A 144179-nucleotide genomic window follows, 5' to 3' on the forward strand; every position below is an offset into this window, starting at 1 on the left:
GGAGATCAGTTGGGCTCAACCTGGTAATTGAGCTGGGGTTTTCCTTACCCCGTAAGGAGAGGATGTACACAGCTTTTGCTCCGCCCATTTAAGCCGGGATAGTGCAATCCTTGGGGGGTATGCCCAAGGCAGAGACATAACCTAGTTTGGTCAAACCTCGATAACAAAGATCATGTGTCACTCACTCTCTCTCTCTCTCTCTCTCTCTCTCTCTCTCTCTCTCTCTCTCTCTCTCTCTCTCTCTCTCTCTCTTTATCTATCTATTTATTTATCTATCTCATTTAATTAATGAACTTTAGTTTCCATGTGACGACCTGCTTTATTTCCACATTTATATATATATATATATATATATATATATATTACAAAATCACAAATCTCAACTCAGCAAATCATAATCCACTTGGACCCGTGGGTACCAGGGATACATCAGAACACATAACGGAAGCTTAAGCAGCAGGAAACATACAATCACAATATTATAAATACGAAAACATCCATCACATTACCATAAATACCAGAGTCACTATATCCACTGTATTTATATATACATCCCAAAAACAAAATCTAGGGACATTTCTCACAAAATCCAACTGTCCCTACTAAAACTTACCCTTCAAAGAGGGCAGACAAACAACACTAGATCAGTCGGGCTTTTCCCACTGTCCTATCTGGGGCTCCTGAAAAGTTTATAAAATTTTGGGATGAGACACCTCTCAATAAGGGAAATAAACTAATACCAGTATGTGGTAACATGAGTATTCCGTGTTATACATATACCATATAGGACATATTCAGTAATTGTCTTGTCAAATCTGGAAAAACATATATATCATCAAAAACATGGCAAAACATACTGCATTTTCATAAACATATTTCATCTCATATAATAATAATAATACAAAAACATTTCTAGTAGGTTAGCTGATTGTTGTCATGTATTACCCCCACATGACTAGGTTGTGTGGCTCGAAAGCGGGACCTAACAATGGTTGGTTGACCACTGCCAAGTCAAAAGTACAGTTTGTAAGTCTGATGGGTCTGCCTGACCTGATATGTACACCAGGGGCGCTCACACACTTCTTAAAACCACATCGACCATCCAATCTCACACCACTCCGTACAGCGACGTTAACACAAATATCATGATCATGAAGACCATGGACACATAGCAACAGTACCGTACAAGTGCTAGCCTAGACCAAGCCAACCAAGTTCTGATATCATATAACATATACTGAAACTGTGATACATGGATATTTCATATCATTAATTATCAAATCAATCATATCATTTTGCATATATACATATATCATGAAAATCATCGCCCCGTACGTCGGTATTACACATTTTACCATAGCTCGACCTGTACGCCGGCAAATCATATCATAGCACAACCCGTACGCTGGCAAATCACATCCATAGCTCGGTCCGTACGCCAACAAATTATATCCATAGCTCAGCCCGTACGCCAGCAAATCATACACATAGCTCGACCCGTACGCCAGCAAATATATCAAAATCTCGATCCATATGCCGGTTTTCCATTATAAAAATCCATATCATTCACACATTCCCAGAAAACAGTATTTCATAACAATTTTTACTCGTGCCACACTAACAAGTTTTTCACATATTCAACATATCATCATTTTCAACAGTATTTTCCCAAATATAAATCATATATAAATATATTTATTTCCTGAAATCAAATGTTATAATAATATACATATTTTCATAAAATACTAATTTAGTTTATCCCCTTACTTGATTCTTGAAAAGCCCCTAAGAAAATTTGTCCTGCACCCATAGGGTTCCCAACTCAACACCCTGGAAACAGCATTCCCCAGAACTAAAGTTCAGTATTTCTACGCATATAACAATTCCTACAACTGTCAATTAACCAAATACTAATAGAAAGTTTTACCCTGGATTTGGGATGGTTCCCACCTCAGTCCCACCGATGATCCGCTCCGATAGACTTGCAGAGAACTTTCCCAAGAGCGTCGTGGTGGCTTCAGATCGTCGAACTGGCGGAAATCCGCTCGAAATCGAAGAGAACGTGAGATTTGGTGTAGGAAAATGACTGAAAAATCACGTTTAACCCTATTTATCCTGCGGGATTCATCGACGAGCCACGTCACCTCGTCGGCGAGTCCTGTAGAAAATTCATCGACGAACTCCAACCCTCGTCAACGAATTTCAAGCTTCCAAAAATCCTCTCTCTATATTTTCTCGTCGACAAATCCTATCCTCGTCAATGAGCTCCTGTTATACCCTCGTCGACAAGTCCCCTATATTCGTCAACGAGGAGTTGAAAAATTCCTCAAGATTATCCTTTCCAAAATGCAACGTCGTCGACTGCTTCCTTTTGTTTCGAGTTTCCATTTCCCTTTCTTTTTATTATTTAAATACCATTATTCTTCGGGTCGTTACATGTATGCTTACTTATTTACTGTTATAATTATTTGCATGCACACATTTATTTTAAATGAGATATGCTACGCAAGTATATGTCTGCACTGATTGCCTAATGGTTTTTCATACATACTTTTAATATTGAATGGGGTATGAACTGTGGTGAATCGGAAAATATTTAAAATTAGCCAAAAAGTTTTAAAACCCAATTCACCCCCCTCTTGGGATCACACTGATTCCAACAAGCCTAATATTGAGGTGTCAAGTCCTTCACCCTAGCATTCTGACCTACTCACCACATCCTACCAAGATCACCCTAGATTGATAATTCATGAACCACACGTAGATCCATTCATATGCATCGAAACACCTAAAGAAACTTGATACTTGCCAGAGTGTTGTGTCTCGAGCTTGGTCATTCTATTTTCATCAACTTTCTATTTTTTTTTTTTTTTTTGGAGCAGACATCTATATTTTTTTTCAGCATTTTCTCTTTTTCTTTCTTTTGTGCTCACTAGTTTTCTTTTCTTTATTTTTTTTTTCATGACCAGCAGGGACAAATAATATACTTCATATTGTCTTTGTGCTATTGATAGAGGAGTAAACTCAAAAATAAAGTTCATGAATTATGTTCATCTATAGGGTTGACTTAATATTCACATCTTGAGTAGGCTACAAGACCTAAGTTTATATCTCCCCACTAGACATCACCTCTAGGCTAGCAAATGCAAATACAGATACTAACATAAAAAGAGTATCCTGAGAAGAATAGTTGAGTTTCGTGAACTCAAAGTTTATGTAAATAACTCTAAAAAAATGAAAAGCTCAACAAAATCCTCACAAAGGTATCATAGTTGTCACAGTTGTTCTCTCAGTGCTCACAAGGAAATCTAAGTGAAACGAATCATGTGTAAGTGTGACTAAGCCTTGTAATATACCATGTAAATACCAAAACTTATATAATGACATTAAAACTAATGAACCCACAATTAACTCTCATCGGGTTGCCAAACAAGAATACTGACTACACGTTATGAAAGTATGCATGAACAACTCACTTCATCGTTAGTGATCATAATAAAGCCATTAAGCAAATACAACATAAATTTGTAACACAAATACTATATAGAATTATGTAAAGGCATAGGTTGTGTTAACATGAGTTACCATATATAGTGTTCATTGAAATTTTCAAAAATATGTCATATATGTGCCCTATATGCAACGTGTAGCGCCTTTCTAAACCGACAAGCCCCAACTTAAGGCTTTAGTATCCCCACTGAAGTAAAGAAAGAAAACACCTGGAAGGAAGAAAAGGGAAGCACTGCATGGTGATGAGAGAAAAATAAGTGTACCTGCACTTGAATACGCCTAGCATAAAACCAAAATACAATAAATAAATATCGGTACACAGGGCACAAAGACAAAAATAAATTCACCATTTATTCGCTTATCCTTTGAGCAGTACATCCTGATAAGAAATACATGGAAAGCAACAGTACAACCCAAATAGTAGTAATGGTGACTCTAAACAAGCAGGAGATACAAAAAACATTAGTATAATACCGCACATCACAAATACAATGAATGACAAAACAAGGGACCGCAACGCAATCACAAGTCATCCTCCGGTGCCCTTTGCTATAGCAAGGCCGACAATGCCACCCGCCCCTTCCATACAGCGCATAGTCGAGTGCATAGGAAGCGACCTGGCGGTAGAGTCGTTTGATGTTCATGTTGATAACAAGTTTGAGAACGACGTGGCCGTTGCTAGCATGCCTTCTAATGCCGATAGAGAGTTTGACAATGATGTGGCCATTGCTAGCATGCATTTTGATGATTCTGGGAATTTGGGAATCAGCGACTCTGACGATGGAGTAACCACGAAAGAGAAACGGGCTTTGTGGGTGGGGCAATAGCAGATGCAGGAGGACTCATGGGTGACTCAGCGGCCATAACTGGGGTTAACAAAGGAGAAACCTGCCCTGTAGGTTGTGCAACATCAGGCACAGGAGGTCTCTTGGATGACTCAGCCCCTCTCGCAGACATCGTAGTGGGTGTGATAGCCTCCTCATGATGAATGGTCATATTGCTCACACTAGACGTGTCGAGATTGACCATAATGATAGAGCTCGTTGAAGGAGTAGGTCGTGGAACTGGAGATGAATAAGCTAGAAATGATGAAGGCCCAGGGGTAATGGTAGTAGCTGGGGCCTTAATTGTCACAGGAGGAGTGGCAGATCCCCAAAACCTGGAAAGGCAAACGTCTCAACACGCACGAGAAGTAGATGCAGAGAAAGTCAAAGAGAACCTGAAATCTCTACCTTATCTCGGCTTGAGACTTTGAAAGCTCACACTAAACCTCCAAATTGAAGCTTTGGAAGTCCTGATGGAGCCGACCCAAGCTATCCCCTACTTGAAGCATAGTAGTGGGGGAAGCCGGATGAGGGGTTGTTGTCTCTGGCGGGGCAGCAATAGATATGAAGGGCACATCAGCGCCATCTTCTTCTTCTTTAGGGATCAGGGTTGTAGGAGAATCAAAGGACGCAATCTCTCCTCGGGCCTTGGGTAAAACTAGGGTGCAAGAAACTCCATCCCCGGGTCGCCCTCAAATGGTGCCTAATTACGCGCTTAAATTGCGTAATTAGTCATTTAAATTAATGCATTAAGAATTATATTTTTAATTAAATGCCAAATTACTCTCAATATTTTAACATTGTGTTCTATTTATAATATTTGGGCTTTATTGAGTAATTTATGAATTTTTGGTATTTTTTATCGCAGGGAAATTATTGGAAGCAAAAATCAACACTACTTTGTATTTTGGGCGTAACTTTCTTGTTTAAGCTTTGATCAAGACAATTCAAAATTTTAGGGAAAGACAACGGAGTGCTCTATGACTTTCATGTTTTGAGATTTGAGAGATACAGGCTCTAGGAGGGTCAAAATCGGTCTTGTTCGCTGGGAAACAAAAAAAGAAAAGAAGAAGAAACAAGAAAAGAAAATTAAAAAAATAAAATTAAGTGAGCTGGGTCTTGATGTGACCCATCCATGCAAGTTGACGCAAGAGGTGCTGGGTATGATGAAGCAAATCCCCGCAATGGTATGGTGATGGGTACACCCGATAAAGAAGGTAAGCGGAATGGTGAACGTTTAATTTTCAAGGAACCAGGTAAAAATCTTAATGTTGATGCTTCAGAAGAACCAAAGGTAACTGCTCTGACAACTTTGCCTCAAAGATTGGTTCTTAAAGACCCAGTGCCTCTTTGTTGCAAAATACGGCCAACCCTCTCTCTCTCTCCCTCTCTCTCTCTCTCTCTCTCTCTCTCTCTCTCTCTCTCTGAATTCAATAGTGTAGAATTAAGTTTTGTTAAGAATTTATATTTCAATTCTAAGTTGGGATTAAATTTTTGTTTAAGATAGTTCTTTAATTTAAGAATATTTTTATTTGATAATTTTTTGCTCCATCTCTCGTCTTTTCTCTCTCTTTCATTCTCTCTTTTCCTTTAAATAATTGTTTAAGTTAATCTTACTTATTTAAGTTGTGTTTTAATTTAAGTTTTGGAATTTTTAATTTCTGTCTAGTCATTATTAAAGTTTAGTTTTTAATTTACGTTTTGTTAAAGTTCTTGATTGTGTTAAAATTTTAATTTTGTTGCATTAGTGGTTAATTGAAGATTTTAAGGTGGAATGCTTAAGTTAATTAATAAAATTTTTATCTTTAGGTTTTTGTCCGAAGTTTCAAACGTGGGATTTATTTCTTGCCTAAATGATTAAACGTAGGATTGTGTTTGGTATTTAGTTTTGTCATCGTCTATTTCATTGTGCTTGTTTCCCATTTCTCGTTGTTAATTTAGTGCATGTTGGGATTCATAGTTTAAATTTCACGTTGCTTTAATTCGTCAAAAGAAACCTCAAACATCCTAGAAACAATCCTATGTGATGAGACTTTTCGGACTTGCTAGGAGAGGTTCAAGGATCTGCTAAGTACTTGTCCATATCACGGGTTTGAATCAAGGAGGTTAGGCAATTATTTTTATACAGCTCTTACTCTTGATTGCAAACAAAATTTCCAAACTATGTGCAATGGAGAACTCTTCAGCAAGGAGTTGGATTAGACACTATCATTCTTTGATTACTTAGTTAAAAGTGTTCGACAATGGAATACACGATACGATCAGGCACCCATGGCAGTACAACCGATCAGCACAATTAGTGGTGGAGGTAAATATAAGCCAACATATTATCCAAACGTTTCTCCACCTCAGTATCAGCCATAGCAAAAATATCAGAGCTACGCACTTCCAAAATTTCAACCTATTGAAGCTCTTGTTCCATCGACGACATCTTTCGAGGATAGCATGGCACAAGTGGCTAATACACTTCAAGAATATATGAAAATTAATACTCAAACCATGAATGAATTGCGAGACACCATTAATGAGTTGAGCACGCAGTTAAATATCTTAGAAAAAGGGGAATTTTTGGTGGAACCTGAGCCTACTCCTCAAGAATACTAGCACCAATAGCAACAAATACATAATGTTTCTCTTGAAACAACGAAGACCGTTATTACTTCGAGAAGTGGAAAAGCAGTTCCCCAACCTAAGATACTCATCAAGAGAAAACTAGTTGTCCCGGCACCTGAAGTTACAACTGAGACAAATGAAGTCAAAGAAAAATCAAAGGAAACGAGCCTAGAAGTGAAGAAGTCAGTTAATGAGGAGACCGAGACTAGTAAGGAGTACCAACCTAGGGTACCTCACCCTTAGAGATCGACAGACATGGAACCATCACTCCCTACTAGAGTAAATGTCATGGAATGCAACGCTAAAGCAAATCCCCGCAGTAGTACGGTGATGGGTACACCTGATAAAGAAGGTGAGCGGAATGGTGAACGTTTAATTTTCAAGGAACCAGGTAAAAATCTTAATGTTGATGCTTCAGAAAAACCAAAGGTCACTGCTCTGACAACTTTGCCTCAAAGATCGGTACTTAAAGAAGTAAATTTCCTAGAAAATAGTCTAAATAAATATCCTTTCTTGTTAAAACAAGGAAGGCAGTTTGCACATGTTTTGTCTGGCACCTTAGAACGTGTTGACTTATTTAAGGCTAACTTTTATGCAGGTAACAAGACAGATTCATTGTGATGACTGAAATTTGGAGGCTCGCCTGTTCAATTTATAGACCAGCACCCACCAGATGAAATTCCTCCAGAGCCTTCGCCAGATAAACTGTGATGTTTTTTTTCCTTTCTTTTCATTTTGTTTTACCTTATTTATTTTTAATTAATTTTCAGGTAAATTTTTCCTTAGTTTTAGTTTTTATTTTCCCTTACTTCTCCACCCAGGTACGCTCTACTTCCCCTATGCTTTCATATTGAGGACAATATTCCACTTTAGTTGGGGGGGATGAGAAATTACATTGAAAAAAGAAATTAAATGTGGATGATTAAGCCATGATTAACACTAACTTATACCCTTTACATACTTGCATATAACCTAGGAGTTACACACTTAAGCTATATAGTGGGTTATTTATGTATAGTTTCTCTTTATATGGTTTATCTAGGAATTGCAACTCCTTAAAGGTTAACTGGTAGTTCATTCATGTTAATCTCACTATATAAACTATTGTATTTACATAGTATTTCATGAGGCTAAATATACACATTCACGCGATTCGTAGCACTCAGGGTTCCTTATGAGTACTGAGAGAACACCCGTAGCGACTATGACAACTTGTAAGGTACTGTTGGGCCATTTATTGTTCTTTTTGAGTTTTGACATCAACTTAGAGTTCATGAAACTCAACTTTCCCCTTCTTCTTTTTTTCAGATATTCTTTGTATACTAGTATTGGCTTTTGACTTGCTAGCCTAGAGGTGACATCTAGTGGAGAGATAGAAACCTAGGTCTTGTAGCCTACTCAAGATGTGAAGGCCGAGCCACCCCTAGAAATAGACTTCATGGACTACTGTTCGAGCTTAATTCACATGGCCGGTATGAAGACAATAAAAGAAGTGTAACGAATGTCCTAATTGACCAAGAAAAGACAAAAACTAAAGAATGAGTAGTAGAAAGAAAAAAAAATAAAAGAAATAGAAATGCACCGGAATAGGGTGAAGAAAAATTAATACCTACTCCACACAAATACCACAAAAAGTCAAGGACACGACACATGTTCTCCACATATGAAGACTCTTTAACCACTTAATGCCTCCGATGTATTCATGCCTAGTTTTTGAATAAGTTGATCTAAGGTGGTTTTGGTTAGATATGGCGAGTAGGTGAGAGGATGCTAGGGTTAAAGACCCGAAACCTCACAAATAGGCTGGATCCTTTTTAGACTAGTCCACTCCATACATTTAGCATTTGTTCCTTACAATATGTGAGATATTTGATCGCGACACTCCTCCTCACATATGACGAGTGAACCCATCCTTTTTGAGTATTTTTTAGGATATACCAGTTAGGTCGAGTCAAAATGACCGTTCTGTAGGTGTCCATGGATATTCTGGGTATAACGAGTCATACACATTACACATACCTCGAGATCTCACCTATTTATACTCGGATTTACATGGCTACATTAACTCTAAATTGTAATTACTAGTTAACTTTATGTGAGTATACTGTTCTTAATGGCTATATAATGATAAAACTTACATGAATGACTTGCTTCGGAATTGCGTGAATTGTGTATGAGCTTGTGTGTAATCTGGTGATATTCATGTATGTGAAATGGTATATTCGTGTTGCATGTACATTCATTTAATATTCATTGGAATTGGTGCTTGTGGGTACCTCCCTGGAAACCCTCACGAGACTACAACTCGTCCACTAGGATCAATCTATGGGTTTAAAGCCTTATTGCATTTGGTAAATGCAATTGTGTTTCCCGCGAAAGAGGAGGTCGATAGGGTTTGGTAGTGGTCTTAGCTTTTGGCTTGCTCGAGTACTAGTAAAACGTTATGGCATGTGGTTTTCACGAGTACTGCAATTTTAGTTGTTACTCCCCTGGTCTGATTGCATTCACGTTATTTGCTAGAGACTAGCAAAACATTAGTTGGGGGGTGTGATTACGTGCCTAAATTACGTAATTAGGTATTTAAATTCGTGCATTAAGAATTATATTTTAAATTAAATGTCTAATTATTCTCAATATTTTAACATTGTGTTCTATTTATAATATTTGGATTTTATTGAGTAATTTATGAATTTTTGGTATTTTTTATTGCTAGGCAATTATTGGAAGCAAAAATCGGCACTACTTCTTATTTATGGCGTAACTTTCTCATTTATGCTCCAAATGAGATGATTCAAAATTCTAGAGAAAACCAAGGGAGTTCTCTACGACTTTTGTTTTTGAGCTTCGAGAGCTACAGCCTCTGGGAGGGTCAAACTTGGGCTTGTTCTTTGGGAAACAAAAAAAGAAAAAAAGAAGAAACAAGAAAAGAAAATTAAAAAATAAAAATAAAGTGGGTCGGGTCTTGATGTGACCGGTCATGCAAGTTGACGCAAAAGGCGCTAGGTCGGTCTTCAAGTGTTTTGGGTCTTCAATTAGCTGGGGGGGATTTATTAGTTTTATTTTGACAAGTCAAAGGGGTAGCTAGAGGTAGGGTTTTATATTATTTTCTTTTAGAGTAGCTTTGGGGGAGGAGGCCAGGAAGTCGTGGGTGCAAACATAGCAGTAGCTTTGCTGCAAAATACTGCTAGCTCTCTCTCTCTCTCTATCTCTCTCTCTCTCTCTTTGAATTCAATAGTGTAGAATTAATTTTTGTTAAGAATTTAGTTTATTTCAATTCTATGTTGGGATTAAATTTTTGTTTAAGTTAGTTCTTTAATTTAAGAATATTTTATTAGATAAATTTTTGCTCCATCTCTCTTCTTTTCTCTCTCTTTCGTTCTCTCTTTTCCTTTAAATAATTGTCTAAGTTAATCTTACATATTTAAGTTGTTTTTTAATTTAAGTTTTGGAATTTTTAATTTCTGTCTGGTCATTATTAAAGTTCAGTTTTTAATTTATGTTTTGTTAACATTCTTGATTGTGTTAAAAAATTTAATTTTTGGTTGCGTTAGTGGTTGATTGAAGATTTTAAGGTGGAATGCTTAAGTTAATTAATAAAGTTTTTATCTTTAGGTTTTTGTCCAAAGTTTCAAACGTGGGATTTATTTCTTGCCTGAATGATTAAACCTAAGATTGTGTTTGGTATTTAATTTTGTCATCATCTTTTTCATTGTGTTTGTTTCCCGTTTCTCGTTGTTAATTTAGTGCATGTTAGGATTCATAGTTTAAATTTCACGTTGCTTTAATTCGTCAAAAGAAATCTCAAACATCCCAGAAAACCCAAATCTGAACTTTGTTTTGTAAAATTTTTTTTTTCTTATTTTCTGATGGAATTACGTAAAATTTTGAATTAAACTACATTCCCTGAGGAAACGATCTGGCCCTTGGGCTAAGTATTATACGACTGAACTCCTATACTTGGGATAGCTTTTAAGCTGCTTATTTTTTAAGTGAGTTAGTGCCCACCTGTTCACCCACAGATGCGCTGTGGTGACCAGATTTAGACTCTAATTCCAAGTCTTCTTATTGGTGACCTCACCAATCGGAATGTGTGCGTTAGGGTCCCCAGATTAATCTTCTTCATTTGCAAGATTGCCATGATGAGTTGTGCATAGGGGATGAGGGGCCTTTTGGGCTCCCTAACTGGCTAGCCTCGGACAGGCTTTGGTGGCGGCTTCTTCAGCCTTGGATGCTTCACATTCTTTTTGTAGAACGTGAGCATATCCTCTAAGATCAATCTAGGGATGTTGATATCCATATCCCAATGCACCATATACAAAGCCTGGAGATAGACGCCTCGTCGCTTTGAATAGTGCCCAAAGCGCAAATGTATCGCTACAAAAGTAGATCAAGCAATAGAAAATAATCGGGCAGTTGGTTCCGGGCCGTGCACGTACCCCTCTAATAATTGACACTGTTTGAATACGAGTCATGAAACATTTGGCCGATGATATGGTGCACATCGATGGAGTCGATAGGTGGTAATGGGATGTCGTTGATTTGGTCATGTGGCCATGTCGTATCAATAATTGCGTTCATCGGCTCAAAACAAATCTCCTGCACCTCAGTGGTCCATGCGCCAGTGAAGGGATTATGCTACATGTTCGTGTATAAATATCAAACCAATTGTGGATGATAGGAATTGGTTGGTGGGGTCATGTAATGATCAAATTTTCGATTCTCATGTACATCGATGCAGCATTTCTTCCTCGGATAGGCCCGGGTCTCATCAAGCTGGTATGTGTACATCGACTTGAAATCGTAATCCTCCTAGGTCATACGCTAAACCCTCTTCCATTTTCCTTTCTTCTCTTGCTCTTTTTGAGCAACCGATCCCCTTTTCTTGGGCTATACAAGTGGATTCTAATTCAAGTTAGAGCCGATCTCATCTACAGGCTAGTCCTCAACCTTTTTTTGCTTGGAAGTAGCATTGGAAGACTAGGGCTGCTTAGAAGCAGCCTGGGCATCGGTGCGGTGTGTCATGATAACAAAGCCCCCCAGAAAAAGAGACAAGGGTGTGACGAGGGAACAATATGAAGAGATGAGGCTTCATTTGAAAGAAGACTCATTGCACAGGCGGGTACTCACGGCCAGGGAGGGAGGAGGACAACAAGAGAGGGTCACTGGAGGTCGGAGAGGTGTGGGCAAGGGTCGCCGAAAATGGTCGAAGTAAAAGGGGTGAGCGATGACTAGGTGGTGCGATTGGGGATTGAAATTAACAATATCTTCCCAATAGGGGGGTGAATTGGTTTTAAAAAATTGTTCTTTAAAATTAGTTCTTTTAAATTGTAAATCTTAGAAACAATCACAATCAATCACAACAAGATCAAACTCTCAATTTATGTAACAACATATGTGAAAATTTTCTGCACTTAATATAAGCCATGTATCACAATTATTCTTCTTCCCAATGTTCAATTTTTAAATAAACTTTCAGATTAATAGGTTAAGGATAATCAACCAATGTAGTCCCTTTCGGTTTCCGCAATCAATGTTGATTTATCCAAAACGAATTACCTTCCAGTTTATTTAACAACCAAACATTCAAAATTGAAATTTAAAGCAACCACACAGTTTATATCCTTGAAAAATAAAGAGTAGAGTAGAGAAAGAAGAACACAAGGATTTTTACGAGGTTCAGCTTCAACACAACCTATGTCCTCGCCCTTGGCCAAACCACCAAAGGATTCACTATTTTCATTCCTTTATCAGCCAGAACAAAAACAATCACAAGCACTCCTTGGGTAAGGCTAAAGCCCTCCTTCTCCAAACAATCTCCCCTTGTTTGGTCCAACAATTTAATACTCAAATCGTCAACAAGCCCTGTTACAAAGATAGAAAAACAATACGTACAAGAACTTGCTCCTCAAAGAGCTGATTAGTACAAATTTAAAACACTAATGCACTTCAGTAAATTCAGAATATGAATTTCAGAATAAAGCTCTTAGAAACTTATCACCGTGGTATCTTTTAATGAAAGAATCAACAACTTAATGATCAAACACAGTGAGATTCAGCAAGAACTTCTCTTAATTTTGAGCAAGGATAAGAGCAATATGAAGCACTTTTAGAAATTCAGAATGAGAAAGAGTATGACAGCTGAATGTGAGTTCTTATTGATCTTGGTATAGAAATCAATGATTCTTAGGGGTATTTATAGATGTATAAAACCTTCTTGCTTGTTCCCCAAAGGATACTTAGACTTGTTTCCATATTTTAAACTTATTTGAGTTTCCAAATATTTGCATTTCAAAAATTATATCCATTGGAAAACAGAAAAATGCTGTGAGGCAGACGATTGTGAAGTCTTGACAGTCGTTTGTCTATTTAATATAACGGTAAAAATCATAGGTAGAAAGGTGACAGTTGTCTGTCCCTTAAGTGGCAGTCGTCTGTCATCAGAATATAAGGTGACAGTCATCTGTCCATATGATGATAGTCGTCTATCCATGTGTAAATTTAAGCTTTTTAGTAACATATAAGGTAGATCGTCGTCTGGCGAAACCTATACAGTCTTCTTACTTTTCACTGACAGTCGTCTGTCATGCTTCTGTGTTTCAATGTTAAGTCTTTAATTTAGCCAGTCGTCTGTCTATTAATAGAAAGTCGTTTGTCAACTGAATGTTTTTCTTTTCTAGTCACTTTTTGATTTCTCTCTCATTGTTACTTGGAATATAAATTTGTTTTATCCTTGAAAACATGTTCCAAGTTATTATCTTAAGGTCTCTAAGTCTTTTTGTCTAATGAGCTTCATAATGAAAACTTCATACATGAATATACTTAAAGTACATATAAAGACTTGTCCTAAGTGCTTAAAAAATTCTTCTTTGCTCTGAACTTTCTTTGTTGCTAGTCCCTAATCTCTCAGAATAATCTGATCTTTCATCTCTTTAAACTCTCTTGATATTTCTTCAATAATTTAGACTTTGAGCTCTCATGTTGATCTTCTTTAATCATCATGCTCTTATGGTCTTTAGACTCTGTTCCATGCTACATGAGTACTTTCAATATGGATTCCTGAGAAAACACAACACTCAACAGAAGCATGTTAAGTCCTACTTGTTTGTTAGCATCAAAATGGAGTATTAAACCTTGTAAGGCCAACAATCTCCCCCTTTTTTATGATGACAAACAAGAAGCAAAAATTTTGAGTGAACCTTAAAAAGACTCCCCCCTTCAATAAGCTTTATCTAAAAAAAATTTCATTAGAATCAATAATAATTTCATCAATATCATTCATGCTTCATCAATATCATTCATGCTCATTTCAAGTTCAAGCAAGCTTAATTTTTGCTAAACACTTCTCCCCCTTTGACATCAATCAAAAAATATAATTTAAGTATATAATGATCAAGGGCAAATATCAAGTTGATTATATGTGATACCAGTGTTAATGTATTAACATCAATTGATTAAGAATTATTCTCAAGTGATAACTCATAATACTCCCCCTGTCAATCAGCATACTCAAAAGTTTTCAGAATTATCATTAACATTAGAACTTATAATACATCAAACTAAGAACAAAACATCGCAAAAGTTCAGAGTTTCAAAGCTAAAAACATATACATATAAAGACTCATAGTCTTTCCTTACACGTACTCCCTCTTTTTACAACAAAAACAAAATACATTCAGAATGTGTAATATAGCAAAAACACCAACAAAAGTCTATATGTCAGAGTTAGTGTCACTGTTTTCTTCTTCCTCAGCTTCTTCCTCATCATAATTTTTACTATCCTCATTATCTAAATCAGAATCATGTTTAGTGACATGATGCTCTATCTTAGCAATATGATTGTCTAATGAGGTATACTTGTCATCAATGGTGGAGAGTTCATCTTGAAGAGAAGAAAAGTTTTCTCGCATTTCAGAACTAAAGCTAGTATAATTATGATAAAATGGAACAAACCAAGATGGCATATTAGCTTCTTCAGGAGCTGGACTCCTTGCTTCAGGTGCAAGTCTTGTTGGTCTATTGCCCCGGAACATCCAACCCTCGGTGTACTTTTTGTAACTCATTCGTTTCAATGTAGTAAATGAAAAAACATGGTAATGGGTTCTTTTTACTATTTTTTGAAGCTGGAGAGAGGACTTGAAAATGGGTAAAGATTAAGGAAAGAATATCACCGTATGGAAACCCAATTCTAGGAGATTCAAGCTTCATCACCATCCACTTCAGTATAATACTGGATAAGTCTAATTTCTTCCCTTTTAGTAAGCACCACATAACAAAACAATCAAAATATGACACATAATCAAAAGACCTAGACCTCGGAATTATATTGTATGCAATGATCTTATGTAAAATTTGTGCCTAAAGATTATATGGTGGAGGATGTCCAAAATACACAGGTGCATCATTCATCACAAGAGGTAGAAATTCTTGTGGTGAAAATCCTTGTTCTATGGTCCAATACTTCTCAACTGGTGTACATTCAAAATTTCCATGCTTGATATGAAGAATTTTCCGTAATGAGTGTGGGGTAAGTGTAATCCTTTGACCATAAATCTTAGAAGAAATGGCATCTTCCTTCTTAACCAAGTTAGAATAAAAAATCTTAATTTGATCAAGGTAATACCCTTTTACTTGATGAAGGATGAACTTGTCCCATCCTATAGCTTTGAACATTTCTAAAATTTTAGGAAAATTTTCTTCAAAGAAAGTAACATCTAAAATCTTACAGAACATTGGTTCAATTGCAGATATGTAATTATGATACAATGATTTCGCGTGTGAAGAGACCAGCCATTTTTCTGTGTCATCGTTGCTTGTAGGCTTTGAAGAAGACAAGGAAGCTTTGTCCTTCTTTCCCATAGTTTTGGTACGAACCATCTTGAAAAGCTGAAACCCTAGATATGTATGGAGTAGGGTATGATGGATAATCGTTGTGTGAAGCTTGGGAGAGAAAGAACTGAGAAGAAAGAGAAAAGAAAATGTTTTAGAGGAAGGAAGACGAATAGACAAACGTCTGTAGGGTTTAAAAATCATGTTTTTAAGTGAAAAGTACATCACCCGCTGCAAGACAGTCGTCTGTCTCTAATTGGATAGTCGTTCGTCCAGAGACAGTAGCCTGCCAATCGTCTGCGAGTTTTCTAACAGTCGTCTGTCCTAACCAAATTGATCTTCTTTCTTTTTAGTTAATTTCTCTTATATGTAACATGCCTAATTCTCGTCGAATAAATATAAATTGATGCTCAGCTAGTGGTTTGGTAAATATATCATCTAATTGAGCATGAGTATTGGCAAATTCAAGAACTATTTCTTTCTTGTCTACATTATCTCTTAAAAAATGATGACGTATATCAATATGTTTAGTTCTTGAATGTGATACCGGATTCTTTGAAATATTTATCGCACTTGTATTATCACATTTTATAGGGATTGTTTGATATTGAATTTTGAAGTCCCTTAATTGTTGTTTCATGTATAAAATTTGAGCACAACAGCTCCCAGCTGTGATGTATTCTGCTTCAGCTGTAGATAATGTTACGGAATTTTATTTCTTTGAAAACCATGAAACTAATGAGTGTCCTAAAAAGTGGCACGTCCCACTAGTACTTTTTCTATCTATTTTGCATCCTGCATAATCTGCATCTGAATAACTCATCATTTCGAAATCAGTTCCTTTTGGATACCATAACCCTAAATCTAGGGTGCCTAGCAAATATCTAAGGATCCGTTTTACAACTATTTGATGTGACTCCTTAGGAGCTGATTTGAACCTAGCACACATACACACACTGAACATTATATCTGGTCTACTTGCTGTTAAGTAAAGTAAACTTCCTATCATACCTCGATAATGTTTGATATCAACTTGTTTCCCTTTTTCATCCTTGTCTAGACTAGCTGAAGTGCTCATGGGAATTCCTATAGGTTTACTTTCTTCCATACCAAACTTCTTTAACATGTCATTAATGTATTTAGTTTGATTTATGAAAGTTTCATTTTTAGCTTATTTGATTTGCAAACCTAGAAAGTAATTTAATTCTCCCATCATGCTCATTTCAAACTCTCTCTGCATAGTTGTAGCAAATTCATTACACAAGTCTTCCTGAGTAGCTCCAAATATAATATCATCAACATAAATTTGAACTATAAGCATATTATTATCTTTGGGTTTTATAAATAAAGTGTTGTCTATTTTTCCTCTTGAAAAATTATTTTGGAGTATAAATTTGCTTTAGCCTATCATACCAAGCTCTTGGAGGTTGTTTCAATCCATATAGGGCCTTAGTTAACTTAAATACATGATTTGGATTTTTAGAGTCTTCAAAACTTGGAGGTTGTTTAACATAGACTTCTTCATTAATAAAGTCATTTAGAAATGCACTTTTTACGTCCATTTGGTATAATTTGAAGTCTATATAGGCTGCATAGGCACGAAGCATCCTTATAGCTTCCATTCTTGCTACAGGGGCAAAGGTTTCTTCATAATCAATGCCTTCTTCTTGATTGTAACCTTGTGTTACAAGCCTAGCTTTATTTCTTACAACTACTCCAATTTCATCCTTTTTATTTCTAAACACTCATTTAGTTCCTATGATTGACTTGTCTTTGGGTTTAGGTATAAGTTTCCATACTTGACTTCTTTCAAATTGATTCAGTTCCTCCTGCATAGCTATGATCCAAGAATCATCATTTAAGGCTTCTTCAATATTTTTGGGTTCATCTTGAGATAAAAATGCATAATGGTTACAAATATTTTTTTAGTGAGGCTCTAGTGGTTATTCCTTTTGATGTTTCACCAAGAATTTGTTCTTTTGGGTGATTTTTATCATATCTCCATTCTTAAGGAAGCTTCAAATTTTCTATAAGGTTTTCATTTGGAACATCATTATTGATTCTTCTTTTATTTCAAGATCTTCTTCTTTTTGTGGAGTATCTTCTTTTTCATCAATCTCATTTTTATTTTCATGGTTGTTTGATTTATCAAATGTTATGTGTATTGATTCCATAATAGTAAAGGTTCTTTTATTATAAACCCTATAAACTTTACTATTTATAGAGTACCCTAGAAAGATACCTTCATCAGATTTTGCATCAAACTTTCCTAAATCATCTTTAGTGTTAAGGATAAAACATTTGCATCTGAATACATGAAAGTAGGAAATATTAGGTTTTCTTCCTTTCCAAAGTTCATATGGTGTTTTGTCTATTTTTGATCTTATTGATACCCTATTTACAATGTAGCATGCTGTATTTATAGCTTCTGCCCAAAAGTATTTAGGTAGATTATTTTCATTCAACATTGTTCTTGCCATTTCTTGTAGAGTTCTATTTTTTCTTTCTACAACTCCATTTTGTTGTGGAGTCGTAGGTGCAAAAAAATTATGGTTAATTCCATATTCATTACAGAATTTTTCAACATTTTTGTTTTTAAATTCCCTACCTTGATCACTCCTAAAGTTTGTTATATTATAGCCCTTTTCATTTTGTAATTTCTTACATAAAGTAATAAGCATGTCATAGGCTTCATCTTTGTTTGCTAGAAATAATACCCAAGTGAATCTTGAATAATCATCCACTATTACAAAAGCATATTGTTTACCTCATAGACTTAAGGTTCTAGTTGGACCAAATAGGTCTAGGAGCAACAATTTTAGGGTCCTTTTGTAGATATGTATTTTTTTTCTTTCTGAAACTTGTTTTAACTTGTTTTCCCTTTTGGCATGCATCACATATCTTGTCTTTTATGAATTTTGTATTAGGTAGTCCTTTGACAAGATTTTTCTTTGATAATTTGGATAATAGGTCCATGCTAGCATGTCCTAGTTTCCTATGCTATAGCCAACTTATTTCATTCATTGCTACCAAACAAGTTACATTCTAATTTACTAAGTTCTCAAGATTTATGCAATAGACATTATTTATTCTATAAGCTATAAACAAAGTTTCTTTGTTCTTAGGTTTTTGGATAACACATTTTTCTTTCATAAAGATTATTTCAAACCCTTTATCACTTAATTGACTAATACTTAAAAGGTTATGTTTTAATCATTCTACTAATAGCACATTATCTATAGTGAGTGAAGGTTCTTTACCAATTTTTCTGATGCCAATAATTTTACCTTTGGCATTGTCGCCAAAGGTGACGTATCCCCCATCTTTTTGTTTTAATGTAGTGAACTTGGTATTGTCACTGGTCATGTGCCTTGAGCACCCACTGTCCAAGTACCATTTATCAGTTGACGTTGTTGTCCTAAGGCAAACCTACAATGAGGGATACTATGTGTTAGTTTTTGGAACCCAAGTTCTTTTGACTTTCTTTGTTTTGTTGTTAGTTCCATTATTTGCTTTCCATTCACCTTGAACTTTAACATACTTTCTTTTTAATGGGCAATTAAACATCACATGACCTTTAGTCTTGCATATATAGCAAGTGGTGTGTTCATGTTTGTTGTTTGATAAAGTGCTAGCATAATACTTAGCTTCCTTAACAAAGTATCCCATGTATAGCTTTTTGTTCCTTTTATTTGCTTTACCATTATAGCCAATACCTTCTTTGTTTCCATGAAGCCTTTGCTGTCCAATCATCTTTTCAAAGTTTTCTTTTCCTTTGGTAAAGTTATAGAAAATTTTTTCTTTATCTTCTACTGTCTTATTTAGTTCATTTACTTCTAGATCCTTTTTATTCAAATTATCTTTATAAGTTTTGCTTAATTCTTGAGTTACTTTATTTACTTCTTCTTCTAACTTCTCAATACAAGTGTCTTTTTCCTTTTCAATGATTTGGAATGATTCAAGTTGCTTTAATAGTTCTTTATTTTGATCTTTCAAAGTTATATTTCTCTTAGAAATTTTTATGAATCTCTTATGCAAAGAAAATAACTCAGCTTGCAATTCCTTATAGGAAGGCATGCTGTCACATGACTCATCACATAACTCATTGTAAGATTCTATAGAGGAATAGTAGAAGTTTACCTCTTCTTCATTTGCCATGAAACATATGTTTGCCATCTCTTGTCTGCTTGATTCATTTTCTGTCTCGCTGGAGCTTGAATCATCCCACGTAGCTTTCATAGCTTCCTTCTTTTTCTTCTTATCTTTCTTGAGCAACGGACAACCTGGTTTGATATGCCCTAGTTTCTTGCAATGATAACATATTGGAGCTTCATTCTTACTCTTATTTTCCTTCCTACTTGTCTCTCCTTTTTCAGATTTCTTTTTATTGAACTTCCTACGAAATCTCTTATTTCTTCTGTAGAACTTACTTAGTCTCTTAATGATGAATGCTAATTCATCTTGATCTAAGTCACTTGTCTCACTTTCCTCTTCACTAGAGCTGTGGCTAGACGCTTTTAGTGTAATAGATCTTTTATGCTTTGATTCAGGATTCCTTTCTTTCAAGGTCATCTCATAGGTAAGAAGTGAACCTATGAGTTCATCTAAAGAGGTAGTCTTAAGGTTTCTACCTTCAGTAATAGTTGTAGCCTTTGGTTCCCATATTGAGGGAAGGCTTCTTAGGATTTTTCTGATCATTTCGTAGGTAGTATAAGTTTTCCCTAAGGCACTTAAGGAATTTATTATGTGGGTAAATCTGGTGTACATACTTGATATATTTTTATCAGAATTCATCTTGAATGCTTCATATTCGCTTGTTAACATGTCCATCCTATTGTCTCTAACATCAATAGTTCCTTCATATGTCACTTCTTATTTGTCCCATATTTCTTTAGCCGTCTTGCATGCCATGACCCTATTAAATTTGTTAGCATCTAAGGCACAGTATAAAGCATTTATAGCGCTTGAATTGATCTGAAGCATTTTATAGTCTAAATCGATCATATCCTTTTTTTTCTTTTGGAATCTGTTTTCCATCAACTATTTTAGTGGGAATAAGGTCTCCATCCATAACTACTTCCCATGCTTTCCAATCCTGTGTTGGAGATAGATTTGCATTCTCTTTTTCCAAAACGTATAATTATGTCCACAAAAAATTGGTGGACGAGTTGAGGATTGGCTTTCACCGAAGGGTGCTATTCCTATATTTGTCATTTGATCTTTTTATAGTTTCTTGTTAGGAATTACTATAACTAGGCTCTGATACCAATTAAAATTAAAAATAGCTTCCCAAGAGGGGAGGTGAATTGGTTTTAAAAAAATTATTCTTTAAAATTAGTTCTTTTAAATTGTAAATCTTAGAAACAATTACAATCAATCACAACAACATCAAACTCTCAATTTATGTAACAATATGTGTGAAAATTTGCTACACTTAATATAAGCCCTGTATCACAATTATTCTTCTTCCCAATGTTCAGTTTTTAAATAAACGTTCAGATTAATAGGTCAAGGATAATCAACCAACATAGTCCCTTTCAGTTTCCGCAATCAATGCTGATTTATCCAAAACGAATTACCTTCCAGTTTATTTAACAACCAAACATTCAAAATTGAAATTTAAAGCAACCACAAAATTTATATCCTTGAAAAAAAAAAGAGTAGAGTAGAGAAGGAAGAACACAAGGATTTTTACGAGATTCGGCTTCAACACAGCCTACGTCCTCGCCCTTAGCCAAACAGCCAAAGGATTCACTATTTCCATTCCTTTATCAGCCAGAACAAAAACAATTACAAGCACTCCTTGGGTAAGGCTAGAGCCCGTCTTCTCCAAACAATCTCCCCTTGTTTGATCCAATGATTCACTACTCAAATCGTCAACAAGCCCTGTTACAAAGATAGAAAAACAATACATACAGGAACTTGCTCCTCAAAGAGCTGATTAGTACAATTTAAAACACTAATGCACTTCAGTAAATTCAGAATATGAATTTCAAAATGAAGCTCTTAGAAACTTATCACCGTGGGTATCTTTCAATGAAAGAATCAGTAACTCAATGATCAAACATAGTGAGATTCAGCAAGAACTTCACTTAATTTCGAGTGAGGAAGAGAGCAATATGAAGCACTTTCAGAAATTTAGAATAAGAAAGAGTATGACAACTGAATGTGAGTTCTTAATGATCTTGGTATAGAAATCAATGAGTCTTAGGGGTATTTATAGATGTATAAAACCTTCTTACTTGTTCCCTAAAGGATACTCAGACTTGTTTCCATATTTTAAATTTATTTGAGTTTCCAAATATTTGAATTTCAAAAATTATATCCGTTGGAAAATAGAAAAATGCCGCGAGGCAGACGACTGTGAAGTCTTGACAGTCGTCTGTCCATTTAATATAACGATAAAAATCATAGGCAGAAAGGTGACAGTTATTTGTCCCTTGAGTGGCAATCGACTGTCATCAGAATATAAGGTGAGAGTCGTCTGTCCAAATGATGACAATCGTCTGTCCATGTGTAAATTTAAGCTTTTCAGTAACATATAAGGTGGATCGTCGTCTGGCGAAACCTACACAGTCTTCTTACTTTTCACTGACAGTCGTTTGTCATGCTTCCGTGTTTCAATTTTAAGTCTTTAATTTAGCCAGTCTTCTATCTATTAACAAACAATCGTCTGTCAACTGAATGTTTTTCTTTTTTAGTCACTTTTTTATTTCTCTCTCATTGTTACTTGGAATATAAATTTGTTTTAACTTTGAAAACATGTTCCAAGTTATTATCTTAATGTCTCTAAGTCTTTTTTTCCTAATAAGCTTCATAATGAAAACTTCATACATGAATATACTTAAAGTACTTACAAAGACTTGTCCTAAGTGCTTAAAAAATTCTTCTTTGCTCTGAACTTTCTTTGTTGCTAGTCTCTAATCTCTCGGAATAATCTGATCTTTCATCTCTTTAAACTCTCTTGATATTTCTTCAATAATTTAGACTTTAAGCTCTCATGTTGATCTTCTTTAATCATCATGCTCTTATGGTCTTTAGACTCTGATCCATGCTACATAAGTACTTTCAATATGGATTCCTGAGAAAACACAACACTCAACAGAAGCATGTTAAGTCCTACTTGTTTATTAGCATCAAAACGGAGTATTAACCTTGTAAGGCCAACAGTGGGTGCGAAGAGGACAAGCAACTGAGGAGTTAGGGCTTTGCAAGTGAAAGGGAATTTAAATCATTTTTATAGTTTCAACTAGGTCGCACCAGAATGGGGCTGATCGACCCCCAACTTAATGCAGAAAATAGTTTGTCGACCAGGTCGTGCCATATTGGAGTTATAGTCGCATGATGGTCAACCTATTCTAGAATTTGATGGTCAATAGGAACACACAGACTCGTCCAGGTCGCACCTAGTAGAAGTGATTGTCGCACAATGGTCGACCTATTTTGTAATGCCACGACCCTCTAAGTGGGCCTAGAGTGCTACTAATCCCTTCATTTACCTGATACCTGACATTCTATTATCATTTATGTAGTGGAAAACGTAAATATAATCATCCAACAATATAATACCAGAGTTTTCTATTTTTATCTACATTTTGTAATAACCCATTCAACCATCTGCATCCATATATATACATATCTCCAAAACACATAACCATCAACTTTCAGTATTCGTAACTGAGAAGACTTAAAACATAAAACATAAATCATAAAATATTTACATCCCAAAAATATCATCAAAATTATACCCTTTCCTTTTTCTATACCCCAAAAATGTTGTAATAACCTTGAGCTCTCTAAGCTCGATCTCGTGGAGGTCTTGAAAAAAATAAATTTGTATTCGGGTGAGACACATCTCAGTAAGGGAAGAAACAATATATTAAATCAGTGTATGACCAACATGAGATTATAATCAACATTTGCAAATCTTTAACATAATTTCTGAAATCATTTTCTGAACCTAATCAATCACATACAAGATATTTTACCCACAAGAATACCCAAGGATTTGGGTGATTACCCACCCATATAAGTAGTACCCCTCTGCTCTGATACTTTAGGAAACCCGAAGGTCACAACTAAAGCATATCAGAGCACTCACCTTACTCAGTAAGTCCTCAGGTGAAGAAGTAATCTCGTACTCACACGATTCATCCAAAGGTTTACTAGCAAAGGCTCCTGAGAATAGGGAAATCTACCCGCTCATACAAGTAGTTTTCCTCTGCCCTAGTATGTTATGCAGCCTACTACTACACCTAATACTAACCAGAGCACTCGCCTTTCTCAGCAAGCCCTCGGGCGAAGAGTCTGCCCCACCTAAGCATAACATGTTCTACAAGCATAAATAATGATACTACCATAATACATTATTTTGTCTATCATTATTCTGTAATTCTCATCTGTTCATGTTCTCAGCTGTGACATTTCATAACATTTCACTTTACGTGGCTCTTCCTCATTTCACATCGCTCACATTTCACATTTCATTTCCATTTCATTCTCATTTTCATTTCATTTCATAATATACCCAGCATCTTTCAGCTATTTTTGTGTTAGTCCACATAGAAATGCGCTAATCTGCTACCCAGCATCTTTCAACTGTTTTTCTCTAGCATCTTTCAATTATTTTTGTGTCCATGGTTGCATTAACACTCACATGCAGCATATTTCATATATCGTTTTCATACTCAGTTCATTTCCTGTATATCCTGCATCTCATACATATAACATAATTTCATATAGAATTCTATTTTACTCATGTCACACTATTTAGCAGTAAAATTCATATATATATTTCCTATAAAATAAGAAAACCTACATTTAACATTTATATACCCAAAATATACCTTTCCTTTTTACATAGTTATCCGGAAAATAACATTCACTTATATCAGTTCATTTTCACATATATGTTAAACAGCCCTAGGCTTAGAAAACGTAATTTAAACAGTTGGCATTTTAAACCCATATAAAAATATATACACATATATTCATAACATATTTCATTTTCTAATTAATTCATAAAAATCTGGTTTAATATATATTCCCTCATACCTAGTTTCTTAAACTACGCCAATAGGGACCCCAAAAAGATGCCTGCGGCGCTCACCCAAACCCTGATTCAATAATCCTAGTTCAATTAAATACACCCTAAATAAAATAACATTTTAACATTTCCTAGGCTTATAAATTCCAGATAAATAATTATACTCTCAAATATAACCAATTTACTTAATTCCCCAAATTCCACTCTCGCTTTGGAGTGGTGCCTAGGAAACCCAAATTGAAAATTTACTCCAGCCAAAATGATGATAATCGAGACTAGGACCCTGTGGTGGTGCCCAATCGTCGATTTGGCTGAAGATCTAAGGAGAAATTGAGTAAAAAGTGAAAGTTTACCTTTTCCCATGAGTGGTTCCTACGCTGCTCCCACGACAAATCCGCTCCGGTAGAAATATTGGTGGCAAAGATAGGAAACCAGTGGTATTTTCGGTTTTACGATCGGCCAAATATTGACTGAGAAAATGAGGAGAGAAAGAAGGAGAGAGAGAGAGAGAGAGAGAGAGAGAGAGAGAGAGAGAATGGCGTGAGATAGAGGGAATGGTTCTGAGAGTGAATCCAATTTTGATTTTGATTCTTACAAAGTAAGTATCCCCACCACTAACGTTATTATTTTATTATTATATATAATATCTACTTTAATTTATATTATATACTAACCTTACACACACACACACACACACACACACACACACACACACACACACACACACACACACACACACACACACATATATATATGTACATATATAGCTTAATATATATATATATATATATATATATCTTTATTTAATTTTTTTGTTTCTTTTCCACACTATTCCATTTATTTGTTTATTTATTATTTTTCCTAATTATTTCAATCATTTTAATTTTTCGGGTCTTTACATATTTTGTAAAAGTTTGGAAATTTGAGGCTTCAGGGGCTAGAATGGTCAACCTAGTTGCACCTGGTAAGCCTAATGGTCGAACCTTTGTTGACCTATTCTATGAAGAAATCCACATTTCCCTAAGTAAAGGCTATGAGAGGTGGACCTGGTTGCACCCAGGGAAGCCCCAATTGCACTTAGGTCGATTGAGACACTAATCTAAAACCTAATCTAAGGACTCTAGACTCTAACACACCCTACAATGTACAACCTAAAAGACACAAAGAACAATAAAAATACTTGGGTTGCCTCCTAGAAATGCTAAGTTTACCGTCTTCAGCTAAATGCAATGAACGCTCATGTTGGACTCACCCGAGTTCAATAATAGGAATCTCCTCCACTAGTCCCTCTCTAACCCCTCCACACATGGCTTTAACTCAATCGATGATGGGGCCTCGATCGAAGGACATGCTGGAACTCTAGAAAGAGTAGGAAGGGTTTCAAACTTAGTTTTCCAAGGCCTTCTCTCTAGGCTAGAAGTCGAGTCACAAACAACAAAAATATGCTCATACGAGTCCTCTAGACCTAATATGGAGGGGTGGTCGAGCTAAAGCATAGCCTCAAGGGGGTCCTTCAAAATAATCGAGGGAGCAACTTCCTCAATACACTTGTCCACATATTGGATGTCATAGGATGGGTCTTGGGATAAGTGGAACACATTCAGCTGGAACTTCATGTTACCGAAGGACACATCCATGACGCCGATCCTATATTGGATACATGCATTAGTCGTGGCTAAGAATGGTCGAATGAGGAAGACAAGAATTGGTTTTTTGGCCGGGTCAGTAGGTTCTATGTCTAAGCTGATGAAGTCGATTAGGAAATAGAACTTATCGACCTTCACTAAGATATCCTCAACAACAGCCCGGGGCCTTCTCACAGATCGATCAACGAAGCTCAGAGCGATTGGGGTAGGCTTAAGCTCTCCTAGACCAAACTATTTGTAGACCGAGTATGGAAGTAGGTTCACGCTCGCTCCCAAATCCAAAAGGGCCCTATTGGTGGTGTAATCGTCGATCACAAATAAGATGGTGGAAGCATTGTGGTCCTTAAGATTTGGGGGAATGTGACATAACATAATGGAGCTCACATTTTCAATCAACCGAACTCTTTTGTTCATGTGCACCAGAGATTTGCACTTTTGGGTGCATAGATCCTTGATGAATTTTGCATTTGCATCTAAGAGAGGAAGATTGACCTTAACTTGCTTAAATATATCCATCATGGACTCTACATTGGCTTCATTCTTAGATTTGGAATTGGACTGAAGAGCTGCAAGAAAGGGTACTGCAGGGATATAGTGGGGTAATGTGTCATCATCAGAGGAGGCGGGCATCACGGGATTACTCATCAGATTGGAGGAAGAACGGTTACATGGTTCAACAATGGGGTATACACTTATATTTTCTTTACCCTTACCTAAGATCGACTTTTCTCTAAACTTATTTTCTACCTCCTTGCCACTTCTAAGGGTGGTCACAACTTGGGCTTGCTCATGGTAAGTCTAATGACTAGAAGCCAAATCACACTCTACCCCATATTGACTTTTTGGGTTAACGAGGGGCTAACTTGGCAACTTACCCTCTTCCCACTTACTCGAGGATGTAGCTAGTTGGCCCAAGGTGGCCTCTAACTTTTCTATGGATTGGGAGTGGAAATGTAGCAATTTTTTATCGACCTGATGATCTACCTCAATACCTTTAAGGGTTTTCAACACTATTTGTAAAGACCCAAAAAATAATAGTAATTAAATAGAAGAGGGAAAGGAAAATTCAGAGGAGGTAAAGCATGGCTCGTCGATGAATGCCCTAGCTTCGTCGACAAACTCCCTTATACTAGTCATCGACGAGTCTCAATATCTCGTCGACAAATAGATACTGAGAGAGTGTATTTTAGACCCATTGATTCGTCGACGAGTTCTTTACTTTCGTCGACGAACTTCCTTTTTCACCTTCGGCCTCATTTCTCCCTAGTTTGACAATCTAAAGCTACCACGATGATTCTGGGAAGATTCTCTACAACCTAGTTAGAGCAGAATTTTGATTTGAGAAGTTTGGGAACCATCCCAAAATCAAGGTAAGTAGATTATTTAAGGGTTATTGGATTTGTAGGATTTTCTGAACCTAGATTTAATAGTAAATGTTGTTATACTGGTATTTGGGATGATTTATATGGGTATTGTGAATTCAGGGTTTTGGGGCTTTTACTGCTGGCAAGTTAGGGGAATCTAGAGGGTGTTCTCAGGAACCCGGGTAAGATGAGGAATAGTTTATAATTCAAGAAATATGAGTATGAAAATTATTCTGAGTGTTCAGTTATTTGACAAGAATATATATATATATATATATAAATATATATTTGTGTGTGTGTGTGTGTGTGTGTGTGTGTAATTTTAGGAATATTGAATTATGAACGCTGTGGGCGTGAGTTAAAACCAGTAGACGAGTTTAGTTAGGTAAAGTAAGGGAAATATGCTATGCTAGTAAATCCAAAAAATTTTATCAGTAAAGTGTAGTATTTGTTTATTAAGATACAGGGTATAAACTATACAGTTTTATAGATTTCAGAATATGAGTTTTATTATTTGTGTCGCATGAGTAGGTATTTGCTCAATACAATGTTTATGTAGTTTTCAAAATATCATGATTTATAGTATTTTTGCACAGAGATATGCTTTATAAGATATTATACAAATAGATATATTTTACGGATAAATACTATTCAAACAGATATATTTTACATACAGATATTATATCGATAGATATTTTACAGTATTTACAGAATTCCATGATTTTCAAAAATCATAACACTCAGATATTACAGATTATTCAATAAGATATTATAGTCAGAAATTACAGTTATTTCAGTTAGATATTATAGTATTTCAGATCAGATTTATAGTGTTATGGTTATTTTGGAATCATGATGAAACAATAAGATAATTATATAAGTTAATATTATACAGTATTAGATCCTTGATGAACTATTTCAGTCAGATTAATTATTTCAGACAGATTCAGTCAGCAGAGCACGGTACCATTGCTATTCCAGATTAGAGTGCAACCACATATCTCAGATAGTGTGTGGATTCCGTCTACTATGCCTATGGAGGGATTGTAATCTCCCCAAATTCCTGGGTTGAGGAGGCTGGTTTGACGAGGTAGATATCAGTACCGTGCCTTTGGAGGGATTGCAGTAAAGGCCGAACTGAGGATTAGTAGAGTATTTAGGTGACTTATCTTGGTAGGCCAACCAAAGTTAAGTCCAGCCTACAGGCCGCACAACCCTGTCATGAGGGGTTAAATCATGACATACAGCTTTTCAGGGATATAACTCAGTTATATATAGATTTACAGAATAACAGCAGATATATTATATTCTTATCAGTATGAATAAATAGAAAACTCAGATAATACAGTTGTATTTTAAGCCATGTAGGTGTGAGTTACATAGTATTTACATAATATCTTTGTTCAGTTATTTATCAATAAATTATTTATATAAACTTAGTTGCCACACACTAGTAATAGCATATTTCTTCTTACTGAGCGTTGTCTCGTCCCAGTAAATTAACATTTTTAAGGTGATCTAGTTAGACGAGCAGATCAGGCTCGCAGGTAGAGAAGTTGTTTACACTACCCTATCTATAGGGTAAGTGTTATCAGGGGATTACATTTTTGAGTAGTATTCGGGAGTGTTTGTGGAGAAGATGCTGGGATGATGTATAATCATGTATGTATGTTTTGGGATAATACTAGATTCTGGTATTATAAATATGGATGTATGACTTTATGTTTTCTGCTGCATAGGTATGCTATTTTGTGAACGGGATTTTCCTCAGTGCCCTCCTAGGGCCTAAGATGTTATAGCAGATAATATAGGGGTATCAGAGTAAAATGATTATTAGTATATTTTATATATTATTAGAAAAAAAATGGTATGAATTTTCAGGTTGTTACATTTGGTATCAGAGCCTAGGTTGTTATGTTAAGTAAACTCTAGAGTGCAACGAAAAACAATAGTAGAATGTAGGAATGAAATTTTTGGAGAAAGAAAGAACAAAATATCAGTGAGTCGAGGTTGGGAAATTAGAGTGAGAATTTAGGGTTCTGTTCTACGATCTGGAAGCAAGAATTTTGAGGTGGTTTTTGTGTTTTTCCTAGGGTGACGATTTCAGGAAAACCATAGTAAACTATCGTTGGTTTCTTTTATATACAGTATAACTAGACCTTAAATAAATGATAAGTGTGTGAGGATATTTTAGTTATAATAGTATTATGAGGTTTGGGTTCTCATAAAAAATTGGTGTTATTGCGGGATAGACCCTGGAGGTGGTAGTGCTCACGCTAGCGGCGATGATGGAGTAGGGCTGTAACACCCTCAAAATTTATACCATTTTTTTTTCATAAATATACAATAAACATTCCTACGCAGCGGAAACATAAATCATAAAACCATTTATACATAAACTGTACAATACCAGAATCTAGAATCTACAAACCATACAAAAACGTCCCTCCAATGTCATCTATCCAAAAACATACACCACTCTGACAAAAACTCACCCTATAACCAGGGTGATCTGAGCTACACTCTATTCATGAGCCTGATCTGCTCGCCTCACTGGCTCACCTGAAAAATGTTAGAGTAATAAAGTGAGTCGACGCTCAGTAAGTGAAAATATGCTATTACTAGTGTGTGGCAACTAAGTTAAGAATACTTAAAAATAGCAATTGAACTGTAATGCAATAAATAATCTGTAAAACATACCTTTCTTGCTCAATTTAAAATGTATTGTATCGTATGTATTTTCTACTTTTCATACTGATAATATCGTATTATAGTCATCATATACTGTAAAACTGTATACATATAGATATAACTGTACTTATTCCCTAGGACTCTGTACGTCATGATTTGACCCCTCATGACAGGGTTGTGCGGCCCGTAGGCGGGACTCTATTTGGTCGGCCCTCCAGATAAGTCAATATACTCTACACTACCTTGGCCCGGCCAAACTGCATCCTCTCCTAGGAGCGGGACTGGCTGCTACCTCGTCTAACCGGCCCCCTCTACCCAGCGTACTGTGGAGCTGCATCCTCTCCGAGCACGGTTAGACGGTACCCACACACTATCTGAGATGTGCGGTTGCACTCTATTTGAATATAGCAACAGTACCATGCTCTGTAATCTATATATATACTGTATCTGTCTGAAATCTTTCCACAAGGATCTAATACTATATACATATATACATATATACTCTTTTACTGTTTCCATCATGTTTCCAAAATTACCGTAACTCTATCTTTCTGTGCTATGTATTCTGTAATTTCTGTGTACTGTATCCGTAGCATCTTGATGCTACTCTACATATAAATATATATATCTGTCTGTATCTCTGTATATTATGGTAATAGGAAACATAACATGCTATAACTCTGGATTACTGTTCTGTGTAAAGCTGTAATATAAATACTGATCTGAGTAACTGTATACATGTGGATATATATATATATGTACATATCTGTTTCATAAAACTATTCATATAAAAACTATATATGCATGTACATTCTGTGTATATTCTCTGTGAATATATATATATATATATATATATATTCTGTATAGTCTCATATACTGGAAAAACTATATAAACTGTATATACTGTCAATAACTGTGTATTCCGTATAGTATGATACATTATAAAAGCTATATAAATTTCTTCATCACATGAAAATCCACTCAGGCCACACAACATTTAAATTCATATTCTGTAAATACTGTATAATATACTGGAGTAAATATGTGTCTTATGAAATCTTTATTAACATTATATAAACTCCTAGCATAGCATATTTCCCTTACCTTAACTCTGAAAAGTCCCTACAAAATTTTGGCTCTATACCCGCAGGGTTCCTAACTCAACATCCTGAAAACACAATCCCCCAAAACAAAACATCAGTATTTCTTAGCCTACATCATTTCCTATAACTACTAAGAAGTCAAAAACTGAATAAAAGACCTTACCCTGAATTTGGGATGAAATTCAACTTTGTTTTCTCGACGATCTGCTCCGACAAACTTGTAGAGAACTCCGCCAGGAGCGTCGTGGTAGCTTCGGATCGTCGATCCAGCGACTGGTGGGGCTGGAATCGAAGAGAGAAAGGAAAGGTTTCGTAGAGAGAGAGAGGAGAGAGAGAGAGAGGCGCTGGTATATGGATAAAAATCCTGATTTTCAAATATTTATACTGCCAAATTTGTCGATGAGACACATCACCTCATCAACGAGCCTTTCATTAAATTCGTTGACGAGTCCCTATATTTGTCGACGAAATTCAGGCTGCTCCATACCCCCTCTCGGTATTTTCTCATCAACGAGGCCCTGTATTCGTCGATGAATTTTCTTATGTGCTGGTCGACGAAGCCCTGTATTCATTGACGAAATTCCTTATGTACTCGTCGACGAAGCCCTGGCAATTCCTTGAAATTTATTATTATTATCCCCAAAATGTGATGTCGTTGATGAACGTGAATGGCTTCTTCTGTTTTTGTTTCCATTTTTCCTCTATCTTTAATATTTGAATATCAATATTTTCTGGGTCGTTACAAGGGCCCTCTAACATAGGCGGTGGAGATTCAGATGCTGTTTTACGCAGCATAGCTCAATAGGTCATGGCTGAAATTGCACGAAGCTCTAGGGAGCAGGGAGGTCCATCTTCAGCGTAGGGGTGTATAATAAAGAAGTTCACAAAGATTAACCCTCCAGCATTTTTAGGAGCAACTGATCTTGCAATTGCTGAGAGTTGGATGCAAGAAATAGAGAAAATACTAGCGGTGCTTCATTGCACCGACGAGCAGAGGGTTCTTTATGCCACATATAAGTTGACAAGGGAGGCCGAGAGATAGTGGATGACCACTATATTACTCGAGGGGCAGAGACCCATACCAGTGCCTATGACCTCGGCTCAATTCAGAGACATATTCTTTGATAGATATTTTCCTGCTACTATCAGAGAGGCTAAAGTGCATGAGTTTCTGGGTTTGACGCAGGGGCCATTGACAGTTCAGTAGTATGTGGGGAAATTTATTGAGCTGTCACGATTTGCTCCATATATAGTGCCAGATGAAGTCAAGAAGGTTAGGATGTTTGAGAGGGGTTTGAGGCGAGATATATATAAGAAGGTGGCAGTACTAAAGATACAGGACTTCTCTAAGTTAGTTGACAAAGCCACAGTAGCAGATGAGAGCAAGCAGATAGATGTAGGAGTACTGAGCCAGAGGAAGAGGGCCACGCCTCCAGATTTTTCAGGTGGGTTCCAGTTAGGGCCCATGGAGAGGAGATCGGTATAGAGGAGGTCAGAGGCAGATGATAGGACATTGAGGGTTTCAGGGTGAGCAGGCTTACCCCATTTGTCCCAAATGTAGCCAGAGGCATCTAGGTGAATGTAGGATGGGTGAGAATGTCTGCTATCATTGTGGGAGACCCGATCATAAGTCTTGGTCATGTTAAGGACCGCCGACCCAGGCACCAGTTCGTAGACCATTTCGGGGTGGTTACTAGGCGCCATGTGGAGGTCAGTAGAGGAACACGGCACCAGCGAGGGTTTATACATTGACGCCGGGAGATGCTAAGGCTTTTGAAGACATCGTGACGAGTATTATTGTTGCTTTACCATATAAATTTGTTGTTTTATTTGACACAGGTGCCACCTATTCTTTCGTATCGTCGGGATATGCTAAGTTATCTGGGGTTGAGGCACAATAGTTAGATGTTGAATTGCTAGTTGCCACACCGACTAGATTAGTAATTAAGTGTAGGAGGATACTCAAAAATTTTCCAATTGACATTCATGAGAATGTACTACTAGCTGATCTTGTGGTACTTGATATACGGGGATTTGATGTAATATTGGGTATGGATTGGCTAGCAGCTAATCACGCCAGCATAGATTGTCATCAAAAGGAAGTGATTTTTAGACCCCTAGGTGAGCAAAAATTCAAATTTATAGGTTCACGTGCGTGTGCCTCGCCACAGTTAGTGTCAGCTATTCAAGCAAGGAAGCTACTTCAGGGTGGTTGCCAAGGTTATATTGCCTATACAAAGGAAATTCCAAAAGAAGAACTGAAACAATCTTATATTCCAGTAACTAGAGAATTTCTAGATGTTTTTCCAAAGGAGTTACCTGGCTTACCACCAGATCGGGAGATAGAATTTGTAATTGATCTGCTTCCAGGGATGGCACCAATATCTAAAGCGCCTTAGAGAATGGCTCCAACTGAATTGAAAGAATTGAAAGACTAGCTACATGAGTTGTTAGATAAAGGTTTTATCAAGCCCAACGTGTTGCCCTGGGGAGCGCCAGTCTTGTTTGTGAAAAAGAAGGATGGGACCATGAGGATGTGTATTGATTACAGAGAGATAAACAAAGTGACAATCAAGAATAAATACCCTCTTCCTAGAATCGACGATCTATTTGATCAACTCCAGGGGACCCAAGTCTATTCTAAGATGGACCTTCGGTCGGGTTACCACCAGGTGAAAGTTAAAGCAGAAGACGTCTCGAAGACAACGTTTCGAACCAGATATGGACACTACAAATTCCTTGTAATGCCGTTTGGATTAACTAATGCACCGGCAGTGCTTAGGGATCTAATGAATCAGGTGTTCCATCAGGATCTATACCAATTTGTTATGGTATTTATAGATGATATGATGGTTTACTCGAAGAGTTTTGGTGAGCACGAGCATCATTTGAGGTTGTGTTGCAGATATTGAAAGAAAGAAAGTTGTACGCAAAATTCAAGAAATGTGAATTCTGGCTGAGGCATGTCACCTTTCTTCAGCATGTGATCTCTGAAGACGACATATCAATTGATCCAGGTAAGATAGAAGCAGTGGTAGATTGGCCGAGGCTAGGAAACGTTCAGGAGGTTAGGAGTTTTCTTAGTTTAGTAGGGTACTACAGGCATTTTATGGATTACTTTTTCAAATTATCAAGTCCCTTGACATGGATCACGAGGAAGAATGCAAGGTTTGAATGGTCCGATGACTGTGAGCAGAGCTTCCAAGAGTTGAAACAACGACTAGTTACTGCTCTGATGTTAGCTATTCTATTAAGAGAGGATGGATTTGTCATATATAGTGATGCGTCCTAGATGGGACTTGGGTGCGTGTTGATGCAGCACAGGAGAGTTATTGCTTATGCATCTAAACAACTTAAAGAATATGAGAAGAACTATCCTATGCATGATTTAGAATTAGCTGCGGTGGTGTATGCTCTCAAGATCTAGAGACATTATCTATATAGAGAGGAAAATGTGAAATCTTCATGGACCACAAAAGTTTAAGTATTTCTTCACTCAGAAGGAATTGAATATGAGGCAAAGAAGATGGCTAGAGCTTATTAAATATTATGATTGTACGATTAGCTACTATCCAAGGAAAGCAAATGTGGTGGCTGATGCACTGAATTGGAAGTCAGTGGGAGTAGCATTGTCTGCAGTGGAGATTTAGCATCTGATTTGGATGGACTTGGAGAGACTTGGTGTAGAGTTAGTAGAGGATCGTCACCAGACATTTGTTTCCAACCTGGTGTTACAGCCTACCTTACAAGAAAGAATTAAAGCTGCTTAGAGAAATGACGCAGAGTTGGTAGAGTTGATAGAAAAGGTGCAAGACGGACAGGGAGAGGAGTTCTGTATATTAGATGACGGAGCCCTATGGTTTCATACCAAATTGTGTGTTCCTACAGATGCTGAGATTAAGAGGGATATCTTAGACTAGGTAGATCCCTGTACACGATTCATCCTGGCAGTACTAAGATGTATCGGGATCTTCGAGAATCCTTTTGGTGCAGCGGCATTAAAAGGGAAATAGCTGAATTCATGGAGCAATGTTTGATGTGCTAGCAGATAAAAGCTGAGCACCAGAGGCTAGCAGGACAGTTGCAACCACTCTACATTCCCGAGTGGAAGTGGGACCATATATCTATGGACTTCATTTCAGGGTTACCGCCAGCGCTACACGGCAGAACGCCGTTTGGGTGATTGTAGACCAGCTGACGAAGACGACCCACTTTCTCCCTATCAAAGTTAGTTACCCCATGAACATACTAGCAGAGATATACATTCAGGAAATAGTTTGACCCCATGGAGTGCTAGTATCCATAGTATCAGACCATGACCCACGTTTCACATCACGATTTTGGAGGAGCTTACAAGAGGCTTTGGGGTCTCAGTTATCATTCAATACAACTTTTCATCCTCAGACTAATGGGCAAACAAAGAGGATGATTAAGATACTTGAGGATATGCTACGAGCATGCGTGTTGGATTTTGGGGGCAGTTGGACCCTGTATATGCCGTTAGTAGAGTTCGCATATAATAACAACTATCAGGCCAGCATCGGCATGGCACCTTACGAGGCGTTGTATGGTAGGATGTGTCGTTCTCTATTATACTAGGATAAACTAGGTGAGAGGCAAGTTTTAGGACTAGAATTAGTGCAACAGGCATACGATAAAGTCCAATTAATTAAAGAAAGGATCAGTGTAGCTTAGAGTCGGCAAAAAATTTACGTAGATATTCGCCGCCAAAAATTGAAATTTAAAGTAGAAGATCAGGTGTTCTTGAAAGTAGCATCGCTGAGAGGAATTATGAGGTTTGAGAGGAAGAGTAAGCTAAGCCCTAGACTTATTGGCTCATTCAAGATACATGAAAGAGTGGGTCCAGTAGCTTATAGGCTAGCTTTACCACCAACTCTATTCAGAATTCACAATGTATTTCATGTTTCCATGTTGAGGAAATATGTCCCAGATCCCTACCATGTGATTAGCTATGAGGAGCTAGAGCTTAGAGAGGGTATATGAGGAGACGCCAGTGCATATCTTAGATAAAAAAGAATAGGAGTTGCGTACTAAAAGAATTCCATTAGTAAAGGTCTTATGGAGAAATCATGCAGTGGAAGAGGTTTCATGGGAGCTAAAGGAGGAGATACGATAGAAATACCCACATTTGTTTAGTGAGAATCAGTACTATTCAGAGAAGATACAATAGTAATTCAGATAGAGTAGGTTTTATTTTGATATTGTATAGGATTGTGGATGTATAAGTTGTATAGTAGAATATAGGATAACTAGTATTTTGGTTTTGGGATAATTTTCCTTTATGTATAAATATTTGTAATCTCCTATAACCTTGAATGTGATCATGGTATTCCTTCGCCATAAGTGAGGGTAAGTAATAAAATAAGTAGCTAATTTTCCTCAAAGGACAATGTATAACATAGATAGAAAATTTCGAGGATGAAATTTTATAAGGGGGGGAGAATGTAAAGACCCAAAAAATAATAGTAATTAAATAGAATAGGGAAAGGAAAATTTAGAGGAGGTAAAGCGGGGCTCGTCGACGAACTCCCTTATACGGGTCGTCGATGAGTCTCAGTATCTCGTCGATGAAGAGATACCGAGAGGGTGTATTTCAAACCCATTGATTCGTTGACGAGTTCTTTACTTTTGTTGACGAACTTCCTTCTTCATCTAGTCAACGAGGCCACGTGCCTAGCCATCTATATAAGCGCAAAAATCATATTTTTGATGAATAAATCAGCCAATTCTCTCTCTCTCTCTCTCTCTCTCTCTCTCTCTCTCTCTCTCTCTCTCTCTCTCTCTCTCACTAGGTTTTGGTTTCTCTCACTTCTCTCTATATTTTCAACCCCATTTCTCCCCGATTCGATGATCAAAAGCTACCATGATGATTCTGGGAAGATTCTTTACAACCTAACCGGAGCAGAATTTCGATTTGAGAAGTTTGGGAACCATCCTAAAATCAGGATAAGTAGATTATTTAAGGGTTATTAAATTTGTAAGATTTTCTAAACCTATATTTAATAGTAAATATTGTTATACTGGTGTTTGAGATGATTTATGTGGGTGATGTGAATTCAGGGTTTTTGGGGCTTTTACTGTAGGCAAGTTATGGGAATCTAGAGGGTGTTCTCAGGAACCCGGGTAAGATGAGGAATAGTTTATAATTCAGGAAATATGAGTATGAAAATTATTCTGGGTATTCATTTATTTGACAGGAATATATATATATATATATATATATATATATATATGTGTGTGTGTGTGTGTGTGTGTGTGTGTGTGTGTGTGTGTGTAATTTCAGGAATATGGAATTATGAATGTTGTGGGCGTGAGTTAGAACCAGTAGACGAGTTCAGTTAGCCAAGGTAAGGGAAATATGATATGCTAGTAAATTCAGAAAATTTTATCAGTAAAGTATAGTATTTGTTTATTAAGATACAAGGTATAAACTATATTATTTGTGTGGCATGAATAGGTATTTGCTCAGTCAGTGTATATGTAGTTTTCGGAATATCATGATTTACAGTATTTTTGCACAGAGATATGCTTTATCAGATATTATACAAACAGATATATTTTACAGATAGATACTATTCAGATAGATATATTTTACAGATAGATATTTTACAGTATTTACAGAATTCCATGATTTTCCAAAACCATAACACTCAGATATTACAGATTATTCAGTCAGATATTATAGTATTTCATATCACATTTATAGTGTTATGGTTATTTTGGAATTATAATGAAACAGTAAGATAATTATATATGTTAGTATTATACAACATCAGATCCATGATGAATTATTTCAGTTAGATTAATTATTTCAGACAAATTCAGTAAGCAGGACACGATATCGTTGCTATTCCAAATCAAAGTGCAACCACATATCTCAAATAGTGTATGAATTCCGTCCACCGTGCCTATGGAAGAATTGCAGTCTCCCTAGATTCCTGGGTTGAGGAGGCCGGTTTGACGAGGTAGATACCAGTACCATGCCTTTGAAGGGATTGCAGTAAAGGTCGGACTGAGGATTGGTAGAGTATTCAAGTGACTTATCCTGGTAGGCCAACCAGAGTTAGGTCCAACCTACGGGCTGCACAACTTTGTCATAAAGGGTTAAATCATGACATATAGATTTCCAGGGATATTACTCAGTTATATATATAGATTTACAGAATAACAACAAATATATTATATTCTTAGCAGTATGAATAAATAGAAAACTCGGATAATACAGTTGTATTTTAAACCATGTAAGTGTGAGTTACACAGTATTTACATGATATCTCAGTTCAGTTATTTATCATAAAATTATTTATGTAAACTCAACTGTCATACACTAGTAATAGCATATTTCTTCTTATTGAGTGTTGTCTCATCCCAGTAAATTAACATTTTTCAGATGATCCAGCTAGACGAGCAGGTCAGGTTCATAGGTAGAGAGGTCGCTTACACTACCATGTATGTAGGGTAAGTGGTATTAGGGGATTGTATTTTTGAGTAGTATTTAGGAGTATTTGGGGAAAAGATGCTGGGATGATGTATAATTATGTATGTATGTTTTGAGATAATATTGGATTCTGGTATTGTAAATATGGATGTATGACTTATGTTTTCCGCTTCATAGGTATTTTATTTTGTGAATGGGATTTTCCTCAATGCCCTCTTGGGGCCTGATATGTTATAGCAGATAATATTGGGGTATTAGAGTAAAATGATTATCAGTATGTTTTATATATTATTAGAAAAAAAATGGTATGAATTTTTAGGTCGTTACACTATCTCCTGAAAATAACGATCATATTGAGGTTTTTGAGGAGGTGGAGGTTGATAAGCTTGGTGATGGGAATAGGCATAAAAGGATTTTTCTGATATTGATTTTGAAAAGATTGAGGAGGTAGAGCATTTTGTGATTGTTGAGGTCTTGGGGCTAGAAATCTCAGAGCTTTTGGCCTCTAGGAGAAGTTAGAATGCCGACCCCACCCAGGATTGTACTTATTGGAATATGGATCATTGGCCAGTGTATCGTACCAATTGTGGGTGGACTTAACTTCCTCCCGCACAAACTCAAGTGTAGGAGGCGTATGGGGGCAAGTGTAACAAGTATAAGATGGATCGGAGCATATGGCGCATAACTCTGCACACATTACTGGCTGAGATGGTTGTCCTAAGGAAAGGACCTGATCAAGCTTCTTAACGATGGTGTGTAAAGTGGGTGAGAGCTCATGGCCAGCTTCTAACTCGTAAAGTCCCTTATAATAGGAAGAAAAAGGTTGGGTAGGTTTATGAGCGGCAATGCTGTGTTGCTGAGAATTCTCGGCAAGGATCTCAAAGAGTGTCCAAGCCTCATTCTCATGCTTTGCGAGGAAAGTACCTTCACAAGATACGTCGACCATGGATCGATCTCGCTCAGCTAATCCCTCATAGAATGTTTGAACTAATTTCCACCTAGGGACTTGATGATGTGGGCATTTATGTAGAAGGTCCCTAAAACGCTCCTAAGTCTCAAAAAATTGCTCACCATTTATCTGTAAAAAACTAGTGATAGCCTTCCTTAGCTAATTAGTCTTCCTGATGTGGAAGTACTTTTTAAGAAATTCATATTGCATGGTGGCCTAGGTGGTCACCAAGTTTAGCTCTAAAGAATTTAGCCAATACTTGGCTTTGTCCTTAAAAGAGAACGAAAATAGCCTAAGGCGAAGGGCATCATCTGTGACGACCCGAAAATTCTACTATATATATATATATATACATTTTTTTTTACATAAAACACTGATACCATATATATACCACCCGACCCCCAAGTGGGTAACCGAATACAACAGTCCATAAGTTATACTACAACATAGTGAAAGCATTATATACATACATCCCATATACAATACCAGAGTACTACCATCTCCGAAATATATACACAAATCCCAAAACATAATACATCCACAATCCATTCCCAAAAACACATAATACATCCTTACACACCCCAGGGTCACACTAGAACTCACCCTAGGCAACACAGTCTATCCCTTCCCTAGAGCGCTCAAGTCTGGTTTCCTGGATTCCCTGAAATGTTGGAATTTATAGGGGTAAGACACCTCTCAGTAAGGGAATAAATTATTATCAGTGTGTGGCAAATGAGTTTTACGGTTCTAGAAACACATTCATTAAATAATTAAATTTAACTGAGAAATCATAATAACTGTGCTCATATCCTTATACATATATATACATTTGCAACCATATATTTTTTCTCAAAAATATGTACTTGCTCAATACATTTTCCTGGGTCTAAAACCTAACATGTCTGTAAATGTAGATTTATCATGTTTGTAATGAGAAACCATCATGAGGACAAACATACATCACCGTCATATAATCACCCCACATGACCGGGTTGTGCGGCCTGAAGGCGGGACTTAAACCATAGTAGGCCTACCAGGTTAAGTCAAAACAATTCTCGTCTGTAGTACAATTGGCCCACCGCAGTCTAGTTCGAACCCAAGGGAGGTCAACATCTCTTCGCAGGCCTAATCGACTGCCAATACCAACACTCTCCCCGAGAAGTGTGGTTGCACTAACTCATATCCTAACAATGGTACCATGCTCTCATATAAATCACTGATCCATTAGGGTTTTCATTTCCACAATTATTCCCTAATAATTTCATTATGACCATTATCATTTCTATCATTTCATTCCTCAGTATCAAAAATCATGTTTGTATAAATATCACATTTCTCAATATCAAATTATCATATTTGTATAAATCACATTTCCAGTATCAAAATATCATATCTGTATTTTCAATATTTCCATAGACCAGTATATATATATCACATTTCATCATAAACTAGCATAAATTACATTTCTCATGCCACACAAATTATAAATGATATTTCATAAAATAATATTTTCCCAGATAAATACATGATAATTCAACTGGTATTTTCAAATGTCTAATATGTGAGAAAACTATATATACATTATTTTTCATATTCTCATACTTTTAATTAATTAAGTTAATTTTCAAAGTACCTGACATAATTTATTCCTCTTACCTGATTCCTGGAGATATGCCTACAGGGATCCTAAACAGTGCCTACAACGTTCACACAAGACCCTATATCCATATACCCTAATTTAATTAACTCAACCCCAGAATAATAATAACCATTAAATATTTCCTATACCCACACACTCTCAACAACTGATTAAACTTTAAAAAATATCACTTACCCTGGTTTTGGAGTGGTGCTTGGGAAGCCTAACTCACAAAATCGCTTCGGTTAAATTGCATAGAAATGTCACTAGGATCTCAATATGACGTTTCTTCTTCGATTCGAACTTAAACCGAGTGAAAAATCAAGGAGAGAGAGAGAGACTACCACAACTAGAGATAGAGGGGAAAAGGAATAAGTTTTAACCTAAAAAAATGAATTGAAACCTATTTATAGGTTTTGGACCCTGGGCAAAACCGTCGATGGTTTGGTTTTTAACCAAACTGATTTTTACCGTTTTACCCTTACTAGGCTGTGGTAACTCAAAACCGTCGACGGTTTTCTAAGCTCACCCAAAACCATAAATGGTTTGTCTTGTGCCAAACCAAATTCTCCTTTTTCTTGCTTATTTTATTATTATTATTTTTTTTATTTTTCGAGTCTCTACGTCATCACCAAAATTGGATATGCAGATGGTTAAGCAAATTTCGAAGAATTCATCAAGATTCTTATAAGGATTTTCAAAGGAATTCCCATAGAAGTTAGGAAGCATCGAGATGATTGAGGTCTTGATTTCAAATTATGCCACCTCAACATCCGAGAACCGAATGCAAGACGGCAATGTGTATGCATTGGGAGTGAAATAGTCCCTTAGAGGCTGAAGAGGTTGCTCCTCCACCGTAGGTCGACGGGGAGTAAAACAATCCGAGTTTTGATTCTGATTATGGAAAGCCAGAACCGATTGGCATTCGGATATGACTTTAGATTCAGAGGACTCAGCTAACTCTGGACTAAAACTGGATTTCCTGACCGACCTACAAGATCTTTTAATCTTAGTGTCAATAGGCACTAGTTTGGGTTCCAGAGATCTCAAACTCTGCATATAACACTTTAGCATAGAATATCAAGACTTCAAATAATAGAAAAAAATAAAAGAACAAAGAAAATAAAAATCACATAGTAAACTACACTAATTTTGGCTCACTACCGTAAGTGAGTCCCCAGCAATGACACCAAAATTTGATAGCTTCGCCAAGGTTTGGGTCCTTAACTACCAAAGATAAAATTTATAAACCTAACTACTTCCAAGTTTCATAAAACAATGAGTAAGTTGGGTGTCGATCCTCAGGTCTAATTTATACTACGCTGAAACAATAAGAAAAGATTGGATTTGGGGTTTTCCATTTAAAATACAAAATAAAATTAATTAAATTGAATTCCTTATGGAAAAGTAATTCCCTGATCGCGAATCCACCCTAAGTCGTTATTCACAATAACTAGGTTTGGTTAATTATCCGTAATGGGGTTTCAACGGTTCATCCTAATACAAACGCATCATATGAACCCTAAACAGAGACAAGTAATCCTCTAGAGTAGTATAGCATAGTCGGGTTCGCACCAATAGTCCGAAGCACGATCGGGAGAACTGGTATACCTTATCTAGCGAACATGAATTCCTTTCTAGCAACCAAACCCTATTATGCACAGTTGACTGAATCCTAGCTATGGGAATCTAGCTTAGGGTTTCATCACAACAAGAGAACAGATAAATTAGCTATTCATCATGCAAGCAATAAATCATAAAGACAAGATAATGAATGAACAAAACTTTAAACACAACTTTTATTGAAATTCATAATAAAAAACAAAACATAAACAAAAATGCAACTAAACTACTGCAATCCGAAATTAAATGAAAACAATACAACTTGACGGCTAAAAACTATCTAAAAGGAACCCATAGGAACAAAAAGGAACCAAAAGGAACCCCTAATTATCTCTTCAAAGTTTAATTTTATACCCTTTAGGGTTTACACGCGCTGAAATTCAAATCAGGAAACAATCGTCAAAATCTCTTCAAAGTTTAATTTTATACCCTTTAGGGTTTACACACGCTGAAATTCAAATCAGGAAACAATCGTCAAAAATCTCGCAAAGCAGATTACTGAAGTCGATCCAAGTCGACTTGGTCGCACTGCCAAGGTCTCCTCGTCACACCTTAGTTGACACATTCTGAAAAACTTCAATTAGTTCCATGTTTAGTCGATGGCATTCGTTGACTAGGCCACACGTCCAAGGTCTACTGGTTGCGCCCTAATCCAGGGTCTCTATGATCTTGATGTTAATTAGCACTTTGAAGTCTTCTAGCTCAACCTGGTCGCCCCTTATGACTCCTTAGTCGCACCACATGGTCGATCAGGGACATTTTGCTTTAGTTGACTCCAAGCCTTAGAGACCTAGTCGAGCACTTGGTCGAGCCTTGTGCTTCCAAGTTGTTGCATTGACTATTTGCACTGCTTAACTCCTTGATTTAAGCTCCGATTTCCTGAAACATCAAACATACCACATGTAACTCCAAACAATGACAAGAAGTGATAATTACGAAGAAAATAAGAACATCGCATAGGTAAATGGGGGACTAAATAAGCATATTTCGGAACACATCAAAATCCCTAAAGGATTTAAATTGCCTGAAACAAAACCTAGAAATTTATATTCAATTAAACTCCAACGTTCTTTATATGGATTAAAGCAATTTGAACGCATGTAGTATAATTGATTAAGTGAGTACCTTGTGAAAGAAGGATTCATAAATGATCCAATTTGTCCATGCATTTTTATTAAAAGATCAGAATTCAGATTTGCTATAATTTCTTTTTGTGTTGATGATTTGAATTTAGTTGGGACTCTTGAAGAACTCACTAAAGCTGCTAATTATTTAATAACAGAATTTGAGATGAAAGATTTAGGAAAGACAAAATATTGTCTTGACCTACAAATTGAACATGTAAATGGCGAAATTGTTGTTCATCAATCTAAATATACCGAAAAGATATTAAGGCTATTCTATATGGACAAAGTTCATCCTTTGGGATCTCTAATGATGGTTTGATCACTTTATGTTAAGAAGGATCCATTTCAATCTCATGATGAGGGGGAGGAATTACTTGGTCCTGAAGTATAATATTTAAGTGCTATCAACTCTCCAATGTATCTGGCCAATTGTACAAGACCCGACATTACAATTTTTGTAAATCTACTAACAAGATATAGTTCTGCTCCTACTCGGCGACACTGGAATGGAATTAAGCACGTTCTATGCTATTTGAGAGGACCATCTGATTTGAGTCTATTCTACTCATTTGATTCCAAATCTCAACTAGTAGGATATGCATACGTTTGATATCTATCTGATTCTCACAATGCTAAATCTCAAACTGGATATATATTTCTTTACGAAAAAACTGCTATATCTTGGACATCAATAAAGCAGATGATTACATCAACATCCTCCAATAATTCAGAAATACTAGTTATCCATGAAGCTAGTAGAGAATGCGTGTGGCTTTGATAAATGATTTCTCATATCCAAGAAAATTGTGATCTTCAATCAATCAAGGATATTCCAATAGTTTTATATGAAGACAAAGTTGCACGCATAGCTTAACTGTTGACCCTATTGGTCATATCCCATTTTGATAATGACAAATACCTTTGTATCTAACCTATGCCCTGAGTTTGTGTGCAGGATTACTATGCACAAAATTGAGAAGAATCATATCTCTTGGTGGCGTATGGTGACTCCAAGGAAAATGAAGAAAAAGTGTTTACATTTGTATTTAATATTTATTTTCAGTTGGTTTTGTAATAATAATCAAAAGGTCTATAATAATTAATGCATGACATGCATGGTAGGATCCATAAGCTCAAAATGACCTTAGATAGATCCTAAGTCCCTGCACATAACAATACTCAAAATTAGGACCAAAATCTTAAGTGTAAACGAGTTTCAGTCGACCGAATTCAGTGCATTATAAATGCCTCAGTCGACCAAATTGACCAATAGTCAACTTGTTTATTTCATTCGGTCAACTATATCTTTTTGAAGGTGTCTTCCTTAGTCGACCGAACTCGCACATGTCTGACACCCAACAATTTAGCCGACCGAACTTCTAGTTCATTTATGATTGAGTCAACTGAACTAGATGAACAGAAGACCAAACTCAAATATAGCTGACCAAACCTCGAAGGGTTTGTAAACGCCCTGATTTAGCCGACTATATTCTGTAGTTCAAAAGTGGCTAGGTCGACCAAACTTGTAAATATAGTCAACCGAACTTAAAATGTAGTCGATCGAAACTCTCAGGTTGCTAAATTTTTAACTGCAGTAACACAGGGTTATTAAGGTTAAATTGGTTTTAAACAAATTTAATAATCCCCTCTATATCCGAACGGTTATTTTTTTGGGTGAAGCTATATACATGTGTTCATTTGCAAAGATTAATAACCAAATTAGTAAATTGATTAAGAAAAATATCCTCTGAAATTTTGAGAGCACTTTCTTCACATATAAGCCATATATTCTTCCCTTGCTCTATCTATTGTAAAATATTTTTAAGTGAGAGTATTTTAAGTGATCCTACACGTCCTACTAATGCTCAAACTCCTATACTTGCAAATTGTTTGTTGATTTTTTATTGAGAGTTGAGCCCAAAAGTTTCCCCCTTGAGTTAATCAATATTCATTTGGTGGGAAAACTTTTTATTAGCTTGTGATTCTTTACATTTTTTATTGCAAGACTCTTAGGTTTGTCTTGTGTTTTGTAGAAATTTTTTTGACAAACTTGCTTTGAAAATATCTCTTGTGCTTAAACTTGTGAAAATCATTTTGAGATATTTTGATTATATCCTTGGAAATCTTTGAAACCCTATTTGTGGTTGATATATATTTATATATTGTTTCAAAGATAGATTGATAATACACTCTCACACTTGATTGATTATTGACATTACCTTGAGTGTTATTTCACATATTTGCACCGAGCTTATTGTTTTTATTTGTTTGTTGTGCATTGATTATACTAGTACAAATTTGCTTGTTGAAGAAGCACATATTTTGTACACGAAATTTATATTGTGAATCTGTTGTATTTTAAACGTGACCTGAAGGGGTGATAATCTAACCCGGAAGGATTGTATGTAAAGGTTGAGGTCAGTCCCGATAATTTGACCTGGTTATAACTGGTGCCGCTCCACCCGTTAAGTGAGTCGTAGTGGAATCATTGGGCTTGTGAGCTGGCGCGGGGACGTAGGCACATTTGCCGAACCTCGAAAACATATCTAGTGTTATCTCTACTTTACTTGCTTTTCTATTCTGCGCATGCTTGGTTAATTTATTTGTACAAATTTCATTTAGTTGTATTTATCAATTTATTTTATATACGTTCTAGATTGACCATAGGCTTGTGAAATACTGTTGCTGACTATTTGACCTAGGAGAGAAAAAACTTTAAAAAATCCAATTCACCCCCCTCTTGGGATTACAGTAAACTTTACATCAACTAAGAGGAGGATACATAAAAAGTGACAAAACAAAATATATCTCTCTAAAATTCTTTTATACACATGAACTCCAAAAGAATAGTGATATAAATGTTCATCAGATCCGATCAAGTGATAATCCAGTAGATTTGTTCACCAAAACTTTGTCTACTACAACATTCAAGTAAATTGGTTCATCTTATCGGAATGAGACATCTTAAAGATCTTAGCAGAAAGACTTAATATATAGGTGACATTTAAGGGGGAGTGCTGTGAAAAATATGTATCACCCCTTATCTTCTACTCTTTCATTTTCCACCACTTCAGTTTTTTCCATCCCAATAAATTCTTTGTTATCCATATTACCTTATAAAAGGACACCCTACCCCTCACATTTGTATACACACATTGCATGCTTGAAGTAAGTATGGTATATAGAAAAAAAAATGAGAGATAAAGAAAAAAGAAATATCTTATATAATGTCGGACATATTTTGTACAAGACTGGTTCTAAGTCATCTTGTAATTTTCTACGAGATAGTGAAGTTTTTTATCTCATTCGTTAGTAAAGTAGGTATAATCGAATCATGTAATATTCTGTCTCATCTTTATTTATTTTCTTATATCTTTTATAACAAAAATTATTTTATAAGTATTAATGTGATGGCCAGACAAATTAAAGTTTGGCTGGGTAAGGGGGAACATGGTTTTAGAGTCCAACTTACCCTACCAAAAAGCAAAAAATGAATTCCATTTGCTTCACCCAAACACAACCATAAAAAATGTTCACCCTCGCCAAAAAGGTCGGCGCCCAAATCGCGGCCAACCCCTATGGAACGCAATAAAGGGTGAATGGATGCTGGCTAAGGGTTTTGCGCGAGACAAGGAGAGAGCGAGGGACAAGGGTTCTTCTTCAGTTCTCCATCTCTCCATAACCAAATCTCTAGGGTTTGTTTGGGGTTTTAGGGTTTTGCATCCTCGGCACTCTCTGCATCTCCGCGTCTGCGACTCAATGAGCAACAACAAGGACGATGCTGTTAACATGGCTGATGTCGGCGCCGCTCTCCCCGGTAACCATTAAACCCAAAACCCTAGCTCATTCTCTCTCTCTGATTTTTAAGATTTGAAGTGGTTATTTTTTGATTTTACATTTGGCAGCTGTTAACGCTGAGGAGCTTCTTAAGGTCAGTTATTTCTGTTCCCTTTTTCTCTCTGGGTTATGGGTTTAGTGTATTAGCTGATGCAACAGAGGTTTTTGCAGAATAAGCTTCAGAATCTGTCGCCAAAAGTCAGGAAGAGAGTCGAGGCTCTCAGAGAGATCCAGGCATGTTATTTCTTATATATTGCTCTTCTTTTTTTTTCTTAAATACTTGTGTTATGGCAATCTGAAGCATAGTAATATTTTCTTCTTTATTATGTATATTTGATGTGTATTTATGGTGGGCAGTATATGATAAGATGAATGTTCTATTCTTAATCGTGTTCTTATTATTCTAATAAAATATACACGAACTTTCCTTCATGAAATAAATACTTGTTACTGAACCTGGGTATTTGCAGTCTGTCTTGTTAACCTGAGCCTGTTGACAAACAGATCATTCTAAATAGTAGGAAATCATATGATCTGCATTTTGCTGGCCACAAGCACGCACCCTATCTATGCCCAAAAAGGAGTGTAGGGGAGGCACTCAAGGTTCTTATGTGAACAATTTTTTCTATCTTTTCCCTTTATATTGTCTTTAAACAAACTCTTTTACATTTTAATGTTGCCTTGTGTTGCTCTTTTGCCTGGCTTAATTTTCACTTACAATTCAGATTGTCTGAATTATCATTATTAGGGAGGTGAACAGAAATGGATATTGGATTTTTGTTTGTAGATCATTCTAAACTATTTTTATTTACAGATTCAACATGACGACTTGGAAGAAAAATTTTTTGAGGAAAGAGCAGCTCTCGAAGCTAAATACCAAAAGATGTATCAACCACTTTACAGCAAGGTATCTTATGAGTTCAATGTGCATGAATGATAAGAGTGGTGATTTGATTTATTCCCATGATCCTTTGCGTGTGCATGTGCTGCTCATGCTTGTGCATTCATATGTTTCTTGAGAATTGAAGTTGAAACATGCACTAAAGGTGCAAGGACTTCCTTTTAACTCAGTTATGGAACATGTTCAGTATGCCTTTATCACAAGATTGAATTAAAAGGTGCCCATTTTTATGTTGAACCAATTAAAATTTCGAGTCATCATTATAGTAGCTCAGCTACATTTTGCTCTGCTATACCCTTGCAAAGCATTGCAGGTGCATTTTGTCTTGGCGAGAGTATATTAGTTGTCTTTCACCTCGCTCAAGTATCTATTTGTTTATCCTTCACTTTTCATTTTTCACTTATATAATCTTCTAAACCCGTGCAGCGATATGAGATTGTGAATGGTTTGGTTGAAGTTGATGGTGTTACAGATGAAGCTGCAGTGAACAAAGCAGAAAATAAATCTGCTGAAGGTAGCCTTTGAATGCAGTACTGAACTTTTTATTTAATTGTAGTATCTGTAGCATGATATTTTGGTATTTCCAACCAGGGAAAGGAGTTCCTGATTTTTGGCTCACTGCAATGAAGACTAATGAAGTGCTAGCCGAAGAGGTTTGTTGATTCAGTATGTTGTTATCTTGTACTCGGTGCCTCTCCCAATTTTTTTTTTTTTTTTTTCCTTTTGCCTCTTCTAATTTTTTGTTTGCTGGATTTCAGATTTCTGAGCGTGATGAAGGAGCTCTTAAATATCTCAAAGATATCAAGTGGTTTCGTATAGATGATCCCAAGGGTTTTAAGCTTGAGTTCTGTTTTGAAACCAATCCATACTTCAAGAACTCCATTTTGACAAAAACATATCACATGATTGATGAAGATGAGCCTATTCTGGAGAAGGCAATAGGGTAAATTCTTTTCAATGTCACTGGAATTCTAAAAAAAATTCATATTTTAGTTTCATACTGTTTAATTCATTTAGTCTAAGGACAGTGTTTTGCAAATTCCCTTCATAACTAAATTTTAACTGGTTCTTTCCAGGACTGAGATTGAATGGTATCCTGGAAAATGCTTAACACAGAAGCTTCTTAAAAAGAAACCTAAGAAGGGATCAAAGAATACCAAGCCAATAACTAAAACTGAAGATTGTGAAAGTTTTTTTAACTTCTTCAATCCCCCTCAAGTCCCCGAAGATGATGATGATATTGATGAAGATACTGTGAGTCCAGCATTGATGTTTTAGCAAGAGCTCCATGATAATATTTTTTTTTTTTTTTGGCCATTTTGTATTTCATGTTGCTTTTTGTTCTTGAACAGGCTGAAGAGCTTCAAAATCTAATGGAGCAAGATTATGACATTGGGTGAGTTAATTTATATTTCATAGGGTGGTATCTTCATTGTTAGGCTATTGATTTTTTACTGATGCTAAATTGCACAGCACAAGACTTCCATGCAGTTTGGCGTTCTTTTGAATTTATTGTTGAATGTTTCCCATCCCATTGCTTCTAGTTTTTGTATTTTCATGATTTTCATAACTGGGGAGCTTGTACTGCTATGTGTAGGTCAACTATCCGAGACAAAATTATCCCACATGCTGTGTCGTGGTTCACTGGGGAGGCTGTTGAGGATGACTTAGAAATAGAAGATGCTGGTGAAGATGAAGACACCGAAGTAGATGAAGATGAAGAGGATGACGATGAAGAGGCTGAAGATGATGATGATGATGAAGATGAAGATGAGGAAAGCAATACAAGAAAGAAGGTATATGAGTCCAAACTTGAGCTATTCTGCTTCTCTTCCTCATCCCCCACTTGAAAGCTGGAATTTGCTATTATGCTGATGTTTCCTTTTTTCATCGTGTGGTGGTCTGGTATGGTACTTCAGCCGACAGCAGGGCACAAGGTTAGACAGCACTATTAAATCTGCTACTACCCTGATATTTCTCTCTTTCTCATCACCATTCTTTTCTGCTCAAATTAAAATGCTGTCTTGGGTATCTTGTCCTGAACACTTTTTCTTTTTGTGTGCTGTAGAAGAGTGGAAAACCACCACCTGGTGATGCTCAGCAGGGTGAGAGGCCTCCAGAATGTAAGCAGCAGTAGAACTTGATCGCTGCCTTAGGAATTTTTTGCTGGGTTGAGAGTTTTGTCCGCGGGTCTATTGTGAGGGTTGTGTTTGAGAGTAGTGGGCAGGGAGGTTAAGAGGTGCAGTTTTATATGATTTTTGTTCTTTTATTTCAATTATGCTATATTTAATTGATTTAGTGTTTTTTTGCTCCCTTGGAAGAGTTGAAGGAACAAAAAGGAGGGGAAGGGGGTCGGTTGGTTCTGTGTTTGGAGATTGTGGTGAAATGATTTCAAGTTAGGTTTGCCATGTGATTAGTCAATGTTTGGTATTTTTATTGAAGCTTATGTGTAAACTATCGCTTAAAAAGTGTTGGCTTAAGTTGTATGTTTGGATCTTTTCATGCTTCTTCCGACATTTTCTCGCGGAGGAAGCTTGTGACTCGGAATATAAAACACCGTACCTAATTATATTGAATTTTATTTAAATCTACACATTCAAATTCAAGGCTTGAATACCCTTTGCCATTAGAAATTTATCACATCTTTAGGTTCATGTTGTGTTGGGTGTGATCATACAGTACTAGCGCATCGGATCTCATCAGAACTTCGCAATTAAGCTTGCTTGGGCAAGAGTGATATTAGGATGGGTAATTTCTTGGAAAGTCTGTGTTGTGCCCATCACTTTTAAAAATAATTTTTTAAAAAATAAAGGTTCCTGTTGTGTCACCAATATTTTTGAGAAAGGAAAATATAAGGTAATAAATTTTTCATTATGTTTCTTTTTATTAAACATTTTTAAAAGAACTTGGTAATATGTAATTAACATTATGAGAAATTAAATGTTAATTTACATAAAATACAATTTTGCTTCAAAAAATAATTTTAAAATTTTATATTGGACAGAATAAAATAATTTTTCATGTTATTTTAATGGTAAAATTAACACACTTCCATACAATTTTTACATTGAAAGATGAAATTTAATAAGCTTGAGCTCTTGAAATTTTAATATGCTAGAGCCACGGTAAATAGGCTAGCCGTGGTGAACCCCATTTTCCCTTTTGTTTTGTTTCTTAATTTTGGTTTTATGTTTTAAATTTGTACATCTAATAAATCCTAATCATGCTGGGAATTAAGGACAAATTCTCGAACTTGTGAGAAACAAAATAGAGAAAGTATACACATCAAAGAAAAATCAATCACACGCATAAGACAGTATATATGTGGTTCGATAATTTTGCCTACGCCCATGGAGTTACAGGAATTTCACTATTATCAGGAAGAAAATACAGAAAGTACGGTGGTATAATGCTCTCCCTCTCACTCTCTCGCGAAGTGTGACCGCATACCCTAATCACTCCAAAAAAAAATCATTTTATATGCTGCGCACAGAATTCCGAATTGGCTACAAAACGGACCCAAAAAATTTGCCTAAGGCCGTTGCCCCCAGACCCCCACGAGTACAGCTTGGGCTGCTTAGTCCATGAGCGCTACGCCTTGGGCCCTCTCATTAAAGAAAGATCGGGTCATCATCCAAATTTAACGCAATTAGGCTCCACAAAAGCCCAACAAATCTCCCACTTGAAGATTAGTTCAATCACCAATATTGACTACAATCCTCCAAATGAACAATTCTTCATCCCTACAACTCATCCTCCTGTCCTCAAGTTAGAAAACCAACTGAAGCTGCACACAATTTCAGCTTCTCAATAGTAACACCCTTAGTCAACATGTCTGCTAGGTTCTTAGATCCATAGATCTTCTCAAGTATTACCAACTTATCTTCAACAAGGTAACGGATAAAGTGGTATTTTGTCTGTATATGTTTCGACTTTAAATGATAAGCCGAATTTTTGTAAGAAAAATTGCACTCTGACTATCACTGTATAGAATGCTCATCTTCTGCTTCTTACCCAATTCGTCTAAGAAACCATGTAACCAAATCATCTCATTTCCAGCTTCAGTTGCTGCAACATACTTAACTTCTGTAGTAAATAAAGTAATAATCTTTTGCAAATTTGAAGCCCAACATATAACTGTACCACCCAGAGTAAATACAAACCTAGTAGTACTCTTTCTACTATCATTATCACCAGCAAAATCAGCATCTACATAACCCTGTAGTTTCAAACTTGCACCCATGAAGCAAAGACATGTATCTGATGAACCCCTTAGATATCTCAGAATCCACTTGATTGCCTCCCAATATTGCTTTCCTGGCCTACTCATGAATCTGCTCACAACTCCCACTGCATGTGCAATGTCTGGCCTTGTACACGATATAGCATACATCAAGTTGCCAATAGTTGAGGTGCAGGGCACCTTACTCATATGGTCCCTTTCTACTTCTGTTTTCGGTGACTGTTCTTTGCTTAGTTTGAAATGATTACCCAAGGGTGTGCTCATTAGTTTAACTTCATTCATGTTGAACCTGCTGAGAATTTTCTTCACATACTCTGACTGTGAAAGTTTCAATGTACCATTAGCCTTATCTCTAATGATTCTCATTCCAAGGATTTGCTTTGCAACTCCCAAATCCTTCATTGCAAACTGTTTTGACAATTGCTTCTTCAGATTATTAATCTCCTAAATGCTAGACCCTATAATGAGCATATCAACTACATATAACAGTAAAATAATGTAAGAATTGTCAAAGAAATTAACATAACAACAGTGATCAACTTCATATCTTTTGAACCCAATTTTATGCAAAAAACTATCAAATTTCTTATACCACTATCTTGGGGCTTGTTTTAGACCATACAAGCTCTTTCTCAGTTTGCAGACTAAATTCTCTAGTCCCTGGACAATGAACCCTTCTGACTGAATCATGCAGATGTCTTCCTCCAAGTCACCATGAAAGAATGTCGTTTTCACATCTAACTGCTCAAGATGTAGATTTTCTACAGCCACCATTTCCAATTACAGTCTAATTGTCAACATCTTCACAACTGGAGAAAATATTTATATGAAGTCAATGCCCTCCTTTTGTTGGAACCCTTTGACAACTAATCTGGTTTTGTAGCGCTTGCTACAATCATGTTCGTTCTTTATTCTGTATACCCACTTGTTATGCAAGGCCTTCTTCCCTATTGGCAATTCAGTTAGTTCGCATGTCTGATTCCCCAACAAGGAATCCATCTCATCCTTCATAGCTAACTCCCACTTGCTTGAACTTTCATCCTGCAAGGCTTCATTATAACACTCTGGCTCACCACCATCGGTTAGTAGGAGATAATTTAGAGCAGGTGAATAACGCTGTGGAGGTGTAATGGTCTTGGAAGATCTATGGACCGCAGTTATAGGTGTATTCTGATTTGCCTGTGATTCTACATTCTCCTTATCATCTTTACCCCTTTCCTAGACAATACTTTCAGTCAACTCATCTAAGTTAACAAATTCAGATTTCTTCAGATCTATCGCTGTGACATCTGACACTACACTTGACCTGTCCTTGTACATAATCTGTTCATTAAATATCACATTTCTACTTTTGATGATTTTCCTGTTTTGTTCATCTCAAAACCGATAGCCAAATTTCTCATCACCATAGCTAATGAAATAGCATATTTTGAACTTTATATCAAGTTTACTATGAGCATCATAATCAATATGAACATAAGAAACACAACCAAAAACTTTTAAGTGAGAAAACTTTTCCTCTTTATCGCTCCAAACCTCTTCAAGAAGTTTGAACTCCATGGGAATTAAATGTCCTCAGTTTATCAGATAAGCTGCAGTACTAATAGCATCAGCCCAAAAAGTTTTTGGTAGTCCAGCATGCAACATCATACTCCTAGCACGCTCATTGAGAGTTCTGTTCATGCGCTCAGCCACACCATTTTGTTGTGGTGTCCCAGGAATGATATTTTCCATTCTGATTCCATGTGCAGCGCAATACTCTCTAAACCCTCCATATATGTACTCTCCTCCATTGTCCGACCTCAAACACTTTACTTTCAAACCTGTCTCCGTCTTAACCATAGCCTTCCACTTCTTAAAAGTTTCAAATACATCATATTTATTTTTTAGAAAATAAACTCATACCTTTCTGGTTGAGTCATCAATGAAAGTAACGTAGTACCTTGAACCTCCAAAGGATGCAACGGGAGAAGACCCCCACAAATCTGTGTGCACTAACTCCAATTTTTCAGCCTTCGGTGTTTTGCCATTTTTCAAGAAACTCACCATTTTCTGCTTTCCTAAGATGGAGCTTTCACACAAGTCAAAATCAATGGACTTCAATTCCGGTAGTTTCCCTTTTGACAGCATCATCTTCATCCCTTTCTCATTTATGTGACCAAGTTTGCGGTGCCATAAGCTTGTATCAGTACTTACTTTAGCAACTGCAATTGTGTCTCTTGGACTTGAGGTCATGTATAGAGTACTAGATTTCTTTCCACAAGCCAATACTCTGGCTCCCTTTGTAACCTTCCAAGTGCCACCAGCAAACAACATTGCATTCCCTTCATCATTAAGCTGTCTGACAGAAATCAAATTCCTTCTTAGGTCAGGAATATATCGTACCTTCTCCAATAACCAAACAAACCCATTGGGCAACGACATCCAAACGTTTCCCATACCCACAACATCCAAGGCTGTACCATAAGCCAAATACACCTTACCAAAATCTCTTGCTACATAGTTATGTATGATTTCATGGTGTGAAGTAGTATGAAATGAAGCTCTCAAGTCCAAAACCCAATCATCAAGTGAACTGTCTACTGCAAGAAGTAGTGCATCCTGTACCTATCCTATTACAACATTAGCAGACCATCCTCATTCTTCTTCTTAAGGCTTTTGCATTGTCTCCTAAAGTGACCCGTTTTCCCGCAGTTCCAGCATTGTCCCTTTTGGCCAAATCTAGATTTACTTCTATTTCGATTATAGTTTCTGGATTTTGATTTACCCCAATCTGAATTTCGGTCATTACCTCTGCCTTTTGTCTCAAGGTTTAGGGCAGAACCTGATCCTAAGGTTTCACTTGCATCTCTTCTGCGAATCTCCTCAGGCAGAATTAAATCTCGTATATCATTATACTTCAAATTTTCTTTTCCAGTAGAGTTGCTTACAGTCATCCTCATTGCCTCCCAACTGTTTGGCAACGAAGCCAAAACGATCAATGCACGAATCTCATCATCAAAATCAATTTCTACATATGATAATTGATTTGTGATAGTATTAAACTCATTCAGATGTTGTGCTACTGATGCATTCTCAGTCATTTTCAAATTAAACAATTTCTTCATCACATGTACCTTGTTATTTGCTGACGATTTTTCATACATACCGAACAAAGCCTTCATCAGATCTGCTGTGGTCTTCTCCTTCACAACGTTGTGTGCAACAGACCTAGACAGAATTAATCTTATAACTCCTTGTACTTGTCTGTCAAGGAGAGTCCATTCTTTGTCCTTCATAGTAGCAGGGTTTTCTCCTAGAAGCGGCAGATGTAACTTCTTCCCATAGAGATAATCCTCAATCTGCATCCTCCAGAATCCAAAGTTTGTGACATCAAACTTTTTTATTCCAGACATCTTTCCTGCTTCCTCTGACATTGCTCCCACTCGAACCTAACCCTAGGCTATGATACTAGTTGTTGGAAATTAAAAACAAATTCCCAAAACCTGTGAGAAACAAAATAGAGAAAGTATACACCCCAAAGAAAAATCAATCACACGCACAAGACAGTGTTTATGTGGTTCGGCAATTTTGCCTACACCCACGGAGTTGCAGGGATTTCACTATTATCAGGAAGAAAACACAGAGAGTTCGGTACAATACTCTCCTTCATACTCTCTCGCGAAGTGTGACTGCATACCCTAATCACCCCAAAAAACAATCATTTTATATGCTGCACACAAGGTTCCGAATGGGCTACAAAATGGGCCTAAAAAATTTTCCCAGGGCTATTGCCCCTGGACCCCCACGAGTACAGCTTGGGCCACTTAGTCCATGAGTGCTACGCCTTGGGCCCTCTCATTAAAGAAAGGTCAAGTCATCATCCAAATTTAATGCAACTAATCAATCTGAAATCAAACTGAATGCATGAAATCAAATGTCCTGCAAAAAACTGAGTGAGATTTAAATGTGAAAAATTTACATCCCATGAAGTTGTAACTTTTAATAATCTTTTATTTGGATTAATTAAATTAAATTTTATTCAAATTTAAACGAATTTAAATTTCAATTTTGAAATAAAAAGGTTGAAAAATAATACTTAGAATATTTATTTATTAAAATATTTTTATCTTGCGTTTGGGAATAAGATTTTGAATAGTGTTTAAGGAAAATTATTAACAATATTTCTTTGTCGCTGATGAATTAAACATTACCATAATGCCATGACTATTTAGGTAATGTTTGGTTTGTGAATTTATTTCTATAATTGAGTTGTAATGCAATGAAAGATCTTGAAATGAAGATAATAATTATCCTTAACTATTCCTTATTATTCCATTTAAAATGGAATAAAAAAAAGAGTAGACATTTCCTATTGTGAAATTAAAAATAGTCGTTTCTTACCTCTTCATTCTTATGAGTTCATAAAAGGTTTACATTATTCATTATTTTATGTAATAGTATATTTTTTGATACAAATTTTTGAATTCTTCTATTCTATTAACAATTTCATTAACATTCATTCGAATAGCAGCGGAAACAGTAATCAATTCATGAAAGCTGACAAGTAAGCAGTAAATATTAAATCTACACAATTCATTAACAACACCTCCGTTGACATTGTGTGTTTAGCAAGGAAGACAAGTAGGCTAAATACGTTGACAAAAGCTAGTGAGTTTTACAATGACTAATGAACACTCACCCTCCCCTTATGCGGTCAATGTCCTTGTAGACTTTGGCGGTAGGTACACTTCAAGTTTGTCCATGAACGGTTGAATATCTTTCGTAGAAATCCATCTAATTTCTTTGTCATTAAGACATTTCCATTTCACTGGGAACTTCTGCCGCTTCTTCCTTGAGGATATGAACTTTCTGTCTGCAAATATCTCTTCAACTTCACGATTGTCAAGTTGCACTTTCTTCAACTAGACATTCCGCAAATCAAATATAAGTTTAGACTAGGATCACAAGATTAAATAAATCTTTTCATTTAAAAAAGTACAATATGAAGGCTAAAACAAAGCTCTTAACGTCGATCTGGTTTAGGTAATCAACCAATAATTTTCTAAAATTCTAATTAATTTTCAAGTATTCTCATATTTGGCTCATATTTTTTAATTTCTCATTCTCAGGAATGGTTCATATTTTCACAAGATTCTTCATGCATTAGCATTTCCATTTCTCATTTAACTAGGCAGGCTTTCGGACTTCTAATCTAAAAAAAAAAAGAAAGAAGCATAAACTAGAATAATGAGCTAATTATATTTTAAAAATTAAAAAATGCCTTCATATTTTGATAACTACTAGTGTGAGCACATGCGTTGCACATGATGCTACTTTTATTTGCAACAAGGGAAGTTTTCAAAATCACGAGCCTTATGTATGTATGTATATATATATTGTATTAGCCATTGAAATATGGTTGAAATAATTTTTTTTTATTTGATAAGACTTCTTCCTATATGAATTTCATTGACCCAAGGAAAAAAAAAAAGTGATGCATCAAAAATAAGAAAACAAAGGCAGCCATATACCAAGAATAACTTAATGAACCTAAGCATTTAAAAGAAAATGTTCCGATTAGTTTTTGAGAAAAAATAAAAACAAAAAGAATAGAGGAGGAAATTATGAGTGACTTCAACAGTTGTGTCGATACATTTAAATAGAAAGTATGTTGTATTCTTCTAAAAGTTTAGAAAGGAGCTATGATTATCATTGTAGGATCTACAGAATCAAAATTATAGAACAACAAAAACAAAAATAAGTAATATCTGCTCTTTAAAATTGGTATTGAAAAGAAGAACCTCACAACTCTTAGTACCTCAATCAGGAAGAAGAACGAGGAGAAGAACATCCCCATCAAGCTAACTACAATGCAACATAGGAAGCAGTACTTGTAACAAAAGCATGAGAAACTAAAATAAAATAGTTGGTCAAATATAATGGCATGTGTTGAATTCAGATATAGATATTTGACATTTGCCATGCTATTCATAGCTTTGCCATGCTATTCATAGCTGAACTCAAAAACCGAAACTTATATTAGAAAGAACAAAACATAATATTTTTTTATAGAATCCTTCGTTGAAATTAGAGGTGTGGAGTCACCGAAAACCACACTAGCCTAGCCGTTTGCCTTGACATTGGAGACCGGCGGCTACCAAACTCTATAGACAATGCTGAAATCTGTAGCCACCTCCTTTGAATTTTACTCCCTCTTCTGTATATATATGCGTGTGGAGTTGTGCGGATGTGTTGAGTAGTGTAAGCTGTGTGAGGTGTTGTGTTGTGCACAGAGAGAGTGTGTGCAGAGCAAAGAGTTGTGGTGACAAAGAGAGTTGAGCAGTGAGGCTCCTTGTATTTTTTCTCCCAGTATAGTGAAGTAGTGTGTGCTCCGTGGACGTAGGTCGATTCGACCAAACCACATAATTTTTGGTGTTCCATTATGGATGTTTGTTTTCTTCGTGTGTGATTGTTGCTCCAGGATCTAACCTCAACAATTGGTATCAGAGAGTGGTTGGAGTAAAATTGCCAAATTGAAGAAAAATTTTCGGATTTGAGCCTCTGTCCAGTAGCTCAAAATTCAATTTTGAGGCGACCACCGCATTCCTCTCGTCGAGATGAAGCTAATGGTGGCAACTAGAGCTCCAAACGACCTCAAACGACACCGCACACGCCACCAACGTCCAAGGACGTTTCCATGCTCCTTCACGCAGCCGAGTCAACCGCCACATCAGCCTAGACCCACGCGACGTCAGCATTTGGGCCCCACATTTATTTGCTAATAGGTGGGCCCAACAGTGCCACATCAGTAGTGGGCCCCATGTTGCCACGTCATCTAACGGCGTCACTAATGCCATTAGGAATATTCCGTCAAAGTTGACCAGGTTTGACCGAGAGTTTGATTGGGCTTTTCGAAGCCATTTTGGGTCTTTTTTTCAAACGATTTAAGCCATTTTTAAGGTTTTCAGTCGTTTTGGATCCAACCGTACTATCTATTTGAGTTATTTCTGTCTCTAGATTAGCAAATCGAGATGTCAAATGAAAAGAGCTCTCAGATCGAGATGTTTGAAGGCACGAACTTTGGTTTCTGGAAAATGCAGATCGAGGACTATTTGTTTGGTAAGGAGTTGCACTTACCATTAAAGGAGAAGCCATAATCCATAAAGGAGAGCGAGTGGGAGTTTCTTGACCGAAAGTGTAGTGACCCGAAGAATGATATTATTTAAATAATAAGAGGGAGGAAAATGGATCAGTAACAAAATGAGGCAGTAGACTTCGTCGACGAAATTGCATTTTGGAGAATATAATAATTTTAAGGAATTGTCAGGAAATTCGTCGATGAATACAGGGTTTCGTCGATGAGTGCATAAAGAAATTCATCAACGAATACAGGGTTTCATCAACGAGAAACTATTGAGCGAAGAATGGGCTGCTCTGAATTTCGTCGACGAATACAGGGTTTCGTCGACGAATTTAATGAAAGACTCGTCGACGAGATGATGTGTCTCGTCGACGAATCTGGCTCTATAAATAACTAAAAATCGGATTTTTATCCATTTTCAACACCGCTCTCTCTCTCTACGTCCCTCTCTCACTTCTCTCTTCATTTCCGGGCCTATTCCTCGCCGGATTGAAGATCTGAAGCTACCACGACGTTCCTGGTGGAGTTCTCTTCAAGTTTTCTAGGACGGATCGTCGGTGGGATCGAGTTGGAATTCATCCCAAATTCAGCGGTGTTATGTTGGAGGCCCTACGGGTGTTAGGCCAGTAGACCATAGGGGTTTCCAATAGTCAGGTAAGGGAAATATGCTATGTTAGGTATTTTTAAAATATTATACAGCTTATTAAATTATGAAAATTATGTATTAAAGTATGGTGTGACTTGAGAATACGAATATAGTACGGGGATATGATTTTATTTTACGAATATTAGTATCATGATTTTACGAATTTTAGTACCATGATTATATGAATTTCAGTATTATGATTATGCAGTTTTAGTGTTATGATTGTATAGTTCTCAATATTATGACGTATGAATTACAGTTACAGTTTATGCAGCATTATGGTTATTACGGTTATTTCAGAATCATGGTAAATCAGATAGTTGTATATAAAGATATATTATATAGTATCAGACCCCATTGGACTATGTAGTCACAGAGCACAGTATTGTTGCTACAAATATTACATTATGTCACGAGTGCAACCGCCTATTTAGATAATACATGGTAGTAGGTTGATTACCTAGGCCCTTGACGTGGATAGGCTCCCCATCAGATATGGGTTGAGGTGGGCAGATCAGACCGATGGAGTATAGTGATTTATTCCTAGTTGGTCAGTTAGGGTAGATCTTGCCTACGAGCAGCACAACCCTGTCATGAGGGGTTAAATCATGACACACAGTTATCCACAGGGAAAGTTTTTAGCTACTATTACGTATGTACAGATTTACAGAAATAAGAAACTTACTTATGTATACTAGAAGTATTTTGAATAGTAATCTTCAATACTGTTATGTTAAGCAACATGGAAAGGGGTGGTGGATTTTATCACTAGTACTATATTTACATATCCAGTTATACATGTTTATAAGAAAACAATTTTTTTATAATGTTATAGCTCATTTGCCACACACTAGTAATGACATATTTCGTCTTACTGAGCGTTGACTCATCCCAGTGTTGAATCATTTTTCAGGTGATCCAAGTAGGTGAACAGACCAGACTCGCAGATAGAGGGGCTTCAGTAGTGCCCTGTCAGTGAAGTGAGTATTGTGGAGGATTTTTGTATATCCCAGTATAGTTGAGGGTATTTTGGGAAACAGATGTATGTGTATATTTTGGGAAACATGTAGTACTCTGGTATTGTAAATATATATTTACATATGGTTATGTTTAACTGAATCCTGCTTCTCGCTGCTTAGGTTAATGTTTGGGTTTACCCCCAGTATAGTATCAGAGCATGTTAAATATTTGTATATAAAAAAAACCAGTTTATTTAGCAGGTCGTTACAGAAAGGCTCTCGGAGCTATCAAAATTATGTTGGCAAAATCTGTTGCCTTCAACATCAAGCACTTGACAACCACCAAGTCCCTTATGGATGAGCTATCTAATATATACGAGCAGCCATCAGCCGCGAATAAGGTACATTTAATGAAAAGATTGTTTATCATGAGCATGTCTGCAGGTGAAAGTTTCAGCAGATACCTGAATAATTTCAATGAGCTATCAGATTAACTTGCCTTGGTTGGAATTACATTTGACAGTGAGATCCGTGCCCTACTGATTCCCAGTCAGCTAATTGAGAGTTGGAAAGGTATTGTTACTGCGATCAGTAGCTCTGTCAGAAAATCGAAACTGAAGTACGACGAGGTTATCAGCATGATTTTGACGGAAGAGATCAGAATGCAGTTGAACAATGCCTCCACTTCAAGTTCAGTTTTGAACGTGGAAAGATGAGGAAAAGGAAGTGGGTATGGACGATCAAAAAATCGCGGTAAATCTAGGACCAGGCGGTCTAAATCCAAAAATCCCAGAGGTTCCCAAGGCACAAAGAACGTTGAGTGCTGGAATTGTGGAAAGGTCGGGCAATTTAAAAACCAGTGCAAAGGTCCGAGAAAGGAATCTGAGGTGAAGACAGAAGCAAATCTTGCCTCATCTGTTAGCTTTGGTGTATTCCCAAGAGGGGGGGTGAATTGGGTATTAAAAATTTATTGCCTAAGTTAACTGGTTTTATCAACAGTACATTCACAACCTAGGTTTATCTACCTAAATGCGCATATAAGTATAATATACAGAATTTAAATCATGCGCCTCATTCACACAATTACATACACGTGCAGTAAATATAAAGTGCGAAAATATAAATAGACACACGATATGTTATCAGGGTTTGGCCAACCGTGCCTACGTCCCTGCCTCTAACTCGCAAGCCTGAGGGTGGAGCGGCACCTAATACAACCAGGTCAATTAGCACAGGGCTGACCTCAACCTTTACAAACTCTCCTCGCAGGGCGGAAAAGGCCCTATGTCAAATTTACAGGACTGACCACAACCTGATCCTTCTAGGTTAGATCAAACACCCTCAGGCCATGCCTAGAGATACGACAGTATTTTTCACAAAGTAATCGATAAAGTGATTATGCTTTCATGTAAAGCAAATATGTACCCAAATACGCGCAGTATACTTAATCAATCACATACACATCAATAATGTAGGAAATATAAGCTCAGTCATGTGTATCTTTGTGCAAGCAACACTCAACAAGATGTAATAACAAGTATGCTCAAGATTATTCTAAACAAGCTATATTTTTGAAACAAATTATATCAAATCTCAATAGCAAATCAAGATTTCAAAGATGCTAATCAAATATTCAAACTAACTTAAAATATTTTCTTTCAATGTAATGAACTCAAGAGTAGTTTGAAAAAGTATTATAACTTGTAGAAAATATTTTTGCACAACCAAAAACAAAGCTATTTGACACTTGCAATAACAATGCAAATATCCTAAACTTACTAGGTTGTCCCAACACAAGATTTATAGTATGAAAATTTGTGGGATAAACCTAAGCTAAACTCCCCAAAAATAATATTTCAATCACACAAGCAAGTGGGAGTATTAGCAACCTAATATAGACTAGCACAATCAATATACTCTCACAATACTTAGAATGTATCAAGGGAATATAAATTTGAGAGTATTTGGACAAAAAGAGTATTTGAGATAGAGAGGATTTTTACTAATAATTTTGGCTAATCTCCTATTAATCCACACAAATGAACCCATATTTATAGGCAGGGGTAAAATTATAACCGTTAGGGACTTGTTGGGATTTATTAAAAAAGTTTCAAATAGTTAAAACACCATTAACCCAACTTAACCCTAATTTACCATGGTTAAAATAATTTTAACGCGCTGAAGTTTGGGTGGCTAAACCATGGTTTGGTCGCTTGAATAGACACAAGAATAAAAGGTATTTAAATAGGTTCGGTCACCCGTGTTATGCTTCGGCAACCTGACTCACTCGAAAAATGAGCAGCTTGAAAGCTATCCCAAGTATAAGAGTTCTGTCGTGTAATATTAAGCCCAAGGGCTAGATCGTCTCCTCGGGGAATGCGTTTAATCTCATATTTTACGTTCTTCTAATCAAAATTAAAAATGCACTGAACTTAGTTCAGATTCGGGTTTTTCAAGATGGTTCAATTTCACTTTTGACAAATTAAATGACACGCAATTTAAAACTCTAAACTAACATGCACTAAATAAAAGGAAACAAGAATAGAAACCCTACGTCTACTTAAGGAAACATTAGGACACGCGTTAATAAAAACTAGAAACCTAGAACATGGAACTAAAACATGCAAGAATGGAAACTCTAATCTACCTAAGGAAAATCGAAACACGCTCTAATTAAAAATGGTAACATTAATCATGGAATTAAAGCATGTAATGGAAACTCAATTAGATTCAAAGCATACAATAAAAACCAAGACTTTAACACAAATCAAGAACTCGAACCAAAATGTAAATACATAAAAAAAATCTAAGCTTGAGCGATACCAAAAAGTAAAAATGTGAACTTTAACAAAAAGGAACCTAACTAAATCAATCTTAAAAAAAAAAACTAGATTTTCGGAAAAAAAACTTCAAAACAAGAACACTTTTTTTCTTTTCCTTTTTTTATATTTTATAATTTTTTTCTTTTTCTTTATTACTATTTTTCAAGACGTAAAGCAGAATTTAAATTGAAAGAACGATAAAAAAAAATCACTAATTTAAATATAATAATAACTTGAATTAAAAACAAGATAAGTAAACAAAAAGAGAATTAAACTTCAAAAGAAATTAAAACCACTTGAACAATATTCAAATAAACTCTTCAAGAATTTAATAAATAACTAAACAAATAAAAAAAAAAACATTAAGTTGCAATTGAAATTAAACGGAAGAAAAGAAAAGAAGAAAGAGGAGAGAGAGAGAGAGAGAGTATAAAACAGAGTAGCAGGTTGTGTGTGGCAGCAGCATAGGGGCTCTGTGCTTCACGACAGCAATGGTGCTGTGATGGTGTGGACAGCAGGAGGTTAGCCGAGAAGGTGCTGTGGCCGGATGCTCACGGGTTGCTATGGAGGAATAGGGGGCTGCTGTTGTAGAGTTGCTGCTACACTGGCCGGCCAAGAAGCTGCTGGAGGAGAAGAGGATGCTGGCTGGAGTCCTGTTGTGGCTGCAGTGCTGTTATGTGGAAGGCCGAGAGTGCTGCGACAGCAGGTTGTTGCTGTGTATATCTCCAGGACAGCAGCAGAGATTGTATGGTGGCTGAAGGTACAAGGAGACAAGGGAAGATAAAACAGAGAGCAAGAGAGAGAGAGAGGGAACTGAAAAATAAGAGATTAGAGGGGAGAGGGTGAGAGATTAAATAAAACAGAGAGAAGAAAGAGAGGGAAACAGAGAATGGCAACGCAGCAATTGAAAGGAAAAAAAACAAAACCAAAGGAGAAGAAGAGAAGAGGAGAAGAAGAAGAACAAGAAGAGAGGAGTAGAGGCAGCGTGAGAGGAGGCTGCGCTGGGGGAGTTTAAAAAGAAAAGAAAAAGAAGCCCTACCCAGATTAGCCAACCCGACCCGACTATGCATGGCCGGGTCACATCAACTATCCATTCAAGTATGTATTTTTAAATTTTTTTCATTTTATTTGTTCTCTGTTCGTTGCAAATTCTACTTTTCTGGAGCTCGTATCTCACAAAAATCAAAACACTAAAGTTGTAGATAATCCTTTCCCTCTTTCTCTAGAAATTTGAATTGTCTCGATTGGAGCTCGGACGGAAAAGTTATGCACAAAATACGAATAGGTGTCGGTTTTGATTCCCGGGAATTTTCCTGCGACAAAAAATTACCAAAATCTCATAAATAATGCAATAAAGTTCAAGAATGATGATTTTGGCATTTTATTAAAATATTGAATAAATTTGGACATTTAATTAAAAATATAAACGGTAAAGCCCGGGTTAAACGTCCAATTACGCAGTTTCGGCGCGTAATCACAACCCGAAACAAAGTCAGTAGACTTTGTTCGTAAATTCGGGTACCCAGTCATAGGTTTGATCGCCCAAACTCTTGTGTTCGATCGTTCGGGGCTTGTTTTGAACTGAAAAGTTCGGCAGCCCAAGTTGGTGAAAAGTGACCTTCTAAGGGTTCGGTCATCGGAGGGAGATAGGTTCATTTTAGGTTCGGTCGCCCGAGGAGTTTTGAACTCCTCGGGTTCGGTTGCCCAGCCTCTCATAATTATGCCTATTAAGTCCAATTTTTAATTCAATTCCTTCCCCTAATTATGTAAGTGATTACGGGGACTTTGTGAGCAATGCGTAGGAACCTAGAGTCTTTTCTAGTATGCCTAAAAACCTGGCGTCGGTTGACCGAAAGGTGCCCTAAGATCAATCGGTCTTTATGGTCAATCTATGGCATTTCTGAGCTTACACAACCTATATGCATGACATGTAGAGATTATTACAGGCCGATATCCTATTTACTATTACAGACTCATAATATAATATGAATTACAATATAAAATAGATCTTCTAGGTCTTTAGTCTTCAAGCTTTCACGTGCCATCAAATGATCAAGCTAATATGAACCTGCACACAAACTTGATAGACATTAAATACTAGAGTATTTGTCATAATCAAAACAGGGTATGACCCATCAGGTCAACATCTTCCTCAGGAGAAAAAGATGCATTGATATGTTTTCTAGAGAGCAAGTAGGAGTCTTAGGTCTTAGACTCCGAGGCCTCATTTCATGCCACTTGCCGTAGAGATTGCCTAGAGGATTACACACTAGGTAATTTTGGTAAGGTGTATCTTGGCAACGATCAACCTTGCAACATAACTGGCAAGGGAGTTGTGAAGATCAATATAAACGGGTCAGTATGGAAGCTGAAGGATGTCAGACATATTTCATACCTGAGAAAGAATTTGATCTCAGTTGGTCAGCTAGTAGATGAGGGATACACGATGACATTCATTGACGATGAATGGAAAGTTTCAAAGGGTGTAATAACGATTACGCGAGGTAAGAAAAGCGGAACACTTTATCTGGCCTCCAATGCCTCCATGTCTATTTCAGTTGCTGCAGGAAATGACGACAGCAACATATGGCACCAACGACATAGTCACATGAGTGAGAAATGACTCAAGGTGATGCACTCAAAGGGAAAATTGAGTGGTCTACAGTTAGTGCAAATTGACATGTGTGAGGATTGCATATTTAGGAAACAGAAGAGGGTTAGTTTCCAGACAAGCACCCGTGCCCCCAAAGAAGGAGAGACTAGAACTAGTCCACTCAGATGTATAGGGACCGACGCCCATCTCATCCATAGGCGGAAGGAATTACTTCGTCACGTTCATTGATGATCACTCTCGGAAGGTATGAGTTTATTTTTTGAACTATAAGTCGGAAGTATTTGATGCTTTTAGGGTATGGAAAGCTATGCTTGAAAATGAAACTGGTTTGAGAATCAAGAAGCTGAGAACAGACAGCGGTGGTGAGTATGAAGACATCAGATTCAAGAAATTCTACTATGAGCACGGTATCAAGATGGAAAGAGCTGTGCCAGGTACACCTCACCACAACGGCGTAGCAGAGCTGATGAACTGAACGTTGACTGAAATAATCGGAACAACAGCGTACTTGATTAACAGGGGTCCATCAGTACCTTTGGACCACTGTATACCAAAAGAGGTATGAAGCGGAAAAAGGTGAGACTTTCACATTTGAAAGTTTTTGGTTATGTTGCATATGTACACATCAGTGATCATGTCAGGAACAAGTTTGATCCTAAGTCCCGAAAATGCACCTTTGTCGGTTACGGTGAAGAAGAATACGGATATCGCATTTTGGATGATGAAAACAAGAAGTTGATCAAAAGCAGAGACGAGATTTTCAACCAAAAGAGGATGTACAAAGATAGGCACACGGCAAAATCCACCAAACTAGTTCAGAGAGAGTGTCAATTTCATCCTCGTTGGAAGCTCCCAACTCGCTTCTTCCTCCTTCATCCACTCCTTTGCCTCTAGGATCCATCCCTGAATATATATAAAACAGAGGCAAGTTTAATATCTCTACATCTTAATATATCTGACAAAATCATAAAACAAGAAACCAATTCAATATCCAAATCCTTAATTAAACATCCAATATTCAATTATCTAAAATCATCTTAACTTCCCAATTCAGATTCCATATTTTAATTTCTCTACTTGGAAACATCACCGTCGATGGATTTACCGTGGTTTTCTAAAACCGTCGACTGATTCAGAAAATCACAGAAGTTCGTCAAGGGATTTTTGCTTCCAGGCTATGAAACAAACTCAAACTCCTGTCAGTACCATAACCTACCCATTCCTACCCTTATCTAACTCAAACCTATACTCTGGTATTAATCCTCCAAAAGTTTGCAAGATCGTTATGCTCTGATACCAACTGTAATGCCTTGGACCCGCCACATGGCCCCAGAGTGTTATGAGACCAAACATATGTCTCTAATACCATTCACGCAACAGAATTAATTAAATAATCTCAAACAAAATGCCAGAGTTCTATATTTACATATGCAAACTATTGCCCTGGTAGTATGTCTAAAGGGGGGGGGGGGTGAATGGACTTTCTTCAGTGATGTGCTTACTTTCTACAATTACAGAAATCTGACCAAGTGCAAGTGCATAAAATTGTCGTGTAAAAGGAAATGTAGGAAATCACAATAACAATATAAATGAGATAAGAGAGAAGAAAAGCTTAACACATTGATATTTACGTGGTTCGGCACCCCGCCTACGTCCACGCCTTGAGACCAACTCAAGGATTCCCAAAATCCACTAAAATCCTCCTTCGGGCGGAGAAGCCAGTATACACCAGCTCACAAAGAGCTTCAACAAGGTGCTCACTTAGAGACACCCAAAAACAGCTCACAAAGAGCCTTTGTTTACAAAAAGGTAGATGAAGATTAAATGAAAGCTTGAATACTCCCTTGAGGTAGTTAAACCAATAAAATCCTTACTCAATGTCCTCTGTCAATAGAGTGAATACAAGACTAAGAGTAGCAAGAAGAGGGCAAGTGAGTTTGTGAGTAAACCCTAGAGATGACAACACCAATGAATGATCTTCTTTCAATATGATTTCTCTAGGTGTGAAGTAAATGCCATTTACTCCTATTTATACATTAAATGGGCGAGAGCAATGCAGGAGAGCCGTTGGGCATTTATAAATGTAAGACAAAATTCAAAAATAGCCGTTCGCAGCATTTAGTGTTCGTTGCTGCCCGACGTTTGTCGACGAAGCCCTGTGTTCGTCAACGAGCTCTTCAGCAATTTCGTCGACGAAGCCCTGTGTTCGTCGACGAGTTGCTGGTTTTGAATTCAGGTACCTCTCGATATATTTTCGTTGACGAGACCCTATGTTCATCGATGAGTCCTTCATGTAATTTGTCGACGACGCCCTGTGTTCGTCGACGAGTTGTGGATCTGAATTTAGATGCCCCTCGGTATCTTTTCGTCGACAAGAACCTTGTGTTCGTCGACGAAGTTGCTGCTAAACTCGTTGACGAAGCCCTGTGTTCGTCGATGAGATCCTCCTATTTAAATTTTTGTCCTTTTAAGTTTCTAAGAAGGTTCTTGTCTGTTTGGGGGTTTCTTTATATACTTTAAAATGACTTTACTAGTATTTTGTCGTGTGTGTGTGATACACCCCTTTCTTGCTCTTAGTATTGAGTTTCACTTTATGTACAAGATATTTACAAGATGATGTCTCTTTTATTTTACACATTTATTTTTCAGATGACTTTTGTACATTTGTTGTATTGTTCATGAATGCTTTGAGAGACTTGTGCTTCTGGTCATGACATGAGTTACTTTGACTGTTTGTTGGTTCAGATGCCATTCTGTATACCTGAAACATATCTTAGAGAAACGTTAGTGACCTTGAGAGTAGCTAATGGGTTGATAACATCAAAACATAGTAGAAATGAAAGACCTTTAACTATTTGGTCTAACAATCCATAAAGTACAATCCCATTCTTCATATTACATAACCAATACAAAATATATTAAACATAAAACTAAACATATATCTATTATGGTATCCACTCACAAAACTAACCCCGCCTTGGAGCTATCTAAGCTCGATCACCTGGAAGACCTGAAAAGATTAAATATTCGTCAGGGTAAGACACCTCTTAGTAAGGAAGAAATAAGTTATAACAGTGTGTGGCTGAAGTGTTTAATATATAATTACAAAATATACATACAATTGTATTTCACCACCAATTGCGGCCAAGAAAATGCATTCATAATCACACCATTGTCAACTTCTATGTCACCCAATCACATACACACATACATAATTATTTTTACTGATAATTCCCGAGAATAGGGAAGTCTACCAACCCATACAAGTGATTCCCTATGCTCTAGTGCTAACACCAGAGCACTCACCTTTTTCAGTAAGCTCTCGGGTTATGTATCTAGGTAAAATATTTGAGAATAGGTAAGGTCATCGATCCATATAAGTGGCTTCCCTCTGCTCTGGTACCCATAGATAATTACTAGAGCACTCGCCTTCCTCAACAAGCTCTCGAGCAGAGTATTCTACTTTACCATAAATACTTAAGTAATTAGGATAACAAGCAACCAATGCCAATCATTTCACAGAGTTCCACACATATACATATACCACAATCAATCCACATAGGATATACACGTTTTTCATTCTCACCCACACAGGGTCTATATCCATACAAAATGCAACGTCCACATAGGACTAGTCCACATAGGACTATCATGCATATAACATACATGTCAACACAGGACTAGTTCACATAGGACTATCAACCGCACAGGTTACGTGGTCCACACGGGACTATCATACATACAACATACATGTCTACACATGACTGGTCCACATAGGACTATCAACCACACATATTACACGGTTCACACAGGACTAATCAGCACACATATTACAACACAAACCACCCTGTTCATGGTAAATAGGTAAAACAAACTTCTCATACCACTGCCAATGTTTTACCCCCCAAATATAAATGCCCATATAACAACCTCCTCATACCATTGCCAACGTTATATGATCGTTATATTAGGTACGATATAACGACTTCCTCATACCACTGCCAATGTTATATCGCAATTTACATGAACCACAATACAAATTAATAACAAAACCAACCACTCAATCACATCACGCATCTACCACAGTACACATAATCAGGCAGTATCTACAACCATCCAGTATTTTCAACCAAGTAGAATTCACGGCCCAACCAGTATTCACAATCACACAATAAATCATAATTCATAGTACTCGCAACCATTTAATTATCAAAGTTGTTTTCATGCAACACAGTTTTTCCTAGTATAATATATAACCAAAAACAGTATTTTCAATACCTGCACTGCTTAGAAGATCGCTCGTCGACGAGAAAATCAAGTTTATTGACGAGCGCCTGCTTATTACCCTTTAAAATTTTTTTTCCCTTTCTTCTATTTCTTTTTTTTCCTTTTATTATCTTTATTATTATTTTAATTAGTTAAACTTTTTCGAATCGTTACAATATATGTTATTAAGGAGTAAAAATTGGCATGCTACTTCCTTACTTTAAGTAGTGGATGATACCTTCTTTTTGTTGGTCCACGTCTTTTCATTTTTTAATCTTACATAAGTTAATGCTGACTTTAATGCTAGGGTATCTTTTAGTTTATATCACAAAATATTTTTTCTCTTTAAATTAGTAGATGCTAATTAGATAAAAAACAAAATAATTAAGTTTGCTTATTAAAATATATTATCTACAATCTATAATAAAATTAATAGTATCATAAATAGAAAATAGTTTACAACACTTGCATATAAATATAAATATGTGTTGAACTAAAGTTGGTGGATTGAATTTTACATGATTAAAGGTAATATTCTGGAATATGAGCTATTGGTATTGAATTTGAATTTGTATAAATTTAAATAAAATTTTATATTGTGTTTTGTCTAATTTTGCATAACTTAAAATTTAAATTCTAAATATAAAAAAATTTAAATTTATGTTTGTATTAATTTAAAAAAATTAATATAATTTTATATTATATTTTATCTAAATTAACAAAATTAAATTCAGCCATTTAAAAAATAAGTAAATAATATTAAGAGAAAAGGCCAAAAAAAAAAAAAAAAAAAAAGTTCCCGGAAATGGTAGTAAATTAGTAATGTGATTTGCGCGTTAACCGTGTCCGAATTCGAACAGTTTCAACACTCCACGACCGGACAGCCCCCATTTTTCTCCTGCATCAAAATGGAGGGAAACCAAACCCATAAACCCTAAAAATGGGCATACTCTCTCCTCCTCCTCCTCCTCCTCCTCCTCCTCGTCCCACTGTCTGCAAAACATATACTTGTACTACGAACATTGGGTAACAGATTCTCACAAAATTTCCTCCTTTTTCTGTGTCCCTTTTCCCTTTTTCGGTTCCTCGGGTGCAGGGCTTGAGGCTTCCACTCTATTGGCCGATGGCGAGGCTTCTTCGGAACGCTTCTGCTCTCAAAGGCTCTCTACTAACAATGGAGGTTTGCTCTTTCTTTTTTTTTTTTAATTATTTTTTTTCTGTAAGCCCTTTTGATAGACTGTTTCGAGTTTTAAGCTATAACCCGCCTAGAATCGTTTATCCAGACAACCAATTTTTGTACATATAATTGTTTTTCTCTCTCCGGGGCCTGTTTGTTAGTTTCCTAGCTTGGAGTATTTTCTGTTAATAATCAGTGTTGTATGAGTGCAAGAGAAAGAAAGCGAATTAAGAGCAGTAAAGGGCTTGTTAAAAAATTATCTTCATTTTTTTTTTCCTTAAAACTTTGCGGGTGTTGATGTGTTCGTTTTGATGGACTGGCCATCCAAACAATCAATTTTGAAGCATATTTTGTTTTCCTCTCTCACGGCCTCTGTTTTTTAGCTTGGTATACGGTGCGTCTATAATCAATGTTGAATAAGTGAAAAGAAAGGAAATGAGTTAAGAAAAGTGAAGCGTTTGTCTCAAATTGTAATTTCCTGACAGCATTGTGGGCGTTGGTGTATTGTGTTTGTTAGGTTAGTCTAACCAACATTAAGATTGCTTTATGGAAGAGTGCTTATTTGATGGATTTTTTATTTAGTGCACAGTGAAAATTGAAAATGAAGTTTTAAATCTGATTTGTTTCCAATCTTTTTATTCTCTGCAGGGTTATAGGACAGGGATATTGGGGGCATCCTCCAAGTTTTGCTACTTTTCTTCTAAAGGTGCTAAAAATTTCTGGACATGTTATTTGATTTAGCCATTTAGTAAATGCTTAGCTTGTTCAACCAAAACATATTGCGAGCTTATTTTGCTGCATTGGTTTGAACTCTCCTATTGATTTCTGCACCTTCTTCTATTTAGAGAACTTTTCCCCTTTCAAGAGTTGGCTTTGGACACTATTTGTGACAATGGCCATAACCATTAAAGTGATTACTTAAATTTTATGTTCATTCACTTAAAAGTGCTAGGTAAGTTCCTGTATTTTTCTTTTTATAATATAATGATATATATATTTGAAATTTGAATTTGTTCAGCATTTGTTGTTATTTTTTTGTCGGGAAAAATATTGCTCCACATTTTGTTATTACAGGATCTATTATAAAGCTTTGAGTTAAAGCTGCATTTAATATCTGCATTATTGCTTGGAGGCCCATACACATGTAAACTAAAATACACATTGGTGAATGCATTGAACTAAACCAATTCACAGATGTATATTTTGTTGTGTTCCCCTTCTAGATTTGTTAATTTGCTGTGCTTATGTCAATGCAATACCAATTTACATCTACTTGGGTCAGCTGGATAGGCAGGTGTAGCTTTGTATATGGTGAGGGCCTGTTCTGGAAAACACATTTCATTTTCCATTTTCAGATAACTACAGAATTGCCACCTTGTTTTCTGGTTTTCCAATTCTTCTATATATGAAAACTGTAAAACAACAAAAGAAATATTTTTCAACTTTCTAAATGAACGTTGCAAAAATGGAATACAAGGTGGATTTTTTGTAATTATTTAGAAGACTGGATGTGGAAAATCTTAAGCTGTGGTCAATTAGGATAATGAAGTGTAATGGCAATACATTTCTTAGGCAATCTCCAGATCGAAACTTTATATTTCCTTCTTAAACCCCATTTCAAAATTTTTAGATTATTGTAGACATGCAGCATAGATTATTTTTCCTGAGTACAAATAATAAGAATAGTAAAATATTAAACAAGTGACATGGATAAAGTTCATTTTGTTTCTTTTTATGAGCTAATATCAATGTCAGATTTTATCTTTCTGAAGGCAGACGGAAGTCTAAGTCCGATGAAAGTGACTCTAATGAAGAGAAAATGTCCAAGAAAGAGCTGGCCCTACATCATGCCTTGGATCAAATTATTACGTCATTTGGCAAGGGATCTATCATGTGGCTTGGCCGGTCTGTCTCTCCTAGGAATGTTCCAGTGGTTTCTACAGGATCTTTTGCTTTGGATTTGGCACTGGGAATTGGTGGACTTCCAAAGGTATCTGGCAATATGTGGAGCTAATGCTATTATTTCTCATCCATGCAGTAAATTTCCTTGCAGCTAGCTATATTATGTGGAATATTAAAACAAGTGAAACACGTGTGTAATACACATCACAGTAAAGACGTGGGATATGGATATGGCATTCTTTTTTCTTGGGCGTACAGGCTCTATGAAAGACTTGGCACGAATATATTTCTAAGATACTTAGAATTTGTCCATTATAAACTTTTTTATTCCATTTTTATATTATATTCTATATAACTGGAAGCCTATTTGAGAGTTCTTCATTTTGAAGAGCAGTAATGGATGAGATTGTTAGTTATTGATGTTTATGTTGGCTGCTATTGAAAATTCTTTACCTTGTGTTTGCAGGGACGTGTTGTGGAGATATATGGTCCTGAGGCTTCTGGGAAGACAACTCTTGCTCTACATGTAATTGCTGAAGCACAGAAGCAAGGAGGTTACTCCTAGCAATTCTTAAAATTTGTTGCCCTCAGCTCTCCCTTTCTCTCTCTCTCTCTCTCTCTCTCTCTGGCATTGATACACGATATGTAGGATAAAAGACTGCATTCATAGCTAACAGCATTGTTGTATATCTTTGTTAAAGTATTAGTTTAATTTTTATCTTGTACTTCTTTAATGAAAATTTCTTTTTTCATGTTTTGGAAGGAACTTTTTGACACACACACACACACACACACACACATTTTTAATCTTTTAAAGTGAATATATTTGAGCTGGTTAGTTGCATGCTATCATTGGCTAGAGCATATATGGAATGGCCATTTTGTTTGTCCCATGCCATTCCCTACAAATCTTCTCTTTCTTTTTTTGAATTGCAGCCAATTGTTAGTAAAACTAGTTAGGTTACCCACTTCTCAGTATCTGAGTTCATTGGATGCCACTGAGCTCAATGAATATATTTTAGTATAAGAAAAAGGTATAACTTATCCAATGAATATTATTTTTTTAAATTGTTGATAAACACCAAAAGTTCAATTTTTATTATTTTTTCTTGATTCCTTACCTTAAACAGTGTAATGTTGATTTTTTTAATTAATATTTCTTGACTCATTTTTTAATTAATATTTCTTGACTCATTCTCTTTTCATTTGTTTAGGGACAACATACACATGAAATATGTTTTTTTCACTGTCCAAATTTAATTGTATTTTGTTATTTTTCTTGTTCACATATCAATATATGCATGTCATTTAGAATTTATCTGCAAAATTTGTACCAAATTTTACAATTTGATTCTCAATTCCCAAAATTGGGATTTCAATTCACAATTTGAATTTCGATTTGACAACCATGGTTAAGACAATTTTATGTGAAAATGATATAATTGTAGATGATAAAAAGTCTTAGAAAAATTGGTAATATTATTTTTCTCTTTTCAACATTTCAAGGACACTCCAGGCCTATGGGATTGTTGTTTTAATACCTAAATGTTGGGCTTTGTGGAGTCTAGTTGCGTTCGATCTGGATGATGATCTGACCTTTCTTTAATGAGAGATTTATATCTTAAGACTTAATCCATGAAGCGAAGGCTTGGGCCGAAAAATTTTTGGGCCCGTTATCTAGCCCATTGCTGTGCGCAGGATATAAAATCGCCGTTACGAGAGAGCGAGAGAGAGAGTATTGTACTGCCGCACTCTTTATATTTTCTTCTTGATAATAGTGAAATCCCTGCAACTCCGTTGATGTAGGAAAAATTGCCAAACCACTTAAATATTGTCTTTTGTGTGTGATTGATTTTTCTTTGGCGTGAATTCTTTCTCTATTTTGTTTCTCACAGGTTTCGGGAATTTGTTGTTAATTCCCAACACTAAACTTTATGCAAAAGGGATATTATGACATGAACAAAGCATTAATTTGTTTTTGAAGATTTGAGTGAGGTTTGGCTAGCTGGGCTTTAATATTTGCTGTAGAAATAAAAAAATTTGAAAAATTTTAATCACCATTTTATCCTCATAATCTACCTAAACCTAGGGAACATCCAATGCTCAGATCATGGAAGCTCTCAAAGTTCAAAAGATGGAATAGTTATGGGAGGGTTTTGGAAGGGGAATGGACTACTATCATAGTGTATTCCAGGACTTGCTAAGCTTTAGGATGAACTGAAAGTAATTGAAAAGAAACTTTGGAGGGGCAAGGTTGTAATATTGATGATAAAATCTTAGAAACATTATTGTTTAACAAGGGTTGGTTCAAGTTTTCTTAAATGCACTCTTGAAAAATCACTTTTCTGAGCATCTTATGCTTGGAAAATGGATTACTGTTTCATGGAGTATTTCTGTTTGGTTCATTCATCAGATTAATTAGATTACTCAGATTATAAGATTATGGTGTTTGGCTTAACATGTGTATTATAATGTTATTTTAATAAGACTGCTAGAATTGCCCTAAATCTGTAGTGATACTAATGTTATATATATTCTTGTAATGTGCATTTGTATATAATAATATTACACATCAACAACCTTAGAAAATTAACATTAACAATTACCTAATTGTAATAAATTATAATTCTAATTATTATTATATTATTAGTCATAATCAAAATACTAATATTGGATAATCATAATAATACTAGTGAGCAAGAAGGGACGATTGTTGTCCAAGAGCAATGAAATGAGCATTTCTTTTTCAAGAAATTGGATGGTAATCCAAGGTTAACTAAAGGAGAAGCAGGTTTTGAATATTCATATTTCAAGGGCATCTGGCATTCACAGGAGCTCAAGGCAAAAAAATCTGCCACCAACTACAACCATGTGATGGCCTATAATCAAGATTACCAACTCCCTTGCCCCAAAAAATATTGTTTTTGTTTCTTCTCATTTCTCACATGTTACCTCTTTGGATTGTTGTTTATTTTGCACCATGTATGTTTTTTAAGGATATTTAGATACTTGTTTCATCTTTTCCCTTAAAATGCAGGTTGTTGTGTTTTTGTTGATGCTGAGCATGCTCTTGATCCAGCATTGGCAGAGGCTATTGGGGTAAATACTGGAAATTTGCTTCTCTCACAACCTGATTGTGGTGAACAAGCTCTTAGTCTTGTGGACACTCTTATCCGAAGTGGTTCCGTTGATGTGGTGGTGGTGGATAGCGTAAGTCAAGCACTTTGTTGGGTCAAAATTTCATTGCACGGTGAAGAATTTCCTTTTAATCATGACGGTTATTGCTATTAGAATGTGTTGGATGTATTGATGACGTGTTTCTTCCAACATCTTTTGTGAAACTGATCTTTTTCGCATCAGATTTTTAACACTGTTATCATCTTGGTAGGATATCTTGACAGGAACACTTCCTTTTCTGCAAAGTGATCATATGCAGCTTATGCACACCTTGTGATGTGTGTAGATCAGATGGTTTATTATATCTGATTTTGGTCTATTTTCTAATGCAGATTCTTAATTTTGATTCTGTTTGATGGTTAAAAATTCTCTATTTTTAATGGCAGGTAGCTGCCCTTGTGCCTAAAAGTGAATTGGATGGTGAGATGGGTGATGCTCACATGGCTATGCAGGCTAGACTGATGAGCCAGGCTCTTCGCAAGTTGAGCCACTCTTTATCTCTATCACAAACTATTTTGATCTTTATAAACCAGGTATTAGCCCAACTATTTTGATTCTATCATTGATACACATTGGGATTGACTAGTTTTCATCTGTCTGATCTGCATTTTGGTAGCCTCAATTTGAAATTTAATTTTTTGAACCTTTTTTTTTTTTTGTGTTAACTCTATATTTTATTAGAGTCATTTGAACAAGTTTTTGGGAGTTTTGGAACATTCTGTTAGCATCAAGGAGCCCATGGGTGGGCTTGATACACATGGATGAACACCAACTTGATTCAAAAGTTTAAGTCTATTGGGTCTTGAGCCAAACCATATATATAAGCACCCATTATCCACTCCATTTTTCTAATGTGGGGCAAACTCACAAGTGGAATTGTCAACAATCTCCCCCTCACTTGTGAGTTCAAATGCTTCACCTTGAACGGAAACCGTCTCCCTTATGGGAGTAACCCCAATTCCCCAACAGTTGCTCAAGTGGGCCTTACCACTGGCGCCTTACGTGCCTCGGATTGCATTCCACGTGTTTCCGAACCAATCCTACCTCCTATGTCTTGACCCTATTCGGATCATCTCAGGCCTAGACTGTTAGCACGTCAGGAAAATTAACTTCACATCTTGACTTTTTATGATGTCGCTTGCCCAAAGTTACGAATCGTCGGCTCTGATACCACTTGTTAGCACCAAGGAGCCCATGGATGGGCTTAATATACATGGATGGACACCAATTTGACCCAAAAGTTTAAGCCTATTGGGTCTTGGGTCAAACCATGTATATAAGCATCCATCATCCACTCAATTTTTCTAATGTGAGACAAACTCACATGTGGAATTCTCAACACATTCTCCATTTAAATTTAATTAAAGCCTTTTATTTTGAAGTCAGCTAGTCAATAAAAGCTTATATTTAGGAATTGCTAGATTTTATTGGGATTATTATGTAATTTTAATTTTCTAGAGAGTCAAGCTAGGGATTTAATTTTTTCAGTTTTTTTAGGTATTAATTTTAGAATTATGTACTAGTTAGATGTTTATTTTCTATTTTAGTCATGGATGCACATACAAGAGTACTGCTATCAGAGATGGAAGGGGACTTGATTTGGAAATTCAGAGTTGAATTGAAATTGAAATTGAAATTTAAGTGGTATCCCCTGTTGTAGACATTTTTCTATGTTATTTCTTTCTCCTGTGATCGTTCATACTCGGAGTTGCAAAGCTAAGTCTTCAACTAGTCCTACTTACACTGTAATTTAGCCAACTGCTTTCAAGCTTGCATTATATGTAAGATCTCTTATGCTGGATGTAGTGAAAATGATGTTTTATTTCATCATGGTCCAACTGATATGATATTCAAAATTATTACCTCATTGTGTGAAACTGCGAACCGGGTGGTCAGAAAGCCTGTGTATATGAGCAGCCATTTGATTTGATTTTTTCTTGTTTGCCAATGTGTGATATGATTTTGATTACTGAAGTTTGTCTTTTTATAAAGAATTTTGGTTATTCTTCCGTTCTGTTGAAACTTGTGGATATACATTCAGAATTTCCTTATAGATCCCATTTAAATTTAGGTAAGGGCAAAGCTTTCTACTTTCGGATTTGGTGGGCCTACTGAAGTTACTTGTGGTGGTAATGCCTTGAAGTTTTATGCTTCAGTGCGCCTAAATATCAAGAGAATAGGGCTTGTCAAGAAAGGAGATGAGGTATAAATTTCTTCTATTTGATTTTTTGTTAGTTTCCACCTGTCTTTCGAAGAAGCGGTTTGGGATTATTGTAATTTGCATCATCTACATTCCTAATCTGAGAGTAATTTGAACCTCTTTTGATGTTGCCCTTATACTATATCTTAATTATATTTTGGCAAAGCTTTGTTACACAGAGCTACTTGACAGAGAGCTGAGAACTTAGATTTTAATGTGTTTAATGACAGTTGATCATATTTTAGTGGGTTCAGAGATAACTTTTGGTGCTGTTTCTACTGTAATTTGATGGCACTTCATCAGATTTTGGTGGTTCGAGGTATAACTTCTGGTGGTGTTTTGTTCTGCAGACCCTTGGAAGTCAAGTTATTGTGAAGATTGTGAAGAACAAGCACGCCCCTCCATTTAAAACTGCACAATTTGAGCTTGAATTTGGCAAGGGGATATGTCGTGAATCAGAGATCATTGAGTTGGCTCTTAAACACAAGTTTATCAATAAGGTGGGAGGTGCAATTTACAGTCTAAATGATCAGAGCTTCCGAGGCAAGGATGCTATCAAAGATTACCTGCATGGGAATGAAAGTGCCCTGGAAGAACTTATGAGGAAGCTCAGAGAGAAGCTACTGGGTGGCAAGACAGACGAGGAAAGGGAATTAGAAGCAGGTCCTGCAGTTGGAGATGCAGAAGAGGTGATTGTATCGCCTGATGCAACAGATGAAGAAGCAGTAGCTGCAATTGAGGCATGAGTGCACAAAATGACCTTAATATGTGGTTGATATCCATCTGTTCTGACACAAATTTTCCTAGATGATGGGTTTCGATGCAGTTGACTTCCTAGTCAGATTGTGCATCCATGGGCTATTTTAATGGGTCCAAATTGATGGAGGCATCAGATGGGACTATGTGCTCGCTTTCTGCATGGAAGTCTTGTGGCAAATCCCAAATTAGAGCTGGGTAATTATATTTAGCGCGATCACATGTGTTTTGGGGTGTATACTGGATGAAAATTTTGTGGATTTTAGGAGGATCAATTTAGGAAAAAGGGGTCCTTGTTCAATTTTCTGAAGATAATTTCTACTGCTGATTATAATATGATAAGCTGTGTTTTGTATGTTAATGAGATACATTCATGTATATCTATCCTAATTTGTTGAAAGACTAAGCACTGGACTGCAGTAAAAATCAAAGAAAATGTGTTCAGATGTATTGATGGTCTTTAAATTTTTAGGTTGAATATCCATGCGATCCTATGAATATGATGAACAGTGACAAACTATTAATGTAGAGAAGTTATTCATGCAAAAAATTAGGTTACTCTATCCAATTAGGAAAGAAACAGAGGAATATTTTTTTATAAAATCTAAGAATTTGTTTTTGGTTTTTTCCAAAGTCTTAAAAATTTTTTGTTTTATGAATTTATAAATTTTTTTCATGTTATGCCATTAGTGATGATAACAAATGGACGTAAAAAGTTTTGACTCTGTTTAAATGCTATATGTGAGGCTCTATTTTGAATTTTAAAAGTGTATTTGTACTGTTACAAAATATTAGGCAGTGGAAGGGAAGGGAAAAGAAAGGGTGTGGAGTGGGGGATGAATTTAGTAATATTATATTTATTTTGGCAATTTTGTGTTTGAGAAAAATAAGTTCAAGATTTGCACTTTCTTTTAATATTTTCTTAATGGTACCATCTAAGTTGACTATTTTCAAAATAGTTTTACACAAATTGACTATTTTCGAAATGATCCAATCCAAGTTGACCATTTTCTGAATGGTTTCATCCAAATTCACCATTTTTGGAATAGTCCAATTCTTGGGGAGATTATATAGGGAATTTGTGTCTGTTTCTTAAATTTTAAGCATATTGAAAATGGATCTCTCTCTATATATGTTCGATATTAATAAATATAGGAGTAATCTACCACATGTTTAATATCTAAAATATATGCACATGTAGGGAAATGTCTCCTATATAATTTCCCTTAACATTACAATGATCAAGATTGAACTTGTTCTTCATAAATATATTTTTAAATAGTTGATTTTTTTTTTGGACTGAACCGCTATATTACTTTTTATGAACTAAAATATGCAATATTTCAAGAGTTGGCAAACCACAAAATCGTCCATGTGTCTTTCTCTAAAAGAAAATATGAATGACCACCACCAAGAACAAAAGAGATTTTGAACTCGGAGAATTTTTTTAAAATAATAATAAATTTAAAAGCTATATTCAATTTTATACTTAATTTAAAAATTAATATGAACTATTTAAATTTAAATTTATTTGCTATATTAAAAATTATTGATATCTTGTGCATTGTATAGTTTCTATTAGAACCAATTTGTGCAAACTGCATTTATTTATATTTAGCTTTGGTATAAGGATTTTCAATTGTAGTAAAAATTTAAAGTAATTTTTTCTATTTAAAACGTTATTTTTGGAGCAAGTATTTTAGACCCATGTAAAGCACAACATCTTTACTAGTTCTATATTAAAGAGTAAGGGTAAATGCGCAACCATATATTTAAGGAGAATTGACATAGGATAAAAATAGTAACTCCACAAAGAAAATAAAAATAAAAATAAAAATAAAAATAAAAATAAAAATAACATAACCACAAATTTTATTAGTTTCCTGTGCGTTTCTCCTGTTTCAAGCTATGTGTATGTGTATGTGTGTGTGTGTGTGTGTGTGAGAGAGAGAGAGAGAGAGAGAGAGAGAGATTTTGTGGCTAAATAACGGTGGCTTTGTGGAGGCGTCTTTGCGTGAAGGTTAGTGTGAATTTGATTTTCTCTTAAGATTTTTCATTTTGGTTATAATAACTTGAAATTTTGAATTTTTAAAATTGATTTTTACAAAAAGCAGAAGATTGCAATGAAAGAGAACAGAGAAAAAAATGAGGAAGAAACTAGAAAAATGCAGAGAGTTGCGAGAGACTGAAAAATGCAAAGAGCTGCGAGAGAGTTCTTCACTTCTCTTATTATTCTTGATGTACTCATAAGGATATATATATATATATATATATATATATACACACACACACATGTAACATAATAATTGAGTAACTAAAAAACTGAAAAACTAAACAACAACTGAACAACTAAAAATAAAACAAGAATTGGTTAGAGTCGCAAACAATTACAACAACTGTTAACTAGATAGCATAATATATTTTGATACACCCCGTCAAGATGGAGTATGGATATTATGAATACCCATCTTGGACAAAATGTTGCTAAAAGGTTGAGAACCTAGTGCTTTCGTAAAAATATCATCCAATTGGCAATTCGTATTGACATGCTTGGTTTTGAGAACACCTCGTTGAATGAGTTGTCGAATAAAATGACAATCTACTTCGATATGTTTTGTTCTCTCATGATATACTGGGTTAGCAGCTATGTGAAAGGCCACTTTGTTGTCACAAAACAGTGAAGTAGCTTGTGAATGAGGAATGTCAAGCTCACGGAAGAGTTGCAACATCCAAACGATTTCAAAACCTGTAGTACCCATAGCTCTATATTCTAACTCTGCAGAAGAATGAGAAACAATTGTCTATTTCTTAGACTTCCAAGTCACAAGAGAGTTGCCTATGAAAACACAAATCCCCGTTACTGAATGTCTAGTGTCAAGACAACCAGCCTAATCAGAATCCGAAAAAACTTGCAAATGTGTTAAGGAAGAGTTGGAGTAGAACAACCCTTGTGATGGTGCGCCTTTAATATACCTCAAAACCCATAAGGGAGCATCAAGATGAGGTTTTCTTGGTTCATTTAAGAATTGATTGAGAACTTGTACTGAGTAAGAAATATCAGGCCTTGGAACTGTGAGATAAAGTAATCGACCAATTAATCTTCTATAATGTGTAATATCATTCAATAACTCACCTTCATATTGAGAGAATTTTAAATGAGGATCCATTTGGGAAATTTTCTGGCTTAACTGCTAACATGCTAGCATCTTCTAGCAAATCTAATGCATATTTTCGTTGACACACTGAAATACCTTGTTTTGCTTGACCTAAGTCCTTCAATTTGAATTGGGTGTTTAAGAATGATGTGAATTCTGGAATAGGTGATGCAGTATTAGAAACAAGCATAATATCATCCACATAAACCAAAAGAGCAATGAAAAAATGTGCTAGTCTTCTTGATGAACAAAGATTGATCTGCTTCAGATTGAATACAACCATCAGAAATCAGAGTATTGGAGAGTTTGGAGAACCATTGCCTCGATGCCTATTTTAAACCATAAAGAGATTTGTTTAAATGCAAAACTTGTGATTTTGATGAAGTATGATATCCTAGAGGAAGAATCATGTATACTTCTTCGTCAAGGTCCCTATGTAAAAAAGCATTATTTACATCTAGCTGATGTAAATACTAGTTATGAATGGCTACCAGAGCAAAAATTGATCTTACTGTGCTCATCATCTTGACAACAGGCGAAAAAGTTTCTTGATAATCAATTCTTTCACATTGCGTATAACCCTTTGTGAACAAACGAGCCTTTTAACGCTCAATGCTACCATCAGCTTTATGTTTCACTTTGTAAACCCACTTACATCCTATGGGAGTCTTTCCTACTGGTAGATTAGTGAAAGTCCAAGTTTTATTCTCCTCAAGAGCCTTAATTTCAACATCCATGGCATCACACCAATGTGCAAATTTAGAAGCTTCTTAAAAACTACGAGGCTCATGATGCATGGATAATGCTAGTGTGAAAAATTTGTGAGATGAAGACAAACGATGATAAGATATTACTGATGATAAGGGATACAATGTACCTAATGAACAAGAGTCATTCTTGGAGTGGTCTATAGCATAATAGTGAAAATCTTTTAAATAACTTGCTTGTGTCCTGTTTCTGGTAGACCTTCGTGGAATGGAAGGAATGTTGACAGGTAGTGATGAATGATGTGTAGGATTGAAAAGGGAATTGTCTACTGCAAATGATTCATTTTGATGTGTATTTGGTTCTGTAGAAACTGACACTAGAATTGTATCAGTGGTAGGAAAATTTGAAGTTGGAATAATGAAATCAGCAGGAAGAGGACTTGAATGTGCAGGTGGATGATTTTGTGAATTTTGACCATTAAAGATGTTATCATGACATTCAAACTCAGGTATAGGATTTGGGATTAATGGAGTAAGAGGTGTGTCTATGTGAGGCTATTTATATGATGCAAAGGGAAAGATGGTTTCATGAAAAATCACATTATGAGATACAAAAATTGTCTTTGAATGCAAGTCATATAACTTGTAACCCTTAATGCCATAAGGATATCCAATAAAAATGCATGGCTTAGCTCGAGGGTCAAACTTTGATCTGTTGTGACAAATTGTTGATGCATAACAAAGGCATCCAAGAATACATAAGTGATCATATAATGGTGGCTTTTCAAATAACATCTTATATGGTGACTTGCCTTTTAAAACTGAAGATGGTGTTCTATTAATCAAATATGTCGCTGTAAGGATACAATCCCCCCTAGAATTTTAAAGGTAAAGAGGCTTGAAACATTAAGGCTCGAGCTACATTTAATAGGTGCTGGTGTTTTCGTTCAATGACAACATTTTGATGAGGTGTTTCCACACAAGTTAAAATGATGAATAATTCCTTTTGATTGGAAAAATTCTTTCATATTGAACTCAGGACCATTATTTGATCTTAATTCTTTGATTGTGGTTTCAAACTAAGTGGAAATTAAGTGAATAAAGTACAGTAGAATGGATCGAGTCTGAGATTTTTGTGCCATAAGGAATGTCCATGTACTTTGACTGTAATCATCTACAATAGTAAAAAAAATATCTAGAACCATCCATTGCACATGTGGAAAAAGGACCCCAAATATCGCAGTGTATCATTTCAAAAGGTTTTGTTGTATGGATTGAACTTGCTTTGAATGACAACTTGTGTTGTTTTGCTAATGGGCATATGTGACAGATATGAAGACTACTTTTATTTATGCTTGGGATATTATTATGTAACAAGGATAGTTTTGAACTAGAAGGGTGTCCCAAACGACAATGCCAAAGATCTTTTTCAGAAAAATTAAAATTCATACAATGAATTGAATATGGTAAAAAAGAAGTAGCTATGGCAGATTTTGATTTGAGAAGGTCCTTAGATCCAGGTAATTGTAAGTAATAAAGTCCTTTAGTTGCTTTACCCACTCCAATTATCTTCTTGCTCACAAGGTCCTGTATATAAAAGTGTGAAGAAGTAAAAGACAACCATAAGTGTGAGTTGGAAGTCAACTTGCTAACTGAAAGAAGATTGAAGTTAAATGTAGGGACACACAACACATCAGTTAAGCATAAATTATTAGAAAGCTTAACAATACCAATACGAGTGGATTCAACCTTTTGTCTATTTGGAAGTTGAACTTTAGATGTAATACGAGAATAGGAATGAAACATTGATGCTGAATGTATGATGTGATCAGTAGCCCCTATATCAATGATCCAAAGGCTGGTTTTATCAGATCGAAACATGGAAAAAACACTAGGAAAAGACGTACTTGACATGGAATATGTTGTGCTGTTATTTATAGCAAAGGTAGATGACAAAGGTGTAGAATTAGGAGTCTTGAGGAGACTCAGAAGCTGCTCACATTGTTTTGGAGTAAAAGGACAAGAATTTTCTATATTAACTGAATCTTTATTTGCAATGACTTGATTAACAAAAGTAGTATATCTTGATGTTGACTTGTTTTTGGAAAATTTGTACCCAAGAGGATAACCATGTAGTTTATAACATTTTTCAGCTGTGTGATTCTCATAACCACAATGAGAATATGGTACCTTTTGCTTGTTTTTTTTTTTTTGATATCTTTGCTGGTGTGCATTTGAAGAGTAATTCTTATGCATCATTGCTACAGATTCAACAGAAGGCACATGCCCTGCAGCAGCTCGTTGACGCTTTTCCTGAACAATCAGTGCATACCCTTTGCTGATTGAAGGCAGAGGATCACTTAACAATATTTGTCTATGAATTTGTGAATGTGTCATTTAACTCCATAAGAAATTGCAGCACATAATCCTCATGAGATGATTTTCCATATGCACATCCTCGACCACAAACACATTTCTTAGTGGCTATCTAATTGGAAAATTCATCTCACAAACCTTTGAGCCTAGTAGAATATGCCGTTACAGTCAAATTTTCTTGCATCAAGTTGGAGATATCCTTCTTTAACTAATAGAGACATGGTCCATTTGATTGTTCAAATCGGACAGCAAGATCATCCCAAAAATCTTTCACATATTCATGATATAGAACACTTGATGCAATGTCTCTGGAAACAACATTCAAGAGCCAAGAAAGGATCATTGTATTACATTTTGACTAGGCTGCAAATAGTGGATCTTCATCTTTAGGCTTAACTATTGTGCTATTTACGAAACCATATTTGTTTTTGGTTGATAAAGCCAATATTATGGCACGCCTCCAACTAGGATAATCATCAGGTCCAGTTAATTGCTAAGAAACCAAAAGTGAACCAGGGTTTTCCCCATGATGCTTGAAATATGGATTAGATGGATCAATTTCAGAGGACGAAATAGGAGAAGTCATGATGAAAAAGAAACACGAGAGAAAAAAAAAAATAGAGTGCTGAATGTGTTTTCTTAAGGAAAGAAAGAAACAAAAGATTTGCAGTCAAGTTGGCTCTGATACCATTTTACAAAAAATAGAAGATTGCAATGAAAGAGAATAGAGAAGAAAATGAGGAAGAAACTAGAAAAATGTAGAGAGTTGCGAGAGACAGAAAAATGCAGAGAGCTGCGAGAGAGTTCTTCTCTTCTCTTATTATTCTTGATGTACTCATAAGGACATATATATACACATGTAATAGAATAACCGAGTAACTAAAAAACTGAAAAACTAAACAACAACTAAACAACTAAAAATAAAACAAGAATTGGTTAGAGTAACAAACAACTACAACAACTGTTAACCAGATAACAAAATATATTTTGATATTGATTTTCAACAATATATAATAGAATTTGATTGAACTTAGCTCGATTGATAGAGTTGTGTCTTGCACTTTTGTTTTGCCCTGCATTTGCATAATCCTATAGTTTGTACTCACTCATCTTTTTTAGGGTCTAGGAATTCATCTAGAGTATCTTTAAATCTCTTATTAACTTTTTGTTAGGTATCTTAGAATTCAATTTGGTATCTTGATAGCTTTGTGATACTATTGGAAACAAAGGATTTAAAATAGGTGAAGAGAAGTGGAGAAAGAGTAGAACACTTTGAAACTTTGATTCCACTCAATGAAGATGACTCGAGTATATGGCTATTTATAGACTTTACATGTAGCCTTGCACATATGTCAATATTAATTATAACTAATGTATTTAATGTGACCTATGTATCTAGCTACATGAATTCATAGAGATACACTATCCAAGTCGGAAAAAATGTTCCGACTACTTGAACCAAACACAATGAACATCAAGTTTAATTTAATTTCAACACTCACTCGCCTTTAAACTTGATTTTTTTTCCCACTTTGTTAAAGCACTTGACTTAATTGCTTTATGTCCCTTCAATAGGGTTGTTAACTTCAGTGTGACATTCTTCTCAATTCCAAAAATTTCTTTATCCATTTCAATTCTCCACTTCTATTTTTGCACCGCCTCATCAAAATCTAATGGTTCATAGTTGGCAAAAAGGGAGGAAAAAAGAGTCGATCATCCATATTTTTAATAACCTCATAGACTTTTTGAAGGCTTCTTATCAGAGGTGATCTTCTTTTCGATGATGATGATGATGATGATCCATTAGGTGGTGACAATAGTGATGATGGGGGAGTAGCAATCACTTCATTTATCATCTTTCACCTTATTTTCTTAAGATGAAGGAAAGGAGTTACACTTCTCCTCTTGAGTATTCTAGTCCCATATGCTCATCTCATTGAACTCAACATCTCAATTTATGATCACTTTTCCATTGCATAGATTGTAAACCTTGTATCCATTTGAAGTTGAGTCATGTCTAATGAAAACATACTTCTCACTCTTGATATCCAACTTGGAACACTTTTGATTTGCTACATATGCATATGCTATGCTCCTGAACATCTACAAAAGAGAGAAACTTGGATTTTTTTTCCCACTCCAAGCTTCTTGTGAGGTTTGATTCAACATACTTTTAGTCATAGACCAATTAACAAATATACTACGCAATCACAAAATTTTCTTTCTTGTCAACATACTTCTTGTATATAAGGAGTGCTTGATTTTTGTGTTATGCATTGGCATTTTGTTGAGGAGATTCTGACACCATCAAAGGAAAATGAATTCAATTGTTTTTACAATATTGTGCAAGTTCCTTTGATGTGAATTCCCCCCCTCTATTTTACTGCATAGATTTTATTTCATAACTGCATTCTTTTTCAACAAATTTTGATTTTTTTAGTTTCAAAGTTCAAACACCTCTGATTATTTTTTCTAAGAAAATAAACCCAAGTTTTTTTTTTTTTGCTAAAGTTATCAATGAATAGCAAAAAATACTTATTCTTACCAAGTGGAAGGGGAATCAATGTAGAGACCCGGAAAATTTAAATAATGAGAAAATAAAGAAAAGAAGGAAATTTGGTTTGGTGTAGACCAAACCATGGACGGTTTGGTGGGGGGCCAAAAAATCATTGATGGTTTTGAGTTACCATAGCTAGGTAAGGGTAAAACGGTGAAAATGGGTTTGGTTAAAGACCAAACCATCGATGGTTTCAGGGCAAACTGTTGATCCTTTTTTTTTGCGGGATAGAGGACTATATAAGGCATCTAAGTCATTTTATTTGGGATAAAAAAGCAACCTTTCCCTCTCTCTCTCTCTCTCTAGGGCTGCGACCCTTATCCTCTCTCTCTCTCTCTCTCTCTCTCTCTCTCTCTCTCTCTCTCTCTCTCTCTCTTTGATTTCTCTCTCGAATCAAGCTCGAATTAGTTGGAAAATATCATTTTGGGAACTCGGCGACATTTCCTCGCCGTTTAATCGGAGCAGTTTTGTATTTTGGGGTTTCCAGGTACCACTCCAAAGTTGAGGTAATGATGATGAATGTGTTAACTATTTAGAATTTAACTGGTTAATGGAGTGTGTGAGCCTAGGAATATTAAGGTCATTGTAATTTTGGGATTGAGTTGATTGAACTGGGAAAATATGATTTCAGAGTTTTGAGCTCCAAACTCCGTGGGCGTTGGTTTAGGATCCCTGCAGGTAAGAGGAATAAATTAACTGGTTGACTTAAAGTATGTGAAAATGAGAACATGGTATATGGTTTTGGAAAACTATGATATGGGTATTTTCCCCTATGATTATTATATTATGATTATCAGTTGAAAATTGTGTGGCATGAGGAATATGAAATAATGGTTTTATATTGGGAATGTGATTTATACTGAAATATATGATTTGCACTGATAAATGATATTATGAGATATATAGATGTGTTTTTATATATAAATGATGTTATGAGATATACAAATGTGTTTTTATACAGATATGATAATATAAGATATACTGATATGTTTTACATAGATATGAATATATGAGAAACACATATATGTTTTATACAAATATGATGATATGAGATTTATACAAATATGTTTTATACAAAAATTATGGTATGAAATGCACAAATATGTTTATACAGAAATGATGGTATAAGTAATACAAATATGTTTATACAGAAATGATGATATGTGATATACATAGAGATATTTTTACAGAAATGATGAAATGAGATATATATAGAAATGAGATGAGATATATACAGATATGATGAGAACTATACAGACATGATGAGATATATAGACATGATGAATATGAATACAGGAATGTGGAAATGAGAACCCTAATGGATTAGATATACAGAGAGCACGATACTGTTGCTAGCAAATATGTTAGTGCAACCACACGTCTTAGTTAGAGTATGGCAGTGACAGTCGATTGGGCCTGTGAAGAGTACAGTTATCCCCTGGGGTCTAGACCAAGATTGGGTAGGCCAATCGTACTACAAATGCGTACAATTTTGATCTAACCTGGTAGGCCAACCATAGTTAGGTACCGCCTTCGGGCTGCACAACCCGATCATGTGGGGTGAATACATGACGATGTGATATGAATGTCCTCGGGATGGTTCTTCATTACAGACGCAATAATTCCATGTTACAAATATGATGGACAAGCATGAGTTACAGACGCGTTGTGTTTTATACGTGTTGATACTCATGAACTAGAATATGTTTATGAAAAATGAGTAGCCATGAGTTACAGACGAGATGTGTTATATACATGTGGATACTCATGAGTTAGAATATATATACATGAGAAATGAAAGCTTCTAAAAACATATATATATATATATATATATATATGTGTGTGTGTGTGTGTGTGTGTGTGTGTGTGTGTGTGTATGTATATATGGTTAGGAGTACATATCTTTATGTTTCTCTTAGCTGATATAATTATTTAAATGAATGTATTATGATATATCAAAACTCATGTTTATACAAAAATGATGATATGTGATATATATAGAGATGTTTTTACAGAAATGATGAAATGATATATATACTGACATGGGATGAGATATATATAGATATGATGAGAACTATACAGACATGATGAGATATACAAACATGATGAATATGAATACAGGAATGTGGAAATGAGAACCCTGATGGATCAGGGATATACAGAGAGCACAGTACCGTTGCTATTAAATGTGTTAGTGCAATTGCACGTCTTAGATAGAGTGTGGCAGTGACAGTTGATTGGGCCTTTGAAGAGTAGATTTTCCCCTTGGGGTCTGGACCAGGATTGGGTAGGCCAATCATACAACAAACGCGTACAGTTTTGATCTAACCTGGTAGGCTAGACACGGTTAGGTCTCGCCTTTAGGTCGCACAATTTGGTCATGTGGGGGTGAATACATGACGATGTGATATGAATGTCCTCAGGATGGTTCCTCATTACAGATGCAATAATTTTATGTTACAAATATGATGAACATGCATGAGTTACAAAAGTGTTGTGTTTTATACATGTGGATACTCATGAACTAGAATATGTTTATGAAAAATAAGCAGCCATGAGTTACAAACGAGATGTGTTATAAACATGCGGATACTTATGAGTTAGAATATATATACATGAGAAATGAAAGCTTTTGAAAACACACACACACACACACACACACACACACACACACACACACATATATATATATATATATATATGTATATATGATTAGGAGTACATATCTTTATGTTTCTCTCAGTTGATATAATTATTTAAATGAATGTGTTATGGTATACCAAAACTCAAGTTCTCACACACTGTCAATAATTTATTCCGTCTTACTGAGAGGTGTCTCACTCCTAAAATTTAACATTTCAGGGAATACCAGGAATCAAGTCTAGAAAGCTCCACGGCAGGTCTGGTTGACTGTGTGTAAAGGGTAAGTATTGGTGAGATCTGTCATGTGTATAGTGGTGTTTTTGGACTCCTGGTATTGCATTAAAGTATAGAACATGGGAGAGAGTTGTTGATGTATAATGTTGATGTTAGCACTTTGGTATTGTGTTTGGGATTGTATGCATATTTTTTTTTCGCTGCTTGGTATTATTATGAGTGATGAACAGATCACCCAATACCCCCACTTCGGTTCAGGTCATGTTGATATGTGGTATCAGAGATATTTTATAAATGATTGATTATTTCTATTTATTGTATTGAAGAAAAAGATGATAGAAAAATCAGGGCATGACAGTTTGGTATCAGAGCCTAGGTTGCTAGGTTCTGCAGACTTCTATGGAATACAATACCAAAGTGTAGGAATAAATCTTAATGAGAGTAGGACATGGGTAGATAGGGATTATAGTAAGTCATTTTTGAAGGATAAGATTGGAATTTAGGGTTCTATATCGTAGCCTAGAGATAGGAAATTCCTTGGTGGTTTCTGTGATTTTCCTGGGATGACGATTTCAGGAAAGCCATGATAAACTATTGCCGGTTCTTGTTTCTGAGTGGTAAGACTGAATCTTAAATTGGGGATAAGGATGTTAAGATGATTGGTATAGGAGGCTATGTTATGGTTCTTAGATAGATAAATGCATTAGACGTGTTATGATGATAAGGATTCTAAAACTGCTTGTTCAATTTTCAAGATAGACCCTGGAAACAGCAATATGAATGCTAGAGGTGGTAACGAAGTAGGGCCTTCTAATATGGGTGGCGGAGATTTAGATGCGGTGTTGCATATCGTCACCCAACAAGTAATGGCAGAAATGGCTAAGAATTCAGGGGAATGAGACTACACGATTGAGCAGTTCACACGTATGAATCTCCCATCATTTTTCAGAGTGGTCGACCCATTCGTAGCTGAAGACTAGGTCCAGGAAATTGAGGAGACATTGACAGTTCTCCATTGTACTGATGAGTAGAAAGTTCTGTTTGTGACATTTAAGTTGACAGGGGAGGCTAAACACTACTGGAGATCAGCATGATTGCTGGAGGAGAAGAGGCCTGTGCCTATAGCTATGACTTGGAGTTGCTTTAGGGAAATCTTTTTCAAGAGGTATTTCCCTGCTACTACCTGAAATGCTAAAATGACAGAATTTTTGAATTTGACCTAGAGATGCATGACGGTACAGTAGTACGCCACTAGATTCGTCGAGTTGTTCCGTTTTGCCCCATACATGGTGCCTGACGAGGAAAAGAAGGTGAGGAAATTTGAGAGCGGCCTGAGGCAGGGCATTTATGAGTAGGTAGTGGCTTTCCAGGTTTAGACTTTTTCATAACTTGTAGATAAAGCCACAGTGATTGAGACCAGGCTATAGAAAGGTGCTGGGGCACAAAGGTAGAGGAAGAGGCCCATGCCTCCAGATTTTTAAGCAGATACAACTCAAGGGCCTTGGAGGAGGCATGGTGGCAGAGGAGGTTAGAGACAGGGGATAGGAGACTAAGTTGTGCAAGGCAAACCATTGCACCCTCCCTTGTCCTAGGTGCCACAAGAGACATCTAGGAGAATGCCAATTTAGAGAGGTGATCTATTATCAATGTAGTCGACCTGGACACATTGCACGAGACTATCTTGCATAGCTGGGTAATGCGCCTGCTCCTAGACCACATCGAGGAGATAACCAGGCACCCTAAGGCAGTTAGTAGAGGAATACCACCCCGGCGCGGGTTTATGCTCTGACACTGGGAGACGCAGAGGCAGCTGACAATGTAGTGACATGTATCATTCCTATTTTGTTATATAAAGCTATTGTATTATTTGATTCAGGGATGACTCACTCCTTCATAGCTTGGGAATTCAGTTTATTGGTGGCTACACTGACTGGGATGGTAGTGTTATGTTTATGTAGGAAAGTACTCAAAGACTGTCCAATCAGTATTCGGTGGAGGTCCTTGCTAGCTAACTTGGTAGTTCTAGACATGCATGGTTTTGAAGTGATTTTGGGAATGGATTGGTTAGCTACCAACAATGCCAATATTGACTACTATAAGAAAGGGGGTATTGTTTAGACCTCAAGGAGAGCTGGAGTATAGATTTGTGGAGACATGTGTGCGAACCCCACCATATGTATTATAAGCTATCCAGGCAAGGAGGTTGTTACTGGAGGGATGCTAGGGATACTTGGCCTATGTAAAGGAAGCGCTAGAAGGGGAATTAAAATTGGGAGATATCCCGATAGTGAGGAATTTTATTGATGTGTTTTCAGAGGATTTGCTGGGGTTGTCTCTTGAGCGTGAAATCAAGTTTTCTATCGACTTATTTTCAGGAGTAGCGCCGGCATACAAAAAGTTCGCGCCTCTCTTTATCTCTAAAGATAGGGTGTCCTAACCATCCAACAACTATTCCGTCCCCGTTGTCTATTAATGATGCATAAAAGGATGTCTATGTATATCTTTTCAATCAAAAATTTTATAAAATAATGTGATTTACGAATTAAGCGAGCATTTCTTCTTTCTAATATTTTCCAAATCTTTTTTGGTGATTTTAACCTTTTAGTAGACGTTGTAGAGAATTGAGAATTCTAATTTGTTTCAATTCAAGGAATAATGTGGATAGAAATCCAATATCTTACAATAGGAATAACGTAAAAAAATGTAATCACTTTTTGGATGAAAACAAACATTCCTTAGCCGGAAAGATATGTGGCCATGAAAGGGGGATTAAGTGGAACAGAATTAACTGGGTGGTAGAGTCGTGGAAACACTTGTTTCTTTCATATTTTGGACCTTAGCTCCATGGAACAATAGGCTATTGCTGAAATAGGGTGCCGTACAGAATGGCACCGATAGAATTAAAAGAATTGAAAGAACAATTACAGGAATTGTTAGATAAGGGGTTTATCAGCCCCAGCATGTCACCCTGGGGAGCATCGGTATTGTATGTGAAAAATAAAGATGGGTCGATGAGAATGTGCATCGACTACAGAGAAATAAATAAAGTGACAATTATGAATAAATACCCGCTTCCTCGAATTGATGATTTGTTTGACTAGCTTCAGGGGACACAAACTTTCTCCAAGATTGATCTATGATCCAGGTACCATCAAGTGAAGGTTAAGGCAGAGGATGTTCCAAAGACAACGTTCTGAACTCGGTACTACCACTATGAGTTTCTGGTTATACCGTTCAGACTGACGAATGCTCCTACTATATTTATGGACCTGATGAATAGGATCTTCCATCAGTACCTGGACCAGTTTGCTGTGATTTTTATTGATAACATTCTGGTGTGTTCAAAGAGCCCTAAAGAGCATGAAAATCATTTGAGAATAGTTTTACAGGTGTTGAGAGAAAGAAGGCTGTATGCCAAATTCAAGAAGTGTGAGTTTTGGTTGAAACAAGTCACTTTATTTGGACACGTGGTATTTAGGGGTGGTATTTTTGTGGATCCAAGCAAGATTGAGGCGGTAGTGGACTAGGCAAGACCAAAAAATGTGCAGAAGGTTAGGAGTTTCTTGGGATTGGTAGGATACTATCATTGATTTGTAGAAGACTTCTCTAAATTGTCAGGCCTTTTAACAAAATTGACTAGGAAAAGTGTGAAGTTTGAATGGAATGGCGAGTGTGAATAGATTTTTTAGGAATTAAAGCAACGATTCATCACTATGCAAGTTCTAACAATTCCTTCGGGAGAAGAAGGCTTTGTAATTTACAGTGATGCGTCACACAAAGGGCACGGGTGTGTTCTGATGCAGTAGGGAGGGTTGTAGCTTATGCTTCGTGACAGCTTAAAGAATATGAAAAGAATTACCCTACCCATGATCTAAAACTGGAAGCGTTGGTTTATGCATCGAAAATTTGGAGACATTATTTGTATGGGGGTAGGTGAGAGATTTTCACTGATCACAAAAGCCTGAAGTACTTTTTCACGCAAAAGGAGCTAAATATGAGGCAAAGGAAGTGGTTAAAGTTTATTAAAGATTATGACTGCACCGTCAATTACCACCCAGGAAAAGCTAATGTGGTAGCTGATGCTTTGAGTCAAAAATTAGTGGGTTCATCAGTATCAGTAGTGGTGACTCACCATTTGATCCATATGGATTTAGAAAGGCTTGGTGTGGAATTGGTAGAGGGAAATCACCAGGCACTCATTGCTAATCTGGTACTTCAGCCCACCTTACAAGGAAGAATTAAAGCTTCTTAGATGAGAGATGTGGAATTAGTAAAAAATTATGGATAAAGTGCAGAATGATTAGGGAGCAGAGTTTAATATCTCAGATGATGGAGCATTGAGGCTTCGTACCAGACTTTGTATACCTGCTGATGCTAAGATTAAAAGAATTATCCTGGAGGAAGCGCATCGATCCTTTTATACAATGCACCTTGGAAGCACTAAGATGTACAAGGATCTACGGGAGTCTTTTTGGTGGAGTAATATGAAGAAAGAAATCGCTAAATATGTAGAGCAGTGTTTGACTTTCCAGTAGGTGAAATCTGAGCATAAGAGATTGGTAGGAATGTTGCAACCACTTCATATCCCCGAATGGAAGTGGGAGCGCATTTCAATGGATTTTATCACAAGTTTACCGCCGGCACTGCATGGACAGGACGCCATTTGGGTAGTCGTTGATCGATTGATGAAGACTGCCCATTTTCTTCCCATCAGAGTTAACTACTCATGTAGTGACTCAAAAAATTAATGTATTTAAATAATGGAAGAAGGAAAAAGGAATTAAAGAAAATAATTAAATAGAGCCTCGTCAACGAACTCAGGGGATTCGTCGATGAGAGCACATGAGGGACTCGTTGATGGGGACGTGTCTCTTCGACAAGAAGATATTGAGAGGGTGTTTTGGCGATTCTGAATTTCATCGACGAGGGGTGAGAGTTCATTGATGAATCACCTTCTTGTCCTTGTCGACGAAGTGACGTGGCTCGTCGATGAAGGCTAGTGTATAAATTGCCCAAATTTCATTTTTGGGCTGAAAATTGATGCACAAACTCTCTCTCTCTCCTCCATTCGTCCCTCCTTCCTTCTCTCAAAGATCTTGAATCGGATTCTCACTGGTTCGACGATATGAAGCCACCACGACGCTCCTAGGGAAGTTCTATGCAAACCTACCAGGGTGGATCGTCGGTGGAACTACTTTGGAATTCATCCCTGGTTTAAGGTAAAACTTTTTACTCAAAATTTGGTATTTCCATAGTTATAGGAAATGTTGAATACAAAAAAAAAAAATACTGAAGTTTAATTTTGAAAGATGTTGATTTCAAGGTGTTGAATGGGGAACCCTGCGGGTGCAGGACGAGTGTATTTTAGGGGGTTTCTTTTCAGAAATAAAGTAAGGGAATAAACTAAAGCAGTCACTTTTCTATGAAAATACTATTAAATTACTAGTAGATTTATGTTCAGAAAGCATGTATTACATTTGAGTATTATTGAGAAAATGTTTATTTAGGAAAAATACTGCTATTATATTGAAATGTATGGAAAATATGATTTCAGTGTAAAGTATATGGTCTCATTCAGCGTTGTGTGGCATGAATATTATTTTATGTGAAAAATATTATGTTAAGGCAATTTTACAAATAAAGTATGTTTTCAGAAATTATGGAATAATGTAGTACATTATGATTTTATAATACATGATAAATAACTTGTCTATTTAGATAATTACCGATGAAATGTTTGGCGCAAGGCTGTGATTGATAGCCAGCGCAAGGTAGTGTATTATGTATGATTTCGGCGCAAGGCCGTATTTATGAAATGTTTGGCGCAAGGCTACAGATATGAAAGTAATCGGCGCAAGGCTGTATGTATTTATGTTATTACAGAAAATGCTATTAATCTTTTTACGTTAAACTATATATTATCATGTATTGTACATTATCAGAACCGGATGATAGTTCAGTTTAGTTACAGGAGCACAGTACCGTAGCTATACAGATAAGATTATTATGTTTTAGAGTTGTGCTAACCGCCCCTGCTAGTAGAGGGGGTGGGAGATGGATAGTCGATGTGGCTTTCAGTGTAGAGTTGTAGACGTCCACCTGGAAGTCTGGACCAGTGTGTGGCAGGCCCATCGTACTTACAGATATTTTTGACTCGGCAGTGGTCGGCCAGCCATTGTCGGGTCCTGCCTTCGGGCTGCACCACCCGTCATAGGGGGTAATACATGACATCGGCTAGCTATTCATCCTGGGTAAATTTTCAGTATTATTAGCTTTACCAGACAATTCATGAACAGTACGATTTATTAGAAATATGAAAGTATATGTTTATGCAGTTATTAAATGTTTAATGTTTTCTAGTATGCAAAATGTACTATATATCTATATTAGCATTAAATATTCATGTTGCCACACAACTGTATTTATTTTATTTTCCCTTACTGAGAGGTGTCTCACCCCAGTTTAAATAATTTTCAGGAAACCTAGAAAGATCGGCGGAGCGAGGCCCCTCTTGAGTTAGTTGTGCTACCTCGCTAGGAGGGTAAGTTTTGAACTAAGATAAGGAGATTTTGGTGTGAGAGCCTAGAAATATTTTTGGATATTTTGGGGATTGTATATGAATACAGTATTACTTTGGATTGTAGTTGACTATGGTATTATGTATTTTATGGTTTGATGGATATAATTTATATTTACTGTGGCTTAGGTTTCCACTGTGTAAGTCAGGTATACCCCGTTACTCACGGGTTCAGATTCACTCTGTTGATAATATTTAATTATATAGTAAAGTAAGTGGGTTGTTATAGTTTGGTATCAGAGCCTAGGATGCTAGGTTCTGTAGACTCTAGAATGTAGCAGTAATAATACCATAGTATAGGATAAAAGAATTTGAGGTCTGGTTTTGTAGTCTAGATGTAGGATTTTCGTGGTGGTTTTTGTGATTTTCCTACGGTGACGATTTTAGAAAAACCATGTTAAACTATTGTCGGGTTGGGTATCTAGGTTGTAGGATTGAACCTTAAATTAAGATTAGGAGTGATGAATTAATTAATGAAATATTGTACTAGTTGGATGATATGTAATGGTAATAGGGTTCTAAGTTAAGTTATTTGTCTTTTTAGGATGGACGTTGGAGGCAATAGTGCCCACGCTAGTGGAAACGAGGGAGCTGGGCCCTCAAGCGCTGCGGTCGGTGATTCGGATGCAGTTTTACCCAGCGTGACATAGCAAGTTATGGCTGAAATTGCTAGGAATTCCAGGGAGCTGGGTGATTCGTCTGTTGGCCATGGCATCTCGACTGCGAAATTCATTAAGATGAATCCTCCAGCTTTCTCAAGAAGAACTGATCCTGCTATTATTGAAAATTGGGTACAGGAGATTGAAAAAGTGTTTGCAGTGTTCTAAGGAGCAGAGGGTGCTGTTCGCTACATATAAACTGACTGGAGAGGCTGAGAGATGGTGGACAACAGTGAAACTCTTAGAGCAGCAATGGAAAGTACTTACGGAGATGACATGGGAGCGATTTAAGGAGATATTTTTCGATAGGTATTTTCTAGCCTCGTCTAGGGAAGTTAAGATTGAGGAGTTCCTGAATCTGAAGTAGGGACAGTAGTCGATGCAGCAGTACGCGGCGAGGTTCATTGAACTATCTCGCTTCGCCTCGTACATTATTCTAGATGAGGCGAAAAAGATATGACAATTTGAAAGAGGATTGAGGAGAAAATATATAAGCAGGTGTCAATATTGAAGTTGCAGGATTTTGTTGAGTTAGTAGATAGGGTCACCATAGCAGAAATTGGAGAACGGTTGGAGGCTGAGTAGCAGAGACAGAAGAAGAGATCCATGCCTTCTAGTTCCCAGTAGGGGGTTGGTCATGATTAGTAGAAGAGAGGTGGTTACTACAAAGACTGGAGGCAGGAGACCGGGAATCGCGATTTTCAGGTTATGCAGCCATTTTTAGCTTGCCCAACTTGTAGGAAGAGACACCCAAGGGAGTGTCGTGCCGAGCGAGGTATTTTCTACCGGTGTGGGGAGCTAGGACATGTGATGAGAGATTATCAGGCTCAGATTGGTGCTGCTCCTGCTCCGAGACCTGCTCAAGGAGGCTATCAGGCGCCACGTGGAGGCCAACAGAGGAACATGGCTCCAGCCAGAGTTTTCACTCTGATGCCGAGTGATGCTGAGGCAGCCGATGGTATGGTGACAGGTATGGTTAGTATGTTTTTATTTAAAGTCACTGCATTATTTGATTCAGGTGCCACACACTCGTTAGTGTCTTCAGGGTGTGTTAAATTATGTGGGGCAGACACATAATCATTAAATGTTGAATTGTTAGCGACTACACCGACTGGGTCAGCAGTGAGGTGTAGTAGGGTACTCCGTGGTTGTCCAGTTGATGTTCAGGGGAGGATTCTATATGCTGATTTAATAGTGCTAGACATGCATGGGTTTGATGTCATATTTGACATGGATTGGCTGGCAACTAATTTTGCTAGTATTGATTGCCGTTCGAGAGAAGTGATATTCGGACCGCCAGGAAGACTAGAATTCAGATTCATAGGGTCACGAGTGCAATCTCTATCTCAGATGGTTTCAACTATTCAGGCAAGGAGATTGCTTCAGAGTGGTTGCCAAGGATTCGTGGCCTTTGTGAAGGAAATGTTAGGGAATGAATTGAAGATTACTAGTACACTAGTAGTAAAAGAATTTACAAATGTGTTTCGAGATGAATTATTGGGTTTTCCACCTAATCATGAGGTCAATTTTCCCATTGATTTGCTTCCAAGTACAGCGCCGATTTCTAAAGCACCATACCGAATGGCGCTAGCAAAGTTGGTAGAATTGAAAGATCAATTGCAGGATTTACTTGATAAAGGTTTTGTACGACCTAGTGTATCCCCATGGGGAGCCTTAGGATTATTTGTGAAGAAGAAGGATGAGTCTATAAGGACGTGCATAGATTATAGAGAGATTAATAAAGTGACCATCAAGAACAAGTATCCTCTACCCCATATAGATGATTTATTTGGCCAGTTCTAGGGTACACGGGTGTATTTTAAGATTAACCTCAGATCGGGTTACCATCAAGTAAACATAAGAGCAGAAGATGTAGCAAAGACATCTTTCAGGACCAGGTATGTACATTGCAAGTTTCTTGTTATGCCGTTTGGTCTGACGAATGTTCCTGCGATATTTATGGATTTGATGAACATGATCTTCCATCCATATTTAGACTAGTTTGTTGTTGTTTTTATTGATGATTTACTAGTCTATTCAAGGAGCTATAAGGAGCATGAGATGCATTTGAGACACGTTTTGCAGACGCTCAGGGAAAAGAAGTAGTACGCCAAGTTTAGTAAATGCGAATTCTGGCTCGAGAAGGTTGTGTTTTTAGGGCATGTTATCTCAGGAGATGGAATTTCTGTGGATCCCAGTAAGATTGTTGCGGTAGTGAATTGGGCTAGACCGAGGAATGTCTAGGAAATTAGGAGTTTCTTAGGGTTAGCTGGTTATTACTGTCGTTTTGTTGAGGGATTCTCAGCTTTATCAGGTGCTCTGACACGACTGACTAGAGAGAACGTCAAATTTGAATGGGATGATAGTTGTGAGCAGAGTTTTTAGGAATTGAAGCAAAGACTTGTCACAGAACCAGTGCTGATCATTCCGTCAGGGGGTGAGGGTTATACTATTTACAGAGATGCATGCTTGAAGGGACTTGGTTGTGTACTAATGTAGCATGGTAGAGTGGTAGCGTATGCTTCCAGGCAGTTGAAAGAATATGAAAAGAACTACCTTACCCATGATCTTGAATTAGCTGTAGTGGTACATGCATTGAAGATTTGGAGGCATTATCTGTATGGCAAGCGATGTAAGATTTTTCTGACCATAAGATCCTAAAGTACTTCTTCACTTAGAAGGAACTGAATATGAGGCAAAGAAGGTGGTTGGATCTTATTAAAGATTTTGATTGTACCATCAGTTATCACCAAGGAAAAGCAAATGTAGTAGCTGACGTGTTGAGCAGGAAGTCTGTGAGACCAGTGTTAGCAGCTATGGAGATCCAGTATCCGATCATGATGAATCTGGAGAGACTTGACATAGAGTTGGTAGAGAGTGATCCTCCAGTATGTATCGCTAGTTTAGTAGTACAACCTACTCTATAGGAAAAAATTAAAGTTGCTTAGAAGGAAGACTTAGAATTAGCAGAGGTATTAGTCAGAGTGCAGAATGGTTAGGGGGAGGAATTCCGTTTATCAGATGACAGAGCTTTGCAGTTCCGTTCCAAGTTATGTGTTCTCACCGATGCTGACATCAGGAAGACTATTTTAGAGGAGGCTCACAAATTTTTGTATACAGTTCATCCAGGTAGTACAAAATGTATAGGGATTTGTGAGAATTTTACTAGTGGAGTGGTATGAAGAAGGAGATTGCAGACTATGTAGTGTAGTGTTTGATGTGCTAGCAGGTAAAAGCTGAGCACCAGAGGCCGGCGGGTCAGTTGCAGCCGCTATTTATTCCAGAGTGGAAGTGGGATCATGTAATGACCCAAAGAATAATCATATTTAAATAATAAAAAGGGAGGGAAATGGAAATAGAAATAGAAGGAGGTTGCTTCACATTCGTCGATGAAATTGTACTTTGGGAGTAATAACTGAGAAATTTAATCAAGGACTCATCGATGAATACAAGGGATTCTTCAACGAGGATAACATAGGGTCTTGTCGACAAGGGTATGTTTCGTCGATGAGAACATACCGAGAGAATATTTGGGGTGACTTTGGATTTTGTTGACGAAGGAGAGAGCTTGTCGACGAATTTCCTATTGGCCTCGTCGATGAGGTGATGTGGCTCATCGACGAAGCTACTAGTATAAATTGTGTGAAATTTGGGTTTAAATGCATAAATTGGGAAAAATATCACTCACTCACTCACTCACTCTCTCTCTCTCTCTCTCTCTCTCTCTCTCTCTCTCTCTCTCTCTCTCTCTCCTCTACAGTTTCTCTCTCATCTCTCTTCGATTTTGGCTCCATCGTTCGCCGTATCGACGATTTGAGGCCACCACGACGCTCCTGGGGAAGTTCTCTCCAAATCTACAGGATTGGATCGTTGGTGGAAGCGAGTTGAAATTCATTCCTGAGTTGAGGTAAGGTTTTTTATGCCAAATTTGATCTTTTCGCAATTATAGGAAATGATACTCACGTGAAAATACTGAAGTTTAGTTCTGTGACTTATTGTTTTCAGGGAGTTGAACGAGGAACCCTGCGAGTGCAGGATCGAGAATTTTAGCTGGTTTCTTTCTAGTGTCAGGTAAGGGAATAAACTAAAGTAGTTAATTTTCCATGCAAATAAGTATTATTTATCAGCAAATTAATCTTCAAGAAAACATGTGATATATTTGAATATTATTGAGAAAATGCATATTTGGCAAAATACTACTGTTATACAAGAAATGTAACTTTAGAATGAAATGTATGATTTTGCATAACATTGTGTGGCATGAACATTATTTTACGTGACAAGTATTATGTTATAGCAATTTTACGAGTAAAACATGTTTTCAGGGATTATGAAATAATACAGTACATTATAATTTTGAAAATATATGATAATTGATTTACCGTATTTACGAAATGATCGGCATGAGGCCGTATTTATGAAATGTTCGGCGCGAGGCCGTATTTATGAAATTATAGAAAATGCTTCCAATTTCTTTATGTTAAAAGCTATATTTTCGTGTATTTATATGTTATGAGAACCTGGATGTTAGTTTAGTTTAGTTTGGGAGCACGGTACCGTAGCTTATAGATCAGATATCTATGTTCAGATTGATGCTAACCACCCCACGAGGGGGTGGGAGATGGATAGTCGATGTGGCTTTCAGTGTAGAGTTGTAGACGTCCACCTAGTAGTCTGGACTAGGGTGTGGCGGGCCCATTGTACTTACGGATATTTTTGACTCGGCAGTGGTCGGCCAGCCATTGTCGGGGCCCTCCTTCGGGCTGCACAACCTGTCATGGGGGATAATACATGACATCAACTAGTTATTCATCCTGGGTATGTTTTCAGTATTATCAGCTATACCAGACATTTTATGAACTATATGATTTATTAGAAAATACAAAGGCATATGATTATTCCGTATGTTATAATGAATATTTACAGATATACGAAATGTACTGTATATGTATAATTGCATGACATGTTCATGTTGCCACACAACTGTATTTAGTTTATTTTCCCTTACTGAGAATTGTCTCACCCCCAAATATTAAATGATTTTCAGGAAACTCAGGAGTACCGGCGGATCGAGGCCGCCATTGAGATAGTGTAGTTCTACCCTGCTAGGAGGGTAAGTTTTGATCTAGGAGCCATAGATTGGTGTGGTGGGTTCCTAGATATGAATACATTTTATATTTTTGGAGATTGTATATAAACATAGATATTTGGGAATGTAGTTAACTTTGGTATTTGGATTTTATGCTTACGAAAATTTGATTTAAATTTACTGTTGCTTAGGTTTCCGATGTGAATGACAGGTGTCCCCGATACCCATGGGTTTGGGTTGACTTTGTTGTTAATTATGTTTTATTATATGAATATTTAAGCAGGTCGTTACAGATCATATATCCATGGACTTTGTTTCAGGGCTGCCATTGGCGTCGCATGGCCAGAATGCGATTTGGGTGATTGTGGATCGTTTGACTAAGACCTTCCATTTCCCACCTATCAAGATCAACTATTCCCTTAACTATCTAACGGAAATGTATGTTCAGGAGATAGTCCATTCTCATGGAGTGCCTGTGTCTATAGTGTCAGATCGAGATCCTCCGTTGGCCTAGTTAGGCTTAAAAACTCTTGATTTTGATGATAACAAAGTAAAGTTATCTAATGTGTTTCCAAGTGATATTATTTCAGGAAAAGATGATTTACTCAAATTTCACATACCCTGACATGAAAGCTTACAAAGATTAAGGAACAAGGAAAGTCACACATGAATACCAGAGATCCATAATGAAAGCTCATAGAAGTTTGGAAGATTAAAGAGCAGCATCAAAAGGACTCAAAGCAAAGAAGTTTTAAATTTGTTTTTAGAACAAAGCTTTGTAAGTACTCTAAGTTTATTCAAATATGAATTTTCATATTAAAGCTCATTAGGCAAAGACACCCTCAAAAATATGAAGTCTTAAAGTCTTGGAACATGGTTTTCAAAAGTTAAAACAAGTTAAAATTCCAAGGTTAATTAAAAGAGAGAGAAATCAAAAATGACTTACAGCCAGTTGACAGACAACTGTCTGTCTAAGTGACAGACGACTGACATGTTTTTAAAACATTTTAAACACAAGTCAGAAGCCTGATGGACGACTGTCAAGCAATTGATAGACGACTGCCAGTGACCAGTGAGTCATCTGTGTGTGTTCTGCTAGCCGTCTGCCAACCTTATGTGTGTTTTTGAAAAATAGATTCGTTTAGTGACAGTTGACTGCCACCATGAGGATAGCCAACTGCCACCCTTTTGATTTGTTTTAAAACTAAGTTATTCTAGTGACAGTCGACTTCCAACCTGAGGATAGGCGACTGCCACCTCTCTATTTGTGAATTTTATAGTTGATATACATCGACAGACGACTGCCAGTGACTTCATAGTCGTTTGGCTCGTGAAAAATTTTAAAATTTCCAACAGACATATTTTTGAAATTTAAATTATTTGTAGTCCAAACTAAATTACAACTTGGACCCTACTCCAAGTAAACTTGGGGAACAAGCAAGAAGTCTTTCTACCTCTATAAATACCCTCAAGGTTCATTGTTTCAGATACCAAGAAATCAATTCAGCTCTTATACTCTCTCAAAGCTTACTAAAATTATAAAAGTTCTTCATTGCTCTCATCACTCACGAATATCTTTGAAGTATTGCTGAGTTTCTCACTGTGTTTGTGCATTGATTGGCGATTATTTTATCCATTGAAAGATACCTACGGTGATAAATTTCTAGAGCTTCATTCTGAAATTCATATTCTGAATTTGCTGAAGTACATAGTTTTTCAATTTGTACTAATCAGCTATTTGAGGAGCAAGTTCTTGTATGCCTTGTTTTATATCTTTGTAACAGATTGATTGACGGTTCGAGTGCTGAATCGTTGGACCCAACAAGGGGATATTGTTTGGAGAAGGTGAGCTCTAGCCTTTCCCAAGGAGTGTTGTAATTGGTATTGTTCTGCCTGGTAAAGGAACTGTGATAGTGAATCCTTTGGTGGTTTTGCCAATGGCGAGGACGTAGGCTGCGTTGAAGCTGAACCTCATAAAAACCCTGTGTTCTTCTTTCTCTTCCCCACTCTTTTATTTTTCAGCAAAAGATACAATCTGTGTGGTTGCTTTAAAATTCATAAATTCTGAGTGTTTGGTTGTTAATTAGACCGGAAGGTAATTTGTTTTGGATTGATCAGCATTGATTGTGGAAACCGAAAGGGATTACGTTGGTTGATCATCCTTGACTTGTTAATCTGAAAGTTTATTTAAAAGTTGAACATTAAGAAGAAGTATAATAGTGATACAGGGCTTATAACAAGTTCAACAAATTTTCATATTAATATAGGGCTATTGTTACAAGGATTGAGTGATTGATTATATTGATTTGATTGTGATTACTCTAGATAAATTTTGTGATTGTGTTTAAGTTTTGATTATTGTTATAACTCAAAAGAACTAAGACAAAGGGGAATAAAATTTTTAAATCCCAATTCACCTCCCTCTTGGGAAGCTATTCCAATTTCATCCTCGTTTCATGTCACGTTTCTAGAGGAGTTTGTAGGAGGCTCTAGGGTAACAGTTGTTTTTTAGCACGACATTCTATCCTCAGTCAGACGGACAGACTGAGAGGATGATTCAGATATTAGAAGATATGTTTCAAGCATGCGTACTGGACTTTGGGGGTGGTTGGACTCTGTTGGAATTGGTGTGATCCCAAGAGGGGGGGGGGGGTGAGTTGGGTTTTAAAAAATTTTCAGCTAATTTAAATATTTCATCGATTCACCACAGTTAATATCCCATTCAACATATATACATGTATGTAAATCGTGTTTAACAATAGAAACAAACATACACATGTGCAGTATCTTATTTAAATTAAATGTGTGCATCAGAATAATTTTGACATTAAATAAACATTTATACACATGCTAAAATTAAAGTGTACGAATTTAAATAAGATAGAGAGAATGATACCAGATTTTTTATCGAGGTTCGGCTAAATCAGCCTATATCCCCGCCTTGGGCTTAGCCCCAAGGATTCCACTATAATATACTCACTTAACTGGGTAGAGCAAAAGCCTTTTACATCCTCTCCTTGCAGGGCGAGGAAAACCCTAGCTCAATTACTAGGCTGAGCCAAACTAATCTCACTTGTAGGGTTAAGACTCCCCAGTTCAATTAACGGGCTGAACCCAACCGTTACATAAAAACCATTTTTGTACATGAAAGTGTTTCTGAAAAATACAAGCAGAAATGTATACACTAAGCTCAATAAAATACACACTCCAATGATATGAAATAATGCTCAGGGGAGTAAGGGTGTTTAACTATATTTAAACCCTAATAAAAATTTTTCTCCAAAAAGGTATTTCAATAATAATATAGGAGAACCTAGGGTTTTGCTCTTTTAATGATTTTGCACAAATGCAATGTGTATGAAAAAATGTGTATTATGTTCTCCAACAAAGATTTATGCAAGTTAGAAATACTTGGAGAATCTAGGAGTTAAGCTTAATAAAATGTTTGTGCAATAAATAACTTCCCCCAAAATATATCTATCAAGAAAATAATCCAGGAGAACACCAAAGCTATACTCTCAAAATGACTTTCAAAAATAAAGAATAAGTGAGAGTAAGCACATAAAAATAAATGCCCAAATATAAATGTGCTCTCTTCAAAAGTAATTTTGAAATGAAGGAGTGGAAGAGAGATGAAGAGTTTTGTATAAAAATTTTGCACCAAAGAAGGAATTTTTGCAATAAAAATAGGTTTTGGGGGAACTTTGATTAACAAAGGATTAAAGAAAAATTTTGGGTTAATCAAAGTTACTAATTTGGATTAATGAGGGGGTATTTATAGAATTTGTGAAAAATATGACCGTTGGGGATATGTTCGGTATTTTGGAAAAGTTTAATTAAGTTTTAATGACGTTTAAAACCTTTTAAAAAATTCCAACCCGAGAGCACCGGTCGACTAGAATAGGTTCGGTCGACTGAAGTTCTTGAGGTTCGGTCGACCAGGAAGATTTGAACTAGATGGTTCGGTCGACCAGACCATTGGGGCATCTCTCGAGGACCCTCGGTTGATCAGAGCATTAGAGTACATTTCTGGCTCGGTCGACCAGGTGGTCAATATGTTGACTCCAAGGGAGTTTGGTCGACTAGGTATAAATGAACTGGCAAGTTCGGTCGACCGGGCCATGGTCAAACTGTTGACCTGGACAAGGTTCGGTTGACCGGTCCCATTTTGAACTACAAAGGTCGGTCGATCGGGCTGTGGTCAACTAGTTGACTTGGACTAGGTTCGGTCGATCGGGGCATTTTATACATGGTAGTTCGGTCGACCGAATGTGCACATTTTGTGCATTTCGGTCTTGATTAAACCACAAGTCACCATATTTCAAATGACCAAACATGTGTATGCATAAGTAAGTGTCCTAAGGTCTTTTCTAAGTCTTTTTGAAGACACTGAAAAAATTCGGTGTCGGTCGACCGATGTAAACTTCGTTTAACCTTGTTTTTAACCCTAAAGCTATTCCAAAAACACTGTATGATTTTAGTCTATTAGGAAAAAGGTTTTTGGTGAGATGAGTTGGTCCCTAGGGTCTATCAATGGTCGTTTTGAGCATTCATACACATCATGCAGATGCATGCATTATTACAAACCAAAGATATAAAAATTAAATGCAATTACATATAAAATACAAATGTCTTCATCTTCTTCTTTCTTCTTTTGCTCTTCTGACTTCATGGAATATTCCAGATGTGAGCATTACGTTCCTCCAGGCTTCTATGTCCTCTTGATCTTATGTGTGACCTAAATTATACCTGTTCATGCACTTAAAAGCACACATAAGAATCGCTTGTGTTTGTCAACATCAAAACGGAGATCGGACTCAAAAAGCCAATAGACTCAGTTCATGCCGCTGGTAGAGTTCGAATATAATAACAGTTATCAGACCAGCATTGGTATGGCACCATTTGAGGCACTGTACGGTAGGAGATTCCGTTCTCCATTGTATTGGGATGAGATGGGTGAGCAGCGAGTTGTGGGACCAGAGCTTGTGCAAGAGGTGCAGCAGGCGTACGATAAAGTTTGGCTCATCAGAGATAGAATCAGTGTAGCTTAGAGCCGACAGAAGAGTTATGTCAATAATTGCCACAGGAAATTAGAATTTGATATTAGTGATCATGTATTTTTGAAGATAGCTTTGTTAAAAGGGGTTATGAGATGTGGAAGGTAGGGTAAACTTAGCCCTAGGTTTATCGGTCCCTTTGAGATTCTATAGAAAGTAGGGCCAGTTGCCTATAGGTTAGCTTTACCACCCACGTTATCTAGGAAGCACGACGTATTCCACATTTCCATGTTGAGGAAATATGACCTAGACCCTTCTCATATAATCAGCTATGGTGAATTAGAGTTTAGTGATTCGCTAGTCTATGAGGAGGTGCCAGTATAGGTTTTGGATAGAAAAGAACAGGAACTACGTAATAAGAAGATTCCTCTGGTAAAGATTCTATGGAGGAATCATGCACTAGAAGAGGCTTCTTGGGAGCTCGAGGAACAAATCAAATAGAAATAGCCACAATTTTTCCAAGAAGTTCAGTTGTACCTAGGAAAAAATGTAAGTAAATATGTAGTATTTCTTTTACAGGTACATGTAATAGTTTAGTTATGAATGGTCTTTTAGTTTTGAGAGAATTTTATTTTATTTTATTTTATATATGTCATCTCTCAGAGCTTGAAATGTAACCACTGTGTTCCTCTGCCATAAGTAAGGGCAAGTAATAAAATAAGTAGACCATTTATCTTTAAGGGATAATAGGTTATATGAATAGTAAATTTCGAGGACGAAATTTTATAAAGAGGAGAGAATATAGTGACCTAGAAAATTATGGTATTTAAATAATGGAAGAAGGAAAAAGGAATTAAAGAAAATAATTAAACAGAGCCTCATTGACGAGCTCAGGGGATTCGCCGACGAGAGCACATGAGGGACTCATCAACGGGGACGTGTCTCGTCGACGAGAAGATACCGAGAGGGTGTTTTGACGATTTTGAATTTCGTCGATGAGGGGTGAGAGTTCATCGACGAATCACCTTCTTGACCTCATCGATGAAGTGACGTGGCTCGTCGACGAAGGCCAGTGTATAAATAGTCCAAACTTCATTTTTGGGCTAAAAATTGATGCACAAACTCTCTCTCTCTCTCTCTCTCTCTCTTTCTCTCCACCATTCATCCCTCCTTCCTTCTCTTTAAGATCTCGGGCTGGACTCTCGCTGGTTCGATGATCTGAAGCCACCACGAGGCTCTTGGGGAAGTTCTTTGCAAACCTAGCAGAGTGGATCGTCGATGGAGCTACTTTGTAATTCATCCCTGGTTTAAGGTAAGACTTTTTACTCAAAATTTGGTTGTTCCATAGTTATAGGAAATGTTGTATATAAAAAAATACTGAAGTTTAATTCTGAGAGATGTTGATTTTAGGGTGTTGAATGCGGAACCTTGCGAGTGCAGGACGAGTGTATTTTAGGGGGTTTCTTTTCAGAAATCAGGTAAGGGAATAAATTAAAGCAGTCACTTTTCCATGAAAATACTATTAAATTAGTAGTAGATTTATGTTCAGAAAGCATGTATTACATTTGAGTATTATTGAGAAAATGTTTATTTGGGAAAAATACTGTTATTATATTGAAATGTATGTATTAGTATAAAATGTCAGAAAATATGATTTCAGTGTAAAATATATGATCTCATTCAACATTGTGTGGCATGAATATTATTTTATGTGAAAAGTATTATATTGAGGCAATTTTACAGATAAAGTATGTTTTCAGAAATCATGGAATAATGCACTACATTATGATTTTATAATTCATGATAAATAACATGTCTATTCAAATAATTATCTATGAAATGTTCGTCGCAAGGCCGTGATTAATAGCTGGCACAAGGCCGTGTATTATGTATGATTTCGGCACCAAGCTGTATTTGTGAAATGTTCGGCGTAAGGCCATATATATGAAAGTAATCAGCATAAGGCCATATGTATTTATGTTATTAAAGAAAATGCTATCAATATTTTTACATTAAACTGTATATTATCATGTATTATATATGTTCAGATCAGTTATAGGAGCACGGTACTGTAGCTATACAGATCAGATTATTATGTTTCAGACTTGTGCTAACCGCCCCTGCTAGTAGAGGGGGTGGGAGATGGATATTCGATGTGGCTTTCAGTGTAGAGTTGTAGACGTCTACCTGGCAGTCCGGACCAAGGTGTGGTGGGCCCATCGTACTTATAGACATTTTTGACTCGGCAGTGGTCGACCAGATATTGTCGGGTCCCGCCTTCGGGCTACACAACCCGTCATGGGGTGTAATACATGACATCAGTTAGCTATTCATCTTGGGTAAATTTTCAGTATTATTAGCCCTACCAGAAAATTCATGAACAATACGATTTATTAGAAATATGAAAGTATATGTTTATGCAGTTATTAAATGTTTAATGTTTTCTAGTATGCAAAATGTACTGTATATCTATATTAGCATTAAATATTCATATTTCCACACAACTGTATTTAGTTTATTTTCCCTTTCTAAGAGGTGTCTCACCCTAGCTTAAATAGTTTTCAGGAAACCCAGAAAGACCGGTGGAGCGAGGCCACTGTTGAGTTAGTTGTGCGACCTCGCTAGGAGGGTAAGTTTTGAACTAAGATCAGGAGATTTGATGTGAGAGCCTAGATATATTTTTGGATATTTTGGGGATTGTATATGAATACAATATTACTTTGGATTTTAGTTGACTCTGGTATTATATATTTTATGGTTTGATGGATGTAATTTATATTTACTTCGGCTTAGGTTTCCACTGTGTAAGTCAGGTATACCCCGTTACCCACAGGTTCAAGTTCACTCTGTTGATTATATTTAATTATATAGTAAAGTAAGTGGGTCGTTACAACTCCATGAGTAGATTGATAGAGTTGTATATATAGAAGATAGTTAGACTGCATGACGTGCTAGTGTCCATTGTATCGGACTAAGACCCAAGGTTCACATCTCACTTCTGGAGGAGTTTGCAGAGAGCCATGGGTTCACAATTGATGTTCAGCGCATCATTTCATCTTTAAACTGATGGACTGACAGATAGGACCATACATATACTGGAGGATATGTTGCGAGCTTGTGTGCTGGAATTTAGAGGTAGTTGGATACGGTTTTTACCATTGGTTGAATTTGCTTATAATAACAGTTACCAAACCAGTATTGGGATGGTACTATACGATGCATTGTTGGTCGGAGGTGCTGGTCTCCATTATATTGGGATGAAATTGGTGAAAGGTAGGTTTTGGGGCCAGAAATTGTTCAACAAACCTCTGAGAAAGTCAGACTTATCTGAGACAGGATCAAAATAGTTCAGAGTTGATAGAAAAGTTATGCTGACACCCGCCGATGAGAGCTAGAGTTTGGTCCAGGGGATCATGTATTCTTGAAAGTTGCATTGAAGAAAGGAATTATGAGATTTTGCAAAAAGGGTAAGCTGAGCCCTAGGTTTATTAGACCACTTGAGATATTGAAAAAAGTGGGTCCAGTTGCCTACAAGTTAGCATTACCACCGGTATTGTCTAGAATCCATGACGTATTCCATGTATCTATGTTAAGGAAGTACGTTCCAGATCCCTCACATGTGATAAGTTATGAGGCGTTGGAGGTTAGAGATACTCTGTCATACGAAGAAGTGCCTGTACAGATTTTGGATCGGAAGGAACATGAATTACGCACTAAAAAATCCCACTAGTAAAAGTACTCTGGCGCAATCATGAAGTTGAAGAAGCTTCATGGGAAATGGAGGATAAGATGCGCCAGAGATATCCAACGGGACTTCGAGTTGAATTAGTAAGAATAAAAGTAAATGAGAGTGTATGTCTAATACTTGTACAATGTAGGGTAGTTAGCGTTTTGGTTTTTGGGTTATAAATAGTTTTGGGAGAGTTTTCTTTTTATGTGATTGATTGTAATCTCCCAGAACCTTTCTTCATAACCACAATATTCCTCTGCCATAACTAAGGGTAATTAGTAAAATTTCAGTGTTTTTCCTTAAGGTTGTTATCATGTGATAGATAGCAAATTTCGGGGATGAAATTTTTTGTAAGGCGGGGAGGATGTAGAAACCCAAAAAAATTAAATAATGAGAAAATAAAGAAAAGAAAGAAATTTGGTTTGGTGTAGACCAAACCATACCCAAAAAATTTGAAATGAGAAAATAAAGAAAAGAAAGAAATTTGGTTTGGTGTAGACCAAACCGTCGATGGTTTGGTGGGAGGCCAGAAAATCGATGACGGTTTTGAGTTACTGCAGCCAGGCAAAGGTAAAATGGTAAAAATGGATTTTGGCTAAAGACTAAATCATCGATGGTTTCAGGGCAAACTGTCGATGGTTTTGTTGCGGGAGAAAGGACTATATAAGGCATCTAAGTCATTTTATTTGGGATACAAAATCAACCTTTCCTTCTCTCTCTCTCTCTCTCTCTAGGGTTGCGACCCTTACCCTCTCTTTCTTTGATTTTTCTCTCGAATCAAGCCCGAATTAGTTGAAAAATATCATTTCGGAATCTCGGCGATGTTTCTTCGCCTTTTAATCAGAGCAGTTTTGTGTTTCGGGGTTTCTAGGCACCACTCCAAAGTTGAGTTAAGGATGATGAATGTTTTAACTGTTTAGAATTTAATTGGTTAATGGAGTGTGTGGGCCTAGGAATATTAAGATAATTGTAATTCTGGGATTGAGCTGATTGAACTGGGAAAATATGATTTCAGGGTTTTGAACTCCGAACGTCGTGGGCATTGGTTTAGGATCCTTGCGGGCCTTCTCTCATTAAGCAGGTAAGGGGAATAAATTATAACATATATTTTTAGAAAATTAACTGGTTGACTTAAAGTATGTGAAAATGAGAACATGGAATATGGTTTTGGAAAAACTATGATATGGGTATGTGAAAATGAGAACATGGTATATGGTTTTGGAAAAACTATGATATGGGTATTTTCCCTGTGATTATTATATTATGATTATCAATCAAAAATTGTGTGGCATGAGGAATGTGAAATAACAATTTTATACTGGGAATATGATTTATACTAAAATATATGATTTGCACTCAGAAATGATGTTTTGAGATTTACAAATGTGTTTTTATACAGAAATGATGTTATGAGATATACAAATATGTTTTTATACAGATATGATAATATGAGGCATACTGATATGTTTTATACAGATATGAATATATGAGAAACACATATATGTTTTATATAGATATGATGATATGCGATTTATACAGATATGTTTTATACAAAAATTAAGGTATGAAATGCACAGATATGTTTATACAGAAATGATGATATAAGTAATACAAATATGTTTATATTGAAATGATTATATGTGATATACATAGAGATGTTTTTACAGAAATGATGAAATGAGATATATACAGAAATGAGATGAGATATATACAGATATGATGAGAACTATACAGACATGATGAGATATATAGACATGATGAATATGATTACAAGAATGTGGAAATGAGAACCCTGATGGATCAGGGATATATAGAGAGCACAGAATCGTTGCTAGCAAATATGTTAGTGCAACGACACGTCTTTGATAGAGTGTGGCAGTGATAGTCAATTGGGCCAGTGAAGAGTAGAGTTACCACCGAGGGTCCGAACCAGTATTGGGTAGGCCAATCGTACTACAGACGCGAACAATGTTGATCTAACCTGGTAGGTCTGCCATGGTTAGGTCTCGCCGTCGGGCTGCACAACCCGGTTATGTGGGGTGAATACATGATGATGTGATATGAATGTCCCTAGGATGGTTCCTCATTATAGACGCGATAATTCTATGTTACAAATATGATGAACAACCATGAGCTGCAGACGCGTTGTGTTTTATACATGTGGATTCTCATGAACTAGGATATGCTTATGAAAAATGAGCAGCTATGAGTTACAGACGAGATGTGATATATACATGTGGATACTCATGATCTAGAATATATATGAGAAATGAAAGCTATTGAAACTCATGGCTCCCTTTTAAATCATTAGGAAGGGAAAATTGAAAAGGTAGAGTACAAGAATACACTCCTGGGATTTTTGAAATTCATAAAATTTTTCTAAGTAAGAAAAAATATTATTCCGAGAGGTTTTGGAACTCTTTTGGGGACGAAAATTTTGCAAAGATGAACTCCTAATTTCAAAAGCATTTTTATATTTTTTTTGGAATTTTTCTGAAAATTTTATGACAATTTTAGTATTTTTCCCCAAACCTTTGAGCAATTTAAATAACAAAAATGGAATTAAAACAAAAACAATGAAAACATGAGTGTAAAAAACATTTTTCATATTTTTTTTTTGTGATTTTTCTAAATGCAAAAAACCTTTTTAGTTGCAAAAAATTTTATTGTTCATATTTTTTTATCTTTTCTTAGTTTTTATGATTTTTATCATAAGAACTATTTCAAATAGTGAAACATGACTTAGAAATATTTTTTAGAAATTTTCCTTGAGGTTTAAATTTTTTTTTTTGAATTTGTTATGAATTTTTATGATTTTTTTTTTGAATTTTAAATATATTTTAAAGTATTATTTATTAAAAAAATAAAAGAAAGAAGACTGGTTTAGGGGGTTAGACCGGTCAAACGTTGACCAATCCAAAAGGAAGACTAGTTTAAGGTCTAGGTCAGCACCACGATATGTGTCACACGACAAGTGGAGGGTGCATGTGGGTGAGGTTTTGCCACGTGGCACAATAATGGGCATCCCTCGAAGGCGGGGATCCAATGATTGCGGAGAGAGCCCGCTTGCTTCTACGTGCATTAATTGTGAGGAAGACAAAGCTGCCACACGTCGCCTCGAAGCAGAGGTGCGTGTGGGTAAGGTCTACGGGCATCATTATTGAGGCTGTCACACGTGATCTCAACCATTGATGATGGTTGGGGATCTAATGATTGCGAGAAGAGGTGCTTCCCAACATTGATGGCGAGGGGAAATAGGCTCGCCACGTGTCGCCTGAAGGAGCGGGTCATCATTAATGCTTCTGACATGGGGAGATCCAAGACTTTGATTGGGGAGCGTGATCCCACGGTAGAAGGAGGACATTCACGGATTGCCAAGATGGCCTTGATCCTCACTATTTCCGAACTTCCACGTGGAAAAATTCTACTACTACGAGGCTCGGGATATTTAAACCAAAATTTTCTCTCTTCCTCATTTTTTTGACTTCTCATTTGCTGAACCCCTCTCTCTCCCTATTCTCTCCTCTCTCTCTCTTCTCATTTCTTTCTACAAACAAGGATTCCCCAAAAACCCTAGACTATGCTCTTGTAACTCCTCCGATCGAGAAACCTCACTCACTACCCTAAGTCTCTTACTCTATCTCTCTTCTCTCTTCTCCCCTTCTTTTGGATTAACAAAAACCTTAGCTCTTCACCCTCTGCTTCTATTCTTCAATGAGGGTTCTAAGAAACCCAAATTCTTTTTTTTGTTTGTTCGAGTTTCGGATCTCTCTTTGATTCTCTCCTCTTTTTCTTACCTTTTGTGTCTATTTCTCTCACCCTTCGACCTTCAACGGAAACCCTAGTTTCCTCCTTCCTTTCTCCTTTCCCTATCTCGAGACTCAACAACTCCCTTAAACTCCACAGTGCTCTCTTCATTCCAGTTTCCTTAAACCGAAAGCCTTAGTTAGTTCTTTGACCCAACTGCAAAAATCTGAAGACTTCCCAGCCATAGTGAGGCCAGCTAGGAGATCAGAGCTCTCCTTAAGCTCGAGAGGCTCGAAACCTCACGGGTGAGAATTTCCCTAACCCTCGAATGCGACCACATAGATAAGTACCCTTTTCTTTCTTCTTTAGTGTTGATTTTTCTTACGGTTTTTTTTTTGGGTCATTTTGTTTTTGCAATATGATATGTATGATGTGTGCCTTTCGGATTGAATACTGGTGTTCAAGGTTTTTGCATGTGGTTCTTGGGGGTTTCGGGTCTTTGGTTCGTCTAATAAGGACTCCCGGTCTCAGATTCAGGGAGACGAAGCAACTCGTCTCTAACTTAATGAGTGAATGCTCGGGTTGACTCATTCGAGTCAACCCAGGTGTGTGTGCAAACTTGGGCAGGCCTTAGTAGTGGTCACGTGACCTTAGTCACGTGGGTTGGGCTTGGGCTGGTTAAAATTTTAAAGGCATGGGCCTCATGTTTAAACTTTCAAACATGTCCTTTTTAAATTCTTAAACGAATAGGATTTGGGTTATAATTTCAAAACAAGACCTGTTTAAAATTTTTAAAGCGTTAACCCAATTTTATTTTCAGATCAGGGTCTGGGTTAAATTTTAAAAGAGGCGGCCTAGTTTTGATTTTGAAATAGGGGGGCCTGGGTTTGTTTCTAATAATGAGGTGGGCCGAGTTTGCTTTAAATCAGAGTTGGGCCGGTTTTAAAATTTGAACTGGGTCTGGGGATTATTTTAAAAATAGAATGGTCTTGACTTGTTTGAACAGATGGGGCTTTGGTTTAGGTAAGTCAGACCCGAACTAGGCTGTTGACCTTATAGGTCACGCCCGATTTTGATTATGACAAATACTCATTGTATCTAATGGGTGTTTGAGGCTTTGTGCAAGAACCAAATACTTTCAAGTTCAAGATGATCACATAGCAAGTGAAGCTTGAAGACCAAAGTCCATTATGTTGTAATATATATATATATATATATATATATATATATTTCATTTGTTAAATTGGCCTGTAATAGTAAATTAGGGTGTTTTACGTGTAATAATCACACACATCACATGGATGGTCTAATAGGTAAGCTCAGAACTAAAACGGAACTACACTTGGACCTAAAGAGACCTTAGGACACTCACCCTTGAACTTATTTGTGATAGGCACTTGAATAGGGTGATTGTGAATTAAAATAGGACCGAAATACACACTTTATGCACTTTTGGTCGACTGGCACATGCAGTTCATTTTGCCGCTGGTCAACCAAATCCGGTTTGGGTCATCCAATTGACCACAGTTCGGTCGACCGACCCATGACAGTTCATTTGACCCTAGTCGACCGAACTACCTGGAAGTCAACATTTTGACTTCCTAGTCAACCGAGAGGATTTGGAACTACACCAACCTGGTCGACCGAGTTCCCACATGTGGGAACCCAACGGTCTGGTTGACCGAGCAGTCAACTCATTTTTACCCTGGTCAACCGAACTGCGCTACTTGGGAAAATCGCCTTTCCCGATCGATTGACCCTGAAGTTCAAAACTAGCCTGGTCGACCGAGCCATATGAACTTTGGTCGACCAAAAGTCTTCTTGTCGACGGGTCTCTCAGGTTGCCCTGTATTTTTTTACCGTGGTTAAATATTTTAAACAAGGTTAATTATGTTAAAATGGTTTAAAACTTTCCTAATAATGCCCAATAGGTCCCTAACGGTCATAACTCTTCCCATGTCTATATATAAGAGATCATTTGTGCAAATTAGTATGTGATTAGTAATATTGATTAGGAGAAATCCTTTGAAATTCCCAAAATCTATAATACTCATTTTTGAGCTTCCAATACTTATTCTTACCAGATCTTACTACTCAAACATCCTTGTAAGTGTGATTTAAGTGTGGTTGTTCCAGAAGGTTTCCTCTCTCAAGTTTATGATTGATTGATATTGTTTTGATTAGGAGCATGACCTCAAGTGCTCTTAGGGGACTTTATCAATAAGTCTACCCTAAGAAGACTTCACTTGAGCTTTTGAGTATTGCATCATCATTGCAATATCTTGAGAAGCTTGTATTTGGTTTTTGGGTTGCAAAATGTTTTCAAAACTTACTCAAATATCTTGTGTGATTTATATTGACATATTTTTGGAAAGATATTTGTGTTTTTCATATTAATCTTTGTTGCAATATTTATTCACTCACATATTAATTGATGAACACAAAGATTACATATCTTTTGCAAACTAAGCATATACCTGATTGACATACTTGAGACTCGCTTGACATCTTGTGTGAATACATTTGATTGAAAATCTTGAGATACACAAATTTTTTGTTGACACTCTCACACACTCATTACACTGATAGAAAATATATTTGAGAGTTGAAATATTAGACCACATTGAACTTACATATTTTATTATTTGGTGATGTATATGATTGCGCTTAACTGGGTACATATCTTCTTTACATGAAAGCATAATCACCGTACCGTTGTATTGAATTTCAAATATGTTGTATTTCCGGGAACGGGCTTGAAGAGGGAGACTAGCCCTTTGAAATAGTCTCGGATTGGCTTAGACCCGGTTAGGAAAGCTAGGTGCACCATCCTGGTAAGGCTTGTTGGTTGAGGTTAGCCCCTTTAATTGACCTGGTTGTAAAGGTTGAGGTCAGCCCTGTGCTAATTGATCTGGTTGTAATCGATGCTGCTCCACCCTTTAAGTGAGCCTTTAGTGGAATCCTCGGGCTTGTGAGTTAGAGGCAGGGACGTAGGCACAATTGGCTAAACCCCGATAATATATCGTGTGTTTGTTTATATTTCTGCACTTTATATTTACCGCACGTGTATGTTATGGTGTGAATGATGTGCAAGACTTAAATTTCTGTACATTATATCTACTTGCGCATTTGGGATTGTATACAAAGACCCTAGGTAGCCAAATCGTATTGATTTCTGATTTAACCTAGGAGAAAAGTTTTAAATTCCAATTCACCCCCCTCTTGGGAATACACCAATTCTAACATAGGCTATGAGTCTGGTGACTTTAAAAGGTATGGGTTCAGGTTTCAGGTGGTGGGTTCAATTCGGGTCAAAGATCTGGACCCTGAGTTAGATTAGAGGGTTTGAACCCAAATTGAGATTCAGGTTTAGGGAAACGAGTTTGGGTCCAAGCTTAGGCTCAGATCCTGAGAGAGGACTGGGGGTTGTACCTGTAATTACACACAGAGTATATAAAAAGAATTTGAAATAGAAGCAAAGCTACAGATGGTTACCCTTCTTCTCTCTCTCCTTCTTCTTCTTCACTTATCCCTTCTTTGGTTGCCTATTTTGGTGTCTGGTCTAGTCCGAGCTTGCGCACAATTCTGAATTTTCCCCCTTAGCTCCTATAAGATTCTCCAATTTGGCAGAGTCTCACTCCTTTCACTTTCTAAATTTTCCCTCAATTTGTGCAAAACCCTCCTTCCTAATTCTCATTTTCTTTCTCTCTCAACTCTCATAGGGTGTCACTATGCTTCTGATTATGTGCAGTTATAGTGCAAGACCTTCCTATTTATAGGGAGGCTCAAAGGTTCAATTGGCGCCAAAAATTCCCTTCTAACAGAATTCCTTGTGTTGGCAGGGAATAATTTTGTTAACCACTTTATTCTGTGCATGTGTAGATTCATTTTTTTTGCATTTTCAGTTTATTTTTAAATACCTAGCTAACAAACTAACGTATTGTTTTCTTTATGTGCCGGTGCTTTTTGCATTTTCTTTTAATTTCTTTGTTTTTTTTTTTTTTTTTTTTTGTAATTTCCTTTTTTGCTATATTGTGATGTACGTGTCCTTATTACTGCAACCTCACTTTGTACACCTCCTGTATATGTTCCTACTATGTATGTCATATTATTTCTCTTGTTGTAGCACTCCTGCGTGTACATCTACTGAACGTGCCCCCGCCCCTAATAAAGTACATGTGATTTTTCAATTTTGACTCCAAATGGTTGACCAATTTTGACTTATTGCAATTTCCTTGCCTAAGAAGCAACCAGAAATAAATGTGACTTTAAAACCCAAAAAAACTCCCTGTTTTGAAGTTAAAAGGCCTAATTTAAAATCTGGAAACTCAATTCAAAAGCTAACTGACTTAATTAACAAAAGTTTCAAACTCAAATTAGAAAAATTAGAAACTCAATTTTCTCGATAGAACTTAGGTTTTGGGATTTAACTAAAAATCAGGAAAACTTGACTTCTTTTTAATTCAAATTTTTGCAAATACGGGATTTATTTCAGAAAGCCTATCCTAATGGAAGAGGTTGCGGTACATCAACTAAGGAAAAGAAAATTTGAAAATTTAAAAAGGGACTCAGACTTGAAAATAGAAAGACCATTCTGAAATAAAACGACATTCTCAAAGACAAGTCTAAAATTTAAAACCTAGTATCCAAAGGGCTTATTTTATGAAACCTTATAAGAAGAGACTAATTTTGCAATTAAGAAAAAATACGCCAAGATTTTAAAACTAACATCGATGAGACTTGAATTATTTAAAGGGAACTTGAGGTTGTTGAAAATGGGATTTTGTCTGGGACTCAAAATTAACTCTTGTAATACTGGGTCTTCTTAGGAGTTGCCTGGTTAAAATTGGCGTGTCTACAGCTGCCCCTCTTTGTAGGCTTTATTACTTCAATGTAATAGTCGGAACTCTCCTACCTTATTTGTAGCAACATGCCTACAAAGATAAAAGACACCTATTTTAACCAGGCTGTACAACTGCATAATGCCTTTTGAATCAATCGGGTATGCTTGCTTATCAGGGAGGAACAAGGTGGAATGAAAATGTGGGAATGCTGCGCAAGTTCTTTTTTTTTTTTTTGAAGTTAGTAGTTAGAAGTTAGTGGTTAATGGGAAGTATGAGATCCCAAGGTACGGAATGAATTGCTTCAAATGTGGAAATCCAAGCTAACACATTGGAGAAGATGTCGTGCATCAAATATAGAATCCGAGCTAGCGCATCAGAGGATGTTGTGCATCGGATATAAAATCTGAGCTAGCACATCAAAGGATGTTGTACGTCAGATATAGAATCTGAGCTAGTGCATCAGAGAGGATGTCGTGCATCTGGTATGAAAATCCGAGCTAGGGCATTAGAGGAGATGTCGTGCATCGGATATGAAAATTCAAGCTAGCACATCAGAGAAGATGTTGTGCCTCAGATATGAAAATCCGAGCTAGCGCATCAAAGGATGTTGCGCGTTGGATATAAAATCCAAGCTAGCGCATTTGAGGGGATGTCGTGCATCGGATATGAGAATTTGAGCTAGCACATCAGAGAGGATGTCATGCATCAGATATGAGAATTTGAGCTAGTGCATCAGTGGATGTCGTGCATTGGACATAAAATTCGAGCTAGCGCATCGAAGAGAATGTCATGCATTGGATAAAAATCTAAGCTAGCACATCAGAGAGGATGTCATACATCGAATATAAAATTTGAGCTAGCGTATCAGAGGATGTCCTGCATCGGATATAAAATCTGAGCTAGCGATTAGTGAGGATGTCGTGCATCAGATATAAAATATGAGCTAGCGCATCAGAGGATGTCATGCATCTGATAAAAATTTAAGCTAGTGCATCAGAGGATGTTGTGCATCGGATATAAAATCCGAGCTAGCGCATCAGATGATGTCGTGCATCAGATATAAAATCTAAGCTAGCGCATCAGAGAGGATGTCGTGCATCAGATATAAAATCTGATCTAGCGCATCAGAGGATGTCGTGCATTGGATATAAAATCTGAGCCAGCACATTAGAGGATGTTGTGCATCGGATATAAAATTCAAGCTAGCGCATTGGAGAGGATGTTGTGTAAAACCCTGAGAGACAGAAGGTTACTCAAGTGCTGGATTCTGAGTTTTTGAGTACTGGTTACTCTAAGATTCTTTGGAACATATAGTTGGTCTGCTGGGAATGATCAATTAGGTACGAGATCCCAAGATTTTTTGGAAAATGAGTATTTTTGAAAAATGGTTGATCTGTTCCAATCAATCGAGTATGAGATCCCGAGATTTTCTGAAAAATGAGTATTTTTGAAAAATGGTTGATCTGTTAGGGATAATCAATTGGGTACAAGATCCTGAGATTCTCTTGGAAAATGTCCTCCGACATGGGGTTTGAAGTCCCTGAAAAAGTCACTCCATTGGGGATGATCAATCGGGCATAAGATCCCGAAACTCTTTGGCTACTGGTAGATGACCTGATTTTGAACTTAAAGGCCTGTGCCCCGATTAAGAGGTGAATTAGTCATTTCTTGAGCCCATTTTCCCTAGTTATGGGCATTAGGGAAACAAAGGTTGCTTATTGACAAGGGATACAAGAGTTTGTACAACACAAACGGTGTGAGTGGATGCAGCTATATGATGCATGCTTCTACTTATGGTGTAAAAATGCGAGAACGAACATGCATGCATTTTCCTACTGCAATGCATGAAATGCATGATGGTGCATGAATCCTCCTTTTCCCTATGCGCCTGCATTTACTAAACCCACCTCTAATTTTTTGCTATGCTTTTAACACGAAAATTGCCCTAATTTTACTGGTCTCGGTCAATACTTTCAACATGCAACAGACACTTGAAATCTGCCCCAGTGTTTACTTACCAATGATCCTGGCTATGTTTTCAACACAAACACTGCCCCAATTTTACTGGTCCTGGATATTTTTTTGTTTGTTTAAAGATGCCTAAACTTGTTCCAACAGAATTTGAAGACTGCCCTAGTTTTGATCTTTGGCTGTTGATCTAGGCTATGTTACCCATTCCTTTTCCTTGGCAAATGTGATTGGTGCTTGTAGCCCTCTTGACTATCTCTCCTTCCTCAAAGCAAAAGGTTTTGGAAATGGTCATGTAGTTATATCATCAATTTTTTTAATCAAGAAGTCAATATGTGCTAAGAATGTTTTACCATTTGTGAGTGCTATGTTTGGGAAAGGGAAGTATTTGCACCACTATCACCAAGTCAATTAAGGTTGATGTTAATTTATCAAACTAAACCCTAGAAAAATTGACCTTCCCCTTTTCACAAATTGCTCCAGTTTCACCCGGGCAATCCTCTTACACCGTAAAAACTAAACAGGACTCTCTTTTGTTTAGGGGCTTTTCCATGGTCTTTACTCATGTTTTTAATTTCAAAATTGTCTTTTAGACTTGGGACGAAACGTAGGCCTCAAGATATGGGTTCTCGAAAAAAATAGGGAAACCAAGGCTAAAAATTCCCTTCCCCAAATGATATCTTCTGCCCTAGTTTGTGGTTTTTGCATGATATTAACCGAACTTGCCACTTGGACAAGCTACCTACGTACCTTTTCAAGATGAAGTCATTACGTAGTTCTGACTCAATCATTGAGTCTAAAAAATCATTTGAGATAACAGTGTATGTACCAATCTGGTTAGGACTTTCATTTGGACCGTAATGTAGGCTCGGGATATTGGTTAAGGAAGAAAGAGATATAATAAGGCTTAAATTTTGTTTGTTATTATCAATGGTAATCATTAGTCAAGGATCACGTGTGACGTATGTCCCTTTTTTCCTTTCTTTATTTTTGAATTTTCTTCTTTTACTGCATCTTTTGATATTTCTTTCATGAAGGGACTTTAGCTTCATTTTCATTTGAACTCCATTTGGGACTATTCTTTTTGAAACTGCCCCGGTGTGGGTGTAATCCTTTGACAGGTAAGTCAAAAATCGAATCTTCTAGTTCGAGAGGGCTAGCAAAGGGTTTGTTTTTGAGTTTTATGGATAACAGAAAGATGGTCTGCCGTCATTTTGGCACTTAGTTGTTGTCTCTAACGATTTTTCAAACCCTTGAAACTCAAACCTAGTTACATTTTGGAAAATGACTTTTTAGAAAAAATGGTTTGACATGCAGGCTCAACTTGGTTAGCAAGTGATACATCATTGTTTGGTTTTTTATAGGAAACTGGTCAGCCAAGGATGACCATCAATCATTCAATCAAAACATGAGATAACCATATGGAAAACATCATAGACATTTTATTGAATTCTTTTTGAGAGTTTACAATGGCTTTTAAGAAAAATACTTTTTTACAGCAACTGAATTAATGGGGGTGCAACAGGTCGGTCCCGTCCATATCTGTCAATAACAAAGCACCTATTGAAAATGCCTTCTTTACCACGTAAGGTCCTTCAAAATTAGGCATCCATTTGCCGCACGGGTTTGAATGAATCGACATAGTCTTTTTCAGTACCAAGTCCCCCTCCTGAAACTGTTGGGGTTGCACCTTCTTGTTGAATGCTCTTGTGATGCCCCGATTTTTCATACTATTTTTTTTTCATATAAAAAAAACATATAGTCACATATTGGCCATGTTAACCCTTGATACCATAATACATAACCCGACCTGAAAAGGGTATCGGGTACACAACCTTTATCATATTCAAAAACCTAATAGCGGAAGTCATTATATATACATATCACAGCGAACACACATACGAGAGTAATAACCACCCATATATACACATCTAACACATTCCCAAAAAATAAACACAAAATACCCTAGGGGAATCCTCCATCCCTAGCTCAGAACACTGACCCTATCTGCGTAGGGTATCAGCTCCCCTCTATCTCAGAGCTCTATCACCAAGTCTATCTCGGTTTCCTAAAATATTTAAATGATTTGGTGAGACACATCTCAGTAAGACGAAATAAATTATCTATAGTGTGTGGCAGTATGAGTTTCATCATAATATAACACACACACACACACACGCACACATATATATATATATATATATATATATATATTCATTTTAGTGATAATATCTTATGAGAAAATGTACCATTTCCACAATCATAATCATATAAATATAAAACACAAGCTTTCATAAGCTTTTAATTCCATTTCCAAAACCATTCACATGTAACCCATGTTTACTAGCAAAGTTCCCGAGAATAGGGGAGAATACACGCCCATACATGTAACTTCCCTCTGCTCTGATATCGTTTGTATCCTTGCCCAAACAAATCGGGTTCGGGTACAACTAATACTTATCAGGGCACTCACCTTACTTAGTAAGCCCTCATGCGGAGTGTTTTACTTTGCTTTAATGATTTATATCATTAACTCACACTGTATCGTCTTCATTTCCATTTTCATTTTTCCATTTCCATTTCATTTCTATTTCACATCTAGCTTATAAGTGTCCTTAGTTACATCTGCGTCTTTAACTCATGGCTGCCCTGAGGATATTTTTCATGCCATGCTTCACCCCATGGTTGAGGTCAGTCTCCATACTCTACGCCATGCTTCCCCCCATGGTCAAGGTTGTTCAGCCTGAAGGCTAGATCTAACTGCGGTTGGCTGATTTCGTTAGATCAAAATATCATATCATATATCCTGCGTCTATAGTACGGTTAGCCGGCCTATGGCCTTGATCCAGACTCAGGAGGCATAAAAACTCTACTATACAACTTAGTTGACTGCTATGCCACACGCTTAAAGACTCTGTGTGGTTGCACTATCACCACTAGCAACACTACTGTGCTCAATATCACAACCCATCATTACACGGTATTGGCATCTTATCAACCACATTTCAATATACATATTTCAATATAAACATTTCAAAATTTCATATTTCAATTCTCACAATTCAATATTCATATTGCAGAATTTTACATTGCAATATTTCCCATTCTTATATTCTCATTTTCATATTCACATACAAGTATTCACATATCTTCATTCTCATTGCAGCATTAACAATGCAATGTTCTCATTTTTAGTATTCACAATTAATTTCATCATTTCAATGATATCTCATCAATTTAATACTCATTTCATCTCATAAATACATATACATATCTCATTTCACATTATTCACGTTTCTTAGTAAAACATTTCCATATCTCATATTTCATCATTTCTCAGAGTATATATTTTTCAGTACATATCACTTTCATCATTTTCCACATTTCAAATCCCATATTTCAGCACACATTTCATGATCTCATAATTCTCGAGGTAAAACATTTAACCCAGTTTCAAACATATTTCAATATAAATCACATGCCACACAAATTTCATCTCATATTCATATCATAATAATTTCAGGTAAAATACTATAATTCAATTTCTCAAATTTCTCGATCAATAATATTTCATAAAAGAATGCTATAATTTAATCCCCTTACCTGGTTTAGTAAGAGGCTCGTAAACACCCAAATCCAATGCCTGCGGCGTCCAAAGCTCAAAACCCTAAAAATCATATTTTTCCCAAATTAAACAAGTTAAAGGGAGGTTTTATAGGAAAGCTATAAGACCAGCTATGCTATATGGATCAGAATGTTGGATGGCGAAGAAATATAATATCCAAAAAGTAAAAGTTGCCGAGATGAGGATACTTAGATGGATGAGTGGTATAACATTGAAAGATAAATTAAGGAATGAACATGTTCATGGTAAGTTAGGTGTAGCTCCTATTGAACATAAGATAAGGGAGGGACGACTCAGATGGTATGGACACTTGCAACATAGGCCTTATAGTGCACCTGTGAGGAAGAGTGACTTAGTTACTGTGGAGGGCAGTAGAAGGGGTAGGGGTAGACCTAAAATAACTTGGGAGGAGATAGTGAGTAAGGATTTAATATCCTTGAATCTATCAAAAGAAATGGTCCATGATCGCATAATTTGGTGGAAAAGGATTCATATAACTGACCCCACTTAGTGGGACTAAGGCTTGGTTTTGTTGTTTGTTGTTGTGTATTTCCCAAAACAACTTTCATTAAATACATCCTAGGTTTCAAATACTCCAAACAATCCATTAAACCCTAAAATATCTTACTTACCCAGATTTAGGGGTGGAGCCCCAGAACTCCAATCTGAAGATCTACTCTGCCTAAGTTGCAAAGAATCTTCCCAAGAACCTCATGGTTGTTCTCGATCGTCGAACCAACCTATAATGAAGCCGGAAACGAAGAGAGAAGGAGAGAGAACCGTGGGTCTAGAGAGAGAGAGAGAGAGAGAGAGAGTGAGACAAGAGAGAAAACGCCGCTGAAATGAGGATTTGCATATGTGTGTGTGTATATATATATATATATATATATATATATATATGTAGGCTGGTGTTCATCAATGAGTTCAAGTAATTCGTCGTAGAACCTGAAATTTCCCTAAAACTCCTAAAGCTCTCGGTATCTTCTCGTCGACGAGACATATGTACCATGTTACCAAAATTTACGGGACATTCGTTGATGAAGACTCTAGTTTCATCGACGAACCCCTGCTGATGCTTCCTACCTTTCTCCTTTTCTTCCATTTCTTTTCTTTTCCTCTTTCTTTATTTTATCACTTTTGTTAATTTAATTTTCCGGGTCTCTACATTTTCCCCTCCTTATAAAAATTCGTCCTCGAAATTTGCCATTTATCACATTTTCATTCTTAAGAAGAAACACCACCACTTTATTAATTACCCTCACTTATAGCTGAGGAATACTGTGGTTACATAGTAGGGTTCTGGGAGATTACAACTATTGAAAAAAAATTCTCCCCAAAACCATCAAAATACTACCTATCCTATATTATACATATCAAAATACATACCTTTAACCTTGGTTCCCACTGAACAGATGTGAGTATCTCTGGCATATCTGCTCCTTTAATTCCCAAGAAGCTTCCTCTACTACGTGGTTGTGCCACATAACTTTTACTAGTGGTATGCTTTTCGTGCGTAACTCCTGCTCATTCCAATCCAAAATCTGGACTGCACTTCTTCATAAGACAAAGCATCACTAAGCTCTAGTGCCTCATATATGATCACATGGGAGTGATCTGGGACGCATTTCCTTAACATGGAAACGTGAAATACGTCATGAATTCTAGTTAAAACTGGAGGTAAAGCCAACATGTAGGCAACTGGATCCACTCTTTCAAGAATCTTGAATGGTCTAGTATACCTAGGGCTCAATTTACCCTTCCTCCCAAACCTCATAACCCCTTTCAGTGTTGCCACTCTCAGAAACACATGATTCCCAGCGTCAAACTCTAACTATCGTCGGCGAGTATCTGTATAACTCTTCTGCTGACTCTATGCTATTCTGATCCTATCTCTGATAATTCTGACTTTATCTTGAGTCTTCTAGATTAACTCTGACCCCAAAATATGGCATTCCCTAGCATCATCCCAATATAAGGGGGATCGACACTTCCTACCATATAATGCATCAAATGGAGCCATCCTAATGCTGGCTTGATACCTGTTACTATACGCAAACTCAACTAGTGGTATATACTGTATCCAGTTGCCTCCAAAGTCCAGTACAGAAGCACGCAACATATCCTTCAATATCTGTATCATCCTCTTCATCTGCCCATCTGTCTAAGGATGAAACATTGTACTAAATGACAACTGAGAACCCATGGCCTTCTGCAAAATCCTCTAAAAATAGGACGTGACCATGGGTCTCGATATGAAACTATGGACATTGGCATGCCATGCATTCTAACTATCTCCTGTATATACAACTTTGCCAGTCTGTCTAAGGAGTAATTAACTCTAATAGGCAAGAAATGGGCAGTCTTCGTAAATTGGTCTATAACTACCCAAATGGTGTCCTGTCCATGTAGTGTCGGTAGTAATCCTATGACAAAATCCATTGTTATATGCTCCCACTTTCACTCAGGAATATACAGTGGCTGCAATGACCCTGCCGGTCTCTGATGCTTAGCTTTCACCTACTGGCATGTCAAACATTGTGCTACAAACTCGGCGATCTCTCTTTTCATACTGCTCCACCAAAAACACTCCCGAAGATCCCTATACATTTTAGTGCTACCAGAATGTACCATATACGAGGATCAATGATTGATGCACTTCCTCTAGAATCGCTTTCTTAATCTAAGGGTTGGCGGGTACACATAGCCTGGTATGGAACCTCAAGACTCTATCATCTGAGATACTGAAATCTGCCTCTTGACCATCTTGTACTTTCTTTATAAGCTCTACCAACTCTGCATCACTCCTCTAAGCCGTATTAATTCTTTCTTGTAGAGTCAGTTGCAGCACCAAATTGGCAATAAATGTCTGGTGATCACCCTCTATGAGTTCTATCCCAAGTCTCTCCAAATCCATCTGGATCGGATGCTGTATCGCCACTACAGATGCCGATGCACCCACTGATTTTCGGCTCAAGGCATCAGCCACCACATTAGCCTTTCCTGGGTGGTAATTGATGGTGCAGTCGTAATCTTTTATTAGCTCCAACCATCTCCTCTGCCTCATGTTTAATTAATTTTGTGTGAAAAGTATTTTAAACTCTAATGATCAGTGAAAATTTCACACCTACCCCCATAGAGATAATGTTTCCAAATTTTTAGTGTGTAAACCACCGCTACTAATTCCAGATCATGGGTAGGGTAATTCTTCTCATATTATTTCAACTGTTGGGAGGCATATGCTATCACTCTCCCCTGCTGCATCAGAACACAACCAAACCCTTTATCCAATGCATCACTATAAATCACGAAACCCTCTTCACTTGAAGGAATTATCAACAATGGTGCAGTGATGAGCCGCTGCTTCAACTCCTGGAAGCTCTACTCACATTCATCTGTCCACACGAATTTCACCCCTTTCTTGGTCAATCTCATCAAAGGACCCAAAAATTTAGAAAAATCATCAACAAATCTGTGGTAGTATCTAGAAAATCTTAGGAAACTTCTAATTTCCTACACATTATTCGGTCATACCTAATCTACTGCCGCCTCAATGTTGCTCGAATTTACTGAAATACCACCTTTGGATACCACGTGTCCAAGGAAGGTAACCTACTATAGCCAGAACTTGCACTTATTGAATTTTGCATACAATTTTTTTTTTCTCAGCACCTGTAATACTATCCTCGAATGTTCCTCATGCTCCTCTGGGCTTTTTGAATACACCAGTATGTCATCAATGAATACCACCACAAATTGGTCCAGATACTGGTGAAAGACCCTTTTCATGAAATCCATAAACACTGTAGGGGCATTGGTCAGTCCAAACGACATAACCAAGAATTTGTAATGGCCATAGCGAGTCTTGAATGCCATCTTTGAAACATCCTATGCTATGACCTTTACCTAATGATATCAAGACTGTACATCTATCTTCTAGAAAACCTGTGTCCCCTATAACTGGTCAAATAAATCATCGATGTGGGAAGGCGGGTATTTATTTTTGATAGTCACTTTATTAATTTCTTGGTAGTCGATGAACATTCTCATTGACCTATCTTTCTTTTTCACAAATAATACCGGTTCTCCCAAGGGCGACACGCTGGGCCAAATAAATCCCTTATCTAACAGTTCGTATAACTGGTCCTTCAATTCTTTTAATTTCGTCGGTGCCATTTTGTACGATGCTTTTGAAATCGACGCTATCCCCGATACTAGATCAATGACAAACTCTATCTCATGATCAGAAGGTAATCCCGACCAATTCTTGAGGAAAACATAGGAAAAATCCCTCACTATTGGGATATCCTCTAACCTTAACTCCCTCTCTGATATCTCCTTCACACAGACCACATATCCCTGACAACCCCCTAACAACAATCGCCTCGCCTGAATAGAAAATAACAACTGTAGCAGGGTGTGCACAGAAGACCCCACAAATCTATACTCCTGTCCTCTTGGAAGTCTGAACACTACCTCTCTCTAATTATAGTCAATACTGGCATAAGGGGTTGCTAGCCAGACCATCCCTAGTATCACCCCAAACCCATGCATATCCAAGAGCACCAGATTAGCTAATAATGACCTCCCCTAATTCATACTGGACAATTTTAGAGTACCTTTTCACATATCCCCATAGCCCATGTTGGCATAGCCACTGACAAACTATCACCCAACTGCTGTGTTTCTAACCCATAAAATTTAACAAACTCTCGGCCAATAAAAGAATGAGTCACCTCTGAATCAAACAAAGCAGTAGCTGTAAATGATAGAATTGAAACTGTACCTGTCACAACATCTCCTACTTCCTCAGCATCCCCTAGCGTTAGCACATAAACTTGTGTTAGGGCAATATTCCTTTACTGTCCGCCTTGAGATGCCTGACGACCTCCTTTGAATGGTCTAGGAACAGGCACAATAGCTAGCAATTCACGACAGTCTCTCGCCATATGCCCAAGCTGATGGCACTGATAACATATCACCTCCCTGACCGACACTCTCTTGGGTGTCTCCTGAAGCATATGAAACAAGAAAGGGGCATCTACCTGCCCTGAACTGCCTGATCTGCCACTACCTATCTTTGTCCTCCTCTATTATCCTACCTTCTCCAAGGCCCTCGAGTGGACCTTGCCTAAAAATCTAAAGGCATGAACCTCTTCCCCTAATTTTGTGCTGCAGCGCCTCTCTAAAGGCCACTCTCAATCACTGCAGCTCTATCCACAATGTTTGGGCCCCAAAAGCCTATAACTTACTCGAACAGAATCTATCTTAGGCCCTCCTCGAACTTCCTTGCTTTCCTTTCCTTATCCGGTACAGAGTATGGGGCAAACCGAGATAATTAAATGAATTTAACTGTATACTGTTGTACTGTCATTAGTCCCTGCGTCAAGTGCAGAAACTCTGTTGCCTTCAAACTCCTGAATATAGCAGGAAAGTATCTCTCAAAAAAGTTCTCCATGAAGCGGCTCTACGTCACCACTACAGGGTCGAGTCTTTGCTTCTCCAACAGTCTTGCTAATCTCCACCAGCGCTTTGCTCCCCCAGTCAATCTAAATGTCGCAAACAACACCTTCTACTCATCTATACATAGGAGAACTGTCAGCATATCCTCTATATCCTGAACCCAGTTCTCGGCTACTAGTGGATCAGCTCCTCCAAAAAATGATGGGGGTCTTATATGCATGAACTACTCAATTGTACAGCTCCGCTCCTTTGAACCTCCAGCTATCTTTGCCATCACCTGCCGAGTGACGCTACATAATACATCATCAAGATCTATGCCCCCTATACTAGAAGACACTACATCATCCCCTCTAGCCTAAGCACTACTACTCTTGGATCCATCCTGAAAATGGTATAAAACTATTTTAGAACTCTTCCATCATAACTTAATAACACACCTAGCATACTAAAATCCATAAAATATTCTACTACCAACATTTCTCTTAGTATACTTAATCCCCATTTAAGATTCAATCCTACCACTTAGAAACAAAAACCAGCGATAGTATGTATGGTTTTCCTGAAATTGTCACCCCAGGAAAAACATAGAAACAACCATGGAACTCCTACCTTGAAGTCGCAAGAAAAAAATCCTAAATTTCAATCTCATCCTCTAACCACAACTGACTCTTATCTTTTCAATATCCATTCCTATACTCTAGTATTGTATTCTGCTGTTTACTAAAGTTTGCAGAACCTAGAAACCTAGGCTCTGATACCAAACTGTGATGCCCCAATTTTTTATACTATTTTTTTTTTCATATAAATAAAACATAGTCACATATCGGCCACATCAACCCTAGATACCATAATACATAACCCGACCCAAAAAGGGTACCGGGTACACAACCTTTATCATATTCACAAACCTAATAGCGGAAGTCATTATATATACATATCACAACTAATACACGTACAAGAGTAATAACCACCCATATATACACATCTAACACTTTTCAAAAAATAAACACAAAATACTCTAGGGGAATCCTCCATCCCTAGCTTAAAACACTCACCCTGTTTACACAGGGTATTAACTTCCTTCTATCTTGGAGCTCTATCACCAGGTCTATCTCGATTTCCTAAATATTAAAATGATTGGGTGAGACATATCTTAGTAAGATGGAATAAATTATCTACAATGTGTGGCAGTATGAGTTTCATCATAATATAACAAATATATTCATCTCAGTGATAATATCTTCTGAGAAAATATACCATTTCCACAATCATAATCATATAGATATAAAACACAAGCTTTCATAAGCTTTTAATTCCATTTCCAAAACCATTCACACGTAACCCATGTTTACGAGCGAAGGGGGAGAATACACGCCCATACATGTAATTCCTCTCTGCTCTGATATCATTTGTATCCTTGCCTAAATAAATCAGGTTCGGGTAGAATTGATACTTATCAGGGCACTCACCTTACTCAGTAAGCCCTCAGGTGGAGTGTTTTACTTCGCTTTAATGATTTATATTATTAACTCACACTGTATCATCTTCATTTCCATTTTCATTTTTCCGTTTCCATTTCATTTTCAATTTCATTTCCAATTCACATCTAGCTCATGAGTGTCCTTAGTTACATCCGTATCTGTAACTCATGGGTTCCCTCAGTATATTTTTCACACCATGCTTCACCCCATGGTTGAGGTCACTCTCCATATTCTATGCCATGCTTCCCCCCCAATGGTCGAGGTTGTGCGGCCCGAAGGCTGGATCTAATCGTGGTAGGCCAACCCAATTAGATCAAAATATCATATCATATATCCCGCATCTATAGTATGACTGGCTGGCCTATAGCCTTGATCCAGATTCAGGGGGCACAACGACTCTACTATACAACTTAGTCGACTGCCATGCCATATGCTCTATGAGTCTGTGTGGTTGCACTATCACCACTAGCAACGGTACCGTGCTCAATATCACAACCCATCATTAGGGTTTCCATAACCATCCATCAGGGTTATCATTACCACACACCCACAATCATTACGCGGTATTGGCATTTCATCAATCTCATTTCAATATACATATTTCATTACACACATTTCATAATTTCACGTTTCAATTTTCACAATTCAATATTCATATTGCAGAATTTTACATTCCAATATTTCCCATTCTCATTTTCTCATTTTCATATTCACATACTAGTATTCACATATCATCATTCTCACTACAGCATTAACATTGCAATGTTCTCATATTTAGTATTCACAACTCATTTCATCATTTCAATGATATCTCATCAATTCAATACTCATTTCATCTCATAAATACATATACATATCTCATTTCACATTATTCACGTTTCTCAATAAAACATTTCCATATCACATATTTCATCGTTTCTCAAAAGATATATTTTTCAGTATATATCACTTTCATCATTTTCCATTTTTCAAATCCCATATTTCAGTACACATTTCATGATCTTATAATTCTCGAGGTAAAATATTTAACCTAGTTTCAAACATATTTTAGTATAAATCATATGCCACACAAATTTCATCTAATATTCTTATCATAATAAATTTCAGGTAAGCTACTATAATTCAATTTCTCATATTTCTCGATCAATAATCTTTCAAAAAAGACTGCTACAATTTATTCCCCATACCTGACTTACTGAGAGGCTTGTAAACACCCAAATCCAATGCCTGCGGTGTCTAGAACTTAAAACTTTTAAAATCACATTCCCAAATTAAACAACTCATTTCCCAAAACAACTTTTATCAAATAAATTCTAGGTTTCAAATACTCCAAACAATCCATTAAACCCTAAAATATCTTACTTACTCGGATTTTGGGATGGAGCCCCGAAACTCGAATCTAAAAATCTACTCCGCGTAAGTTGTAGAGAATTTTCCTAGGAACCTCGTGGTGGTTCCCAATCATCAAACCAACCTATAACGATGCCGAAAATGAAGAGAGAAGGAGAAAGAACCTTGGGTCAAGAGAGAGAGAAAGTGAGAGGAGAGAGAAAATTTCGTTGAAATGAGGATTATATATATATATATATATATAGGCCAACGTTCATCGATGAGTTCAAGTAATTCGTTGACGAACCCATGAAGGCATTTCGTCGATCAGGAGGCTATTTCATCGACGAACCTGAAATTTCCCTAAAACTTCCAAAGCTCTCGTTATCTTCTCATCAATGGGAAACGTGTACCCCGTCACCAAAATTTATGAGACATTCATCGACGAAGACTCTGGGTTTGTCGATGAACCCCTGCTGATGCTTCTTACCTTTTTCCTTTTCTTCCATTTCTTTTCTTTTCCTCTCTCTTTCTTTTATCACTTTTATTAATTTAATTTTCTGGGTCTTTACAACTCTCATCATTCTCTTTTGGTATAACTATCTGTGAGCTATGACGACCATTTTTTTTTCTTCAATCAAGTTCAATTGATCATATTTGGACTGTACCCATTCAGGATAGGTCAAGTCTGTCTCCTTCAGGATTCTAAGAGAGGGGATCTCAACTTCCATTGGGATTACAACCTCCATTCCATACACCAAAGAGAAAGGGGTTTACCTTGGGGAGGTTTAAACCGTGGTTCTCTAAGCCATCAATGCGAAAGGGAGCTTCTCATGCCAATCTTTATAAGTTTCGGTCATCTTCTCCAAAATGTTTTTGATGTTCTTATTGGTTGCTTCAACTGCCTCCTTCATATGCGGCCTATAGGGAGCTAAGTTATAATGCCTCACCTTGAACTGATTGCAAAACCTTGTCATTACTTCATTGTTTAAGTTCTTGGCAGTATCCGAGATTATTCTTTACGAGATCCCGTACCGAAGATTAATTCCCTTTTTATGAAACGAATGATGACATTTTAAGCGACACTAGCATATGATGATGCTTCTACCCACTTGGTAAAATAGTCAATTGCTACGAAAATGAATCGAGGCCCATTGCTAGCCTTCGGGGTTATTGGCCTGATAACATCCATACCCTATGTTGAAAAGGGCTAAGGTGCAGACAGAACTTGGAGCAGGGCCGGTGGAACTTTTATTTGGTCTCTGTAGATCTAACACTTGTGGCACTTTCAAGAATATTCTATACAATCTCTTTCCATGGTCATCCAATAGTAACCGCTTTTGAGGATTTTCCAAGCCAATGAGTGGCCTCCGGTGTAGGAGCCACAAACACCATCGTGGACCTCTGCATAATTTACCTTGCTCCCCGCTCCTCCATGCATCGTAAGAGGGTCACATCATGGTTCCTCTTGTAGAGCACTTCTCCATCCAAAAATAATCCCATTTCCAGTCTCCTTATTGTCTTACGACCATTGCTGGAAGCTCATTTGGGGTATTCCTGCTTTTGTAGGTATGTTTTGATGTCATAGAACCATGGTTTTCCATTAGCTTCATCAGTTACTACATAGTAGGCCGGTTACGATTGCATCCTTATACGAATTGGCTCAATTTCTATTCTCGGATCCACTTTGATCAAAGCTGGTAGTGTGGCCAGGGCATTAAGAATCAAATTATTTTTTCTTGGTAAATGGGAAAAGCTGATCTAGTTGAACTCTTAACTCCTGGATGTATTCCTGGTATGGAATTAGCTTTGAATCCTGTGGCTCACACTCCCCAATCAATTGATGGATCACCAAAGTTGAATCCCCCTTAACGGTCAACTCTTTTATGCCCCTATCTACAGTAGCCTGTAAACCCAATGCGCATGCCTTATATTCGGCAATGTTGTTGGTATAAGGAAAAGAAAGTTTGTCCAAGACCGGGTAATGTTTACCTTATAAGGAGGTGAGCCGTGCTCCTATTCCATGTCCCCATACATTGGCAGCTCCATCAAATAGCATAATCCAAAATGTATGATCTTCTTCTGCCTGGTTTACTGAATCAATGTGTTTGTTTGGGAAGTCGAACTCCATGGGTTGGTAGTCATCCACATCCCTTTTCGCCAAATACTCTGCTATGTCGGTCCCTTTAATGGCCTTCCTCGTCACATAGGTTATATTATACCTAGTCAATAACATTTTCCATTGGGCTACTCGGCATGTTACTGCTGGTTTTTGAAAGACATACTTAATTGGGTCCATCTTGGAGATTAGCCATGTTGTGTAGTACAAGGTGTACTGTCTCAACCTGCTTACCACCCATACCAAAGCACAACAAGTTTTCTCCAATTTTGAGTTCTTGGATTTACACTCTGCGAACTTCTTGCTTAGGTAATAGATGACCCACTCTTTTCTTCCAGGCTTATCGTGTTGCCCTAATACACAACCTATGGAGTTTTCTGATATTGCCAAGTATAGGATGAATGGCCTCCTTGGTACTGAAGGGACCAAAACCGATGGATTCAAGAGATAGTCTTTTATCTTTTCGAAGGCTTCTGGGCATTCTTCATTCCATCTCTATGGGTTATTCTTTCTTAATAGCTTGAAAATGGGTTCAGAGGTAGTGGTTAATTGGGATATGAACCGAGCTACGTAATTGAGCCTGCCCAGGAAACTCCGCACCTCTTCTTAGTCTTGGGGCTAGGCAGCTCTTGAATAGCTTTTATCTTGTTTGGGTCAACCTTGATCCCCTTCTTGCTCATAATGAACCCTAACAATTTTCTTGACGTAGCGCCGAAGGTACACTTTTCTGGATTCAAATTTAGCTGACATTTTCGTAGCCTTCTAAAAAATTTTTCAAGGTTTTCCATGTGGTTTCCTTAGCCTCGCGACTTGACGATCATATCATCCACATACACTTCTATCTCTTTATGTAACAAGTCATAAAATAGGGTTACCATGGCTCTTTGGTAAATGGCTCCTGTGTTCTTTTGACCAAATGACATGACCTTATAACATAAGGTTCCCCAAAAGGTGATGAGCATGGTCTTTTCTTTATCTTTTGGGGCCATCTTAATCTGGTTGTAACCCGAGAACCCTCCATGAATGAGAACAAGGCATGCCCTGCTGTGTTATCTACCAACACATCAATGTGTTGGAGTAGGAAATTCTCTTTAGGGCTAGCCTATTCAGGTCCTGATAGTCAACACACACTTTCCCATTCTTCTTTATTATTGGGACTGCATTGGCTATCCACTTGGGATATTGGGCTACTTCCAAGAATCCAACCTCAAAGTGCTTTTAAACTTCCTCTTTTATCTTTAACAGCATATCAGGCTGCATCCTCCTCAGATTTTGCTTTACGGGCTTACACTCGGGGTACGTGGGTATCTTATGGGTTACCGGATCAGTGTCCAAGCCCGGCATGTCTTGGTATGACCATGCAAAAATATCTTGATATTCCCTCAAGAGGTCCACTATTTTTTCTTTCTCTTCACCCCTCAATAGAGCTGTTATTTTTACTTGTTTCCATTCTTCCTCAGTTCCCAAGTTTATGGTAATTATGGGGTCACTACTAGTAACAGTGGGTTTTTCATCAGATATTAACATTCTTTCCATTTCAGAGGATAGATTACGCTATTCTTCTTCAATTTCAGCTTCTTGGATTGTTTTCAAAATTACTATCAACCCCTAACTTTGGTGTATTGGTGTTTTCATCTTCCTTATCCCTACAAAAAATTAAAGTGAACATTCTTTTTGACAATGGAACTCAAGAAGTGAAGGATGACAAGCAACACATAAACCATTTCATTAAAATGAGAAAAACTACTCGGAACTATATTGCCCTCGAGTTACAAATTTAAAAAGATTTGAAACAAGAAAAGAAAAAACTTTTACATGAAGAAGACGAGATAGTCAAGAACATCCCAGTTTCTCAGCTATGCTTTGGGTGGAAAAGGGTGGATCCATTGGATCACAACATCTATAGAATCCTCTGAATCAATCACTGTTACACTTAGCTGCTTCATTTTTGCCTCAAGATTGGATTTGCTACTTTTCACGAAGGTCTGGTTAATAGGCAGGACATCTATTCTCCACTAGGCACTTACTTTGCCGGTGAGTCTTTCCACTCTTTGCACCTTTTTTATGCTGCCTTCTTTCTTCAGTCCGCGACAGTGGGCACGTAACCGAGGCCATATCGATCCTTTGCTTCTTTGAGTAATAGAGGCCTGGGGATCCCATGCAGGTGCTTTCCTAATCCCTTTCCTGGACAGTATCCCTATTTGATCATTTCCAAGGCTATCGTACATGTCGCGGAGGAAATCCAAGGTTGAGGAATGAGAGACCCTTCCATCACAGTTATGGCATTAATGATTTTGAAAGCCCGGAATGAATCTTCTAGTGCTTCCTCTGTAGCTTCCATGTTAGAAGTGGAAGTGGACTTGGTGATCATTACATGTGTCTCACCATAAACACATATCAATTTGTTCTCTACCATAATCTTTACCCTTTGATGCAATGAAGATGAAACTACCCCAATATTATGAATCCAGAGTCTCCCCAATAGGCAGTTGTATGATGGAGTGATATCCATGAACGTAACGTCAAAAATTATTGGCCCGACTTGCATGGGGATCTTAATAGCCCCCACTGACTCTCGATGAGTTCTATCAAAGGCTCTCACCACCAGGTTGTTTTGTCTAACATATAAGAAGTTGACTCACTCAAAAAATGAGCAGCTCGAAAGCTATCCCAAGTATAGGAGTTACGTCGTGTAATATTCAGCCTAAGGGCTAGATCGTCTCCTCAGGGAATGCGTTTTAATCTCAGATTTTATGTTTTTCCAATCGAAAACAAAAGGTTACTGAACTCGGTTCAGATTCAGGATTTTCAAAATTGTGGAGACTCAAATTAAATACACATGCAAATTAGAGTCCTAAAATTAGCACGCACGGAATTAAATAACAATAACGGAAACCCTAGTCTACTTAAGGAAACATCGGAGCACAATAACTAAAAATGGAAACTTCAAACATGGAATTAAAAATACGCAATGAAACTTAATCAGATTTAACACACACACACTAAAAATTGGATCTTTAACCAAAACAATAACTCATGCCACAATCACAATTTAAACACGAAACAAACAAAAATTTAACACATAAACGATAACAAAAAAATAATAATAAAAACATGAGAAATCAAACCAGACTTAATTAAAAAGACTAAATTAAAACTCCCACTAACAATGTCGAACTTAAAAAAAAATTTCAAATAATATTAAAAAACTAAACTTTATTTAGTATTTAAAGACTGAACAAAAATAAATAAAAGAGAGAGAGAGAGAGAGAGAAAGAGAGAGAGAGAGAGAGAGAGAGAAAGAGAGAGAGAGAGAGAGATAAAGAGAGAGAATGTAGAGAGCCATGTATGCTGCTGTTGGTGTTGCCGTAGAGTTCCTGGTGTTGCTGTGGAGGCTCGGGTTGCTGCTGGAGGTCTGCTGGTCTGGAAGAACTGTGGTGGAGTGGCCGTCGGGAGAGTTGCAGAGGATGTCTGTAGGTGGTTGGTGCTCTGTTCTGCTGTGGAGGACAAGAGGCAGAGGTGGCCAAGAGCTGTGCTGTGTGTTTTTGCAGAGGAATTTCGGCTGCTGTGATGGCTGCTGGCAGTTCTCGGGTGATGGCTGTTGGGTGTGTAGCAGGGAAGAGGAGAGGCTAGGAGTTGAGAGAATGAAAGAGTAAGAGAGAAAGGAAGAGTAGGGGAAGAAGGAAAAGGTGAGAACAGATACAGAAGAAAAATAGAGAGAGTCAAAGGAGATAAGCTAAGGGAAAGAGAGATAGCAAAAAGAAGAAGAAGAAGAAGAAGAAGAAGAAGAAGAAGAAGAAGAAGGAGAAGAGGAAGAGAAGGAGAGAATGGGGAGCCCTCGGCTGGGGGCAGCGCCCAACAGGGGAAAAGATGGAGAATAGGAAATTTAAATAAAGGAGAGGGGAGGCTTGCCCTAGACCCGGAGACCCAGCAAAGGCAACCTGACCCGGCTTACATGGCTGGGTCACATCACCAATTAGTATATGTTTTTTTTTTTTTTTTCTTTTTTCATTTTTCCATTCTCTGTTCATCGCCAAATTTGACCCTTTTGGAGCCCGTTTCTCACAAAACTTGACACTTAAATATTGTAGATAATCCTTTTCTATTTCTCCATAAATTTGAATTGTCTCGATCGAAGCTTGTACGAAAAAGTTATGTACGAAATATGAACAGGTGTGAGTTTTGATTCCTGAGAATTTTCCTACGATAAAATATTACAAAAAATTCATAAATTGTGTAATAAAACTAAAGAATGATAAATTTGGCACTTTATTAAAATATTGGACAAGTTTGGACATTTAATTAAAAATATAAGCCGTAAAGACCGGATTAAAGTGCCCAATTACATAGTTTTGACGCGTAATCACACCCCCCAACTAATATTTTTCTAATCTCTAGCAAATGATGTGAATGAATCTCTGGGCGGTGTCTAGAACTACAAACTCCAGTGGTCATGAAATCAATGCACATGCAACACAACCATACCGTTTTACATACAGAAATATAACTGAATTTCACACTAGCTCATTCATATTCAATACACACAACTTCGAAGCACGTCACTCATGCAAGTTTAATAGTTTATGTGTCATTTAAGAATAATATACTCACATGAAGTTAATTAGAGGCACATTTCAGAGTTAATGCAGTCATATAAGTCCGAGTATAAATAGGTAAACTATCGAGGTGTGTGTGATGTGTGTGACTCAGTACACCTAGGATACCAGTGGACACCTACAAAATGGTCGTTTTGACTGGGTCTAATTGGTATACCCTCAAAAACACTTAAATAAAATGGGTTCACTCATCATATGTGAGGAGGAGTGTCGCGATCAAACATCTCACATATTAAAAGGAACAAACGCTAAGCATATGGAGTGGACTAGTCTGGAAAGAATCTAGCCTATCTATGAGGTGTCGAGTCCTTCACCCTAACATCTTCTCACCTACTCGCCATATCCAAACGAGACCACCCTAGATCAACTTATTCACAAACTTGTCGTGAATACATCTGAAACATTAACCGGTTGAAGCACCTTCATACGTTGAAAACATGTGACGTGTCCTTGACTTTTTGTGATATGTGTTTGGGCCAGCATTGACATTTCATTTCATGCGCATGCTTATTTCTTGTTCTTTTTTTTTTTTTTTTTTCATTCTTTATTTTCTTTCTTTTCTTGAGCAATAAGGACAATCTTAACACTTATTTTGTAATCTTCAAACAATCAATGGGAATTGAGCTCGAATAGTGGTCTATGAACTAAGTCTATCTCTAGGGGTGGCTTAGCCTTCACATCTTGAGTAGGCTACAAGACCTAAGTTTCTATCTCCCCACTAGGTATGACCTCTAGGCTAGCAAATCAAAGACAAAGACTAGTGTACAAGGAATCATCCAGAAAAAGAGAATTGAGTTCTGTGAACTTTGATTTGATGTTTACGCTCAAAAGAATGATACATAGCTTAAGGATATCTCACAAGGTGTCATAGTCACCACAGGTATTCTCTTAGTGCTCACAGGAAACCCTAAGTGCAATGAATCACGTATATGTGTTTAATTAGCCTCGTGAGACACATGTAGATACAAGAAATTATACAGCCAAATTAACACAAATGTACGACCAATCAATTCTTCATGGACTCATAAAATCATATAAAGAAAAACTACGCATGATTGACTCAAGTATATCATTCTTAAGTTATACGCGAGTATGTGAAAGGTATGAGTCAGTGTTAAGCATGGCATAGTGCAATATAATTCCTCAGTGCTCTTTCTTGCTCTCTTTCTTTTTGATTTTGAACTTTTTTATTTTTTCTTTTTATTTAATATAAAACCCGATAC

At 36.9% G+C, this 144179-nt stretch overlaps 2 protein-coding genes and 1 non-coding gene across 4 annotated transcripts; all 3 read left to right on the forward strand.

Annotated features, from left to right (window-relative positions):
- Positions 1-40086: 40086 nt before the first annotated feature.
- Positions 40087-40192, forward strand: LOC131158949 (small nucleolar RNA R71). Its single transcript, XR_009137567.1, has one exon. It is a non-coding gene; the product is annotated as a small nucleolar RNA R71 (small nucleolar RNA).
- Positions 40193-47873: 7681 nt separating this feature from the next.
- LOC131157711 (nucleosome assembly protein 1;2-like) lies at positions 47874-51644 on the forward strand. Of its 2 annotated transcripts, XM_058112048.1 has the most exons (12): positions 47926-48237; positions 48326-48351; positions 48429-48491; positions 49072-49164; positions 49585-49672; positions 49750-49811; positions 49917-50101; positions 50235-50412; positions 50511-50554; positions 50756-50954; positions 51078-51095; positions 51227-51644. In XM_058112048.1, exons 1-12 carry the CDS (start codon positions 48024-48026, stop codon positions 51293-51295), a joined length of 1239 nt encoding a protein of 412 aa, XP_057968031.1. In that variant the 5' UTR covers positions 47926-48023; the 3' UTR covers positions 51296-51644. The 2 variants fall into 2 exon arrangements, with proteins under 2 accessions (XP_057968032.1, XP_057968031.1); XM_058112049.1 differs by lacking the exon at positions 48326-48351 and having other exon boundaries at positions 47874-48237; positions 48405-48491.
- A 21031-nt stretch (positions 51645-72675) lies between these two features.
- Positions 72676-81493, forward strand: LOC131158297 (DNA repair protein recA homolog 3, mitochondrial). Its single transcript, XM_058113064.1, has 8 exons — positions 72676-73011; positions 73657-73714; positions 74781-74998; positions 75377-75464; positions 77948-78120; positions 78474-78620; positions 80159-80290; positions 80638-81493. The coding sequence occupies exons 1-8, from the start codon at positions 72955-72957 to the stop codon at positions 81031-81033; spliced, it is 1269 nt and encodes a 422-aa protein (XP_057969047.1). The 5' UTR covers positions 72676-72954; the 3' UTR covers positions 81034-81493.
- Positions 81494-144179: the final 62686 nt, after the last annotated feature.

This window comes from Malania oleifera, chromosome 6 (assembly GCF_029873635.1).
Source record: "Malania oleifera isolate guangnan ecotype guangnan chromosome 6, ASM2987363v1, whole genome shotgun sequence".
NCBI classification, from domain to species: Eukaryota; Viridiplantae; Streptophyta; class Magnoliopsida; order Santalales; family Ximeniaceae; genus Malania; species Malania oleifera.

What these genes read in the sequence shown, in the direction of transcription:
- LOC131157711 (XM_058112048.1), top strand. Translation starts at nt 48,024, where the DNA reads ATGCTGGCTAAGGGTTTTGCGCGAGACAAGGAGAGAGCGAGGGACAAG. An exon ending in ATCAACCACTTTACAGCAAG is followed by an intron (nt 49,165 to 49,584) that starts GTATCTTATGAG and finishes AAACCCGTGCAG; the next exon opens with CGATATGAGATTGTGAATGG. An exon ending in AGAAAATAAATCTGCTGAAG is followed by an intron (nt 49,673 to 49,749) that starts GTAGCCTTTGAA and finishes ATTTCCAACCAG; the next exon opens with GGAAAGGAGTTCCTGATTTT.
- LOC131158297 (XM_058113064.1), top strand. Translation starts at nt 72,955, where the DNA reads ATGGCGAGGCTTCTTCGGAACGCTTCTGCTCTCAAAGGCTCTCTACTA. An exon ending in GAATTGGTGGACTTCCAAAG is followed by an intron (nt 74,999 to 75,376) that starts GTATCTGGCAAT and finishes TTGTGTTTGCAG; the next exon opens with GGACGTGTTGTGGAGATATA. An exon ending in ATGTGGTGGTGGTGGATAGC is followed by an intron (nt 78,121 to 78,473) that starts GTAAGTCAAGCA and finishes TTTTAATGGCAG; the next exon opens with GTAGCTGCCCTTGTGCCTAA.